Consider the following 107500-nt stretch of genomic DNA (forward strand, 5'->3'; position numbering starts at 1 on the left):
TCTGGCGCCCACCCCACACGGTGCCTCCTGGATAAGTAATATTATCTCTTAATGTAATAGTATTTCTAAAAGAGTTATTTTAATTTAAAATTTTTTTAAAAAAGAAGCCTTATCTATAAATTTTCAGCTGATGAAAATTTTCATATAAGTGTAAAAAGTGTAAAATCTATTACACTTAATAAACATAGGAATCCATTTCTGATCTGGAAAACGAGTTAATGGTTTGAAATTTAACAAGTTCTAGGTTTTGATCTAAATATGATCTTAAACCTTCGATAACGTTACAATTATAAACCCAAACTAAACCCAAATCCAAACTAAACCGTCCAAACACGCTTACGTGGGATAATGTGTAAGCGATCAAAACATGTAGATTACAATTACTTGGAAACAAAATGAGAAATGTAAAAAAAAACGCATAACATATTAAATTGTTAAAAATTTATTTTCCAAAATAAATTTACATTTAACTTTGTTTTGTTATTAAACTTGAGTACATTTAAATATACCTCTCCTAGATAGTCGGTTGTTTGCCTCCTCAAATAAACGACCTGGGATCGAGGTTTACCTATCAAATATACTTTTAACATAAGTGATGGAATCTTTTTCTTTAATTACTCCTAGCCATAAGAGCTTAAGTTGTCGTACCTAAAACTCAAAAAAAAAAAATAATAAGGAAGAAAGTTTTCTTATTATAAGTAGAATTATTTACTAGATAATTATAATAAATTGACAGATGAAACAAACAAAAAAGACAAAAATGTTTGAATTTAAAAAAGTATTTGAAACCTGAAATGTAATCAGGCAATCTAAAGTGAAATATAAGAAAAATAATATTAGAAAATTATTTTTAACTTTTTTATATTTATAATTTATATTTATTAATTATAACTTTTACTTAAGAGTGATGATACAACTAGAATTTAAACTAAAGTAACAATTAGAAAAAAAAATTATCATAAATAAATCTAATTTAGAAAACTCTAGATTAAACTCTCATATAAAACTGAGTAAACTCTAGTCTAGTTCCATCTTTACTACTTGTAACTCTAGTTCTAAATCTAACTTATAACTACTTGTAATTCTACTTGTTGTATCCCCACTACTTATAACTCTAATCTAAAACTGAATCAATCAATGACACTTAAAATTAGTTTTTGTTTAAAATAAGTTTTTGTTAAGAAAATATTTTTATGTATTTAACAAAAAGATTTCAAGTCATTATACTTACAAAACAAAAATTAATAAATTAAATATCTAAATTTTATTAAGGTTTTCAAAAAATTATTTTTACACAAAGTTTATAAAATTACTAATAAATAACTGAAAACTGCTATTATCACATGATTAGGTCAGCATATTGTAAATATACACTTAAATATTTTTATCATTTTATAATCTAAAGAGACACTACATCAATATTATTTTATTTTACAGTGACAGAAATCATCACATTGAAATGATAATGAGCATACTTTTTTACTATATGATAAAGAAATGTAAGGAAACATCTCCATTTTTTTTCTCTCAATACACTGCAGGAAATGAGACCTCATACAATTTTTATCCCAGATAATTAAACTTGGATCAAAACCATTGCATAAAGCAGTAGCATTTGCAATAGCATAAAGCCCACAATCATTTCCATTGTCTTGCTTTTGACATCTTATGACCTCCACATTCAAAGAAGAAATACATTCATTTATTAACAACGATCGTGCAACTTTGTGTACCAGTAATGAAACAGTGGCTTTATTAAACCCAGTAAACAATGAATCATAATACTGAACAGAATTAGAACCATTTTCAGATGTTAAATTACTTATTAGAACCCAATGTGAATTTCTAACATTAGGTATCTGAACAAATTTTTTCAGAAATAGTATAACCATTTTTAAATCATCTTTTTCAATTAACTGTTAAGTCATTTTAAGACAATAATCATGCTCTTTTAAAATCAATTGGGTGGACAATGCTTGTTTTTCTGATAAATAAGTCTTGATGTTAGATAAAGCAACAGATTTTTTCCAAAATTTACCATTAACAGTTAAAATAGCACCAGTTTTTTTTTTTTTCTGAAATGATTCCAGGTCCCAGCCAAATGATTTCTGAAATGATTTCTGAAATGATTCCAGGTCCCAGCCAATCATGCTCCATCCGACTTCCTTTGCGACCAATTTTCTGTAATTTCTTACTAAAACCTATTTTAAATGAAAATGATTTGCATCCTTTCAATTGTTTTGAAGCATAATATTTTTTCATTTTAGTCTGGGTCTGCATAATATTGTTATTTACTTCTGTAACAATTTTATTATAAGAATCCATTTTTTCTTGAACTTGCTCATTGGATGCCTTATATTCAAAATTTTTATTTTCATTAATATTTAAATCAGTATTATTTAGAGACAAAGTTGAAAATAAGTTTGCTTCTCTGACGAACATTAAAAAAAAAGGTGTGAATTTTGTTGAATTTTGCACACATGTACGTAGACCAAATAAAACAGCTTCTAACAATTCGTCCCAATTGTCTTGGGTTTCATTGGATAATTTAGAAAGGGATTTCTTAATTGTCTGATTTGTTCTTTTATCTTGCCCATTAGTTTGAGGGTGGTAAGCAGAGGTTATCAAGTGTTTGATTTGAAATGAAGAGAACAAAAGTTCATTCAAACTATTTACAAATTCTCTGCCTTGATCTGAAAGAATTTTCTTTGGAGGACCAAATCGATAAAATAAAGTAGTAAGGCACTTTGAAACATAAAAGGCTGACTTTTCAGGAATTGCAAAAGCTTAAATATATTTACTCCAAAGATCAGTTAGGCGCTAATTTACATCTCTACCCCCCTATTTTTATTTTTGATTATGATAGAGAATTTTATCCTGATTAAGAATCGTATAAAAACATAGACCTGAAAACCAAAGGAAAGTTCTCTAATTTAATGTTAAAGTGTCAAAAAAATATACCAAAAACGCTAATGTTCACCATCTTTTTTTATAACACTTTTAAATTTCACTATTTAATTACGCCACCTGGTTTCTGTAGTTTGAAAGTAATTAAAATACTCATGAAAATTCCAAAAGTATTCATAAAAATTCCGATGCAAAAAATTTGCAAAAAATAAAATGTAGTTATAAAAGATTCTATAAGAAATGTTTCTGTATTTCTGTTTTAAAATTAAAATGGCGAACGTTAGACGACCGACTATTATCGAGTTTAATAGGATTAATTTACCGGAAATCGGTCGCAGGTTTAAAAACAATGATACCGAGTGCATTCGGTGGTGCAGGGAGTTTGGTTTACTTGCTATAAATATGATCTGTCCTCGATGTAACATCCAGTGCAACGAACAAAATTGTCATAATGTCGATGGAAAGATTTGGAGATGCATGCAGAAGCAATGCAAAAAGAAAATAAGTATTCGTGTTGGAAGTTTTTTTGAAAGATCTCAACTGAAACTTTGGCAAATAATAGGTATTACTTATATTTGGACTCGTAGCGCCGGAAAAAGTCGTGGCCTTTCAGTAGAAGACATACAAAAGGATTTAGAAATTGGTAGCAATAAAACTGTAGTTGATTGGAATCAATTTTGTAGAGACATTGCTGTTACTTATTTCCTTAACAACCGTGTGCAATTAGGAGGGCCAGGTTCAATAGTGGAAATAGATGAATCACTTTTTTCAAGAAGGAAATACAACCGAGGTAGAATTAAAGAAGATCAATGGATTTTTGGTGCGTACGATATAGCAACTAAAGAAGGGTTACTCATTCCTGTAGCACACCGCGATGCAGCAACCATATTACCCATCATTATACAATGGATTCGTCCTGGAACTGAAATATGGAGCGATATGTGGGCAGCATAGCAAGGTTTAGCAGCGCAAGGTTTTCAACATGGTACAGTAAACCATACTTTACATTTTGTTGATCCTGCAACAAATGTTACAACAAACAGGGTTGAGGCAATGTGGCAAAGAAGCAAAGCCAAATTTAAAGCTATGTTCTGTCTCTAAACATTGCTCTCATAAATACGGACATAAATCTATAAAGTATCAAAGCATTAAAACTTGGAACAACCTTCCTTATGAACTAAAAGCTCTCAATTCATTCTCAACCTTTAAAACTAGATTATTCTACTTTTTATTAAAAAAATATAGTTAGTGTTTATAATTTCTATTATCAATTTTTGTTGTCTTTAGTATTTTTTTTTTTTTTTTTTTTAATTTCTATCATATATTTTGTTGTCATTACTATTGCTTATTGTTATTTCTATAAATATTTACATTACTATTATTAACTACTTTTAACTATTACTACTAATATTAATATTGTTATCATTGTTATTATTATTATTTTTGTTATTGTTATTATCATTATTATTATATTATTATTGTTATTATTATTAGTGGTATTATTAACACCGTTATTTTTATGTTATAAAGTTATTATTAACATCGTTATTTTTATGTTATAAAGTTTATTATTTTTATTATATATTATGAAAATTAGCATTATATTTATTTGAATTAGATATTATTAACATTAGCAGGTGTTTACTTTATATTAGTAAATTTACTATTTGTAAACTTCCTTGAGTGTAAAATCTTATTTCAGAAATAAATTATTGATTGATTATTGATGGTTTGGACCCACAAATAGAGAAATGATTCCCGATTATTTGTCAGAATTCATGTGGGCGCAACGTTTTAAAGAACATTCTTATTTTCACTTTTGGAACCAAGTTGTTGATGAATATCCCGTTTGATTATTATTTTTGTATATAGTAACATTTGTCTATCTAAAATAATAATATATTTAAAAAAATATGTATATAATCTGAAAATAAAAAATAAAACTTATTGAAGTTCGAAGTTTTTTAAAGAAAAAAATAAATAAAAAGAAAATTACACAACAAATTTATCCATAGAATGTTTTAGCGGAATAAAAACCGGGCTATCAAGTTTTTTTAATGATTAAGTTTCATAATGTTTACCGCCTTAATTATAACTTAGTCATGTTTCAAAAAAGATGACGAATATTAGCGTTTTTGGTATAATTTTTTGACACTTCAACATCAAATTAGAAAACTTTCCTTTGGTTTTCAGGTCTATGTTTTTATACGATTCTTAATCAGGATAAAATTCTTTGTCATAATCAAAAATAAGAATAGGGGGGAAGAGATGTAAATTAGCGCCAACCATAATAGGTTTTAATTCCGGAGCAACAGTTCTTATTTTCTCCATACCTTGGCACTTGTCACATTCTTTAACCCATTTGTTAATATCACTAACCATCCCTAACAATTAAATTTAACATAAAGCTAAACTCAAACATGAATAAAATACGTAATATTGTGATAATACTTAGCCAATAGAATGAACTTTTTAGCTTTGCTCTAGTGTTGTTGAGACCAACATGAGCTCCATGATTAGAATCATGGACATCTTTAAACGCTATCATTTTTTCACAGTCGTTTATAAGAACTTGTAATTTTTTAAAAGCAGTTACATAATACAATTTACCATCTGAAGTATAAAAAAAGTTAGACTTAATTCAATGGTAATAATTATTTATTCAACAAACTATAATGTTATGTTTACATACCACATAGTTTGAATTTTTTAGCATACTTTAAAAAGGATTTACGCACTGATTTGTAGTATTTCATCCTTTTATCAGAAAGATAATGTTTAACATCTTCAACAGAATAGTTACGAACAGGCATTTTTCAAATTAAATTTTTGACTTTTTAGATTTAAATTAGAAAAGTAACTTTGAAGATTTACCTAACGGAACAAGGCTACTTATTTAACGATAGATTTCACCTACCTAATATCATATCTGCGCATATCATATCTGCGCATGCTTATCGCATGCTTATCGCATGCTTATCGCATGCGCAGAGCTATCTGTCTACTTTTTTAACGGGCTACTTATTTAACGTAACACCGGCTTTTTAACGTTACACCGGCCTTTGACCTACTTCAGGCAGAGGCCTAATACTCTCAGCTGAGATGATTGAATTTTTAAAAACTAATAGAGTGATTGGGTCATAATCAGAGATTTTATTTGATACAAGTAGATCTATTTTACTTTTGTCTAGCTGATTAGCCGGTATCAGAATTGATTCATTAAACCTTTTATTTAGTGGTTAATTGAATACAACTGCCAGATTTCTTTATTTGAATCAGCATTTGAAGTATATAGATTTGAGCAATCAGTTACATAGTTAGGACAATAATCAGAATTAGTAAAAATATATGGATTTAATGGTTAACCATTACATCAAAACCACCCAAAATATTAATAATAGATACAGACTGTGATACAGCTTGTGATGTCGTACTTTTGAACGACATTATATAGCACTAACCAAGAATTTAAATAAGTGGTTTAAAAAATAACGCGCACAGTTGAGGTAAACGTAACAACATGCCCATTTATTTCGTGACAAGTAACCCTCTCTATGTTAGTAAAAAGACATCTGTAATTTTCCCAAAGGCATGAGAATTTCGTAAGAATTTTTTATAGATTAGGTTTCTTAAATGAACAAAAAAGTTTACAAATGTACATTCAAAACACAATAAAATAATTTCCATTTAGAAAAAGAAAAATTCTAAATATGTGAAATTCAGCTTTTACATATCAAAAACACATACAGTAGAATCCCGTTAACTCGGACCCTGGATAAGTCAGACTTTTACTAAGTCGGACAAGTTTTCAATTCCCCTTGAATTCTCTATACATACCGAAAGCTTCGCTTAACTCGGACATTCGCCAAGTCGGACAAAATATATATCCGTTCAGAGTCCGAGTTAACGGGATTCTACTGTATAAACAAATAACTTTTTTCTACACTCTAAAAATAGATGGAAATAACTGTGGAAAGGTCTTTTTTTAATAAGATTTCTGTTGCACGATTTAAAAATTCTAAACCATATCAAGATTTTTAGTAATAAACTGTGTGACAAATATAATAATAAACTTTTGTTTATATTTATTTTATTAGTAAACTAAAATTCAATGTAAAATTTTAGTTTACTCAGAACGTATATGAGTATATACATATTTTTTGATAACGGACTATTAATTATTAACAGTGATTCTCGATGACTAGACCTTTAGGTTAGGTTGGGAAAAAAATTCTGATTTTTGATTGGCTATATTGCGAAACATGCCTCTAGGGTTTCTATAAATTATGCACAAAAAAATTTTGCGAATATTTTAGATCTGGAGCAAGCCCATCTTCAAGCACGATATATATTAATAAACATTTCTCTTTCTTTTTAAATATTAATATTTCTCGTATTAAAGTTCGCATTGCAGTATTCCAGCGATGCACTGCAAAATTGGTTTTCCATCACAACAACTTAATATAATATATTTTTGTTATGATTGATTGATAACATTAACCAATTGATCATGACTGTTTTTTCCAAAATTTACTAGAAACGAATTTAAATGTCTCATTATTGTTCATCTAATATATAAAAAGTTCTTAAGTGTTGTTTTAGAGGAAATTATAAAGTAGCTTTGTCAAACATTTAGCCATTTAAGTTTTCTTATGTTTCAAATAGTGTTGTACAACAAATTGATAAAGATAAAATCTGTGCTTGATAAAGTTTCAATACCCTCAGTAACGCTTTGCAGAGTTGTCAAATTAATAAATGGATACCATTTATTAATTTGACAACTATTATTAATTTGAGAGTTATCTAAGTTTTATGAAATCCTTGTAACGTAATGAAGAAAACGAAAATTACAAAAATAGATTTAAACAACACTTCCACACTGAAAAATATGATGATTATAAACTCTGTCCGTTAATAGTTTATTATCGCAAAATTCCTACTTAAACTATTCAGATGAAACACTAAAGCAAAAGAATTCAGATAAAGAATTATAAAAAAGTTAAGCTAACTATGTCATTATAGAGGATGCGCAACCTTGTATGGTTGATATGGATTATCAGACAGAGTATTGGCAGTGCTTAAAAAATTTGAAAAGATTTTAGACATTGCTTAAAAAAATTTCTTTTTTTTTAGACATTGCTTAAAAAATTTGAAAAGATTTTAGTATCGTAATCAGTTATGATTCACAATCTTGTTGTTGACAAAAACAGTGGATAATTGCTCACAATTTCAAATGCAGAGTAAAGAAAAGTATAACCCATCAGGTCTGTATTTTAATGGGAAGGAAGGGTTAAACTCTACTTTTGGAAAAACTCAAATACAGACGGCTTTGTCGGATTATAAATTACTCAGTTTAATAATAATCAAGTTCTGTGTACGTTGGTCTGTTGAAAACATAGCCATATTCTTCATTAATATAGTTCATAAACTGAACGTAATCAGATGTGACGGCACTGTTAATAACACGAAAAATAGTAAAATATATGTAAAAAGTACTTTACAGTGAGGGTATTGCTGTTTACACCTCAACAAATTGACATTTCGGATTCCTGCCCAAATATTTGCTGAAATTAATAGACCGGTTAATTGAAAAAATTGCTTTTGCACTTCCAGAAAACTTGCTTTGAAAATGGTAGTAGACAAACCGGTTCATATCAGAATATTGTGTGTTTTGAAGAATTTAAAAAAAGAAGCTTAGCTTCTCAATGAGAAGCCAAGTTTTTACTAATAAGTCTTACTAATTTCCGTTGAGGAGGAAACTAATGTTTTATGCGGTGTGTTTTAAATTTATTGACATAAAAATTACGGCATATTAACGTACAAATAATAATTTTTATTATAATACAAATAATAATTTTTATTATTTGTATTACTTATCATAAGTAATACAAATGATATACTATAATAATATATAATAAGTCTTATGATATATTATTATAGTATATCATAAGTAATAAACTAGGACGATTCATTTCTTAGTTATTAAATGTTGCTTCTAATGATAATTATGTATGATATAATAACTTATTATATAACTCTATAATAACTTATTATAATATAATAAGTTATTATTATGTATGATAAATTATGTATGATATAATAACTTATTATATATAACTCTATAATAACTTATTATAATATAATAAGTTATTATAGAGATCACATTCATAATTATTATTATAATTTATATAACTTATTATTATATACTCTATAACTTATTATATTATAATAAGGTAATATAGAGATCAGTGAGTACTACCGGAAAATTTAGTTTTTTGTTTAGTCCTTATAAAATTAAATTAATATTTAATTTATTTTAGCTGAGGATTAATTCTTAATCTAAAACGATTTGCAATGGTAAAATTTTAATCTCTAACAATTATTGCTCAGTTAATTATATTTTTTTTGACGGGCTCTAAAATTGACTAGGCTCATAATAGTAAAAGTATTTACTCAGGCAAATAATAAGTTGCACAATAATTTATTGTTAACAAAAAACTAAAGGGGTGAGTTAAATTGGTAATAAATGACCGCATGAATGTCATTCTTCACATATAGGTTACTAACAAAACTCCAAGATAGTACAACTAGTATGAGTTAAAATGTTTTTAAAAGAGATAATACTAACAGCTATAAATAATGCATTAAAAATTATTGGTTATGATTATATTAATAAAATAAATGATAATTATTGTTTGGTTTACTAAATTTTGTAATAATTACAATAAGAATTATTGATTGCAATGCTAGTCATGTTATGTTTTAAATTAATAGCCTAACTTTGAAAATCCTATTGTATTATAAATAAGCCTCAGGTATATTTAATTTTGCATCCTTGCTACTACAAGTGTTGGGAATGCAGATACATCAGAGCAATTCAGTTTAAAGTTTAAGCTGAATAAAGTTTAAATAATAAAGTTGTTTTATTGTTTAAACAATGACGTTTATTTTAGAAATAATGACAGTCTTATTTTATTTAAATAAAACTTCATATTATTATGAATTTTCAAAAAAAAATTTCTTAAATTTTTTAATGAAAATTTATAATGAACATTAAAATTTTAAACAATTTTAAAACTAGTTAAATTTTATTTAAAGCTGTCAATAAAATCAATATAAATTGTTGTCATTATATTCAAGAATTATAAATTCATAAAAATGTTATTTTTAGAATGTAAGTCGCACAAATATTTTCAACTTATAATATGCCAGCAGGTTTACTTGCATTTCTTCACATATTTTCTTCACGAAAGCTGTTGCAGCCACACGGTACTTATTATTAAAACAGAGTGTTAATAATATTTTAGTCATCTTTATTCTTACTTTTGTTATTACATTATTGGGGTTTATACACACATTTATTAAGAGTTTTGTAGCAATGTGTGCAGTGTACAAGAATTATAACCATTAAAGCTTTTAAACCACCACAAAACTTCCAAAATATGAGAGTTGTAACTTTCATACAAATAACTTCTAAGGAAATCAAATTTTTTTAATGGATTTTTTATTGATCTATTGTTCTATTAAATCTATGTATTGAGTAGTAATAATAAATTGAGTAGTAAGCAGTAATTTAATAACAATTGAAAAATGCTAGACTCTTAAAAATATATAGTGACTGTTTCTTTAGATAAAAATCAGTGGTTTGTAGACCATTTTAATAATAAAAGTCTATACTTCTTGAAGAAATTAGAAACACTGGTTCTTAGTTAAGATTTCTTACTTTGTGACACAATATTTTTTTAGGAATATATCTTTTATTATTTTAGGACACTTATATGTAGCTTTTTCCCTAAAAATAATATAACTAGAGCAAACAGACTGTTTAAGCACAGGTTTATTGTTACTTAAATATAAATAACTATGAACATGTACTAACATTTTAGCTTACATTTACAACTAATACAAATATTTGTAGTTGTTTATACTAAATATGAGTTTATACTACAAATATATGTGGTTTTATTTATTTAAACCTAATTTTATATTCCAATAAATGTTATTTGTTTTAAATTTATAAAAATTAAAAAGTAATTAAAAAGGTTTCATTTTACAATAATTGAATCAGTGAATGTTAAAAGGGCGGAAGTCCAACTATATACCCTTTCTGGAAACTAAAAAAAACTGCGTTTTCCCCCATAGTAAATTTTTGATAATGGTTTGATAATTTTTTTTTAAAGAGAATGTTTTTCACTTTCAAAAAAAATTATTGAGTCATTAACAAAAATTTACTACATGGGAAAATCTAGTTTTTATAGTTTCCCGAAAGTTTACATTATTGGAATTCCTCCCTATTAACATTCACCCATTTAATTAGATTTCTAACCCTATGTTTTTTTTTTAAATACTTAAATAACCATCTGTTGGAGCTTCATACATCATTATACATAAAAACAATTTTTTTAAATGTCTACTCCAAACTCCTAAATGTGCTTGACATGAAATAATAACAATGAATTTGAAAATTTTTTCAATTAAAAATCTTTTTATAGGCTCCTCAAGACCTTTGAATGTTTAACAAGTCACTAATATTATCAATATAAAGTTCTTTAAATTATTTTGTTCAAAAAATTTATAAATTTAGTCTTTTTGTTATATTAAACAGATTTAAAATCTGGAGCATACATTTTCAAAAAAAATTCCTTTTATAAACCACCCTAATACCCTAATACATCAAAACTTCATACATCAAATTAGAGTTAAAGCAGGAAGTATGTAAGAAGAAGAGTATATAAGAAAGTATGTAAATTTGTAAGAAGTACAGTATGTTTATATGTATATGTGTGAACATAAACATATACACATGTTTAGCCCTTTGGGGCTCATCAGCGTGATGATGTGATACCAAAGGTGTGTAAACACACCAGCTCACCTTCTTGGAAATATATACCAAATTTCTGTACTAGTAATTACTAGTTGTATGTGAGTGCTTGTACTGTGGTTGATACTTTTTCATACATTAAGGTTTTTTCACAATTCTGTGTAGGATTGTTGCACCACAAGTAACATTTATCTGCCAAGAACGTGGGCTGGTGTCTTGACACACCTTTGTGTTAAGACACCAGCATGATGATGTGATACCGGCTGTATCACATCATCATGTTGTGATGCAGCCGTGATTGTGATACGCACTGACATGGTTAGACATTGATACTCCATATTTATATATATATATATATACATATACATATACATATATATATATATATGTATATATATATATATATATATATATATATATATATATATATATATATATATATATATATATAAATAAATGTATATATATACATAAATGTATATATATACATAAATCAGGGTTGGCTTTAAAAAATAAAAGCCGCCTTAAAAGGCCCAATTAAAACTTGGTAATCTGGGTTTTATTGGCTTTTTATGATATTTATAATTTTATGAACTATTTATAACCAACAATAACATTTCTTTCTTTTATCTTAAATGTTATATTTTGGTTATATACCATTTTGGTCTAGACCAAACAAGTTGGGTCTAAGCAAAAAAAAAAACATAAGCATGTATATCCATAGACAAGCTCTTTATATTGTCAAAACTTTCCAGTTTGTTTTATTGTTGTTTTATAGTTTTTTGCAATAACAATTCATTACTCTTTAAAAATAACATGTGTTTTATCATCAGCACGAATGCATTAGTTTTCTAATAGTTTACTACAACTAATATGTTTTAAATAATAGTTTTCTACAACTAATTAAAGTGGTTTAAATATTGTAATATTTTCATTTTTATTTTTACTTTTATTAAGTATTATGTTAAGTAAAAACAATTACTGAAAGTAATATTGTAATAGTATTAATTACTTTTCTTGCTCATAACTTAAACTTTAAATTATAACTTAAGCTGTAAATTGTAATAGTATCATAGACCATTTTAAACTCCGCCAAACAAGAAAATTATAAAATAATATGAGAAGTATTATGTTAAATAAATAACAATTACGAATTAATGAAGAAAAGATGCAATTTTATACTAATGCGAGGCGCCAGGAATGAGGGGGTTAGATTTTTTTTGCGTTAATTCAAGCCCTATATATATAAGCCCTCAATAACTTGAACTTTTATTAACACAAAAATAACAGGTTATTTCAGTCGTAACAGGTAACACCTTTTACGGCTGATTTAACCATGCTATGGATTGAAATAACTCTCCCTACAATTTTATTCAGGCATGAACTTCATAAAATTAATAATGCAGGTGAATTTGGATTGTTTTTTTGTATGCAACCTAATAAGTTACTTAAAAATTTATTTGAGGTTTGTATAGCATTATAAAGGCTTGAATAGATAGCACAGTAAAGTTCATCTTACTGGAATGACACAGCAAATGCAGCGAGTGATAAAATTCCTATATTTGTAATAAGTAAATTAATATTATCTTGCTTCTTCAAAATAGCTAAGCACTATCTTTGCAGATACAGAAATAAAAATAAAAGTTAAATGGATAGCTTAATGTTCTAAGAGTGTATTTGAGAAATGGATACAAAAAAAAGTAGAAAGTAGCATAAGGTACCTGTTCAGCGCATCTAACAATTGATAATCAATCTATTAAGTTCATGTGTAACTGACCATGCTTATATATTTTTTTTCTTCTCAATTTGACTACGGCTGTTTTGATATTTTAAGAATTTAAATGCAATAAAAAAATTGTTACGTCATGAATAGTTTTAATCTTTGATCTTTTCTAAAGTTTTTATTTTACACAAAAACTCTAAATAAAAAATTAATTACAATGATCGTTTAAAATAAACACATTTTGTGTAAATTAAATCTTATATTTCAATTTTTTTAGTAGGCATGTATTTTTTATGATAAATTTAAACATTTGAAACTATTTTTTAATATCTTTCTAAAAATCTTTTAAAAATTTTTTTAAGTTATTTTAAATTAAGAATAAGTTAAATTAAATCTTCCTGTTGTGATTTTAATGTGCATCAATAATTTGTCAATAATTAGCTTTGCTAATTATTGGCAAAAGTCACACATTGCATATTTTTATTATTATATCATTTTGTATAATGATCATTAATTGTTGACAAGAGTCACAAGTTGTATTTTAAATGCTATATATAGCAAACAATTTTTTTGTAAAAACGTGGGGGTTGTTGATAAGTAATAAAAACATTAAAAACAAAATGGCTTTTAAATGCGTTAAATGACACTTCTCATTGCAATAGAATGGTTTAATTGCTGTATTTTTTTGTTTGTTTATATTTTTACAAAGAATTGTAAAAATAGAAACAAAAAAAATAAAAATAAAAATTTTTAACTAGATTTACTAATCAGAGTATGAAATGATTAAAAATTACTATTTTAAAAAGACTACCTTATTTTTTTAAACAATATTTTTTTTGTGCAACTTTTTGAAAAAAATGTTTATACAATTTAAAAATAATATATTTTTTTCTTTCAATAATTTAATTTTAATTTTCAGTAATTAAAATAAAATTTGTTCATTAATTAAGCAATCATTAAATATAATTTGTAAAACCATTTTGTATAACTTTAACAAATTGTTTTATAAGATAAGTTTTAAAGTAATTTATTTCAAATGCAGTTAAAAATGTAACAAAAATTAATTTTTGCTTTGAGTTTGAGTTTTATTTTAAAGTTTATATATTTTCTTTTTTGTAAGCAATTGTTTTCTTTTTTCTTTATTTTTTTAATTTTTCTCCTAATTAAAGTTTAGCTTAGCGGGTTTTTTTTAGCGCATTTTTGAAATGTTTAAATCATCAAAGCATCTAAACAGTCGTGGTCAAGTTGTCAACAACAAAAAATCATTTGCCTGTTCAGCAATAGCGTTCAATGGCTTGTTTTTCCTGTCCATGCCTGATATATATATATATATATATATATATATATATATATATATATATATATATATATATATATATATATATATATATATATAGTTTGTTGCATTTGGGAAGCACGGAAGGAAAAAAGTGATTCTTACGCCAACACATACGTCACTTTTAATTACTTTTGACTTTCATCCAACATTTGCGTGTTGGACGAAAGTCAAAACCATTAATTTAATTACAATTTTATGCCTATTTATTTAAATACCATTTATTTTTATACCATTTATTTAGATACCATTTATTTTTATGCGTATTTATTTAAAAATTATAAAAAAATTTATTATAATTATAAAAAACTATTAAAAAACAATTATTAGAAACCGCATTGCGTTTTCTAATATTTTTATGTGTATTTTTATGCGTATTTATAGATTTTTATGTGTGCTTAGTCCTTTACGATCAAAGTTTTTTTTCTGATGCAGAAATCAGTGATTTTGTAGTTTTTAAATTTAAATTATTGGCTTTTAATACTTTTTCCTCAAAGAAAAGTATCGCTTAAAAAAAGCACGAGTTCATTTTCAATTTACCATTATTACACTAAATTTACCACTATTACACTGTTTTTGTTGTAGAATCATCAGATGGGCTGCCTTATTTTAAAAATCAAACTGAAATTCAATGCACTGAAATTCCTGCGGCCGTATTCTCATCTCTCCATTAAGCTTAACGTTAGTCAAAAATTTCTTTTAAATTACATTAATAAAAAATTTATTTAAAATTATAATTTTTTAAACATAAATGTTTTATTTTGGTATAAGTTTTATTTTAATGAATTTATATAAATTTTAGTCATTTCTTTACTTAGAAATATTGTAATGAAATTTCAGACAAAAGCTCCATTAAGCTTAAGGGAGAGATGAGAATACGGCCGCTGACCATTTTTTTAATCACAAACATATTAAAAACAGACTAATAGCAATTGATCCAAATAAGTCTACTGGATTCGATTGCATCCACCCATGAGTTCTCTTACATTTTTGTTCAAGTATGGCTTTACCTTTAAGTATAATCTATAATCATTCATTTAGTACTGGTGTTGTGCCTGATAGATGGAAAAGCAAATGTTACTCCATTAATATAACAAAATGTAAGGTCATGCATATTGGTCAAGGATCAATTAAATCAAATAAAAAATACTATATGTATGATGACAATGGCACACAAGTCATATTAGCTGATATCTATATTGAAAGAAATTTAGTTGTACTCATCTCTGATAACCTTATAGTTAAGAAGCAAGTTGATTCTGTTGCTATGAAGGCCAATCAAATACTTGGAATTTTAAAAAAGCATTTCAGCACAGAGGTTTAAATCTGTGGAAATTGCTTTATATAACCTATATTAGACCACACTTAGAATTTGCAGTTCAATCATGGTCACCATATCAAGTTAGAGACATCAATATTTTAGAAAACATTCAAAGAAACACTACAAAAGTAATTTTTTCGATTTTAAAACTGCCTTACAATGAAAGGCTCAAAAAACTAGGACTTACCACCCTGACTGAGAGAAAGATCAGAAGTGATATGAAGCAGCATTTTAAGATTGATGTCATTAACTGGCATCACCCACCGATGTCTCTTTCCTCCTTACTTTGCGATGGACCGGCTGGTGGTACTCGTGGTCATGCTATGTGATTAAAGTGTCAACTGGCGAAGCATTGCGAACAGAGGCGATATTTTTTCACAAATCGTATAGTGAAACACTGGAACTCTTTGCCAGAGCAAATTATTGATGCTCCAAGATTGAGAAATTTTAAGGAGCTATATGATAGTCATGTTATAAGAAGAAACATTATAGCCTGATTTATGACGTAGTGTAACTTTGGTAGTGCAACAACTTTGGGTTCTGCACAGGAATGCTAATACCATTCTTTCACAAGTCTTTTTATTTTTGTAAAATAACATGTTCAGAAAATATCTAATAATAAATTGCATAAAACTATTGTTTTGTTTTTATTGGGTATTGGCTTGTTGAGTAAAGAAAATAAAAATTGTTTGTATAAATAAGGAAATATTTTTAAAAGAATATTAAAAAATATATATATTTTTGTCTTTTATTATACATAATATTGATTTTACATATTCTATGCCCATAGTAATATTATCTTTGAAAGATGGCTTTAACCTTTGCGGTTACATATTATAATTATATATTATTACTGCAATTACAAATTATTATAATTTGTTTTAGTTAATGATGTAAATTTAAAAAAAATTTTCTGGCGAAAGAATGGAGTTTAAATCCAGAATCAATGAGAGTTGACTAATATTTTTATAAATCAAACCCATTTGATTTACCATATATATTATCAAGATTGGCAGTTTAGGTCAAGGTATGGTTGCAAGCTTTTTTAGTTAATGAATTGTTCAAACAAGGTAAAACTTCTTGGGTATACCCAAAAAATTTTTGGTATTTGAAATATCCAAACATATTGTACTTTTAATGTTTAAAAAATCAGGCAAGATATAAGCTCAAAACAACATCAAGAATTGACAAATTGTCAAGGTGGTGCATAAAAACCATTTTTTAACAGCATCAAAAATATTAAACCTTATTTGGAATTCGCTATAGTAATTTTTAGTAAAATATCAAGCCTTATTTGCAATTTTGAATAGTAATTTGCTCAGTTGAATTTGGAATTCAAGTGAGCAAATTACTATTCAAAATTGATTTAAAGAAAGTGGATTTAAAGCAAGAGTTCTACACAACAAAACTTTTTTTTTTTTAAACTCACTCTATTTAAAAAGACCCAAGGCTTGTATTGTCTAAAAATTATATAAAACATGCTGTTAACATTCTGAAAGTTTTGTGGGTTGAAGAGTCAAAAAATGATCTTTTGAAACTCGATTGAGCTCAAAAAATATGGAGAAAAGGTTAAACATTTACACTAATTTGTATTCAAGGAGCAGTAAAGTTTGGTGGAGGCACTGTTATAGTGTGAGGATTGGCTTAAAATAAAACAGCTGGAGTTTATTGGTAGAATTATGAACTCTGAGATGTATGTCAACATTCTCAATAAAAATCTAACCTTAACTGGAAAACTATATGAAAACATTTTATTTTCTAACAAGACAACCACCCTAAGCATACGTCAAAAAAAAAAAAAAAGAGTTTTTCATCCAGAAAAATATTGAGTTAATTTGAATAGCCAGCTCATAATTTATATCTCATTCCAATTGAACACCTTAATACTATTCTGGAACAAAACAATGGCAGTGTCTCAAAAAAAAAGAGCTAAAGATCATGCTTCAAGTAGCTTGGGTTTAAATTGATTTACATACAACAAAGATGTTAGGTGAATCAATGCAAAACCAACTTGCATAAGAGCATCAACCTTATGTGTCAACCTTATGCGCACATGGTTGATGCATCAGCCTTATGTGCACAAGGTTGATGTCCATTTGTTCATTTTACAAATGTTTCATCACAAAAGTGAAAAAGTTAATTTTGAAAGATATCTTTCAAAATTAATTTTTAAAAGTAATTCTTTTGCACTAATTCCTAATACCTACCAACTTTATCTGGGGCGCTCTTTCGTTACATGTACTGTCATACCTGAAATCTAACTGATGCTTAAATGCTATCAAGTAGGAAGATTTTATTTTTATTAAATATGAAATTTTTAAGTTTTACTTGTGTGTCACCTAATTAACTAGCATCACATTTGTTGTCCTCTTGCAATCCAAGTGTTTAACCCCCTTGCACTAACTAGTGACGCAGTTGCTAGTGTCATAAAATGACTAACTGTATTAATGTGTAAGTAGTGTTATGATGTCACGATGTGTGATTGGTATCAGATAATTTTGCTTTATGTGTTTAGTTATTTGGTTAAACATTTTTAAATTTAGATGAGTTATCAAAGTGTTATATTATTTAATTATTTTCAATTATATAAAAAAAGTTTTTGTTAAAATTATCTGTAAAATTATTAGACTATTGTATGTCAGGCTAATTTAATTGTATTAAAATAAATCAAATATTAACATGGTTAACTCAATTGTTAATAATAAGATGCGGTAGTGGTGTAGTGGTAGAGCGCTCGCTTCATAAGCGAGAGGTTCCGAGTTTGATTTCCGTCACGTCCCTAGTAGTACCGCGCTCAACTTGTTTCTCCGCGCAGCGGCCTTGTTCGTCAAGGTTCGTGTTTCGGAGTTAAAGAGTTGAGAGAGGGTTATAACCACAAGTAGCCTCCTCATCTGTAGTGGTCTTCTCGGCCTTGGGGAGGTGAATTTAAAAAAAAAAAAAAAAAAAATGCTTGAAACAGCTTTCTACTTATACTCATTTAGAAATTTTTTTTTTTTTTTCACAAAAATAACATTCTAGGTAAATAATCTGCGCAGCCTGTCCGGTCAATATTTCACAGATAAATAGCTGATCTTACATTCATTTATTCTGGCTGAAACCAAAATAAATAAATATATATAAAATATATAAATAAATAGTTTTTTTTACAAAATCACATTAACTATCAAAATATTTCAGATGTTTACATAACCTGTCAACATATCAAGATAAACAATTATAATAATTATAATAATCTAAAGATAAATAATTTTTTTTTTCTTTTAATTATATTTACATGCCAAATATAGTTTTCTAATTTGGTTTTTTAAAATGTGCAGAATATAATCGGTGACTAACTTTCTAGAAGTAAAAACTTATTTGATTTTTTAAATGTAAAGGTAACGAAAGGGTAGTTTTTTCTGGAAAATCTATTTTTTTATCATTTTACTTTCTAAGCGCACTATGGTTTTAACACTGCAAACTGTTTTATAAAAGTATTAACTTTTGTTTTTCATGTTTTTATTTTTTTGAATATTTTTTGCTATAGTTATCAAATCTGTTGGAGTTCACATATACGAAGATAAAAAAAATAGTAAGTTGAATTAATAAATATAAAAGATTTAATATTTAAAATGAAATAAAATTTACAAAATAAAAATTAAAAAATATTAATATAAAAATTAAAGGTATTTTTATATATTAATATTTTTTCTAGTTGTATTTTTACTTAATAATGTTTTTTTAATTTGTGTTTGATTCAAAGCAAGTAATGATTTATACATTGACTTAAAGCGAAAGTATATTGAAGGTAAGCTTTTCTTCTTAATGTTTTTTTATGTATTTATTGATTTTATGTCATCATTGTGAATAATAATAATGTTAATAATAGCAATAATAACAAAAATAACAATAATAGCAATAATAATAACAATAACAAAAATAACAATAATAGCAATAATAATAACAATAATAACAATAATAACAATAACAATAATAATAATAATAAGCAATAACAATGAAGATTAATAATAATATTATTAATAATGATCAAAAAATTGATATTTTTGGCAGATAATTTGCTTAATACAAAGTAAAGCAAATTGGTTATATAATAAGAATTGAGTTTATTTGAAACATTTTCAAGAGCTTCATGCTTTATGTTATCCTGTTAAAAATTTTGAAATGTTAAATTTTAAAGTGTTAAAATTGCAGATGAAAAATTTGTTTTAGTGGTGGCATTTTGATATCACCTAATTTTTTTATTTAATAATTTTAAAAATGACATTTAAAGCAGTTTTCAGTTAAACAAAGGTTTCACATTCTTATTTGATTTTTTCTGTTGAGCAATCAAACAGTTTCATTAAACTCAAAGATGTTATTGTTAAACTGTATACATGTTGAGTATGATTATTATGTATTGAGTATATTTTTTTCAAATTATATATTTTGTTAACGTGTTTGTTGCAGATAAAATTATATATGAGTTTCTTGAGGATGAAAACAGAAGGAACATATTTATTAAATATTAGTCATGGAATTAATTATTAAAAATGTAAATAAATACTAATTAAAACCAAGTTAATGTTCTTTTATACTCCTGATATTCATTTAACTTTATCTGTTAAACAAAAATTAGATAACTTAAACTCACCCACACCACAATGGTATTAATAACACACCTTAAATGCACTATAATGATAGAATTAGATTAAAAACTACTTTAAACAATTGTATTCTTCTTTATAATATCAAGTTTTCTCTGGACATCTGTCCATCATTTTACTCTGGACATCTGTCCTACTTTGTATAACACTAATCAAATATATCCTTTTTGATTGGTACTTATATCCACATTAAATTTTTTTTTTTATCTCTTTCATCACGCTTGTTTGGTTCGGACAAGGTATTATCATGCTGTTTTCTTATTTGATTATGACATTCTGGAAGATTAGTTTTTTGCAATTCAATACTTTTCCTGTTGTTAACCTGTTTGAAAACTAAAACTGAATATTTTTTATTTTAATATTTCCATTTGAAAGATTACCAATTAAGGTTTACAAGCTTTTCCTATACTTATCCGAAAATAAATGGGGGGTTTTATATTAGAGTTTTTCTTTTTCTAAATAGATTGTCTTTACCACAACTAAAGAACCTCACTTGCCCTGACTGGTTCAACCTTCTAACTCCAAAAGGCACACCTTGACTAACAAACTTGGAGAAACAAGTTTATTGTGATGTGGTGGTCTTAAATTTGGTACACCTTACACTTGAAGTGAGCATTACACCATTATGCCATACTGCATTAATTTAAAGGAAAACTTTACAAAGTCTACAAAACAATATCAACAAGATATTGTGTAATCAATGGGTTGCTACTTTTGATCACCCAAAAAACAGTTTAAATCAGTTACCTTATCTACTGTGAAATAGTTTATGTCTTTTAACTCAAAGTTTCTTTTTAATGTCATTAAACAATATTTAGTTAAAAAACGTTACATGTGTCCTTGCAATTTTCCAATTAAAATTTTTTTTATTTATGCAGGGCTCAATTTAATGGCTGGACATTAAATTTAGCCCTGCATAAATAAAAAATATTTTAATTGGACTGTTTTTGATATCTAAGTTTTGGGGGCAACTAACCATTGTTCATTTTTATTGAAAAAATCAACAATGGTTTGTTGCCCTCCTCTAGCAGATCTTAAGAATGGTCTGAGGGGCGGCGATGTCTAACTATTAAATTGAGCCCTGATTATGATTTTTTTTCAGTTAAAATAAATTTTTGATTTTTTATATTTCAAAAAAATTTTATATGAAGAAATTGAAATGTTAAATATTTTTGAAAGCTTGATCAATTTTTAGCAATCCATTAAAAAATTTGATGTATTACGACATTCACAAAATGAATTTTTTAATTTTGCAGTATCATTTTTTTTAAATTGTAATCATTAATTGTGGTCCTAATTTATCACAGTATTAGAAGGCAGTGGAAGCAATGGGGAAAATGGGGAAACAATATAAGGTATAGCTACAATAAAATAGTATAAGGTATAAAAACAGTATTAGCAGAGACAGGGAGCAAGAAAGAAATATTAAAAGACTGGAAACTAGGCAGAAAATTTTAAAAGCTTAATTTAATTTTAACTTTTTTTTTACGCTTTTGTTTACATTTTTTTTAACTTAGTAATAACTTTTTAAACTTAGCAATAACTTATATAGCAAATTTTGTTCAATATTTAAACATTTTAGGTAGAATTTAGTAAATAATAGTTATAAGTTTACTTGTTTCAATAATAAATATTGCTATCTTTTCTATTGTTATCTTTTCACTGTATTTCTATGTTAAAGAAATAAATAAAACAAATGTAGTAAAGTGGTTTTTAGTGAAAAGTATTTAAAAAAAAAATTAAAAACATTTAGAGAAATGTAGCCAAAATAAGAAATTCTAAAATAATTTAAATGTATTTATTCGTTTTATTATTTGCATAAATTATATAAATTGTATTAATGCGTGTTTTATTATTTATTATTTTGCTACAATACCCCTTTTTTTTATTGATGCAATTTTTCATTCCTTATTTTTGTCTGTTTTTACCAACACACTGAATTCATTTATACCCAGTGTCTATTTTATTACACTTGAATTGATACAAAATTTAAAACAATATGTGCGTAAATATTCTAAAAATAAACCAAGTTGTGTTCTCATGTCAAAGCAAATGTTTATTGGGTTTTTGGGTGTTGGATTTCTTAGGTACTAATTTTTTCTCATAATATTCCAACTAATAAAATTTCTAATCTTCAAATTTCTTTCAGCTAATTTTTTTACTTTTCTCATTGTACTTAAACTATTACAATTGCAGAAAAATGTGTAAAATTAAATTTTGACTTTTGATATTTTTAATATTAATTTGAACTTTATTGTAAAGTATATTTATTGTATAGTATATTTAGAGTATCATTCATTTTGTCAACAATGATTTAAAAGTAACTTTAGTTAACAACTTTATTTAAGTAGATACAAAAATTTTATAACTCACAGTTCTATATTTAACAAAAATTTTGTATTTAATTTAAAGCCATTTTTGCTTTTAATTACTGTAGTAATAGACTATAGGTTGAACCTTTGGCAGCCAATCAAGAGTTTTAAGGTTAAAATCCACCTTACACTTCTGAAAATACCCCCACTTAACCTGTAAAAGTTAATTGTATGTAATTTATTGTTGTTTTTCATATAAAGTATAAAAATCTTTTATAAGAGTACAATATTTCCTTCATAAGTTCATTTTGTACAAAATATTTTTGTTTTCTTAAGTATAATAGTTATATAACAGTTTATCATTTAAAAATATTTTCATTAAATATATCTACAAATGGAAAAAAAATGTAAAACATCTTTAACTTCAAACAAATTTGTTAATCATACGTGTATATATATATATATATATATATATATATATATATATATATATATATATATATATATATATATATATATATATATATACAGACTTTATCAGGAAGGCGTGCAATCCAAAACTATTATGTGACAACGCAAATAATAGTTTGTTTTGATAATTTGACCACAGCTAGTAATATGTTTTGAAAATTTGAACATTATAAAAATGCTCTAAAAAAAACTTAGCAAAGAACAAAAAAAATTTAAATATTAATTTAAAATAAGAATAGAAATCTTAACAAAAGAGCAAATAAGAAGAACTAAAATTAACACACAAAAACTAACAATATAACTCAACTAAAATAAAAAGCTAAAATGCTAAAATTATTGAAATCAAGTTTTTAATTACGTTTCAAATAATTTCAAATAGTTTCTAATAACTTCAGATTCTTATAAAAATATTGTTTTTTATATTGTTTAAAAAAATTGATAGAAATTTTAAAAGATTAACATTTATCCTAACAAATACATAATTATATATATTATAAAAACTATACATGACATGTCATGTTATTTATTATTACTTTATATATATATATATAAAATGACTTAATTTAAAAGCATATCAACATTATAAAAACATTAGTAACGATCAAAGTTTAAATTTAAGTTTTAATCTAATAGCTTTTAAAAACATTTTCTATTTATTTTTAATGAAATTTTTTCATCATTTTTAGTGTATTTACTTTAATGATTCTTAGTTCATTAAAGAGACAAAATGTTGTCTAAAAAAGTTGTCTGAATTGTTTTGTAATTCAAAATAATTTTTTTTTTAATATTTTCTATTATAAAAAAATGCATACTTATATAATTTATATAAATAAAAGAATAATATGCAAATATACTTTTATTAATTCTTAAAATAAAATCATTATTAGTGATTTTTTACTTTATTTAAAAATGTTTTTCTTAAATAAAAATGCTAGCAAACATAAAATTTTATTTAAATCTAATTTGTAATTCAAATTCTTTTTTATTCAGCTTGTTTTTGAAAAGTTAAAAACCATGATCAAATAATCAAAACAAAGTATTATTTGCGTGGTCATATAAATTTTTATGATCATAATTCTTGATGAATTATGACTCCATAAAGATTAGCCAAAATTAGGACATTTTTCATCAATTGCTAGTTTCAAACAATCAAGTTGAGCACAGTATCTCTCTGAATTAATTGTTTTATTTTACAGAAGCTAATAAAAAGTAATACTTTTAAATTCCATCATATGCATAGCATAAATTTCTGGGCATGATATTTTGCTTTGATGTGGTTTGTAGGGGCTCATCTTGTTTTCCATATGATTTTTTCTATATGATTTTTTTTGCTTTACATAATCAAAAACCATCCACTTTTCATCATCCGTACTCATACAGTTTAAAATTGCCATGACATTATTGCATTCGAGCAGTGAATTGTAAATAAAAATTCAATCTATTATATTTTTTTCACTCAATTCGTGTGGCACCCATATATTGTAATGACAGAAGTATCCTAATCTACACAAATTATTAATTACTGTTATTTGAGATATACTGACCATCTCTGCCATCTCTCAAGTTGTAAGATGACGGTTAATTTCAATCTGTGTCTTTCAGCTGATCTTTATCAACTATCAATGGTCTGCCTGAGTGCTACTGACCTTTACATGATGTATTGTCAAATGGGTTTTTCCAGAACTCAGTTTTTCCATCTTATAACTGGCAGGCTTAGGTGTTTGAGATAATTTAAGAGCTATTTTATGTAACTAATCTACGGGTAAACATTTATCAACAAGACATATTACCACGAATTTTTTATTTAAATACCGAATGTGTTTTTTAAGTGACTTCAGTACAGCTTCTGCTGGTTTAAGACAGAACTCAGAATATTGTATCATTTTATTAATTGTTTTAAGATCTAAAGAGGGTGCTGTGGTAGCGATAGGATCTTTAATAAACCGCACAACATAAAACAGTGCTTTAAATGAAGCTCATACCTGAATCAGCTTTCCCCTTGCAATGATATTATATTGGGACATAGTCAATTCAATTGTGGCTGAAGAAGGACATATGTTAAATAATAAACTCTCTCTGCCGTAAATCTGGCATGATGTGCAGCCATGGGAAATCTAAAGCGAAAATCTTTTACTTTGCCACCTAACCAAAGAATTGAATAAAATACATGACAAGTGAATAAAATACTTGTAGTCGTTTTTTGGACACATCGTTATTGAGACAATTTTGAAGGAATCTTAATGATTCAGAAGCTTAAATTTTTATTTAAAAACTTTATTATTAAAACTTATAATCAAACACATCTAATTTGAAATCAATCAAACCAACTTGCTTTTCCAAAAAATTTCCTTTTTTTTTTCCTGAGTCAAATCTCTCAGGTTAATATAATTTATCTTCTTTTCAAGAAACAATTTCCATTTACCCTTCAGTCTTTCAAAAAACTCAGTCTTTGAACAACTTGTATTACCACCAGTAAGAACACTTGAAAAGTGTTGAAAGATATTTATTTTAAATCACATTTAAATTTTAATAATAAGGTGAATCATTTAACTCATTGAGAAATATTCATAATTAAGTATAAAAATAAATATTAAAGTATTTTATGATATTTAGCTTTTTTCAATAGACCTTTTTAATAGACATGATGGCAACAAGCCATCCAAATCAAAGCTTTTCCTCTCCACTGCTCAACTAGAGTAAAGACTCTAATTGAGCAGTGGATAGGAAAGCCAGTATTTGCGGCTGTGGTGTCTAATTAAGTTTTTTTGATTGCTTTTCCAAGAGACTCAGCAGCACCATCTTACAATACCCAAAAGTTGGGACTCTGAAAGATCTGGTGAACTGATTAGCACATCTACTCTTTTAACTTTCTCTTTACCAAGCTCATTTATTTCTACCATAAATTTTGAGTCGTAATGCGCGGTAAGACTTTTTATCTTAGCCAATATAATAAATTAGTCTTATATGTTACATGCAGTTTTATTTATACTTGACTCTTTTTGCTTCAAAATACTTTGTGTAGAAATAGAATAATCATCTGTCTTTCCAGAACTGTTATTTATAAGTGAAGCAAGAGTTGCACTCAGTGCAGTTAAACTTTTTCCATATCATGATGCTGTTAGAGCTAAATCTTTTCCAATATTTTTTGGAACAAAAAGAGGAGCAGGATTTGGTTTTTCAATTTTTTTAAAAAGCTGGTGATACTGTTCATCTTTGTTATTATCTTTTTATCTAAACATTTTGTTATGTCATCAAATTTCTCAGTAATCAACTCTTTCTGTTATCTCATGTATTCTTTCATTCTTTAAAAAAAGACTTTTTTTGTTTTGACTGTCAATTTTTTGTTTCAAATTTTATCTTTACCTAACATTTTTTGAACAAGTGTTACTTTTTTGGTTGTTAAGGAAATCTACATCTTCTTGTCTAGTTTTTGACTTACTTTAAATACCATTCTTGAAAAAGTGTCTCTTTTTAAAACTAAATTTAAATGGTTCCTGTGTTTGTTTAAATACTTTCTTTTCCAACAAGGAAAACTTCTTGATGAGATATTTTTTTGCAACTATTTTTTGTTGACAAAAAAAATTTAAAAATTACAATTTTTTTATATTTAAATAAGATTTTTTTGTATTTAAATGAATAGGACTGACCATTTCCATCATCTTTTGCAAAAAACCAAAGCATAATCTAAAATAAGATATATCAGGCTACAAAAATAACCCTTATAGTATTTTAGAAATATTTTTAAGTGATTCTGCCCTCTCTATAAGTACAAAAACTAAAAATTTTTGTAATTTCGGATTGCTGAGGCCAACCTTAGGAGTACCCATAGAAAAAAGTTATATATATTTTTGATACATATCAAAAGGAACCACAAAAATTTTGATGGTATTTTTTTTTATTGACTTTGGTGTTTTATGTCCCTAATTATATATTTGTATTACTTTCTTTTTTCTTTTTTTTTTACACATTTTTATCTAAAAAAGATTTTAGTGAGTTATTATTGGTTTATTATTACAAGTTTAAATGACCAATCAACAAAATAATGTAATGCAGGGCTGGATTAATTATTTTTAGTGAAGATTTAGTATAAAATGTTTGGTACATCGCTATTATAAATATAATTATATGAAGTTAAAATAATTTGAAATGATTTTGTACAATGAATTAAGTATCTGTTTGTGTAAAATATTTATGATAATCATTATATAAAAAATGTTTTAGTGAGTTTAAAAGATTTTAAATTTAAAGATGATCTAATTTTCTTAGCTAGAGGGTTGTCTTGGTATTCAAGTAAAAGAAAATCTGATCGTTTTAAAGAAACATTGAATGAGTTTGAGGTATAACATTGAGTTAGAAGTTATTATGTGTATGATAAAATGTTTTTCATAAACACAAAAATAGAAAAACTAAATGTACTAAACAATAGATCTTTGTCTTCTTGGGTTATCGTTCTCTACTGACATTTCATGAAAACCATATTTACAGTCGATAGCTAAATTAGCATCTGCTAAAGCTGCTTCTCTTTATCGTGCTTGCAATTTTCTTACTCTTGCTTTCATTATCTACATCTATAATTCTCTTATTCATCCTTGTATGGAATACTGTTGACATATTTGGGCTGATTTTTCTAATGATTCTCTTTATCTTCTAGACAAGGTCCAAAAATGTATTGTAAACATAGTTGGATCCACTCTATCTGCCTAGCTAGAGCCTCTCTCCCATTGTTGTAAAGTTGCATCTTTTTCACTTTCCTGCAAATACTATTATGGTCACTACTCAAAAGAGCTATTATCTCATTCTCACTTGATTCGTCATTCACCAAAGTCTCATTTGTTTTACTGTATCTGTCCCTGTATGCTCTAAAAACTTTTATTCGTCTAGTTATTTTCCCCACCCTTCAACTCTTTGGAACTCTCATCTTTATGTTTTCTTGGCTCAAACAACCTACAACTTTTCAAGTCTTCTGTCAAATGTTTCCTTGTTCTATAATTATTCTTTTTTTTTCTAGTAACTCTGAGCTTAATAGTTGCTGTAAGTTAGGATTTACTTTAAGTAACTCTGAGCTTAATAGTGGTTGTAAGTTAGGATTTACTTCTAGTAACTCTGAGCTTAAGAGTGGTTGTAAATTAGGATTTACTTTTAGTAGTTAGGAGTTACTTTTAGTAATTAGGATTTACTTATTTAAATTAACATCCTATTGTAGAGTTAAAAAAAAGGTTACAACACCTAAAGCTGTTTAAGTTAGGAGTTACTTTTAGTAAGTTAAAATTTACTTTTAGTAAGTTAAAATTTACTTTTAGTAAGTTAGGAGATACTTTGAGTAATTAGGATTTACTTATAGTAACTTCCAACTTAAGTAGTGGTTGTTTGCGGTCATGGTGGAGGTAGATTTAAAAAAAAAAAAAGGAATAGAATCAGTGTTATCAGTCGTTTTAAGTCAATTGTTTGATTATTCTTTTTGTTGTTGTTTTTTTTTTAATTATTTTATGTACTGATTACAAACCTGCATGCTTTTGTTTTGTTGTTTTTTTATTCTCTTGAAAAGCATTTTACACTTTTTTTTACATAAAAGTTTTGCCGTATCATGTTTATTGTTTTAATTAAAAATGGCTTTTAACTTGAAGATAACAACTTAAAGATTCATTTTATTTTTTTTAATTTTTGTGCTTGTGTGTGTGTAATTTTCATAGATATGTTTTTTTTAATTAATCAGGCGCTTTTACTTGTTCAACATGTTGTTTCAATATCTTGGAAAAGTATCAAAACATGCCAGGTTTTGTTTTGTATTTATTTTTAATGTTTTTTTGTTATAAATATCCAATGTTTATTGAGAAAAAACATTTTTACAAAATTATCAAATTAAAAAATTTGTATTTAATAAAATAATTTTTATTTAGAGAAAAATAAAAAAAAAATTGCTTATGGTAAATTAGCTATTAGGGGAGATCAAGTTTAGTTAAAGCATTTTTTTTAATTGTGAACTTGTGGCAAAAATGCAAATATTTTTTGAAATTATTTTTTTAATCTAAATACTACTTACTACAGTACCCATTATTCACTGATTAAATTTTTTTAGTTTTAGATATATCTTAGATAATTGTATCTTTGATTAGAGAGCTGTAAAAAAATATTCCAACAGATCCCATAATTGGGGCTAGAAAGTATAAAATACAACATTTTTAATAATAACAAATGCACTTTTACATAACACAAATATTATATATATATATATATATATATATATATATATATATATATATATATATATATATATATATATATATTATATATATATCAGGGGCTATTCTAGACTGTTTTTGATAGTGTTGACTGTATTTGGGTGCTGCCCAAATTGAAATTTGAGGAACTTTTTTTTTTTTAACGTTTTTATGGCAAATATTTTTTTTTTCACGAAATAAACAGCTCGCTTCAGAAGCGAAAGGTTCCGAGTTCGATCCCCACCACGTCCCTGGTAGTACCGCGCTCAACTTGTTTCTCCGCGCAGCGGCCTTGTTCGTCGAGGTTCGTGTTTCGGAGTTATAGAGTTGAGAGAGGGTTATAACCACTATTGAGTAGCCTCCTCATCTGTAGTGGCCTTCATGGCCTTGAGGAGGTTAATAAAAAAAAAAAAAAAAAAAAAAAACACCGATTTTCCACTAAAGTTTGCCGAAACGAGGGGGTACCGTCACCCAAATTTTTTTCCTAGAATAGGCCCTGTATGTATATATATATATATATACATATATATATATATATATATATATATATATATATATATATATATATATATATATATATATATTATTACATATTATTTTGTATATATTGAAATATAGATGCACAAAAGAAGTCATGCATATTTAGAAATTATTTTGTACTAAGAGAAAGAATAACACAGTTACACAGTTTTGTAAAAATTTCTAAAAAAACTATTTTGTTAAAAAAAAAATAGTTTTAGTTTAAAATATAAATGAACTTACGTAATAGAAAAAAATGTTTTTTATTTGATAAATGCCTTATTTTTTGTAACTATTTTTAAAGAAAATGCTATATCAATAGGTGTTGATCTAACTTTAAAAATTGACAGTTTTTTTTTTTTTTTTCAATTTACTTTAATTCACCTCCGTAAGGCCATAAAGGCCACTACAATTAAGGAAGTTGCTTTTTTTTTTATAAAAGGTTGTGATTACAACCCTCTCTCAACTCTATAACTCCAAAAATGTACCTTGACAATCAAGACCAATGAGCGGAAAAACAAGTTGAGAGTCGTACTACCAGGGACACGATGTTAATCAAAATTAGAACTTCTCGCTTGTGAAGCGAATGCTTTATCACCACACCACTACTGCACTGGAACTTTCTACTACACCGCTATTTAAACTTTTCACACCAGTTAAACTGTTTTTTTCACGCCACTTAAACTTTTAGTTTAAGTTTATATATATATATATATATATATATATATATATATATATATATATATATATATATATATTCCAGGGAGGGCAACAAACCATTAATGGTATTCAATAAAAATGAACAATGGTTGGTTACCCCAATAAATCAGATCTCAAAAAAAGTCAAGGTGGCGGCAATCTCTGACCTTTAAATTGAGCTCTGATATATGTATATATGTATATATATATATATATATATATATATATATATATATATATATATATATATATATACACATACATATATATATATATATATATATATATACATATATATATACAGCAGAAATAAAACTGTTGCAGTTTAAAAATTGTACTTGGTAATACTTTAGGATTTTATTTCTATCTTAAAGAATCCCAGTTGGTGGTAAACTTTTATATGCTTAAATTTTCACAGGCTTACTTTTATTTTGATAAATGTATTTTTACCAATTTAACAATAATTCCTTATATTTGGTTAAAATTGTTTGCCTAAATACTACCATATAAAATAAATTTTCATTTAGAAAACTAAATAAATATACATACATTTTACCGACAAATTTACAATTACCAGAGGTGCTATTTAAAGGAAATCCGAAAATGTTACTGCAATAATAATATCTATTTGTGATATTTTCCTTAATGAAATATTCACTATAATAAACTTGTTATTAACAATATTCTACTAATGAATCTTTTATACATGTTTCAATATCAGCTTGATATTTATTTATTAATTATTCATAAATATTTTCAGCTTAAACAGTTGTAAGTTTTTAGTTAAAATATAACTAGATAAAGTCAAACTTAAACGGTCAACTTAATGTTGATTATCTTCTGCTTATTATTCTGACACAATGAGTCAGTCAGTCAAGGTTTTTTTAGTTACCTAAAAAAACTGTTTTTCTGTTGATCACAACACTAATAAACTTTATATTATTGATACGTTGTTTTTACTCATGTCTAAAAGATTATTCATTCTTTTATAATTTAATAAAACACTTATAAATATGACATGCAGGTTGTTTTATCTAATGGAGTTATTATACATCTAACTGTTTCAGAAGAAGTGCTTGACCTTGAGAGAATTGAAATTGATAAATTTTTTTCCACAAAAATAAGCAGCTATATATGCAACGGTATGTTTTAAAAAAAATTTTTTTTTTTGTTTTTTTTTTTTGTTTTTTTTAAAGGCTTTTTCAATTTTGTTATACTTTTTTTTTTTAATCTTATTTCATATCTTTTTGTAGTTATTTACCACCATAGTTTTATGGTATTTGCATTGCTGGATAAGTCAGAACTTTTGCTTATAAACCTTAGCAAAAAGACATCAGAGAAGTTTGATGAAGTTTCATTTGCAAATGAGGTATGATTATAAAGTGGTGATTGTCAAAATTAATTATTGAGATTAGGATGGCTTGAAAACATAGTTATAGCTATCTTTAAATTTTATATCTATGATTTAATATTTTACTTAATTTTCCCTTTTTTTAGGTTTCCACTGTAAGTTTACCATTTGGTTCATCAGGAGTGCGCTTGAAGCGTAACATGGCTGTGAATACCAACTATGATATGGTACTACTTCAATTTATTAAACAACTGCTGTTAGCATTAGTAACAAAGAATAATTATTTTTACAGTAATTTGCTCAGAGAAAAACTTTAATTTGTATCAAGGTTATAAAAACGTTTTTGCAAGGGTTATTTAAACATTCACAACAAAAAGTTCAAAAATCTTTAAAGCTAATATTACAGAAGTTTTTAAGTGTTTTGATACAAGGTTTATTTAATGAGTAGTAAATAAAAATAAAGAGTATAAAGTGCATTCTGGTAAAAGTTTGGTATTTCTGGAGAAAGTTAGCAAATATGTACGTCTGCTATTGCAATTTCTTTTCTATATCGTTTTTCTTTACTTTTTTTGTATTTTGATAGATAATTCATAAACATTTGTTTGCAGATTTTATTTGTAGCTTGTTTATTTTGTACTCGTGTTTATAGTAGCTAGGTTTATTTGCAATTTGTTTTTGATTTTTTTTTTTTTTTTAAATTTTTTTTTTCCCTTTGTATTAGCTGTGTGTTTGGTGGACTTACTCAAAAGAAGGAGTGTCTTCACTTCAAAGTTATCCAAACATTGTTGTTTTATCATTGACCAGGATATCAAAGTAATTTTCAGAATTTATTAAGCTAAAAATTTATTAAGCTAAACTTTTTCAACAGGGAGTTGCAATTTTTTTTTATTACAGAGAATGGCAATATTAAAACTTGTTTTTAGTGTTTACTCAATGGAAATTTCAAGTTGCTTCCAATCATCCAATGATCTTGTTGATTTACAATTCAGGTGCATCTTTGTTTACTTGTCATTTATAAATAAAAGAAGGTAATGATAAATTAAAAAACAAAACATGGCTCCCATATATCAGTGAATTATTTTTCTTCAAAAGTATATCAACCTGGGTCTCAAAAGAAACAGAATTTCATAGAGATTGTAGAAATAATAATGGTTTCAAATAAAAATGAATTGCCTAAATTTTATATAAAAAAAACAACAATTTTAAACTAAAAATTGAAAAGATCGTTTTTTATGACATTTTGTTTGCAATATTTTTTTTTACAAGTTTCAGTAGAAAAGATTATGAATTTTGAAATCACTATAAAATTCTGGTTTTTTTGAGACCCAGGTTGATATACTTTTGAAAAAAATAATTCACTGATATTTGGGAGCCAGTGTGTAATCAAGGGTCATGGTGGGTGACCTTTTTTAAAAATTAAATAAAACCAATGACTTTCAGTTACTTTCAAACCAAAGTTCATCTGTTTTTTATTGGAGATACCAAAAATAAACCTAAAAGTCGCATCTCTAATATATATATATATATATATATATATATATATATATATATATATATATATATATATATATATATATATATATATATATATATATATATATATATATATATATATATATATATATATATATAGATATATATATATATATATATATACATATATATATATGATATATGTATATGATATATGTATATATATATATACAAGGCTCAATTTAATGGTTGGACATTGCTGCCCCTTAGACCCTAATTATTATTAATAATTATTACCTATAATTATTAGAATACATACATTTTTTACTTTTGGTTACAGCAGAAATAAAACTGTTGCAGTTTAAAAATTGTACTTGGTAATACTTTAGGATTTTATTTCTATCTTAAAGAATCCCTTAGAAATTTAAGATACATGTTAAATAGGATACAAACCGCAAAATCAACTACTTTAAAGATTTAAACAAATAGTATTGATGCATCTGGTGGATAGTTTTTACACCTAAATTGGGATTCTTTAAAGCATTGCTAGATTTTAAATTGGCATAAAAGTTACAAGTTCTAAAAGAGTTGAAAGTGAGTAATAACTTATCCAGCAAAAATTGAATTGATTTAAATATCCAAGAAACACTTAACTACTTTCTGGTGTTTAAGAAAGAGTGTGGTCATTACATTCAAGAGGTAAGTTAAATGGTAAGCCCTTCCTTTGGAGATGTAATAAGATCAGACCCATATATGAGAAATGGAATGTTAGACTTTTTTTTGTTAGTACACACTTAATGTCAATTAAGCATGTTTTTACACTTAATGTCAATTAAGCATTGTCAATTTTTACACTTAATGTCAATTAAGCAATTAAGCATGTTTTTACACTTAATGTCAATTAAGCATTGTTAGTACACACTTAATGTCAATTAAGCATGTTTCACAAAAATCGGCTGATTACAAGATAAGAACCTTCTATAAATGTAGGGGAAATGGATGAGATGAAAAATTAATTAAAAATTATAAACTTCATTGAAAAGTTTTGTTATATTTATAAATTATGACTTTGTAGGAGAGGGGAGTAAATTTGACAAGTTATGTCAAATATACTTCCCTACCCCTCATTTTACTCTAAACTTTATACTATTTATTAACTTAAATATCTTATAATTTTTATAATTATAATTATTAGCTTAAATATCTTATAATTTTTCAAATGTATTTAATTTTAGATTTGAACTTAAAGCTTATTCAAGTTACTATTTAAACTCTAACTTGATTTACTTTTTTTACAAAAAACTTATTTCCCCCACATATGGGTGGGTGGCACTTAATTTTAAGGTTTTTATTTTCCAAACTAAGATTATCATAGTTTTGAGCAAAACATGGTTTACATTAGTTTAAATAACCAAAAGTTAAGTGATTACTATCTACCTAATGTAGATTACTTTCTACTTAATATAGATTACTATCTACCTAATATAGATTACTATCTATATAATATTGATTATTTTCTACCTAATTTAGATTACTTTCAACCTAAATATTGCTTTACTCAAACTTCCAAAAAATTCTGAAATTAACCTTAGTAGTTAATCAACCCTTGTAGTCAATCAACCCTGGTAGTCAATCAACCCTGGTAGTCAATCAACACTGATATTTGTATCATAATAGTAGCACTTTATTTATACACAACTAGGTAAACATTAACAAAAGTTATTATTTTAATTTTTAGCTGTAAATTGAAGAATCAGATTCTAACAGTAGAACAGAGTCAATCAACACCATTTAAATATACCGCATATTTAAATGTATATGATGTAACAAGTGCCAGAGTAATATTTAATTTTTATTATATTGTTTGTTTATACTATCTTATAATAAACTTTCTATATGCTGTTTTTCTTATTGTTAATCTAATAATATTAATTAACAATTTAGTTAATATTTATAACTTAACAATATTGAATTAAAAGTTTACTTAATATATTTAATCTAACAATGTTAATTAACAATTTAGTTAATATGTATATTAACAAATTTTCTACTAGGTGATAAAAGCTGTGTCTTTTTCTTTAAAAGGTATATTTTTTGTTGGTGTGTTTATATATATTTTATATACATATATATGTGCGTGTATGTGTGTGTGCATATATACATACATACATTTATATATAGCTCTAGTTATCTAATTATTCTATTTTAAGGGCATGTTAGTTGTGTTTCTCGAAATTCTTCTCAATCTAAAGTTGTCATTATGTCTTCATGTGGGAGGTTGGTAAGTTTTTTTTTTATAGCATTGTTAGTATGTGTTATATCTTTTACTTTAACAATTTTTTACTTGTATTCACATGTACTTAAATTGTCAAACTTAGCTAAGTTCTCTTTTTTTTTCTGGATCAATTCTAAGAAGACACACATTTTAAAACCTAATATACATCAACTATTATTTGAAGTCCTCAACCTAACATTAGAATTAATTTTAAGAACATTTAGTTTGACAATAACATAATAAAAAAAAAACCATTGCGGTGTCTAAAAAATAAAAGATTGTAAATAAAAACTTGTTTTGAGCATGTGTATTAAATATACAAATTTAAAAAAATGAATTACTATAAAAACATTGTTTAGGGCAATAGTAAAAAAAATAATTTTTTGTTTATAAGTCAAAGATATATCCATTATAAATTTAGTTTTTAAAATTTAAATAAAAAGTTTACTATCATATTATTATAAATGTTTTATAAAAATAATTAAATGATATGTAATATTTTAAAAAATATACAATAAAAGTATGTTTCAACTTTAAGTCGACAACTACTACTTGTAAAACCTACATCAAGTCAGCAGTGATTAACTTAAATATTAAATATTAACTTAAAATAAAAACTTAAATATCTCTCATACACCACATCTACACGTATATATATATATATATATATATATTATATATATATATATATATATATATATATATATATATATATATATATATATATATATATATATATATATATATATGGGCAATTCCGAGGCGGAAACTGAAAAAAGTAGTCAAATTTTAAACTCTTTTTTGTCAGTTTTTAACAAATGAATATTGATGTAGACACATGAAAGTTTATTTAAAATATACCTTTAGTTCTAAAATAATATAAATATTTTAAAGTGATAATGGAGCTAAGATGTTCAATTTCTTGTTGGTCAGATATTTTTTTTTTAAATAAATATATTTCAAAAAAATAATAAAACAACTTTTGCAATTTTCATGTAGCGTAAGTTAACAAAAACAAGTTTTGTTTTTTCTAAAATTTAATTTGAAAACTTAAATTTTGTAATATTATATGTGAAAGAATATTAAATCTTATATTTATACATTAGGATTTTTGAATTACGATGCTTAGTTAAGGCACATTTTAATTTTGAATTTGTGTAACGTAAGTTAAAACTACATTTATTTACAAAAGTTTTAGCGCTTTTTTCGTAAAGTTTTTTAACATAAAAAAAACGTTTTTCATCGCAACTCCCAAGGGGTTTGAAAAAAACAAAAAAAATTTAAAGTTACGGTTGTTTATAAAGACGAAAACTATTTTACATCGCAATTCCCTAAAGGTTTTTTTTTTATTCTTTATACGTCAATAAGTTTTGATTAATTAAAAGTTATTCAAGCAAAACTTAGAAAAATTTGCTTTGCATTTTAAAATGGCTAAAAGTTCTAAACAGAGAGTTAAAACTTATCAAGCTGCTTATCGCCAGCGTGATTCCGAACGGAAAAAATATGAATGCTGATCACCAAAAAGCTCATCGTCAACAAATAAAACAAGATCCGGAAAAAAAAAGAGAGAAAGAGAAAAAATAAAGGAAAGAGTCCAAAAGTATCGAATCAAAAAGAAAGATTCTGCAAAAACAGTTAATTTTTCTACCATTATGAGTGTTCAAACAAAAGGGAAATTGCTCAAAAAAGTCCAAAAATTATTGCCCAAAGATTCCGCACAATGTTACGAAGTCCGAGCCACATTGCTGAATGGATCATTCAATTGGATTAAGCAGGTTTTGTGAACTACGACCAGTAAACGTTCGATCTATCGCAAATTTGCTTCATAATGTATGCGTTTGTACTTACCACGAAAATATGCGATTTGCTTTGGATTCCTTGGTGAAAGTTGATCGTTTACTGTTGTCTAACATTAAAATTGGGAAAGACATGTCTCAAAATTTTGTTTGTAACGACTCATTAAATGATTGTTTCTACAACAAATGCAACAAATGCAAAGATCTAAAGTTTTTCCAGCAAATCCTGGCCACCATTGAACCTCTTAACTTTGAAACAAGTTGGTACCAATGGCAGAAACCAAATGAAAAGCGTTACGCTGTAATCAAAAAAGTTAAAAAGTTTGGAAGTGGTAAAGAATTGATTGCTCACATTATGAGTATGAGAGAAAAATTCACAACTCATGCCAATATCAAGGGTAACCAATCTAAATGTTTTAACTAAGCATTACTAAATCCATGAATCCATCATTGAATGTTGCTACTATTCAGGTTGACTGTGCAGAAAATTTTAAGTGTTTTAGTCAGAATGAGCCTCAAGCAGCACACTATGGCCAAAATCAAATTTCTCTTTTAACTGCTGGCAAAAAAATCTTAAAACTTTTACCATTGCATCTGATTCTCTGTATCACACAAATACCTCCTTAATTGCAAATTTGGATAAGTTATTGGAGTTTATTTCATTTAATACCCAAGGAATTCACATTTTTAGCAATAATGCTACATGCTACATCGCAGTTTAAAAATTAAGTTATCATGAGCGCAATAATGCACTTTGAAAAGAAGTTTAACAGAATAATATTTCAGCATTTTTTTGTAGCAAAGGACGGCAAAGAAGTTGTTGATGGCGTTGGGGCTACTGTAAAACGTTTGGCAACCAGCAGAGTAAAGTCTGGAAAAATTGAAATCCAATCAGCTAATGATTTTATGAATGCTATTCAAGACATAAATGTCAAAGTTCTATATTTGTCAGAGGAAGAAAAGTCAGCGCGCAATTGTGCACTCAAACTATCTCAAATTATCCAGCAAGCCAAAAAAGTGAAAGATATCTCTAAATCCCACTACTTTGTCGGTAAGAGCCAGATCATAGCGGAAAAAACTTCACCGTGACGTATTTAGTATTTAAAACAAATAAAAGGATGTAGCCATTTTTATTTTAAATTATATTCTTATTCACTTTATATTTTTGTTTTCCTAAAACAAATGGTTTGTAAATGGAATTAAGGGGGTGTCCATAAAGTATGTCACCCAATATTTGTCAATTTTAACCCCTGCCTCCTGTCACAAATGATCAGATATACATGCACCCCTCTCTCATTAAAAGTATGTCAGATATTTCAGCACCCCCCCCCCCCCCACACACAAAAAAAAACAACACAAAACAACCAACAGCAAACAAACCTTTTTTCACGTTCTTGAAACTAAATGAAATTAAATATTTTGATTCTATCCACTTTGGTGTTTTCAAAATTGTTTGAGCAATTTTAGCGTCAAAATCTTTTTAAAAGATTTGAATGTACTCTCGCCAGTCGAATAAACAAGAGGGGACGTTTATTAATTTTTAAATTTTTTTCCGAATCCTCGGAGCTTATTAAGACCCCCCCCCCCGGCCGTTTAATAATTTTGAAGCAATATAAAAGATTTTTTTTAAAAGATTTTTTTACTTTGAAAAAAAATTTCTCTCAATATTAGATGAAAATATGAACAACCAACCAATAAAAATATTTTAAGCTTTTTAAAACTTTGACCCTCCTGTTTTATTAAACGTTATTATTAAAGTTTATTAGATTATAGAAAAATTTCCGACCCTCCTGTTTATTAAGACCCCCACACCTTCCCGTTTATTCAGCAGGGGAGAGTAAATAGTTAGCAGCATTTTAAAAAATTAAGCCGGCACATAAAAATTATAAGGGTAAGTAAAATTTTCGAATAACTGTAGCATTTTCTTATTTGAATAATTTAATAAAAATTAATAAAGTTGTCATACCAAATGTAATTTTTGAAGTTGCTCTTGTGCTTCGGAAAATAAGTGTTAACAATTTAAAAACTTCATTAAAAAGTTTTTAGTGAAAATGCCAGTGATGCTCCCTCACTCAAAATTTTCCAACAGTGTGGGGATGCAGAGAAATAGGTGAAAATGTTTTGAATAGTTCTGAAATATTCTGTTATTTCCACTACACCGCACACTGCCTCTACTCCAACCAAATTTAAAGAATGCGCAGCACAAGGAGCAAAATACGCTAATGCATTCATTCTTTTTATTTGTGCTCTTTTTGATATGTAGAACGGTTGTAAATTGTTCAAATATCTTTCCCTTATAACAGTATCTTAATATTAATGCCAGCTGATCTGTATGAGCGATGTCTGGCGTGGAATCTACAATAAGGGTATAATATTTTGTATCAACATCGTTTATCTGCTCAATGATTTGTTTTAAAACATTTTTTTCCATGAGTTGTACTATCTCTTCATATACAGTTTTAGATAAGTAAGTATAGATTTCATGGCCCCAGTTTGACACTTTTTTAGATGTTCTTTTAAAAAAGCATCAAGTTCTAAAATCAGTTCCATGAGGCCCATAAAATTTCCATTGTATGGAGAGCCCCACTTTTCCTTATGATCTCATAGTGGCAGATAAAAAAAAGCCTTGTATAAAAATTTTATTGCTGCTACTACCCATTCTAAAATATTAAACTTTTTTGCAGTTTCAGTAGTCTGTTTTTTTCACTCTATATCTCTTATTCGATTTTCGTGTGAGGTAGACTTGGAAAAATTCTGGTACCTGGAGAAAAAACTTGAAAGTATACCAAAAGAGTGTTTCATAAGACAAATTGTTACCGACAATCAATGACCCACTTGATGGCTTATCTTGAATGCCAAAAGAAATGACAGTTATTGGAAGGTATCAATTTCTTTCAAAAGATGAAAGATCAAATGCTAGAATGAAAGTGATAGCTGTTGAATTGAAGAAATTTTAGGAAAAGTTAATATTTCAACTCAACAGAAAAATCAATAGTAAGGAAGATTGATGCCTTAATTAAAAAATATGATAACTTTTTGAAATACCAAAGAATGTGCTCAAGTTAAGTTTGCAAATGTGTTTGATATTACAAAAATAGATTGGCATAGAATAAAAATAGATAAGCATCTGGTTGGCAACTGAAGATAAAAGTTTTTATGAAATGCAGGTTAAATCACAAAAAGAAGTTGCTATGCAACAACTATTAAAGTGCATCAAAGGTTGACAGAGGAAATATCTCAAGCAGTAGTGCATGTAATCTTTCTTCTTCAACTAAAAATGTAGTGTCTGAAATTGTTACTTAGATATCATACTATCCAGAAACTCCTGATGATGATACTATTAACTGTGAATATACTTTTGAACACCCCCTCCCCCCTTCCTGCTAAAAAAAGAAAGACCAAGCAATATTTTACTACAGAAACTGCAGTTCATTAAGTAAACAGACTAATTTAAATTCCTCTAAATCAATTTGTGAACAACTTTCTGACCAAAGTATCATCTGTTAGAGAATCACAAATGCAGCAGAATTTTAAAGAAACTCTTAAAAATAAACAATTAAGCTCTGAACTTTGATGGTAAGAAAATTAACAAGCAAGAAATCAAAGTTATGCCTATTGTATTAATTATTGTATTAAAAAACCAGCACCATGAAGTTCGCCTAGCAGCACGATCTCTTAGTGATGGAAAAGCATCATCATTATTTTATGGAATAACTGAGGTTTTAGACCAATAACATTTGTGGGAAAGCATTAAATTTATAATCTGTGACACCACAAGTGTAAATACTGGAGTGAGAAGTTGGAGTTGTTGAACTGATCCAATGGTAATTTAAAGGAAAAGGTTTTCCTATACCTCAGTATATACAGGGCTATTCTAGGAAAATTATTTGGGCAGCAGTACCCCCTCCCCTTCCTTCCCCGTGCCGATGCCAGCCGTAAGGAAGTTTGCTGTATGTAAGCATTTTTTCGTTAAAAAAAACAATATTTGCAGGAAAGAAAGAAAAAAAAAGGTCCTCAATTTGGGTGACACCCAAATATAGTCAATGCTGTCGAAAATGGTCTAGAATAACCCCTGATATTGGATGTTAACATCATGTATTGGATTTAGCCCTTAAGCATTTAATTGACCAAATTCTTGGTGGAAAAATAATATCTCAATATATCATATGATTTTGTGTCAGAAGTCAGTGACAACTATGATAATCTAATAAATGACTTTTTCAACAAAGTGATGTCAAAATAAAATTTAAAAACATTAAATGGCGTGACAATATGCAGTTTTTATATGAATTGGGAAAAATATATATTTATACATATATATATATATACATATATATATTATATATATATATATATATATATATATATATATATATATATATATATATATATATATATATGTATGTATATATATATGTATACATATATATATATATATATATATATATATATATATATATATATATATATATATATATATATATATATATATATATAATCATAAAAATAGTTGATTAATAAATTCTCTAAAATAAAATAGCAAAACAGTATAAAAATGATAAATATATTGAAATAATATAAAATGTATAAATACTATGGGATATTATTATATTATATAAATACTATGAGATAATATTAAATTTATAAATATTATGAAATAATATAAAATGTATAAATACTGTGAAAATTTAAGTAATTGGAAAGCAAAGTTAAATTTATTTTTTCTCATTAATATTTTTTAGGTTCTTTGGGATGAGGATAAAAGACAGAAAAAAATGGTCAAGCCTTCATTTGTATGTATATATGCATGTGTTTTAGTAAAAAATTTTAAACAAAAAATATCATTTTCTCCACCAAATTGTGTCAATCTACCATTTACCTAGAGTTTTACAATATTTTTTGTTGAAATTTTTCAATTGAATATTATCTTCCTTAAAGTGTTCTGCAGCGTGCAGTCTGGACAACTTTCCTGTGACAGTCTTGATGTCTTGTTCTTTAGAACTTTTCCTTTTTCTAAACTATTTAACAATTGATTAACTGAATCTTTTTGTCCTGAAAAATCCTAGAAAAATGTTGTTTCTATTTTTAACAAGAAATTGCTTTGACTAATCTAACTATTTTCTGAACTGTCTTTTTGCTATAATTAGTATCTTTTAGTTTTTAATCAACATCTTTTAGTTTTTAATCAACAGACTTCTAATATCTCATATTGAGTCTAATAAGTTACTTTCTGAAAATCAATATGGGTTTTTAATAAAGTCTGGCATATTGGTCTTTTTCAAAATCATTGAATCTTTTTATTCCTTAATTGCAGTATAAACGCTGTTCTTAATAGAGAACACTCTTCTTTATTTCTAGTAAACTCTAGACCATAACCCACAACATTTTTTTCTCATCTACATTAATGATCTTCCTGACAACTATACCTCTAAAGTGAGTTATTTGCTGATGAAGCAAAAATATTTTGTCTTGAAAAAAATTCACCTGATTTCAGTTGATAGAAGTTGATTGTTAGTCTTTGTGTCAGCTTTGGGCTTACACTAGTGGTTGGTGAAAAACCCCAAAAAAATTGTAAAACCTTGTTTTCTGCTAATCATTATCAAAACTATGCTGACAATCTTATATTGGTTAATGAAAACACTTTTAATTAATTCCCTACTTTACAGATTGTGTTTCACTACCATATATGATATTCATAAGACGTTTTCATAATATGGTACCTCTTATGAATACCGTATATTCAATAAATTACAAAAAAATTGTTTCTACTAATGTTACTTCTTTCAAATGTGCTTTTTAATATTATTACATCTCGTCTATTATATTCTTCATTTTTTTACTTCCAAATCCATTTTCTAAATTAAATCTCTTTTTCTCTTTAAATGTTTCATCCATCTGTTACATGGGTAGTTATATGAATACTGAACATCATTAGAATACTCATCTTTTGGATTATTATTCTAATGATACCTTTTATTTTTTTGTCAGCATACCAAGTGCACTATGTAACTAAGACTCAAATCCAAGTGTACTTGGACTTGAGTCTTAGTTACATAGTGATAAAGGTGTGTTGAAAGTTTTAGGTTAAAATATTTTAACTTTTATTTTACAAAGATAAGTCGATATGGGTTCTAGTGCCAAGTCTTAAAAGGTGTTCTTAAATAATTATATATATTATATATTTAATAATTATAATATAATATTATTATAGTTTTAAAATTTATTTTAAGTAGATTAAAGTAAAATACAGATAAATATTTATTTAGGAAAAATAGACATAAATTCTTATTTCATATTATTCAAAAAGAATTATTAATAAAAATATTTTTTATATTTTTTTGAGGTATGCACCATTATTAACTGGCATCCTAATGACTGCTTATTTGTAATTGCTAATTCAAAAGGAGACTTTCAGGTGAATACAATAATTTTTTATATTAAATGATTTATGTAATAGTTTTTTATATTATTTTTATGTAACTTGATTATTAGTTAAATTTTGTAAAATTTGAAAAAGTTTGAACTTTTTAAAGTTTATAATTTAGGAAGTTTATAATAATAATCATAAGTTTGTAATGCAAAAGATCTGGAACATAATTAAAGAAGTAACTGGAAAAAAAAAATCTTGATCGGAATAGCCTTCCAATCAATCTTAAATCAAATAATTAATTTATTTCAGATAAATCCTTAACTGCAGAACAATTTAATAAGTATTTTATTAATGTAAGTTCTAATTTAGCATCAAAAATAGAAACCTCAGAAGTAAAATTTGAATCTTTTTTAAATTCTCATTATAACAATGTAATGGACAATAGTGAACTTATGATAAGAGAACTGTTGGATGCAATGTTTTTGTTAAAACTAAAAAAAGTTTAGGATATGATGATATTAGTAGTCGCATCATTATAAAATCAATAAAATATATAACTATTCCGCTATTGCACATTTTAAATCTATCTTTAAAACAAGGCATTTGTCATGAAAAACTTAAAGTTGCAAAAGTTGTACCAATTTTCAAATCTGGTGATGTTTCAAACGTCAACTATAGTCCAATTTCAATTCTTCTTTGTTTCTCAAAAATACTAGAAAGAATTATGTACAATAGACTTTATTCCTTTCTAAATAGTAATAACATTCTTTACAACAAACAATTCAGATCAAGACATTCCACTGACCATGCCATTATTCACCTTATTCATGACATACTTAAAGCGTTTGATGTAAAAAAATATACAGTAGGAGTTTTTATAGATCTCAGCAAAGCGTTTGACACAGTTGATCATAACATTCTTCTAGCTAAACTAAAACATTATGGCATAAAAAACTCAAACATTGATTGGTTTAAAAGTTACTTAACAAATAGAAAACAATATATATCGTATAACGAAGGAAAATCAAAATATACAACAGTCACATGAGGTGTTCCTCAAGGATCAATACTTGGACTACTACTCTTTCTTATTTATATAAACGAATTACATAAGTTTTTTAATATTTTACCTACAATTTTATTCGCTGATGACACAAACTTGTTTTACTCTAATAGTAACATTGATTTCTTATTTGAAACAGTCAATAAGGAACTCACAAATTTAATTGAATGGTTCAAGTCAAATAAATTATCCTTAAATATAATTAAAACCAAATACACTCTTTTTTATATACTCCACGAAAAAATATTCCATTAAAACTTCCCTATCTATGTATTGATAATTCTAATATAAAAAGAGAGCACTCATGCGTGTTCTTAGGAGTATTTCTTGACAAAAATCTTTCATGGCGGGAACACATAAGTATAATAGAAAACAAAATATCAAAAAATATTGGCTTATTATATAAAGCTAAAAGGTTTTTAAACAAAAACTGTTTAAAAAACATATACTTTTTTTCTATTCACAGCTACCTTAGTTATGGGAATATTGCTTGGTGCAGCACCAACGCAACCAAAATAAAAAAACTACTCAATAGACAAAAACATGCTGCACAAATTATTTCAAACAGAAATAGTTTAATGCCCTCAAAAGGTTTATTTAATAAACTAAATATACTCAATGTTTATCAACTAAACATTTATCAGATACTTACTTTTATGTCCAAATTGATAATAAAATGACACCTGTAATATTTAATACCCTTTTTAACAAAAAAAAATCATTTTTACTCTACTAGATTTTCAAATCAGAACTACATTCAACCCAAAACCTAATATATGGCCACCAAATTCTCTATTGCAAATAGAGGACCCAAATTATGGAATTCTAAACTTAATAACGACATCAAAAAAGAGTTATTTTTACATTATTATTATTGATTTATAATTATAATTATTGATTATAATTATAATTATAATTATTGATTTATAATTATAACTATAATTATAATTATTGATTATAATTATTGATTTTATAATTATAATTATATTATAATGATTATAATTATATTATAATGATAATTATAATTATTGATTTATAATTATAATTATATTATTGATTTATAATTATAATTATTGATTAATTACTTTAACAAATGGTTCTTTTTAAAACTTTTTATTTCAAATCAACTCTTATACTCAGTTTTGTTTTTAGTACATCTTGAGGTTTTTATTGCCTTTTATTAAGTTGTGTTCTTTTTTTTTTTTTTTTTGGCTTTTAATTAAATTAAAAAAAAATATTTCAATTAATTTTTAATGGTATTATAAAAAATTTATCTTATAAAATAACTACTTGTAATGTAAAAATATGGTGTAAACTATGGGGCTTAGTGATAAGACTACTGTTGTCTTCTTTTTGCCCCAGCCATGTAAATATTTATTTACACATTTTGGTATTGTAACAATATTTAAACGGCAAAATATATATAAAAAAAAAAAAGTTTAAAATTGTTACATTATCAGGTCAGTAGTTTTAAAAATGGTTTGTGAGGTAATGACACTATTTGCTGATGATGCAACAATATATTCCAGTATTCATAAAAATTCATCTGCTTTTGATTAGAAAATTAGGTACTTAGTCATTGTGACAACTTGGTCTTACAGTTGTTGTTGAAGTATAATAAACAAAAAGTATATATTTAGAAGTTTAATATTGGAAGTGAATTTAAAAGATAAAAAATTAAACATGTTAGTTGTTTTAAATTTAGGGTTTTTAAATAAGGTAGAATGACACCTCCCACACCCCACTCCCCCAACAAGGCTATTTTCAACTTATAGTCAGTTTTTTAAGAAATATAGTCATTTGATACATTTCAGTTGGCAGATTTTTAGTTTTGAGGACTTTTTTTTTTTTCAGAAAGGTTTTATCCCTTCCCTCCCCTCCCCCCTCTCACCTCCCCTTCCTTCCTCCTTCCTGTTCCTAATTTTATTTTCAAAATCACTCCTGTTCAAGATCCACATCCACATGACTTGACTTTAGTATGCCTATACAAGATTAGTTCCTACTTTATTATAATTAAAAATTATCAGGAAAATTGACATTAAATTTTTTTATTAGATATTTGATCAGTCATTAAACAGACTTTCATTGCAGTTGGTTGGTGAAGAAATATGTGAAGATATTTTGATGCTTTCAAAGTTTTTTTTGTAAGTCAAACGTTTGTAGTTTTTTGTTATTTTTATAATTATCTGCATTATTTATTTTATTTTTTTGATTTCAAGTACTGCACCTAAACTTTTATATCTTTCTTGGGCTACTAATGATTATAATTTGAATGCAATTGACTCGCTTTCTTTCTACAATGATATGTTACTTCTTTTTGAAAGGTATTGCATTATTATACTTAAAGAAGTAGTTTCATTAGTTGTTGTTTTTTTTATTTGTTTAACCTAATTAAAAAAAATTTTCTGTGCAGTGGTCCTTTATGTATTCTTCGGTTGGAACATGGTGTTTGTGCATCAGGAATGTTAACATCAATTGAATTAACTTGTGAATATATAAAGCATCAACAATTCTCAGAGGTAATTATTTTTAATATATTTATTATTGCTATATTTTAATATATTTATTATATTATATATAGTACTTAATATTATACATTATATTATACAATATATATATATATATATATATATATATATATATATATATATATATATATATATATATATATATATATATATATATATATATATATATATATATATATATTTAAATGTTATTAACCTCCCCAAGGCTGAGAGGGCCACTACAGTTGAGGAGACTTCTTTATTGTGGTTACAACCCTCTCTCAACTTTTTAAGTCAGAAACACAAACCTTGAAGAACAAGGCCGCTGCGTGGAGAAACAAGTTAAGCACGGTACTACTAGGAACATGCTAGGGATCGAACTCAGAATATTGCATTAGTGGTGTAGTGGTAGAAGGCTCGTTTTATAAGTGAGAAGTTCTGAGTTTGATTTTTGATCCCTGCCTCATCCCTGGTAGTACTGTACTCTACTTGTTTCTCTGCTTAGCGACCTTATTCACCAAGGTTCGTGTTTGGAAGAGTTGAGAGAGGGTTGTAACCACAAAAAGCCTCCTCGACTGTAGTGGCTCACTCTAATAAAAAAAAAACAACTTAAGAAACAGCTATTATATATTAAGTATATAATATATTAAGTGAATTAATTGGTTAAAAAAGTTTAACATGATTTTTTAATACTAAATTTTTTTTTACCTAAAGGCTGTAAATTTGTTATCTTCTATGAATTGGGATGTCTCTGGTGAGGAATGCTTTCAATGTTTGTGTTTGATAGCTGAACATTCTTTTACAGATACGTTTAAAGAGTGGGTTAGAGGGGGAGAAGGTACAATTTTTAAAAAATTTTATTATCAGATTGATTAGATTAACTTCGTTAAAACTTTTTTATTCTTTCAATCTTTTTCTTTTATTTATTTACTCATTAAAGTAAGAAATACTAACTACAATAATTAGGTGTTATTATATAATGTTATTGTTTTTTCAATAGCTAAGTAGCAATAAATTTGAATATTAAAATTTATTATTTACATTTATTATCATATATATTATAATATTTATTTATAAGAAGTAGCTACACTAATGTTACTAATTTAAATTTTAAACAATTTTAGATAAACGAATTATGACTGTTTAAAAAAAACATTGATATTAGTTAATTTTAAATAAAATAGTTTTGAAAGAAGTGACATACATTGAAGAAGTTAAATATACAAATCCATCATTAAAATTTAGGACTCCCTGTTGGTTTTTAGATTAGTTGATAATAAAATTAAATACAATTATAATAAAGCTAGTTTATGAGTGTTGCAGTAAATATAAAAGTAAAAAAAAAAAATTATTTGCTGCTGAAAACATTTTTTTTTACCAATATAGTTACCAGTTTACTTATTTTGATTTTGCTTTTTATTGTTACAAATATTTGAATTAAAATTTGTTATACTAAAATTGAACTTTTTAAAAGTGTTGTTTAAAGTTTTCTTCAACGTGTTTATTTTTAAAGGTGTTATTGAAGAGGCACTTGGAAGTTTTTATGCACCAAAACAACCTCTCAATGCTAAAACAATAATCAAATTCAAAGATGATGTCAACCGAATTGCTAGAAAATTTTTTAACATTTTGCTTAGGTATACATTTTTTATTATTAACAATTTTGCAAGTTATTCTTACCACTTATAACAGCGTTTAAGTTTTGATAATTTTTTCTTTATGAAAATGTTCATTGCAATTTATTATGAGCATAATAACTATTTTAAGTATAGTTCTTTTGTTCTCATTATTCATTTTTAGCTATTCAAGGACCAGGGTTCAGGCTAAAAATGAATAACAGATCAATAATAGCGCAGTAATTTTCTTTACTGCTTTTAAAGCAATAGACGTCTTCACATTTCCACTAATTTCATGTGTGCATATTTAATAGTACATATGGCACAGAATCGCATGAAAACATGTAAATACACATATTTTTTTTTTTTTTTTTTTTATGTTAATTCACCTCCCCAAGGCCGAGAAGGCCACTACATACGAGGAGGCTACTTAATTGTGGTTATAACCCTCTCTCAACTCTATAACTCCGAAACACGAACCTTGACGAACAAGGCCGCTGCGCGGAAATATAAATTATAAATTATATATTTATAATTTATATTTCATATAAATATAAAAACATATAAATTAAGATAAAACCTTGGAAGAAACAATTGCTTACTTAAGATTTTTTTTTGTTTTTTCATAAAAAAGACATTGGTTTAGCTCTCAGGGGCATGGTGACACTAAAAAGCCCATGCGGAATTTTTATTAAAAGACCTATATATGCGGGATTTTACCATATATGCTTGCGTATACGAAAAAATATATATATATATACATATATATATAATAACTGACCTTATTCTAATAAATCATTAATACAAACCAACAAGTTGAGATAATACTATTTGTAATTAATAATATTGTTTGTAATACTTCAAAATAAAAAATGGTAACAACACAATGCAGCGTTTTTGTTTTGATTTTCTTAAAACACAACTTTAACGCAAGCATATGCGATTAGTATTTTATTGTTTGAAGAATATCGCCACAAAATTAAAAATCAAAGATTTTAATTTTTTTATTACTATATAATGATATATATTTTATTGAATAATAATATAAATTTTTTAAAATTTTATATAATTTTTTTTCTAAAATAAATATGGAAAATCTTGAAAAATAAGAAATTCTTTTTATTTTATGAGAGAATTCTTTTTAGTTTATACTTTTGTTTAATTCGGTGTTTTAACTTTTTTTAACATTTTCGCATAAACTCACAACAGCTAAAATGCCGTTTTAAAAATGGTGCCGTTATTGACATAGTTTAAACATAAATGTTTTTATAATGTAGTTTCATTTAGCATTTCATCATCCTTTTTTTAATCTGTCTGAGACAAGATATAACGGAGTGATTTCTTTATTTACATACAATAATATAAACTGTATAAAAATAAAAAACTTTATTTAAAAGAAAACTTTATAGAAGTTTATATCTGTTTCGAAACGTTACAAAAATGCAAAACATGAGTTTGATCCTTATTTATATAAAACTTAATTTAAAATTTAACACCAAAGCATTTTTCTTAAATAAATTAAAACGCAATACAATTACTATATAGTAATTGTATTGCATTTTAATTTATTTAAAGAAAATATTTTGTGGTTAAATTAAGTCCAACAATAATAATAGCTATTATTATTGTTGGGTCTGCGGACTTTCTTAAGTTTATTTTGTCAACATTACGATCGTTAAAAACCGTTAATGGGTTCATTATTTTTCTCTTGAAAAAAATATCATAATACGCCTCAATACATCTACTTTGTCTTTAAAGCAATATTATTATTATGCAAAATACTAATATAATTGCAAAATACTAATATAAAGTTGAAGACTTTAAATCAAGTGGTTAATAAAAATTTAATTTGTGCTAACACAAATATTTTAAATGATTGTGGAATTTCTTTAAGATGTAGAAAAAATTAAAATTTGCCAAAAGGCCCATATTTAGATGAAAAAGTGAAAAGCCCATGCGGGAATCCCGCTTAGCCTCTGGGGCCACCACACCTCTGTTAACTCTATATAAGTTTATTTTAACCATTTTAACTCTAAAATATATACTGTTTATATGTTTTTGTTATATAATACTTGTAATCAGGGAGAGAAAAAAAACAAAAAATTTGTACGTTGAGGGTAAAAGCTGTATGTATATATATTGTGTGTGTATATATATATATATATATACATACATACATACATACATACATACATACATACATACATACATATAATTATCATTGTGTATTTTCTCACTCTTTAAAAGCTTTTATTTCTTTCATATATATTCTATAATGCAAACATATGAAGAGTATAAATTTTAGACTTAAAATAGTTAAAATGAACTTATATAAAGTAAAATCGATGTCTTTATTATGAAAAAAAAAAAGAAATCTCATGTAAAAACTGTTTCTTTCAAGAATGCTTTCATAATATATCTGTGTATTTACTTTCTTTTGTGCAATTCTGCGCATAAGGAACCATGACATACTATTAAATATGCGCGCACGAAATTATCGGAACTTTGAAGAGGTTTATTTGCTTAAAATATTTAAGAAAAACACCCTCCTCCTCTCCCATTCCTTTTCCTTCTTCTCTCTTTTAAAGTAAAATCTTTTTTCAAAGTTCTTTAAACTTTAAATAATTTAATTAGCTCATCAATTGTTAATGAAATTGTTTTTGTTGTTGTTTTTGAAATTGTTTTTTAAGTTGAAAAATTACTTTTAAATATTTATTTTTGATTTTTTTTCTTTAACTTTATTTTATTTCTCTGCATGACAAATAGTTATAAAAAAAACTTGCCAACTCTATTTTAATAATTTAGTATTGATTTTCATATTTAAACTCACTTTTATTTTAACCTATTTATTATTTATTTTAACCTCATTAATCTTGGAGATAATTTTTGTTAATTTTCATTTTCATTATTGAGGAAATTTATTTCTTTTTTATATTATTTCTTAGATTTAAACGTTATGAAAAAGCATTTCTATTGGCAGTTGATATTGGCGCAAAAGATTTGTTTATGGTAATTAAATGACTGAATCATTTTTGAATTTTTATTTTAATGTCTTTTTAAGTCAAATACTTTTCTACTCATTTGATGAATCGAGTTTTATAAATTTAATTATCATTTCTACTTCCATGTTTAAAACTTAAATTTTTAGTTTAAAATTTTTTATAAAGGACATTCATTACTGCGCTTTGGATGAAGGAAAGATTGATTTGGCAAATACTTCTAAAAATCGAGCCTTTCTTATACATAATCAAAAGGATAATCAAGGTAAAAAAAACTTGAATGCGTTAGTTATCAGTTCTAAACCATGAATAAAATTAAAAATTAAAAATAGAGTTTATGAGTATATTAGTTGTGTTTATTTTATTACCCACTCTTGTAGTTTAATGAATATCTGATAATAAATGAATGTCTGATGATGAATATTGGATGATATTTTATATTTAGGTCTTACAATAGCCAGCAATTTGATGCCTTATGAAATATATGACAATAATGATAAATTAACAAGAAAACTGGAGGCAGTATATATTACTCCTGCTTTTTCTAAGTATCCTCGAAGAGTTTCAGTGCCACTAAATGAGAATGAAAGTGAAAGTGAGTTTTTTATAATATTTATATTTGTATTCAAAAATAATTACAGAATTAATATATTAATAAAGAAATGCTTTGCTTAGCCAATATGTTGAGGTCATAATCCATACACTTTAACTTGAAACACTTGTTAGTATTACTTGTTAGTAACACATTTACAATTAGTACAAGCAACCACTATTAGAGTCGGAAGTTACTGAAGGAGAAAAGATGAAGTTTATAAAGCAAGATAACATTTATCAGGCGACTTAGAAGATTGCAAAATATATGAATCAGGAAAACAAGATGTTTGATGGAACAAGGATGAGACTTAAATGAATGACGAGTAACACAAGAATGAATTTTAGTAGATGGCATAAGAGGTGCTAGCTCTTTAGAGCAGCGCCTATTATAGTATTTATAAAAAAGAGAAAGAGAAGCAATGTGTTTTTGCACCTTTTCTAAAAGACAAAGGGCATAATTGGAAGATTGCCCCAGGTATGGCAACAGTATTCCATACAAGGATGGATTTGAGATTTATAGAGATAAAGAATAGAATCTGGAGTAAGAAAGTGGCAAGCACGATAAAGAGATGCAACCTTAGCAGATGCTAATTTTACAATTGATTTGGTATATGGTTTCCAAGAAAGATCAGAAGAGAGAGTTGAAGAAGTAAAAGATGAACGGTAGATTACTCTTTTAGTTCATTACCGTTCATAAATATAGGAAGATCTAGATTGTTGCAATAACGATTAGCTGAAAAAAAGTTCTATTTGAGTTCACTAACCACTGAGAACCCTATGCTGTAGCAGAAGTGAAATCCTTTTCAAGCACAAATGCCCCCTCCAACCAATTAGAGTGTTGGCTACTTATCAAGACAAGAATAAATAGTAGTATCATTAGCAAACCATGACACCTTAGATTATTAATGCAAATTAAAAAAAGTATATGGCCAAGGATAGAACCTTGAGGAACCCTTGAAGTTACAAGAAATGAAAAAGAGTGGTGTCTATTGAGGACAACTTTTATACAACAATTGGAAAGGAAAGATTCGTTAATCTTAAAGAAATTACCTGATATACTTTTAGAAAAGAGCTTATGGAGAGAACCAGCATGCCAAACTTTATCAAAGGCTTAAGAAATGTCAAGAGCATTAGCCTTAACCTCTCCACATCTATCTAATGCATGATGAAACCTATTATTACCATTGACAAATTAGCAGTAGAACAAGAAGATCAAAATCCTTATTAATGATCAGAAATTAAGTTATAAGACTCGAGATGAGAAATTAAGCTTTTGGTACAGTAGTTAGACGAGTCAGATCGCTCTTCAGAGTATTTGAAAATAGGAATAATAGATGTTACTTACCAGCGGCTGGAAAACAAGACTCTGATAAGTATAATTTAAAAGGTATTTATACACTTGAGCTGTTGACTAAATATAGTCAACAGCTCCAGAGGACATTTGTGCAAAACTATAGCAGGTATGTTATTCGGACCATAAGTTGTAGAAGAATCTAAGCAGGAAATCACTTTAGATACAGAAGCTGGAGTAATACAAATGTCAAGCAATGGATCAACCTATTTGTTGGCTATATCAGGTAGAATGTGATAAGTGGAATCGAGAGATGAGATTGATGAAAATTTTTTAGCAAACAATTCAGCTTTGTCTTTAGGTGGGCTAACATAATCTGAACTATGTTAGAGAAGTAGAATAACAGATTTGTCTATATTATGGACACTGTTAAAGGTTTTCCAGAAGTCTCAGTAACATAATTTTCGGGATGAAGTACAAGATTTTTTGATCTGAGAATATGCCTTGGCGTTAGACAAATTCTTTTACAATGGTTTCTAGCAATAGTAAACAGACATCTGCTTTCTGAAGAATTGTTTTAGCAATAGATATGGAAGTAATGGTTGCAATTAGAAATTGCAGCAGCACAATGTGAGGAAAACCATGGAGAAGAGTGAGGCTTGGCTTGAAATTGTTGAGAGGGAATAAAAGATTCTATGCCAGCCTGAATTCAAGAAGTTACATAAGAAGCTTATTTGTCAGTAGGATGACAAAATATTTCAACCCAAAGGTCATCACAAAGAAAATCACGGAAAGAGTCACAGTCAACTTCAAGGTAGTTGTAAGAAGTACGATGGGATTCTGATGATGAAGAAGAATGAGATTAGTTTTTTTAAATAGTTTTAGAGAGATTAAACTGTGATCAGAAGCACCTAAAAGTGAATGGAGAAAATGAGCACTGACTAGGATCAGAAACAAAACATAACTCAAGTAGAGAGGGTAAATGATTTGAGAAGGTAAAGAGATTGATATAGGCAAAAGTTGTGTGCCTTAACACCTGCAGAGTCACTGACACTAGAACCAAGCCATTCAGTGTGGTGAGCATTGAAGTTACCAATAACAATGATACTGGCTGAAGTGATATTGGCTGAAGAGAAAGGACTTGGTCAATTTGATCAGAAATAACATCAAAAAGAGTGCAGTCTTGAGATGAAGGAGAGCAATATATAATAAAGAGAAAAGCAATAGAGAGAAGTGGTGCTAAACAAAAGCACATGAAAGAGTAGTCTGTGGATTTAAACCTAGTTTCCCGAAAAATGGGTGAGATTTTACAAATGTAAATGCACAGGATAAGTATATGACTATTGGAGTCTTTACAAATTAAAGATAGAAAAAAAATTACTTCGAAGACCACAAGTATTAGTGAATGATAGATTTAGAGAACTTGGTGACGGTTTTTTGTGTTTTATAGTTTTTGATACTTTAGTCATTTTTTAAATTGGTTAAAGAACTTGACTTAAACCACAGATAGTACTCAGTACACTATCTAATGGTCCAAGCATTTACCTCATTACTATTCATAAATATTCACAAAAAAAAGACAGGAAGATAAGTACTTCGCTACTATACTTTATCTTATTTCAACAGTTGAAATGATATATTAGCAAAACAAAAACAAAAAGTTAACTGAATTTATCTTATATTTAGGTATTTTATAAATTTAAAAAAAAACAAATAAGTTTGTTAAAAAATTTATCAGAGTTTCTTAATATCAACATTAACATTTTTTACTGCATATTTTTGCATTGTTATAACACAAATCAACGAGTTTGTTTCCTACTGTTTTTTTCCTGCCGTTTTTTTCATTTGTTTCTTTTATATATTTTTTTATCATAGGAAAGTATTCTAGTTTTAAAAAACTAAGCACATCTAGTACTTCTTCGAGCACTTCTTCTGGTATTAGCAGTGAGAAATATTTAAGATCTGAAAATGTAAGATATTTTTTAATCTTATTTCAAAAAAATTTTTTAAAAGAAAACAATTTTACAGTTAAATATTTTTTTTTAGGTTTTACTGAAACAAAAGTTATATTTTAATTAAAGAAAAAAAAATCAACATTATTTATGTGGATTGTGTTTTAACAGTGTTATGTTATACCAGAATAATTTGTTAAAAGTTTAAACTTTAAATTCTAAGTTAAATTAGTTACTGGTTAAAAGATCTGTAATGACAGTTCATAATAATTTATGCAATGATAATTCTGTTGTAATAAAGAGCTGGAAGAATGTGTTGTCAAAATTTTTTTGTCACAAATTCATCAAAATTTTAGTTTTAAGTATTTTCAAATTATTTAAATTTTATGCATTTAAAAATATTTTGTAGTTTACATACTCAGCTGGCACACTTAAATCAGTGAAATATTAGAATGTTTGATTTTAAAATGTTATATTGTTGCAAGTTGCATTGCAGGCCTCGGCGGGAGTAAATGAGCGCAAGAGCGGAGAAAAGCTCTCTTAAAACCAACATGGCAAGCCATGCGAGCTGCTCTTCTAAACTGCTTTTTACAAGAGCTTTTTGTTTTTGCACAAGCTATCTGTTTATTTATATAAAAATTGCTTATTAAGTACAAAATTTAGTTTTATGCTAGTTACTAGCATATGTTTGTAACGTTAATGTTACAATAATATACACATAACAAGAGTCATTTATTGCACCGTGAAAAAATTCTTTTGAGGTAAAATTTTTTTAACTTTGCAAAAACCGTGCCTGTTTATTATCCAATGAATTAAATTTTTTTGACTTAGCGTTTTTCATTTTAGTTACAATAATAATTAAAGTTTTGAGAGAAAAAAAAAATACTTTTGCGAGAGCTGTAAGTTGCTCCCATAAACTGTTTTAAGGGAGTGTGGGCAAGAGCATAAGCTAAAGTTCTTGCTTCCCTCCGAGGCCTGCATTGTTTACATTCTACATTGTCCTGCTAGAAAGTATACATTGGTAAAATGTTAGAATGTTGCATTATCGCAGCATTTGTTGCCAACAATTTCATTATTATATATTATAGAGCAGCCGTAGTGCGCTTAGTTGTAAATGCCAACGTTGTTGCCAACGACAATAAACCAACATTTTTAAGTTAGGGCAGCGTTTTGTTTTTGCGTGTTTTGTGTAATGTTGTACTTAATATTTGCTTAATTTTTTATTTTATGTTGATCCAACATTGTACTTTATGTTGATTCAATGTTCTTTAAAATGGTGTGAATCTCTTTTTGGCACTTTGTATTTTAAATATATTTTTAATTCTGAAATAGATAACTTAAGATGAAAGGTTTGTCAAACATAAAGGCGTTTGAACAGCTTCGACTTCTAACAAGAATACATTCGTATTAAGAAAACAGAATTTAACATTGTATACATTATGTTATTTGAAAGAAACAAAAAAATTATAAATTAAATACTACTCTTATAACATTCAATGCTTTCTTGTTCATTGTACATTCTTTTTTAAAAATATTTCTGTTTCTTCTCCTTTACTATTGTTTGATAACATCTTTAATCTCAGTTATATTTGATTTTATGGCAATGTTAAAGTGTGCGGTAGCTTAATATAATAACACAATAACAACACTCAAATTAAGTTGTAAAAAAGATCAATTATAATTCATTAACTTTAAACCATCAACTTTAAATCATCAACTTCAACTCAGAAGTAATTTTATTAGCAATCAACATTGTAAATCGGAAGTAATTTAATTAGAAATCAACATTACAAATCAGAAGTAATTTAAATAGCAGTCAACTATGTAAATCAGTAATTGTAGTTTTAACAAAATAGCTGTTTTGCAAATGATGTAATTTAAAATATTTTTTAAATAAATAAGTGCTTATCAAATAAAGTTTTTTGTTTATGTGTTTGTACCACATTGTATAAAGGTATAGCTTCAGAAGTTTGTTCCACAGCATCAGAAATTCAACACTAAAATAATCTTTTTTATAAAAAGTCTTTTTAGGCCTGTTACCAGGATACTTTTACCAGGTTACTGTAACCAAGTTTTGTTTAAAACTTTTAAAGTGTAAAAAAATAGGATGTATTGAAACATGAATAAAATGTTTTTGTGTTATTGCCTACTTTTTATTGATGAGTAAAAGTAACAGTTTGAATAGTTATTAAGTATTATTAAAGATGAAGGTTTTCTATTTATCTATTAAATTTTTTTTTTTTTATGTTAGTTAAAAATATTTTTATGTATACAAAAATTTCTAAACTCAAATTAAACTCAATTGTTTAGTTATAGAAACAAGACTAACTTATAAAGACTTTTAGTTCAAAACGATGTTTTCTTGTGTTTTTATATCTTTGTTATGTTTGTTTTTGCTGATATTGCTAATATATAAACTTATAGGATTTTTTATAATAAACTCTTTATATATATAAGAAATTTTTTTTATATAAGTTTTTGTTTAGGTTTTATTTTCGGATAATTTCGAGAAAACTCATAGTGATGTCTAACAAAATTTTCATATGTAAAGTTAACCTAATTTACTTAATATTCTGCTGGTAAATATGAAATTATTTGTAAATAATTCAATGCTATTATTTATGAAAATATTATGTATTGTGTATATTTCTGTAATCAATAATAAATAATTTTTTACAATTTATCTATGATTTTTATTCGATAAAACTTCTGTAAATTCTGTTGATACTTTGTTGAATTTAATTATTAGTTACAGGCTATGATTTTTTGACTATCATTTGGATCGGTTATAAATTTTTCTACTGAATTTTTAAATTTTGACTTTGGATTAGTCAAATAATAATTTGCTTCTGGTTAGTCAAGTCAACAACAACTGGTTAGTCAAGTCAACAACTTCTTGTCAAGTTTTAGCTTCTGATTAGTAACAACTTCTGATTAGTAACAACTGACTTGATTATTCTTTTGTTGTTGTGTACTAGTCAGATATTGATCACAGTGATTTGAAATAATCTGTTTTTGACATCCTTGTATAGTTTTGACTTTTTATTTCTAAAATAATATCACTTATCTAAGTAGTAAAATTTATATTTGCAGAAAATTTGATTGAACAATTTTGCAAATGTTTGACCAAATATTTGATGTTACAAGTAATTTTGGTTTATTCAGTAATGTGCTACATATTTAACATGACCAATGTGTAAAGAAAAAATTTTACATGCATTAGGTTTTGTTACAAGTTTAAAGATATTGCAAAGTAACTTGAAAAAAATTTCTTTGCTAAGTTTGAATGGCATTCATTAATTTGAGTTAACGTTCATTGGTGTGAGTTGATAGAATCTTTGACTGAATTTTTAAATTCAAATAGTTTAATATAGAATAGAAAATGTCAGCCTTTTTGTCTGACTTTTTTAGAACTACCTTTAACTACTGCAATATGTTATGCAATATGGAGTAGAGAATTGACCAGCCCCAATAACAATGTGTCTTAAATTGATCCAAATCTCCACTACACTTCATTAGTAAATTGAGTAAAATACTAATAACTTACAAAATTTATAGTTATGGAAAATGTTTCAATGACCTTGGAAAAATTTGTCATTTCATATAACTGATTGTTTTCATTTAACTTAACTGGTTATTAATTATTATAAATGCGAATGGAGTGAGTTTAAATTTTTATGTTGTTTTTTTTCTCCTTACAAACTTTTTACTGTTGTTAAACTTAAATTATCTTATATAAATTTATATTATCTTATATAAACTTATATTATCTTGAAAATTTTGTGCTAAATTAATATGATAATGACGACAATGATGATGATGATGATGATGATGATGATGATGATGATGATGATGATGATGATGATGATGATGATGATGATGATGATGATGATGATGATGATGATGATGATGATGATGATGATGATGATGATGATGATGATGATGATGATGATGATGATGATGATTATGATGATGATTATGATGATGCTGACCAGGATGATGATGATAAAATTTGAAAATATTTTTTTTTAATAAATGTTGTTTTATTATTTTATATTTTAGTCACAAATAAAAGTATAGCAACATTAATATGTGGTTATATCGCAATTCTTTATCACGAATTGTGCAACAGATTTCAAGGAATATCACTTTTAATAGGTTAAATAAACAATTTGCAACAAACTCAATTTCGTTGTGCGAAAAAACTGAAATTCAAGATGCATCAAAATATCTCACTTCGATACTCTCTGAGTATAAAACAGGATGTTTTTTTGCTGGCATAAGTCAATACTGTGAAGAGGAAGATCATGATAATGTCGTAATGCTGCATTTTTCCTCAGATATTTTTATTAATCCAGAGGTTACTATGAGTAAGCCTAATTCATTAATGAATTGTTTGATGTTATATAATGATGTTGATGCTTTTATGAAAAATATGAAGATTTTATCAATGCTGCCAGTTTATGTTGGAGAAGTTGATGCAATTGAACAGTCTCAATGGAGTTTTGGATTCACACTTTTTCCCTTTAGCATTTTTTCTAACAATATGTTTTGTTGTCTTTTGCATGAAAGTGGACTTGTTGTAAATGTTGATGGTAAAAGTTGTACATATGATATTGAAGACATTGATTATATTGGTTTAAGTGTATCAAAATCACCCTTTAATCATAGGGAAATTTTTGTTGCTTTGAAAAATGACAAAAAAGTCCCATTAATAAGTGTTCAAAAAAGTCATGTTGCTTGTGATTTAGAACAGTTAACATTAGAAACAGAGTGGATGATCAAAGCTAGTGCTCTGCTTTGTTTAAACTTAACTAAGAAGGGTAATAGTCGGGTACATCTAAGACTCTCTCCATTTCTCCAACCTGAAAATAATGAGTTTGTTGCCAAACGTCAAAAACTTTGGAATGCATTGATTCAGCGACGCACATGGGAGAAAGAATTCTGATATGAGAAGTGCTACATCTTAGTAGGGATGTTTTTAATTATCAAGTATGCTGTATATTTCCATAAAATATGGTGTGTATCTCCATAAATATAGTTTTTTTTAATAGTCTTATTTTTTAAGTATCTTACATCTCCATACAATTTTATTTTCATAAGATATAAAAGATATGTACAAAAACTATAAATTAAAATATATATAGTAATTTCTTTTTTGAAATTGTTTTAAATTTTTTTTATATTTTATATAAGTTTAAGTTTACGCATTTTTTTTTTTTTTTTTGTTATGATATGTAATGATATAATTATGATTTTTTTATTCCAAATTGTTTAATGAACTTATTAAGCATTTTTTAATTATTTAAACATTTTTGTAGTTAAAATAATATTTATATTTATGATTATTCAGCAGTTTGCTGAAATTTGATGTATTTGTTTACACAAAATTGAATACAGCTGTTTACAAATAATATGCATCTATGTTTAAATGCAGTTTACAAATACTATGTATGTATGTATAAATGCAATTGTTTACAAATATTATGCAGTAGGAAATACAAATACTTGGTCTTCAAAAAATAAAAAAAAGTTTTAGTAATACATAATAAAATATTACCTAACTTAAAACTTTTTGTTATACTTTATGTTGATGTTTTTGTATATATAAATATATATATATAAATATATCTATATCTATATATATCTATATCTATATATCTATATCTATATATATATATCTATATATATATATATATATATATATATATATATATATATATATATATATATATATATATATATATATATATATATATATATATATATATCTATATTCCTATTTTGAAAATCTTAAACTTGTTTGTGGTAAAAAATGACTCTTATTTACTCAATTAAATTTAATGCTCAAAACCATTATATATATATATATATATATATATATATATATATATATATATATATATATATATATATATATATATATATATATATATATATATATATTAGGTGTTACAGGTACAGATCCAGCATTTTTTGGTGTTTGGGATAGCTAACTACCAGACATGGAGCAAACTCCAAACATTTGTATGTTTATACTTATGTCAAATAATGATACTTTGCAAAAAATTGCAATGATTGGAGTCTGGGAACAAAAAAACTTTTTCATTTCATTTCTCCCCAACCCACCCACACTCCCCCCCCCCCCCCCTACTCTCCAAGAACGACCATATAAAGTTCTCCCCCCCCCCCCTTCCATTTGAGGGGGTTACAAAAGGTCATAATTTTTGAATGCTGAGTGATAATACTATGAAACTTTAAATTTATCAATAAATATAAGTCTAGTTAAAAATAGTACAAAAAATTTTTTTATCAACTTGTTGCCTCTCGTGTTTGTTTGTTTGTTTTTTTAATTATTTTTTTTTGGGGGGGGGGGGGCAGAAATGAAAGGAGTTTTTTTGTTCCCAGCCTCCAATCATTGCAACTTTTTGCAAACCATCATTATTTGACATAAGTATAAACATACAAATGGAAGGTTAGCTATCTCACCAAAAAATGCTGGATCTGTCACTGGTGCCTTAAACCTCCCTTTAGATACAAAATCACAACTCAGTGTTTTTCATACACTGCGATTATCTTTTGTGATTAATTATATTAAGCTCAATTGTCCAATATTTAGTACATGGTTAATTCCATTTTTTGTTTAAAAGCTCCCTAATATTATTTATATGTGTGTGTATGTAACAATATGTAGTATATATTATAATATACCATTTTGTAAAAATTTATATTTGTATGTATTATATGCCCATTTGCAAAACGCACTAGGTCCAAGTAAACTGATTTTGAAAAATCAAAAAAAAACTAATCTACTCTAAGTTGCACATCAACACAAAATAATATTTTCTTTGTTCATTTTTAGGACCAAAAATTTTTTAATTGGTCTAATATTTAAATAGATGATAGATTTCAGAATGCAAAAATAGGCTTAACTCAAAATTTTTATTTTTGTGACTTTTGCAGCATTTTGCAGATGAGCTCCTCATATATGGTAATTTAATATAATTCATAATTAATTTAATATATAAAATTTTAGTACTGACTTATTTTTATTAATTCAAAATGAATTTTTAAATTCAAAATGTTTTAATTGACAATCTATACGATTTGTACCAAAAAACATGATTTTGGTTAATTATCAATGAATAAATGATGTTTGTTACCTTTAATCTTAAACATTTAAAAAGCACAAATGCTGCAATGGTATTTTTCGAGTTGTTTCCTTTATATTAAAATTTCATTTATATATTTGTATGAGAACTTCTTATTCTCTACATTTTTATATTCTACGTTGTTATAAATGCTAATTTCACAAAATTGTAGGCGGTTTCTAGAGAATGTAGTTTTTGAAAATTTTATCAATATATCTTTTTTTTATTTTTTATTAAATTTTTGAGAAACTCTATTCTTATTGTGCATCCATTTTAATAAAATTATCACAAATATTTCCTTAAACCTTCTTACTCAACACCAGCACATTTTAAACAGTGACAAATCCAGGGGGGGAGGAAGAAGGGAGGGAGGAAGCGAAGGGGATGCATTTCCCCTTCCCCCTCCTTTCCCAACCAGAATCTGTAAGCCCTAAAAATATTTTAGAAATTGAGGACCTTTTTTTTTGTTTTTTTTTTTAGGAGATGAAAATATGGTACCAAATATTTCAACATCCTCATCTGACCAAAAATTCCTGGATCTGTCACTGCTTTTAAACTTTTGATAAAAATAATTCTGGAATAATTTATTAAGCTCTGATAAAGTAAAAATAAAATTATATATGAAATGTTTATTTGATTTGTTTGATTTTCTTGTCATTTTTAACTTATTTTTAGATTCAGTGTAAATGGAAACATTAAATAAATGTTTGCTGTCTTTAAAAAAAGCATCTTGTGACAGTGAAAAGTTAGCTATACTTCATGTAATAGCTAAGGTTGCTCCAAATCTCCAATTAGACCTTTCATATGTAAATAACTTATTCGATGCAATTTCTGCAGAATTTATCTTGCGACTTCTAAAAAGCAACGAAAGTGAAGACTCTCAAAGGTATATTTGCATTGCAGTACGCATTTGCTCAATACTTTTTCAAAACAATTGTCATTTAGTTAATTCAAATGCTTCCATTTTATTTGCCATTTTTAACATTGTACATCAGTTGAAAAATGAAGTGCTCTCTGAAACTTTAGAACTGCTACTTTCTATATCAAATATTCCAGAATGTTCCAAGTTGCTTGTCGATGCTGAATGTTTCACTTATTTAGGAAAGTTTGTTAAAGAGGATAAGGAGAGTAGTTTAGTTATGTCATTGTTTGGTAAAGTTCTTAAAGCCACTAGTAATTTTCCTGATGATGCTGATATGTTTATGTGTGAGCTTACTGCATTGTTCGCTTTTAGTCAAGACTTGAAAAAGTTCTATTATATGCATGTTCTTGATGAATTTGTTCAATATCTAGATCATTTTGAGCTTGACTACAAAAAAAGACCATTTATAGTTTTTGAAGACTTTATAAAGGGTTGCAGAGAAATACTTCAATCTCGTGTCAAAGAAGAGTTTAAAAAAAATACTCTCAGCTTGTTATTAAATTTTACAAATGCATTTGGGGCAGAGTTTTTGTTTGATTCTCGTAATAATTGTGATGAAAAGTTCGTTGCTTTAGTACTGACAGTGACAGCCTTAGAATTAAATTTTACTAACAATCAGTCTTTTAATGTTGTAAATAAAAACATTACAATAGCTTGCCAACTTACCCACAATTTGCTCTTAGCTATATTTAGTGATTGCTTTGAAAACAGTCAATTTGCTTCTAATGTTGGATTCATAAAAAATTTATTATGTTCGTTGAATAATGTAATATCTGCAGTTTTCTTTTATCTCAAACAAATCAAACTTGAAGATATAGATAGTGCCCAGTGTTCTACAATGCAGGCAGCATCTTCACTTATTTGTATTTGGGCAACAGAAGACACTAATAATTTACGCAGTGATTTGGTAGAGACTCAACCAATCATTTTTGAAGTAGTAAAAATCTGTTTTAAAGGTGAGTTATTGAATTACTTTGATAATTAATAACATTAAATAAATAATATAAAATAGTAAAATATAATATAGATATAAATATAAATATAATAAAAAAAAATAGTTATTCAATTTAAATAGTAATTAAAATAATTTATTTTTTTATGGTAACAAAAAGTTAATAAAGCTAATACTCCTGCAGGGTTTTTAAAAATTTCTCTTTTTAATTATATATAGCCTAGACACTAGTAATATATTATCTAGAGTAATAATCGCTAGGTGGAAATAGTTTTCTTGTGACATGTGCAATGATGTGCTTTGCACATTGCACTGTGGTCTTTATTTTGTGAAAAAGTTTTGTAAGTTTCTTTTTTTTTTTAATTTTTGTTAAAAAAATAAATAATATATATAAATAAATAAATAATAAACAATATAATGTAATATAAAAATATTTCCAACAATTTTTAAATATTATTTTGATGTTGAAAAAAGGTTGGTGGGTACACCATTTAAACATTTTTACCATTTTACATTTTAATTTTTTTCATTAGGGTAAAATGGTTGCCATAATTTTTTTAAAGGATTAAAAATTTTGTGTATATATATATATATATATATATATATATATATATATATATATATATATATATATATATATATATATACACAGTATTAGACAAAACATTTGCAACCAATATCGAACAATGCTAAAAAGTGTTCCTAATTTTACATATCTTAAAAACGAAACGAACTATACTACAACAGCAAACAGTTCAGGAGTCTGGAGTCATAGCATGCCATGACATGAGCAATCAGCTGACAGGTGACAGCACACAGGCAGAATTTTGTTGACAAGTGCCATATTGCAGCGGACAAAGCAAGTGCAACTTTTTTGGTTTGTTTCATTTTCTTAAGTCTGGTCCGTGTCAACGTCACGGAAGTTTTTTAATAGTTAAAGGAAGTATCCAGAAGTTTCCAAAAGTTTCCAGAAGCATGCAGAAGCTTCGAGAAGTTTCCAGAAGAAGCATCTGGAAGCATTTAGGAGCATCCAGAAATATCCAGAAACATTCAGAAGCATCCAGGCGCATCCAGAAGCTTCCAGAAGCATCTAGAATCTTCTAGAACAGGTTCACACAGGTTCATTTTACTATATAAGAGACATGTAAATCGACATGTAATTCAGTCAGTATATGGAAGTCAATCAGTCAGTATTATCAAGACAGTTTATCGAAGTGAGTTTTATCAAAGTGTTTTACCAAAGAACATCAATGCAAGAAGTGAAATACAACAAGTGTTTCATTACATCAATACAGTCCACATCCAACCAAGACGTTGTGTTCCACTGAGCGTTATTGTATCATCACAAGGTAAATGTAACACGGTAAGCCTTGAGAAGCGTGATTATTTATTTTTATTATTTTTATGACTTCAAGTCAAAAATGGCTCCCGACAGTCTTGGATTGGAACTAAGAAAGAAAATTATTGACAATTACGTAAGTGGAATGTCACAAAAAAGTATTTGTGATAAATATCGCGTGAAAAAATGGACCGTATCAAGACTATGTTCCAAATATCGTTCTACGGGGAAGTTGGCAGCAGATAACAAAGGTGGAAGACCGCGTTCCACCACTTCTAGAGAGGGTGCTATGATCGTCAGATCCGTCAAGAAGGATCCCTGGATATCATCAGTCGAGATACAAAAGCAATTAGAGCTGCCTGTATCGGGCCGAACTATCAGACGACGTGCTGTTGAAGCCGGATTGTTTTCTCGACGCCCTGCAAAGAAACCACTGATTTCACTAAAAAACCAGAAGAAAAGACTCCTGTTTGCTACATCTCATATTGACTGGAATGTGCAGAAATGGCGAACTGTCCTGTTCAGTGATGAATCAAAGTTCAACATCAGTGGGAGCAATTGCATTTGCCGTGTACGTCGACCGGCCGGAAAACGCCTCGATTTACGTTACTGCCATAAGACCGTGAAGCATGGTGGAGGCAATGTAATGGTCTGGGGGTGTTTTTCTGCTAACGGTCTAGGTCCAATGCATCGAAACGATGGAATAATGGTCCGTTTCATGTATAAAAATATCCTGAAAGATGTTATGTTACCTCATGCTGAATGGAATATGCCAATAAAATGGGTTTTTCAGCAAGACAACGATCCGAAACACACTGCAAAAGTAGTCAAGCAGTGGTTTCAAGACAACCACCTATCGGTGACGGATTGGCCGCCTCAGTCTCCGGATCTCAATCCTATCGAGAACCTGTGGAAGATCGTCAACCGCAGAATTAATCGTGAAGGTGTTTGTAATAAGGATTAACTGTTTGAACAAAACCAAACGGCCAGGGCAGCAATTCTACAAAGTTTCATTGATCACCTGATTGAATCTATGCCTCGAAGATTCAAGGCTGTGATCGACAACAATGGATTTGCCACGAATTATTAATAGCGAAATACAGATCGGTCAACATTTTGTAGAGTTGCACTTGTTTCGTCCAGAAGGAAGTCAATTTTTTTTTAATACTTTTGATTAACTTATTAATTTTCTTGTACAAATAATGAACTTTGTGATGAATAAAACTTGAAGAACTTTGTCTCTAAACAGTTACATAGTTGTTTCTCTAAATTGAAAAAAAAAAATATATATATATATATATATATATATATATATATATATATATATATATATATACATACATATATATATATATATATATATATATATATATATATATATATATATATATATATATATATATATATATATATATATATATATATATATATACATATATATATATACATATATATATACATATATATATATATATTCATATATATATATATATATATATATACACACACGCACATACACACTATTTTATAAAATAATGCTTTATAAGAAATTATGCCCCTCCTCCCCACATCCTCAATGTGTTCAGCGTGGGCACGCGTCGTCTGGAGAACGTCCGCAGACATCCAACGGTCGTCCCCCGGTCGACGCAAGCCTACTGGGTTCTGTATAAAAAAATAATATTAGATTTTAATAATTAGCTTGTTGAAAGTATTATCAGGGGTTGCTCAGATTCTTAAAAATTTGATCAATAATTAATAATATTTATCAAAACTAGGTCAACCTGAGTCTCAAAAGACATGAAATTATGTAAAACTTAAAAAATAATAATTTTTTATTAAAAACGTTTTTAACAAATAATAATTTAAAACCCTTTCAAAAACTTATTTTTATTATATAATTATATTTTTTACGTCAAAAAAATAATTATTTTATAAAATATCTAATAATAAATAAATAAAAGATAATTTTATATTAAACTATAAAATGTATAAAAAGCAACAGCTTATCAATTAGGCTCTTTCAGGTCTAATTAATAAGCTGTTTAAGCATTGTTGCATCAAGGTTGATGGGGTTGACTTTTGGAGTTATTTTAGCTCTCACATCTTTATTATCAGTTCAATGTATTTTGCCACTAGGGCCTACCTGTATATCAACATACTTGTATGGTTTCTGTGAGAAAAAGCATGCCATGCTGAATGTTAAACTTCTGGCATAACAATTTTTACTAGTTCGATTCTTGAAGTTACAGACAACAAAGCTGTCGTCTGAAACATCAAGAACTGTTTTTTTGTGGGAATATAAATTCAAAAAAGTGTTTTAATTTATATTCCCACAAAAAAACTGAAGGTTTTTTAAGTTCTCACCTTTCACCTCATGTTTTGAGATCCAAACCTTTTCAAAGTCTTTTGGGTATATTTCCATTTCTAGGAGAAGAGAACATTCTAATCAGTTTTATTTTAACTTCTTTAAAATTAAACTGATTAGGATGAATTTTTAATTTTACATCTTTTAGAGTAATAAGAGGACCTCTGAAATCAACTTCTTTAAAGGATTAATTTTCAGAGCAGTTTTGTTTTTTTATAGTTTTCTTACATTACCTCTTTATTTGTTGTATCTCGGAATCTCTCCATCAAGAGTTGTTATAAAGTGTCACATAGGAAGCTCATTTGTATTGAGTGAACAAACCAATCAGCTCAGGTTTCTTTGTAATTTTAGCCAATTGATTGCTCTATTAACCATCCTGCGTTAATGTTAATAGAATGACCATCACCACCACCACCAAATCAAGTTACTATTATAATGTGGGGGGCAACTAAGTTACTATTATAATGTGTGACAAAATTAATACCAAAAATAATTATGAGAAATAAAACCCTAAACTTAAAGAATTTATAATAATCTCATAAATATATGTTCATCACAAGTATTTCAGAACAGAATTTAAATTGTTTTCTATGACACTAAGCAACTAAAAATCTGTAACATTTCAATGTCAATCATTTCAGTTTCCCTCTGACTCTGTCTCGAATGCAGTTTGCAGCCACTAGAACAAGTTTCGAATAACTGGCATCTCTCTGTCCTGCTTATTAGCAGATGGCATCGTGTCGTCATCATCATCACCCCGCCTCCCAAACTCTTCATCCCCCTCCCAAACTCCTCACCCCCCTCCCATCCTCCATACGCATCTGTACGCTAGTTACTTAACTTGGGACACCCTCCTCCCTCCCTCCCCCTCGGTGCATACGTAATATATAGATGGTCCTCTTCCTAGTAGCTAAACTATTTTTAGTTTTTTTTTTTTTTAATTTTAAGTTTGAAGCAAAGTAGTGGTAAATTAGTAGATAGTAAAGTAGTCTTTATTAATCAAATCAAGGTGCACAAGTCACCTGTCTTGATTAAGATTATAGATTTAATTTTTAATAGCTTTGTGTAGCTGTTTTATGTAAGACAGGAGAATTATATGCTAAATGCAAATAAAAGTCTGTTTAATATATGTAGATTTTTCTTGCTTGCACTTACGGTAGTTAGCTTTTTTTTTTTAATGTTGTTTTTTTGTTTACTTTATTGGTGTATTTTGTAGGTTTAACAGTGGAAAATATGGAAGGAGCAAAGTTAGTCGATTTGTTTGTGTTATATATATTGCAAAATATTCAAAACACGAAACTAAAACTTTTCCAAAGAAAATACTTTATCTTTGTTGTTGATTATTTGCAGCACATGCTTTCTGGGGATATTTTTAATCTGCAATCTATTGAATTTTCTCTCCATCTATTGAACGTATACACTTTAGTTTTTCCAAAACTATTAGCAAAATATAAAGATTTTAATTGTTTCTATCAATTGTTGTTATTACTCTTAAACAAAGAGCAGTTTCTCCTGTTCAGTGAACTATCGTATTGTTCAAAAGTTGAAGCAGTTTCGATTGCAATTTTTGTGTTGGGTTTACTTGACGACAAAAATGAGTTTTTAGAGAAGATTTATAAGCTAGCGTTCGATATTTTGTGCTTAAAAAATAAAAAAATCGTAGATAACTGGATTATATTACTTCAGCGTTTAATAGAGTTCTCTCCAAAATGCTCGATGCTGAAGGTGCTTATGTGTTCTCACCGAGATCTATTGTCAGAAAAGTTAAATGGCGTTGCAAATGCTGAAGATGTTTTGGCTTCTCTTGAAGATTTCTGCTCATAAAAAGTACTGCGATGCTTCTTAGGATGTGAATGAAAAGTTTGGTATTCAAAGCAGGTAGACCATAGTTGCATTGTATGAAATCAAATCAAAAAGTCTCGTATAAAAAATTAGTGATATATATTATCGTCGTTATAGTGGCAATATATTTGTTATCGCAACAATAAAGCTTTTATCGCAACAATATAGTTGTTATCGCAACAATATAATTGTTATAGTGACAATAAAGTCCTGCAGCCTTTTTTCAAAATGTTTAAGTTTGAATTTTTTTTCAACTTAAGACGTTTTGAGAAAAAGCTGTAGAGTTGTTAGAATAATAATAGATATTTTTTAAAATCTAAAATTGCGATACAGTTATTAAAAAATATTTTTATTTCTATAGATAATCGAAAAGCTCAATAACGCACCCAATTAATCCAAATAATGCAAACCCCGCCCCCATGTTGGTTTTCATATAATCAAAAGTAGCTGTAACAAAACAATCTATTCCAATCATTTATAGTCGTTTTAAATTGACTTAGGGAATTTGTTTTCGTTTTAAATCGTTTTTAACGCAGTAAAAAAAAATGATTCTTATGAATGCAGGAATGAACTGGGCGCAAAGTATACCTTTCAATTTTGTTGAAAATTGAAACGTATACTTTGCTCTTTTTAATCATTTTTTAATAGAAAAATTCATGGATACCGAGTCTTGTGTGCTATTTCTCTGTATTTTATAATTTTGCTTTTCTATTTTTTCAAATATTGTATTAAATACTTAACGTGAATGTTTTCCGCTTTGGTGAAGTTTTTACATGGAGACAATTTTCCGCCTCCTTTATTAACAATCTTGCTTTCTTGGCCAGCGCTCTACTGCATCGTGGCTGCTTCTGCGCCACAGATATTTTTGTGATATAGATATTTTCTGAAACAGGTGGTATTACCCCTTGTTCAGAAAATATCTTTTATAACAAACAAAGTTTTTCATTTAAATGAATTTTTTTATTATAACTTATTTTTTTAAATTAACAAAAAAAGAATTGTTATATAAAAACGCACATTAAACTAGTGACGTGCGGTTATGATGATATGGTTCTCTAGAACTTTTACGTTTTTTTTTTGAATTATTGTGCCGTGATCCATCGTAAGAATATTCACACTCAAAAGCGAGTTCGGTAAGGTTTGTTTTTGTTGACGAACTTTTTGAAGTGCTTCTGATTATAAACCCCACCTTAAATTGAATTATTGTCAAAATTACTTGACTATAATCTTGTTTTAAATAAATACATAATACAGGGTTTACTAGACTATTTAAAATGAGTGAATAAATACTTAAAATCTCCACAATTGATGGTATGGAATCAACCTTATCTATTATAACGTAGTAGTTCATATATAGTATAGGTATGTAGGCTGCTACAAAGAAAAATAGCAGCAAACCAAACAAATGAATGACTCGAAGTTCTTTACGTTCCAGTTCAACTTTCTTCTTAAATGATTTTTTTTCGATCGAAAGTCGTTTTTTTCTTATAGTTTTTCTTGCTCTTATTACGATAAACAAATATAAAATTGTCATTAATAACACTAAAATCAGCATAAAAGCCCACGAAATGGTTAAATAGGTTTTAGTATATTTACTTTTAGTCTCAGAAAATTTAAATTCCCAACATAACGGTATCAAAGTCAGAAACAAAGGCACTATCCATACAATAATCAAGAGTCTTACGGTTCTTCTTTTATCGACAACCCGATAATGAAAAAAAGGCATTGATAATGCCAGGTAGCGATCTGCAGATAAAGCGAGAAGATTAAATAAAGAAATAAATAGTATGTAGTAAATTAAATAGTTGAGAATGATTTCAGTTTTGTAGTGTTTCTCTATTATATGAAACGGTATAAATAGAGTGCCGATTACAAAGTCTATCATTGCTTGACTAAATATTAAAACGTTTGCAGGGCGTCTCCGTAGTTTTTTTTCATAAACAAATGCTCCAACAACAAGAAGATTTAATAATACAATCACTATAGCGCATATTGGCAATATAATAAGATCTCTTGTTTCAAGAGGGGATGACTGTGTCGACAACTGAATTGTTTTCTGCGTAGAATAAATAAAGTCCTTAGGCAATGTAGATAAAAAGATACCTTCTTGTGTGATATGAAGAGTATCTGAGGACACCATTGTGTTTCTAAAAAAAAGGTTATGATTTTTATAAACATTTATATTCAATATTATAAATATATTATGATTTTTTTAAATGACCGTAAAGGTGTTGTAAAAATAAAACTACAATGATAATTAATAATTTTATACAAGATTAAAGTAAAGAACTATTTTCGTTTCTATTGTGTTAACATAGTAAAACGTTTCTGATTAACTTTCATTATTATAAATTCTTTCAACGCGGGGGTATTAAGCTACAAGGTTATTCAACAAGAAAATATTTTTTTCATTTCATAAGTCAAGTAGACAAAGATGTTAACTAGCAAATAGCTCTAAACGAGCAATAAGCGTAGGTTAAAAGTTTAAAGCAAGCTTTGGGTATATTTTGTGCTATCGGTACCATCAGGTCTTTTTGGGGCACCTAAAACAAAAATCAGAAAAAAACTTACCTGAAACTATATAACGAATATATTCAAGAATCTGTTTATCAGTTTAACTATATGTGCATTGAAAAAAAGTCTGATTTTTTAATTTTGTCACATCTTTGTCCGCTTAGCCCTTCAATTAGTATATTAAATTATATATAAAACAAATTAATGTAAAAAAACAAATTTTGCTTTGAAACGATTCACAATAAATGCGTAACTTTTAAAAAAAGACACAAGTTTAAAAAATTTATATAATTATCTTTTGAAGCGTTAAATATTTATTCAAATTTTTCTTTATTTCAAGACACCGACGCCAAAATAATGTAAAAATAGATTTTTTTTAGATTACTTTAAATATAAAGTGATATTTAAGTTATTTTAGGTTTGGTTTCATTATTTACAAATGTCTAATTGTATTGAATATTTTTATTCAGTGTGAGTTGAAACGACTGCTCCGACCACTTATCTGCCAATGATTATTTATTTATTATAAATTGTTGTGATAATTCCTTAAAAATTGCATTATTTTCAGGATATTACATCCCATATATATATATATATATATAAATATATATATATATATATATACATATATATATATATATATATATATATATATATATATATATATATATATATATATATATATATATATATATATATATATATATATATATATATATAATAAATGATGTTAATTAGATTAAACTTTATTATTAATAATTGTTTAAATTGTCTAGGTTTGTCTAGGTATCAATTGTCTAGGTTTCAAGGTATTTTGTCTAGATATTAAGTTTGACATTATTTATAAGTATATTTTTCTTTTTTTTTATGTTTGTAAAATAATCGCTGATATTTAAAATACAAACTATCCAGCATTTTATGTTTTTACTATATCGTAAACAGAGAACCAAGAGGCCGTATGTCCATTTTTGTGTTTCCTTGAAAATTAAGTTTTAAAATTTAATTTGTAAAGACTTTCTGCGAGATTGTCCGACTAATTTTTTAAATATTTTTAAAAAACGTATTATTCTTGAAATTATCTTTATTGGACTTTATTACATATCCAATTGATTATTAAATATATTTTGATAATAAATTAAAAAAATACAAAATGTGAACATACGGCAACTTGGTTCTCAGCTGACGATATACGCAACACACTTAATAACTATATTTAACTTAGCAAAGTATATTTGTTTCATCTAAAAGTTGAACAACTATTATACACCCAAAACTCACCTGATAATATACACCCAAAACTGAACTGATAATCTAACATGTTTTTAGATCAATTTTTAAGTAAACATTATACTGCTTCAAAATAAGAATGTCGAGATTCAAAATTCTTTAAAGTTCCGCCAGTATGAATTAATAATGCTATGTATATGTTGCGGAATCATTTTCTTATGATTTCTTCCATCATTAGGTAAATAGTTACAGTTTAAATTAACTTCTTCTAAAATTTGATACAAACTACATTTTTAAAAAAGACAAAAGTTGTTTGTAAATACAATGACGTATATTATATATTTTGAATATTTTGAGGACATAGTAGTTGATTAAGTCTTTTTTTTTTTTTAACTATTTTATGCTGATTTTAAGTTATTTACCCACTCATTAAAGGTTACAGAACCTTATCCTATTTATTTCAATATTTCGTACTTTAATAATAATTTTAGTCGATTTTCATCTTTTCAAAATATATGAAAATTAATATGAAGGGATATGAGTTTTTCTTATAAACCGTAATTGTTTTAACTTAAAGTTTTATCCGATAAATAAGGTCCTTCAAAAAGTTGAGGCAATTTTATTTGTTTGCTTACTAATTTAACTTTTTAATTTAATTTAATATTTTTTCCATAACGCAAAATTTATATTTTATCATAATTATTACTAATTTATGATCTTTGTTTTAATATTTTATACGTGTATGTGTTATATACATTATATGTATAAATTTGAATTAAGTCTCTTTTTGATGTTTAGCTTATTGAAGCATGCAGTGATGGATTCAGGGGGGATGGGGTTTATGCATCAACCCCCACCCCACCCGAATCCTAAAATAGTCCTAAAATATCTTAGAAATGGAGGACCTTTTTTTATTAAATTTATCTTATTAAAAAATTTTTTATTTTTGCTTTTTACTGTCTAAAAAATTTATGATGATTTAAAATTAATTAATCTATTTAAACATGTTTAAATAAATGTTAAATATAATTTAGCCTCTTATAATGTTGATCTGAGTTCTTGAGGTAAGGCAAAGGAAATTACATATGGAACTTGAGTTAGAGCCAGACCTCTCTTGCTAAAAAATATAAAAAGATGCTTTTATATTTTTTTAGGACTAGATTAAAATAAAGTGTTTATAGAACTAGATTAAAACATAATAATATATAAATGAAATAAATAAAAAATTAAATAGCAAAATATATTTTATAACGTAAAACTTAAGTTTTAAAACTTAAGAAAAAAAAATGTAAAAAGATAGTTTGTAAATATGTTCAAGTAATGTTTAATTATAATAAATACAGTTGGCTTTTTTTTACAACATTTTTTCAAAATTTATTCATTGTTTGTTCTTCTTCTAACTTTTTCAATTGCACTTTTTTAACATAAATCGGCAAGTAACTTTTTGATATATATACATATATATATATATATATATATATATATATATATATATATATATATATATATATATATATATTATATATATATATATAATCAGAGGCGATTCTACGAATAAAATGAGGGGGGGGGGGGGTTGAACCTCTAAAAAGTACCGACTGGCTTCTTTAAAAAAAATAATGAGGTCCTCAAAACTAAAATTTACCCGACTGAACTGTGTCAAATACCCGACTAGCCGAGTAAGTTCGTTAAAAAACCGACTATAACTTGAAACACCACCACTCCCCCCCCCCGCCCCCCACACACACAACCGTAAAATCGTATATATATATATATATATATATATATATATATATATATATATATATATATATATATATATATATATATATATATATATATATGCATGTAAATAGTCGCTGATTATATATATAAAACACTATCATTTCCATGACCAATAAAGAAAAATATCAATTGAATATCAACTTTGCAATCACCAATTAAATATAAATTTAGCTAATCACTACATAAATATCAAGTTTGCAAATGGCAGTCAACTTTGTTGACTGTCATTTCAAAGTAAATATACAAACAAACCACTGTCTGTATATTTACTATGAAATTTCTTCAAATTTGTGTTGATAATGGATTATGTAGTTTATCAAAAAAAGATTAAAAAACCACGTTTATCAAAAACTAAATTTAATCTAAATAATCGTTGAAAATTAAATAGTAAAGTTTGCTGCGTCGGTTGTGTTAATACTTTTCAAAATTGCTTTTGCTAGTATTTTTAAAAGTTGAAAACGGTCAAAGAAAAAAAAAAACTCCATTAAATTTATTTGTTATTGTTATTTTTGATTCTAAAAAATTTCATTAAGTTAACTATTGTAGTTTTGTATTTTTTCCCGCTAAAAATCAAAACATTGTTCAGCTTGTTTTGCATTTTTGGTTTCTGCATAATACAAGTTGAAAACGTTATAACGATTGTTTACTGTCACATTTGTTTTGTCAAATGTATAAGACTCAAATAAAAATCTTAAGTAAATAGACTTTTGGGCTGATAAAAAAAAACTTAAAAATGTATTAAACCAATTATTTCAAAATTTTCACTACTTGATATTAAAATCCAGATAAGTTTTAAGAAGCGATGTCAACCTAGAGACATAAAGACATAACATAAAATATAATGTTTAAATCAATAACATTCTCACCTTATATAAATGCCAACGTTTTATGAAATATGTTTGATTACCGTAAATATGTTGCAATTGCTTCACTTTTTATAAAAATGAAGCAATACCATAAATTTTAATTCGAGTGAAGTTAAGCTTGATGATGATTAGGAAACACCATCTGTTGTATGCATATAAGCAGAACTTTTTTTTTAATTAAAAGAAAAAATATAAACATTAAAGACACCGCTTTCGTACAGTAAAATAAACAAGTACTGACGTAACATAATTTTTATGAACCTTTTTGTTTTTTTTAATTTTTGGTTACTATTTTTATTTTTGCGAAACACTAATAACAAATTAAAATTTTTTTTAAAAAGTAAGATTTTCATTACAATATTAAGGTTTATGCTATAAAAAGAACCCTTGAAGCATGCATATCTAGAGGTACGCATGATTAAATATATAAGTAAGTTGCTTAAAATTGTCGAAAAATAATCACACTTTTTTTGGAGGTCTGTTATACATTTTCTTTGTTTGTTTGTTGTTGTTTTTTTACATATTTGCTTTAACCTCTCGTAGTTTTTTTTACCTCATACAAAATAAAGTTACACTTTTACTTTAAGGAAAACACATTAAAGTAACAAGTCAAAAGTAAAAACAGTGCACCATTTTTGATTCATTAGCGTTTTTATCTGTAAATAGTATTTTGACTAAACATATCTTCGTTATATTTGTGACTTTAAGAACCGTTTCCTTTTTTTTCTTTTTGCTATTTCACTCAGTAGAGCTGCTCATTGTCATCGCATCAATTATTTGTCATTGAATCGATATTTTATCTATAGCATATTCAAACACAAAACTTTTATTTGATTACTCTATTTACGATAACATAAAGTTTTGAAAATTTTTTGAAACAGTTGTCAAGTTATTTTACTTTAGGCCATTAGGCTACTTATTAGATCGGACTACTTGCCCGAAATAGAAATTCGTATAGAACCAATATAACTTTTAACTCTTGTTCTTTTTCCGAAAAAGTATTAAAACAAAGGTCTCAACTCTAAGTGCAAATATTGCCTGTGTAAAATTTAATGAAATAATTACTTTTGTAATTATTTCATTAATTTTTTACACAGAAATTGATTTGAAAATATGAATAGTTAAAATAAATGGAGCACCTAATTTTTAGATTATTTCAGACAAACCATCTTATAAAACAAATTATTGTCTATAACCAGTAAATGTTTCTAAAATATTAACCATTAAAACATAACTAGTAAATGTTTCTAAAACATTAAACTTTATTTACTTATTATAATTCCTTACATTCTACAAAAATAACTATATACTCTATGTACGAAAATTAAAACAAAGAAAGCTTCGTCTTACATTATTTGCATTATAGGTTTTTTCAAAAACATTCTGCATCGTGACTCAAAGCACAAAGAATTTGTTATATATGTAATGTTTACTATATCTGAAATGTTGAACGCTCCGTTTATCGCTTTATTAAAAGTTTTTTACTTAAGCGTAATGCAATGCCGCCGCATACGTAATGACAAACCCTATTTTTTAAATATTGAATTAATAAACACACGTTATGATTCAATCTTAAAATGAAGGATGATGTATTTATTAAATACACATTATCCCTGTTATTACTGAATATTGAGCATTGAAATTTTTATCTACGGAACAAGCACTAGCATGGTATGCATATTTATACTCAGTATTCGCGTAGAGGCCAGCTAGCCCTATGCTAATAGTGAACCATTTAGATACAGTAAATTGAGTTTGACCTAGTTTTTGTTTTTAATAAGAATAAAGACTAGATTACACCATGGTCTACTTAAATTACATTACTTATATAATTTTGCGAGTAAGTTTTAATTTCAAATACAATTGTTATTACGGTATTTGGTACTTTAGTAACAAAACGGATTTTTTAAAAAAATACTTCCAGTATATATCTTAAAGTAAACCTTCAATAACATTTATTATTTAAGTATTGGGTAATTTTGGTTTTTTAGATAATATTACCGTTTAACTTTCGGTATAATAAGATAAAAAGATATGCAGTGAAATTATTCTTAAATTTAACTTTTATTATCGCTTATTAAATGAGATAAAGTTTTTTCAAAACTTCCATATGTACCTATAAGATATATAATATAACTTCCTTTGTATTGCGAAATCATAATATAAAAAAAATAATACTGGTTAGGGACACTTCTAGACGAACCGTAATCTAAAGTGATATTTACATTACCTTGAATAAGATAAATCTATATGAACCCTTATTTAAAAGTTTTGTTTAAATATTTATATTTCTGCTTTTTATTGTTTTCTTAATTACAAAAATATGATGTAATAAAAAAAAATAATAATAAAAAACAACAACAAAATTTATAGAAAACTCTTTAACAAAGAAAAACATGGTCTCAAAATCATATTCAATGTCGTTTTACACTAAGTATTATTAAATTAAAAGTTGTTGTCTGTTGTTATAGTTATTATAGTCTACCAAATTTTAAAAGTTAAAAGATATTATAGTCTACCAAAATATATTTTCAACTTTTACGTTAATAATTAATAAAGTATGTCACTTTTTAATCCGTTTTTAATTATTTTTTTTTAAAAGAACGAATTTTTTTAAAATTCCTTCTTTTTAAAAAATTTAGAATGGATACAAAATTAGAAAGTAAAATAAACAGTAATATTCAGTTTAAAACTTTATTTTGGTTATTGTTTTTATGTATAAATTTATGTTTACCTAAGCATTTATTACTGATTTTTCACAGTATATTTTATGTTTTATGGTAAATGCTTTTCTTTCTAGTATTACGTATTTTTTGTTACTCTTTATTTTAAATTTATACTTTAAAAATTGTATTTTCTTAAGTAGTTATTAACCAGTTGAAAAGGTAAAAGTTTTTTTTTAATCATTTTTTATTGTATATAGTGTACGAATTTTTACGGAATTTTGTCTATGCGAAAATCTAGACCAGTAAATCTGAGCCTTTTTTCCTCATATTTTTTCACAGGGTGCAGGAGAATTGTCAAGTTGATAGAATTGTTAGAAAATTGCAGGGTGTGAGAGAATTTTAATAAAAGCACAATAATATTTGTTTTGCATACAATATAGAATATGCAACGCAACAACATTAATGCGTGACTGAACAGTATTCTCATTGCTGACACCCTCATTTTAAATAATTTTAATCTGCTTTATAATTTTTGAAAAAAAAAATTTAATTGTCGTTTAGTGCTTAAAACCGACAAGATAACGATTAAAAATATACGCAATCATCGAAATATAAAATCGAAAAGTACTAAAATAATCATCGAAAATAATCATCACTCAAAAAAATTATCGATAATAAGAATACAAAAAGATAAACGAGAAAAATAAAAATAAAGAAAATTGTTTAAATAGATTTAAAAAAAGTTAATAAAGTGAAAACAATGCAAGTATTAAAGATTATAAATTAAAAAAACTTGAAGAAAAATATTGCAAAACAAATCAACTAAAAACAACATTAAAAGAAATAAATAGTTGCTAATAAATTCTTTATTTTTTGTTTTATTTTATTTTTTCTATTATCACCTTTCTGATCATACCTCATTAAACTTTATGCTATCTCATTCGTTATCTCGTCATCTCATCCGCTCTTTCCATTTTTTCTTGCTTTTTTAAATATTATTGTTCTTCTTTTTATTGATTTTTTTTACTTTTTTTATTTTACTTTTTGTTGTTTTGTTATCGTTTTTTTTTTGCATTATTATTTTTGATTTTATTTGCTTATTTTATTAAGGCTTCTCCCCAATCACTAGTTTGGAGCTATACGAGGGACTCTAATTTTGTAAAGTTATAAATAAATTTGTAATTTTTCAACTTTATGGTTAAATAAACGGATTAAAAAAAGAAAAAACTTTTACCTTATTTGTTTTATAAAATGTATATTGCCTTTACAATGTGCTTTTCGAAAATAAAAAAACTCAAAAAACTACCACTTTCTTTCAATACGCCCACTAAAAACATATGAAATATAAAAACAACTGCTTTCTTGCAAACATCCACTATAGATTTAATTGTAATAAATAAGGAGAGCATAATAAAAAGTTGTAACGTTTGTCGATAGCAGGAAGGAAAATATTGATATATATGTATATTATATATAAATACATATTAAATTAATATATATTTAAAATATATGAATATTATATATAAATATATATTAAATTAATATATATATACATATATATATATATATATATATATATATATATATATATATATATAAATTAAATAAAAATGTTACATTATATAAAATATATATGCATATCATATATAATGTAACATCTTTGTTTTAAGTTGGTGATATTGATATTAAAATATTGATAATGATATGTTGGGTAGTAAAATGATTTTGAAGCCCAAAAATTTAACATACCTATTTCCCAGAAAGGATACATTTTTTTAAAAATAGTATGAAAGTATCAACTCAAAAAGAGAACTTCTGAACAAACAATGAACTTTTCCTAATGTCAAGATCAAAAGAAAGCTGGTCAAGAAAGTTGAAAAAATTTGGTTAAATTTCTTGTAAAACGTAACGTTGATGAATCAGTTGCTCTACAAAAAAATATTATCCTATTAACTAGTTAAATACCATTAAATACTCTCCCATTAACTCCCATGATAACTTAAGTCAATTGACTCAAAATGCTAAGGACTTTGTTTCAGTAACTACAAATGAAATAAAGATTAAAGTCCAGGTTTTTCATCTTCTTTTAACTCTTAACGAAACGAAGCAGTTTTTTAAACATGATTGTCTAGAAATCAAGATTAGGTAAGGCTGGTTTTGTGCACTGCGACCGTTTACACATGATGTATCCCAGAGTTGCCTCGCAACTTATGTATTTGTACTCACCACAAAAATATTCAATGGAATTCGTAGAAAAAGTTGATCGTGTTTTGTTTGATAACGTTAGATTTGGAAACTAAATGCTTAAATATTTTGTTGGCAAGGACTCATCAAATAATTATTTTTACATCAATGCAACAGCTAGAAAGATCTGAAGTTTTTCCAGCAATTCAAATCTTAATATTGAAACTCTTTTAAATTGCTTATCCCAATATGCTACAACCAAAAAAGTTAAAAAGTTTGGGAGTGGCAACGAACTGATTATAAGTATGAGAGAAAAATTTACATTACATGCTTGTATTAAGTGTAACCAATCAAAATGCTTTAAACAAAACGTAATTGAATCCATGAAACAGTTGTCGCATGTTGCTACTAATTACGTTAAAAAGTTCAAAGTAAAATGCATATAGATGAGAAAATAGGATAAAGACTATTTGTGTATATTTGGTTGAGAAAGTTTTTATTTTTCACTTCTAAAGTGTTTTTAGAAGTGAAAAATAAAAACTCCTCAAAATTATTATGATGCAAAAAATAGCAATTACATCATGCGCTAATTTATTCCAACGGTATGCAAAACGTATTTGCAATACAGTTTGTAAAAAGTTGAAAAGTTGAAGTTCTGGATAACCTTTAATTAGTCGAGTTTTAAAGAGGCCTTTCTTTTTAATATACCCGACTAGCAAACAATATTGGCGCGGTATTGGCGCAATATTGGGCTAATATTATTGGCTAACAATATTGGCTAACAATATTGGCTAACAAAATTGGCTAACAATATTGGGGCAATATTATTGGCTAACAATATTTGCTAACAATATTGGCTAACAATATTGGGGCAATATTGGTTTACAATACTCCGTCAATATTATTGGCTAATAATATTGGCTAACAATATTGGGGCAATATTGGTTTACAATATTCCGCCAATATTATTGGCTAACAATATTGGCTAACAATATTGGTTAACAATATTGGCTAACAATATTGGCTAACAATATTGGCTAACAATATTGGCTAACAATATTGGCTAACAATATTGGCTAACAATATTGGCTAACAATATTGGCTAACAATATTGGCTAACAATATTGGCTAACAATATTGGCGCAATATTGTTTCACAGTATTGTGCCAATATTGTTGAAGATACCCAATATTGCGCCAATATTAGCATTCCAATAAGGGCCAATATTGCATGTCAATATTGGCCAATAATGTCACTTTTATATGCTTGTAAGCATGCGTAACTTTATCAGACATTTTGTAAGGCCATTTTTTGTATTTTTTAGTTCTAAAATTTGACAAATCGTGCTACAAAGAATTTCTTAATAGTTACTTAAATATTATTTACTCGCATTATTGTTTCTTTAGTAGTAAGTAAAATCATCAACTTTTTACAATGACCTTACGTTAGTATAATAATGATGTCTATAGACATCATTAGGTTTTTTTTCTTATAAAAGCCCTGCTTTTAAATTAAAAATTAAGTTATGCAAAGAAGTGAAAGAATAGAATTCTTAGCTACCCAATTTAAACAGGTTGTATCACGAAAATAAATGGGCTTAACCTTACTGAAACACGCAAAAAAGTGGTAGAAATATTGGTATTTTAAAGTATTATAGATTTAAAAGTTTTTTTATACAAATTTTCTTAAAAGTTATTGTTAATGTAAAAAAAAGTTTTTCATTAATAGTTATTTATTAATAAAGTAATTATCCCCTATAATCTATCTGTTACCCATTTGATGGGGTAGTAGTAACAGTATCGAAAACAGCCAAACTGATTAATCTCGAAAAGGGACTTTCCGGAATAACATCGAAATAGAGAATAACATCGAAATTGTGAAAAAATAAATACTATCGAAAATCTGAAAAACAGAATAATCTCAAAGTCGTGAAAAAAGGAATAATATCGAAAAGGGACTTTTCGGAATAATATCGGAATTGTGAAAAAAGGAATAAAATCAAAAAGGGACTTTCTGGAATAATATCGAAAATGTGAAACAAGGAAAAGGTTCGAAAATTCCAAAAGCAGAATAAATAGAAGGCCAGTATTTTGCGGTTTTGAATTAAAGTGTAATAATTATACTGTATAATTGTATAATTTATACAATATAAACTAAAAGCTCTATTAGTAGAACAAAAAATTTAATTGTTGTGTTGTTGGCTATTTATAAAACGATTTAAAACAAGATGTTTTGATTTTATTTACATTTAATGTCAACAAACCATAAAAAGTTACAAATTTTTTAGTCAAAATCAATAGACTTAAAAAAGTTTAAAGGATAAAGTTATTTGTAAATATGCAAAATTATATGCCAACTAAGTCATCTGTTATATGTGCAAAAAAATTTCAAGAAGAAAATACTTTAAAACAAAGGAGAGCAGGATAAAAGATCCTGCCTAATAAAACGATTTAAAAAAGCTAATTAGAAAAATCCTGATTAAAAAAACAAGAAGAGCATGCTAAAAGATCCTTTTTAATAACAGATTATAAATAATACCCACTATTTACCTCCAAAAACCATGGAAAAATTACTATTACATGTAGTCATTTGGTCATTCTGTTCCAGAATGTTTAGCATTGTAAATACTAAAAAAATATTGAGCACACAATTTTAAATACATGGTATGTAGCTACCAAATGTTAAAAAATAATTATCATATTGTATTTTACAAGATGTTATTTAATAAAATTTCCATACCAGAAGTTATTGAGTTTATTATACAAGTTGCTGAGAGCTTAAATGAAAATATTTTACAAGTTGTCTATTATCTTTACATAACGTTTTTTTATAAAAATGCCCTACATATTTATATTGGAACACTTTCCTACTTACTTACAAAATCATGCAGAATCTGTTTGGTTTGGTTTTTGAAGAAATTAAAAAATAAATAAAGAAGAAATTAGAAAATACTGATAGATATGCATTATTTTAGTGTTATACTTCCATGCAATTACTCAGAGCATACATTATATCACCATTAAAAATTATTTGGAAAGATTTTCCATTGCTTTTTTTTATTGAAAACACATTCTGGTAATATTGACACAATAGAATATGCAAAATTATTACTCAATATTGGCCCAAAATATTGCAAGATAACTGTTTAATATTTGATGAAATGTATTTACAGAAATATACAGAATACTCTGAACTTTGAACTAAAAAAAACTTAAATCTAAACTTTTCAAAAATGGTATACAATAGAAAATTGTTAAGAACATTTATTAAATAATAAGAACATTCCGTACATAATAAAAACTGCTTCAGTTATAAAAATTGATAGTAATTGATTGAGAAATGAAACCATTGAAACTGTGACTATTTTTTAAACAGTGCTTTTGGTGTGCAAACTTATATATTATATATCATATTGATAAGTTCTCTAACGACGTTTGGGAATATTGAGTTTCTTAAAAGTTTCTTAAATTTCAAGTTTTAAATCGAATTGAATTTCATTGCACGTGCAAATTTAACTGTTTATTGTGCGAGCAAATTAAACTGTTCATTTAAACTGCTGTTCTCCATTGTAGATAACGCTAACTTCGTGTAAAGTTTATGCGATATTTAGGTGAAAAGTTAGGAAATATTAATCGAACTCTTAAATAAGTTTCTTATTGAAAAGTGACTTAGTATTAAAAATTTCTTAATATTTTCTCCTAGTACTAGTTTTTTATAAAAAAAAAAAGTGTGATCAGAAAATCATATTTTCGATGTTAAATCATTAAAATGAGTTTTCGATCTTATTCCGTTTTTATTGTTTCCGACATTATTCAGAAAATCACATTTTCGATGTTAATCATTAAAGCGAGTTTTCGATATTATTCCTTTTTTATTGTTTTCGATATTGTCCCACATTTGTGAATTTTGAGATAAAAACTTTTCGATATTAATCTGAAAATCACATTTTCGATATTAATCATTAAAATGAGTTTCGGTCAGTTATTTTTCGATATTATTCATTTTTTCGATCAGTTAATTTTCTATACTTTCCCATTTGATGATCATTTACTCAATTTTTTAAACGTTCCTCTACAAATAGAAGATAAAAATAAATCTAGACACTATATACATAAATATAAAAAAAAGTTTTAACTTTTAAAACTGTAATTAAGCTATTGTGTATGCAGTTTAATAATTAAATATAATATAAGTAACTGAGTACAATTACTTAATGCATGTCCGGAAGATGTTCGTCAATTTCTTATAAATGTTACAAATAAACACCTATATATATAGATTTAGATATATAAAGTTGTTGATATATATACATTTATTTATTACACATGCAACAAAGTTTATGTATATCTAAAATTTTATTTTATTCCGTTAATTATTACATATACAATTGATAAATTGCATATACCATACCTTAACTGTAACATTTCATATAATTAGTTAAATATATAATTAATTGGTAAATCTGCAGTTAAGCGGCGTAAAGTAGTTTTATTTTTTCGCTTGTTGTGAGACTTGCTCAAAGTGGTGACTTTTTAATATAAACAAGTGATATTTATTGGCTTCAGTACATACATTGACTATCTCATAGCCTGCTGCAACAAGGGAGTGCTGCTACATCGACTATCTTATAGCCTGCTGCACAAGGAAGTGCCGCTACATCGACTGAGGATTTGGTTGGGGCAGGCAGTCTATCAAATAATAAAAAAAAATTAAAAAAAAAAAAAAATTAAAAGGATATTAAAATATTCCGTATGTTATATTAAGGTGGTAGACCTTTGAAAAATAGAGATTTTTGATCAAAAATTAAAAAAATAGGTAATTTATTATTTTTATATAAAAATTTATCCTCTATCTGCTGATATATGACTTGTTTAGGTTTGATCAAACTAAAAGGGTTTAAATTAGCATATTTTATTAGCTACTTTATTTATTTGTCTTAGCAACGCCATAGCAACGCCTTTTTTTTTACCCAAATTAGATGGCCAAAATGACTAGGGTTGCCAGATGTCCCGGTTTTACGAAGGAGAACTAAGTAAAAAAAATATTTTTACATATTTGGCGCAGAATTCTCCTTCGTAAAACCCTAAAAATGACAAACCTTGTAAAGCTTCTTTTTCCAATATAATATTGATCTGCGGTGCTTTTGGTCATGCTTTTAAGTCACAATTTCTTATAATAATTGTCATATTAAACTGTTTAATATTGGTTGTGGTATAAAATCATTATTTATGAATTTTTCAACTCTTGATTTAAATCAAACAAGTTGTACTTGTGTATAATTGGAATGTCTTCTGGAAAAAGCAACAAGCAAAATTTTTCAAGAAAAAGAAAGAAGAAGCCTCCTGTAAACAAATATTTAAGAATAAATCTTTCAAATATTTCACCAGAAAAAGTTACTTCACCAGAAAAAGTCTAGCATAAGTAAAAAGAGGCTAATTATAGATCAAGCTGATCTCAATACCAATAGTGAAGTAATAAGACAGGAAGATGATTACTTTTTAATTATTAATTTCTCTATACTTAAGAGTTTATTTCAACCTTTGTTAGTATGTCCTGAATGTGGCCATAAAAAAATAACTGTCAGTGATAACAGAAAGAAAAGAAAGGGATTTGCCCATAATTTAGAACTTTTATGCGAGTCATGCGAATGGTATAAATCTGTTTATACATCAAAAGAATGTATTAAACAAAACCATGGTCAAGGTTCTAAAATCTACGAAGCAAATGCAAGAGCAGTAATTGGTTTTCGTGAAATCGGTAAAGGTTTTACTGCAATGGAAACATTTTGCCAATGCATGAATATGTTTTCTTTATCTAGAACACTATTCTATAACCTTAATGACAATGAAATTTATACAGCATATGAGAAGGCTGCTTTTAATAGTATGAAAAAAGCAGCTGAAGAAGCTCAAGACAAAACATTAAATATTCCAACAAAACAAAGAGTAACAATTGATGGCTCTTGGCAAAAGCGGGGTTTCACATCACTAAATGGTGTTGTAACAGCTGTTGTCAATAACAAAATTATAGATACTAAAGCTTTTTCTAAGCATTGTAAAGGTTGTTCAATGTGGAAAAAATATAGAGGATCACCAGCCTACAACAGATGGAAAGCAGATCACACATGTCACATTAACCATACAAAGTCATCTGGTGCAATGGAAGCAGCTGGTGCATTGGAAATCTTTTCTCGATCAGTTGAAAAATACAATTTGATTTATCATGAATACCTAGGGGATGGTGATACTTCCTCTTTTAAAGAAGTTGAAGAATCTAATCCATATAAAAATTATAGTATTCAACCAATAAAATTAGAATGCATTGGGCATGTGCAGAAGCGACTTGGTACACGCTTGCGAAAAATCATACAGAAGTATAAAGGAACAGAGAAACCCCTACATGGAAAAAGGAATTTGCTTAATAGTGCAATTAACTCAATGCAGAATTATTATAGTATTGCAATTAGAAATAACACTAACAACATTTATGCAATGAAGAAAGCAGTAGGAGCAGTTTTGTGGCACAGCACAAATTTCAGTGATAATAGCATTTGTCATTCTATGTGTCCTAGGGATGAATATTCCTGGTGCAAGTGGCAACTAGACAAGCTAAAAGGTACAAATACTCACACTAACAAAATTAAATTACCTATCTTTATTCATAATATAATAAAACCTATTTTTAAAGATTTATCTGATGATGATTTGCTTATAAAATGTTTACATGGTCAAACCCAAAATTCAAATGAAGCATTTCATTCAATTTTATGGACTCGTTGTCCTAAAAACATTTTTGTAAGTAGAAGAAGATTTGAACTTTGTATAAACTCTGCAATAGTTCATTATAATGATGGTGGAGATGGGGTAAAATCTGTTTTAAGTTACTTCGGATTGTTAGGATCAGTGACTATTCCAAAACTGGTTTTAAAGGACCAAAAGAGAATTGTAAACAAGAGTTGTAAATCAACTTCAATATGCAAAAAGCAAAGAAAAAAACTTAGATCTTTTCATAAGGGATACTTAGATACTGAAAAAACAGATTCATGTAGCTCTGGTAGCTTTTAAGGAGTGTTTATAGACATAAGTTTTGATTTTTAATTTTTGAATTGATTTTTCTCATTTTCAAATTTTTAGTTTTTTTTTTAATTTTAAAACATGATATCTCCAGTTTAAATTCAGCAATTAAGCTGAAATTTTCAGGATATGTTCTTCATACATGAAGAATTCATTTGTCATAAGATTTTTTAAATTTCTTATTTTGGGGCGCTACAATGTGGTTTTATCTGCCAGAGTTTTTTCATAAAAATATATATTCAAGTTTAAAAGTCAATATAATCTGAACTAGGGAGGCAAATTTAAAAACCCTATGACAAATGAATTTTATACATATGTAGAACTACCATACCAAATTTGGAGTTTTGATTTATTGTCATTTTTGAGAAATTGTGTTTTGAAGTTTTCGTTTTTTTCACACTTTTTAATAAAATTTTGAGGCAAGCGAGGCACTTTTTTATATATTTTTTTGATTTTATGTTTAGTTTCATAATTATTGTTAACAACTGCTTAGTTTTGTTGTAAATATAACTTTGATGCTTGAAAAAAGTTTTTCATAGGCCTACCACCTTAAAAAGTCACCACTTTGAGCAAGTCTCGCAACAAGCGAAAAAATAAAACTATTTTGTGCCGCTTAAATGCAGATTTACCCTTTTTCTAAATATAGATAAAATTGGGTAGGGCCAATTTTTTTCATTTGTTCTTTGTTTTAAAATAAAGAAATATTGCAAAGTTCCTTACTTTTTTTTTATAAATTGCATAAAACTTTTTTTTGGTAGTTAAAATTTTAAAAGTTATAAAAAATCAAAATTATAATAATTTCTTCATTAAGTTTTCTGATATTTTGTAAAAATATATTCATTTAAATTAACTAAAAATATGCTATTGTTAAATGCAATGTTATAGAGAATGAAGAGATCAATAGTTTCAGCTCGTTCTGCTAAGTCGCATGTTAAAAGAGTAGTTAATCGCTATTTAAGCGAAATTCACACAAATAGCAATACTGGAATTTACTATGGCTTTCAAACAGCAATTGATGATACTGATAGCAGTTTTCCTATTACCAATGAAACTGAAGTATTATGCACTTCTAACAGTACATGTTTACAAATACGAATTACTTGTTTATATTAAAAAGTCACCACTTTGAGCAAGTCAGATTTACCCGGGTAAATCTGCAGTTAAGCGGCGTAAAATAGTTTCTTTTTTCGCTTGTTGCGAGACTTGCTCAAAGTGGTGACTTTTTAATATAAACAAGTAATTTGTATTTTTTGGGTACCCAACTAACAATTCTGATGATGACTATGATGTAACTAATGATGAGCATGGTTACTATCCCTCTTGTTCCAGTGATAATGAAGAAAATAGTGATGAAGAAGCTACTTTAAAATAACTGGTAAAATAACTTTAAATAAACTTAAAATAACTTTAAAACTTTAATAAACTTAAAATAACTTTAAAATAAGCTGGTCAGTCAAACACAATGTTACACATAGTGCTTTATAAGACTTGCTGAAGATCCTATCAAAACAAAATTCAGATTTACCAATCTGAATTTTGTTTTGATGGTTAAACCTTATTAAAAACTAAAAGTCACTCTGAAGTTATTATCATGAAAGACATGTTTGGGCAAAATGCAGAGTTTGTTATATTTTGGTTTGCAACATCGGCTAACAAGTTTACTGGTCTTTAATTGTGTTGGTGCTGCAAAGTCATTTTATTATTTAGCATAGATGGTTTGCCTTTGTATAAGAGCTCAGGGTAGCCATTCCAGACGATTTTCATATAATTCAAATAAGCATATACAATTTACATCATTGTATAGAGCTTGACTTGACTTAAAAAATGAGGGGTCATTCAACCTTTGAAGTTAAGCGGATTCAAAGTTATTGATTTTTTTGTAGTGCAAAAATTGATGATTTTTTGATGAAAGGTATAGGGTTTAAGTATGGAAAATTTGCAGTGTTATGGCACCGAAAAAGAGAGCATTTTTGGATCATATTGACTTTTGAATAACTTTTGAACTGTTATTACATTTGACTTGAAATTTTCCATATTGATTCAACAACTATAAGTTAATAATATACAAAAAAATTTTTTTTTAATTCTGTCGGGATTGTCCAGAATTATCTATTTTACAGACTGAGGGTTTTTACTTATTTACTTAGTTTTGGTGTCATATTGACTCTTGAATAATTCTTGAACCGTTATTACATTTGACTTGAAATTTTCCATATTCACTCACCAAATATAAGAAAATAATATACCAAAATATTTTTATTTAATTCTGAATGGATTGTCCAGAATGGTCTATTTTACAGACTGTGGGTTTTAACTTATTTACTTAGTTTTGGCGCCATATTGACTTTAGAATAACTTTTGAAACATTATTACATCTGACTTTAAATTTTCCATAGTGAAACAACAAATATAAAAAATAAAATACCCCAAAATTTTTTTGTTAATCGGACGAGATTTACCAGAATCATCTATTTTACGGACTGAGTTTTCACTTATTTACTTAGTTTTTGAAAATAAAACTTGGGGTTATAATATAATTACACCATACAAATATGCATAAAGGAATCATGGAATCCAAATAGTACATCATTTTGAAATTATTGTATAATTTACAGAACGGTCAGTAAATTACTACAAATTAATCTAATTTTTTTTTTAATCTGACGAGATTATCCAGAATTATCTATTTTACAGACTGATTGTTTTCACTTATTTACTTAGTTTTGGAAAATAAAATTTGGGGTTATATTTAAATAACACCATACAAATATGCATAAACAAATCATGGAATCCAAATACTACATCGAATCCAAATACTATTTTGAAATTAAATATTTTACAGACTGGTCAGTAAATTACTGTGTAAAGGTATTGAAACCTGCTGGAATTTTACGGAATGACCTATTTACAAGAAAGAAGATTTTTCAATAAAGTTAAATTTAATTTTCAATGATAATAACATACAGCTAATGAACTTTCTGAAATTTGGAGTACTTACAACAGCAATAGGCAGGTATAACAGCAGATACTCTACCTAAAAATGTAAAAAAATTATTATTAGAAACAAAGGTACATCATATGTTTAAAATATTTTTTTAATTAGTTTACAAAAATTTTATAAAGAATTAAATTTTAAAAAGGTATATATATATATCTTATATATGCAGGTTGTTAGTATAATAAGTATAAAATAAGAAACTTACTCTTTGAGATTGTTTATGTGAACTATTGACAACGCTTAAGATAAAAAATTAAAATAACATAAAAAAATTATTTTATTCTAAAACTTATTTCTTGGCTTTTAGTAAATGATTAGAAGTAGCAAATTTCAGTTACAAAACAATCTAATAATCATTTTAACAATAGACACCAGCGAGAAGGTAAGCCAAGTTGTCTATCTACACAAAACATCACAACAATAACATCACAATCACAAAACACACTGTCCAACAGAACACAAACATACACATAATAATGACTGACATGTACAAAAACACAATGAAACATATAGCGACTTACAGGTGCGTCAACACCGCTCCAGAGGTCCAACAGAACACAAACATACACATAATAATGACTGGCATGTACATGAACACAATGAAACATATAGCGACTTACGGGTGCGTCAACACCGCTCCAGAGGTCCAACAGAACACAAACAAACACGTAATGACTAATGGGTATATAAACACAATGAAACATACGGCGTCTTGTGTTGCGTAAAAACAAACATACAAATAATTACTTACCGGTAGATCAACACCACTGCAGAGGTTCAACAGCAAACAAGTATAAATATAGTGACTTGCAAGTGCACCTACAAAAACATACATATAATAACTTAAAAATACGTAAACACAAGGATATACATATTGACATGTCAGCACAAAATTAGAAAGCATGACTTACCAGTATGTAACCATGGCAGCAGATGTCCAATAAAACACCGCTCCAGATGACCAAAAAGAATACAAATAAAAATACATTAAATTGAATAATAATAACAAACATAAACATAATAAATTAAATTTGCACTGTGTCAAAGACAACCTTAACTACATTTTTGCTTTTTTTGAACAACGTCCTCCAGATAACCATCAGCCTTTCCCTCTACTACAACACATTTCATCCTCCACTCTTTGACCAACTCAATATTTTTTTTTTTTTTTTTTGTTATTTCACCTCCCCAAGGCCCAGAAGGCCACTACAGATGAGGAGGCTACTTAATTGTGGTTATAACCCTCTCTCAACTCTATAACTCCGAAACACAAACCTTGACGAACAATCATATTTATCTTCATATCCATCGTATAGTATCTGAAACTCGCAGTCTTCATCAAATTCATTGTGATCTAGAACACTTACAACGAGCCCCAAATACCATAAATCCTTGCCATCATCATCTACCATTTTATGTTTAATTCTTTTTTCTAAAAACTTTGGAACCCCTCTCTATGATGCGCCTGTTCTTATTTTTTTTCTAGTTTCCATTAATAACCTAGCGTCACCCTCTAATCTGACTTTTTTTTTTAATGTTATCAACATTTCTTGTCTTTCATCAATCTGTCTGATAACTGAACATTTTATTGTAGTTGCGCGTTGTTCTGGAGCTTCTTTTAAAAATGTAAAAATAGATAGCAGGTTAGTTTTTAATGTCTCAATACTAAACTTTTTGTAATTTTCCCCTTTTCCCTTTTCTCCTAATTGCAACCAATTTTCTGGAAATTTTTGCTGCAGTACTTTTTTTCTAAATTTTATTTGTCTTTGCAACTTCTTTACTATTTCATTTTTAGTGCCTAAAATTTTTTCTAAATCCTCCTTACACAAAATTAAACCTCCATCTATTCTGATTTCTGTTGTCAAAAACTCTTTCTCTTCGCTTGCCTTTTGTTCCTTTATTTCTTTTTCTAAGCTGCGCTTGTCTATCTCATCAATTTTGTACTGCAATATATTTACTTTTTTCTCTCTGTACTTTCTGATATACCCTTTTCTATTTCGCCTTGCTAGTAAAACTAGCCTTTCAATGTCTTCCTGTGATTTTTCATCTAACCAAACAGCTGTTTTGTTGTTGTTAAACATGATGACACCAGCTGCAGCTACTGTTGTCATGTTAGGTTTCATTTTTAACCTGCGATCATAGGAAGCAAAATCAAGTTCAGACACAACATTAGTACACAGACTGTTTTGAGTGTCCTCGTGCACATCATCACCAGGATTGTGATATTTTCCTCTAGGCAACTGGTCTCTTAACTGACTCTGAATTATAACAGAACATGTGCAACATATAACTTTAAGACATTCTTGTGTTAAGGCATCCAAAAGTGGGTCATTACAGTTGGAAAATAAATGATCAAACACTTCATCCTTGGTGAGATATTTGACATCAAAAAATATAGAACCACTTCACATTTTAGATGCATCAGAAGAACAACAAACAAAATAATTGAACATTTGTGACCAAACGGTATTCAAAGAAAATATATGACCCTCCTCTTCAATAATACGAAAAAGAGGTCCTGATATTAGTTTATTAAAAATTCGCAGAGCTCTAGTTGAAGCGTGAAAAATAATGTTGTCAATATCGTGCCTAATTGACTCATGAAGGAAATTTGAACCATCAAGATTGAAAACAAATTCTTTAAGGTGATGTTTATGAAAATACGCTGCTCCACCAAGTACAAATATAATGTTAAAGCAATGATGCAGAAATGAAACCATAAAAGTTTTAGAAAACCTTTTACGCAAAAATGCCTTCCATTCATCAGCTTTTCCATTCCGCTGATCACCATGTCTATAGGTTGTAAGTTTTGAAAGCTCATACAGGATATCAAAAGTGCGAGAGTTTTTCGTATTTTTAAAACCACCATGAATACTACCTTCCTGCTCAACCACTCTTTCCCATTCTATGATTGCTTTTTCTGCGTATGTTCCAAGATTGTGAATAACGTGTAAGCCACAAAAAACATGATGCATTTGAGAAATTTTTCATTTTTCATTTAAAGGAAGCTTATCATAGTTTTCAACAACAAAAGGCAAAATTGCTTTTCTCCAATGTTGAAATTGGCTAAAAAAACTTGAATTAACTATAGTGCGATCTGTCATCAAAGATTTAAATGAAAAAATAAGTTTCCTAAGATCATCCTTGTAGTTTTCCTTTTCTGGAGAAAATATCTGAGACATATCAGTGAGTAAATTTTTTAGCTCTCCAAAATAAGATTGTGCCTCTCCCGAGAACATATCTTCTATCCCAGATGATGTTGTGACTTGAAAACTACCAACCTCCCTAAAATTATACTTTGTGCCATCTGTATGAAGAACATTGTTTGTACTATTCAACATAGCCTCTCTCACTTGAGCTTTTCATAAAAGGTTCATTTCACTAAAAAATTCAGCAGCCAAAGATTTTTTTGGAAGTGCGCCACATGAAATTCTAACCATTTTTTGTAGTACAGTTCTGATAACAGATTCAACATTATAAACAGAAACATTTTTACTTAAAAGGTTGTAATAATGGCTATTTGTTAAGACAAAATTTGGATATTTGAGGGAAACAATGCCATCTTCAATATTTAAAAAATCCATAATATTGTTGTAGCTATTAAATGGGCCTTCAGACAATACTCTGGAAGCTACAATTAAAAGTAAAACTAATTAAAAGTAGGTAAAAATAAAGAAAAAAAAGAGTAACATTTAAATAAGAGTAAAATAAGATCAATCAAACTTGGTTTCAATAAATAAAATTTTTAAAATGCAAAATGTGTGCGCTACATTATTTAAAAAACTAACTAGTATAAAAGTAGGACTCACTATTGTGGCTTATAGATGGAACCACTATTTTGATTTGACTATTGTTAACTTGTAAACCTAAAACAAAAGAATACTCAAACATAGATTATCAGAAATCATATTACTTTCAGCAATTAAGTTAAACATTCAAAAATAAATTTTACAAAAAAAATGGCCTACCCACTTATGTTATTTGGTTTTGGAAATTGGGGTATGGTGTACTGTTGTGAACTGTTGGCACTGTCTGGTAACTTGTCTAAAATAAAATTGTAGTATGTCACGAACTAATTCATACATACATTGTATCAAAAAATGGAGAAGTTTTACTTAATAAGAAAATTTCTTATTAAGTAAAAATTGTATGAATACTTATTAAAAATTCTTACATATTTCCATACTTGCAAACTTTCTTTGAAAATTTTTTAATTCTTTGTTTTGAAAAAAACAGTTTAAGAAAAGCCAGTCTGTAATTACAATAGCTAGATTGTAGTCTTTGACCAAACTTTCTTTGATGAAAAATCCAGCAAGAATTCCTTTGAAATAATTAAATTTTTAATTTCTATTTTATCCAAATTTTAAAAATTTCACTTTCTATTTCATTTTCAGAATAAGAATGTAAATCATTTACTAAATGTGAGTAACTGTTATTCACATGTTATTCAAAAATTTTTAAAACAATACTTTTACAAAAATTTTGATAAATACCTTTTTTGATAAAAACCTTGTTATAAGAATTTTTATTTATTTTGACAATACTTTTGTCAAAATATTGTTTGAAAAAATTTTGAAATCAGACAAAAAGATTAAACAAAAGCCAGATTTATATTATTTAAAGCAGTTATGTATTATGTTAATAAAATTAATTTTCCTATTTGGCTAGCTAATTTAGTATAAAGAAGACATCATCAAACTTTAAAACATATAATTTGTTAAAACTAACGAAAAATACTTTCGTTTGTTTGGATTTTTGCGAAAAATCAAAACAAAAAACGTCATTAAGTAAGCGTAAAATAAACCTTATAATATATACATAATTTGTAAATAAAAATCCTAAGTATCATATTCTTAGGAAAACATAAATAAATACTTGGTTCAAAAAGTGAAAAGGCTATACTTGCCTTTTAGAGAGGGAACATTTTTTAAAAAGGCTTTTTTCCCCAATAAATCGACTCTAAAGTATTCAAATGCTGAGAACTAAGAATTTATGTATAAATTTAAAAAATGTTCCCCTTTCCATTCGATTCATCATCCTTTTTTTACTATATATAGAAAGTTTCAATCAAATTGGATGTGTCTGTATACTTAGGAAATCTTACCTTCTAAATCTTATTTTGAAAAAACGTTCCCGCGGCAAGTTTTTTTTAAAAAAGTGGCTTCAAGATATGAATAATATATAAGTGAAGCCATATAAAGTTTAGTACTTTCTATATATGGTTGGAAAGAGGTTGAGTAACACTAACTGATGCTAAAAACCTCAAGGCGCTTGCTTACCATACAAAAAGATAAAAGAGAGCAAAGTTTATGAAATTTACGTGTTTTTTGTCAAACGTCAAATGTTTTTTGTTAAGCCGTGGAATCGCTACTCAGGGATACAGTTTTGGCCAATGCTTTGCAGTGTTAAACTTGGTGAAAATAATTATAAGCCATTTGCATTTTTTGTGGCAATAGCAAACCTAAAAGTTCATCTATCTATCTAGCTAATTTTCTCACTAAATTCAAGTTGTATAAGGAGCAAGGTTTATTTGTAGGTGAAAATAACTTTACCATTCATGTTTAAGGTTTTGTGTGTGATGCACTTGCACGTGCGTTTGTCAAGTGTATAAAAGGACACAATGGGTATTATGGTTATGAGCGATGCATTCAAAAGGGAACTAGGGTCAATAATAGAACCCTGTTTCCTAATTTAAATGCAAAAAAGAAAACAGATCTCTCATTTGCTTCATTCAAACAAGTTCAGCACCACAAACCAGATACATTGTCACCACTTTTAGAGCTCAGTGTTGGCCATGTCTCTTAATTTTCATTGGAATACATGCATCTGGTTTGTCTTGGTGCAACACTAAGGTTACTGAGTGTTGCACCAGCTGCATTGGCTTTGTGAAAAGCACACAGTAAAAATAAGCATGCAAATGGCAGATACAATTTCAAATGACTTGAAAAATTTGGCTACTAACATTACTGTCAAATTTAGGCGTAAACCAAGGTCACTAAAAGATATTGATTACCTAGGTAACATAAAAATAGCCGAAATTCAGTGACTTTCCACCTATCAATATCTTTTAGTGACCTTGGTTTACGTCTAAATTTGACAGTAATGTTAGTAGCCAAATTTTTCAAGTAGGTACCTAGATCTGTGGTGTTGCGAAGCAATCTTGCGAATAGTGTTTACAATCATTTTATGCTTTTGCCCACAGCAATTGGCATTCTAGCTAATCCAGATATGTGTTGGATGCATATTGATTATGCAGAAAAGTTGTAACATATTTGTTGAACAAATGCCAGAAATATATGGCAACAGTTCATTAAACTATACTATGCACAGTCTTTGTCATATTTGTGATGATGTTAGACAGTATGGTTCACTTGATGAGTATAGTGCATTTCCATTTGAAAATGCTTTAGGTATTATGAAGCGATTGTTGAGAAGTGGGAACATGCCTCTACAGCATCCATGTAGATGCTTGTCCGAAAAAGATGACAATAACACCTATGCTATCAGTCACTATATGCAGCTAATTCCGAATCTAAAAAGAATGCATACCAATGGCCCTTCATTAAAATATGGTTTATAAAGAAATAAATAATAATTGTATTCATTTAAGTACTTCCTGTGTAGTTTGAGTTGTACATAAATTTGGAATTATTGCTACAATTTTTCATCAGAATGTTTATTTATTTTGAGTTGATTGGTTGGGTTGTTTTTAAATTTTTTATATCAGTCTCCATAAAGTGTAAGTAATTTTTAAATGTTTATGAAAAGGCTAAGCATGTTATGGTAATTTAAAGGTGTGACTAGGTTATAACCTTCAACTGTTTCCTTGCTCTATAGTCAACCGTTTCCTTGCTCTATAGTTCTATTTTTTTCCAGTAACTCACAATAACTAATTAAAACAGTAACTAAATAATAGTGGCTGCTTACAGTCTTGTTGGGAGTGAATTAGAATAAAATAAAACTTAGTATGTTAAGTATATAATCATTATATATTTCATATACTAAGTTTTTTTTACATATATATATTTTTTACGGCAGCAGGCTATTTCAGTGTGATGTCAGTGTGCTTATCTTAACTAGCAATTTAAGTTAAAATAATATATATATATATATATATATATATATATATATATATATATATATATATATATTTATATATATATATATATATTATATTATATTAGTAGAAATCACTTAACAAAATTTTTTTTCATTTTACACTGTGTTTTATCAACAAAGATTCATCAGAAATGATTGATCAAAATAATAAAATTTCAATTTATACAAAAATTAAATTACAGGAAGTCGCAAATGTCTTAATAGTCCGGTAGAACTTAGTCTTAACCTAGAAAAAATTAGTATAAAGACATGTTATATATCGTTGGAAAGCTTATTTTTTCCTCTTTTAAATGAGTAATTGGTAATTTTTTTTATTTTGGGGAAAACAAGTTGTGACGTCATAAAGATTAGCAGAAAAGTACCAAAATTGACGTTTTTTTACTAAAAGAATTTATAATTTAAGCAAGTAAATGTAATATATTTTTATATTTATTACTCCTAAGTATTAGTAGTTGGTTTAATGAACTGAAAGCGAAATAATAATAACTAAAAGTACGGTATAAAGGCAGAGGGGGACGCTACTTTAGCCAATTTTTTGAAAATTTGACTTAAAGATGTGTTTACAAAACAAATATATTCAAAATATATAAAATACTGTTAAACGTAATTATTCTGTAATGTTACCAAGAGCATGTTAAAAAATATTTACAAAGAGGTTTATCTTTATGCATTAAGTTTATCTTACTTATTCTGATTAAATTAAAATTTATGTAAAAACATCTGAGAAGTGACGGTCATGGGCTGGTTCATTTTCTTCGTCAACTTTTTCAATATTTGTACAGTTAATCCCGTGACAGGTAGCACACGATGAAGTGCAGTGAAGTCCCATCTTTCTGCAGGAACATCGACTCGAACAGGAGTTTTTACACCCACATCGAACAACCTTTAGGATATCCTCTGGACCTGCGTTTTCATCTGTCGCTATTGGTGAGTACATAAAGCCATTTAATTTCCATCCCCAATCAAGTGGGTCAAGATCAATTTCACTTAGACATCTCCAAATACGCACTTGATGATATACTCTCAATCCATGGTAGTAAGCAGTTCTAGGAGATGGTGGAAGAACAGAAGGGTCTATGTGAGCTCGATCTGAGTTTATCATTTCCTCGTACTTTTGCTTTCGTATTTGTTGTAGATTTAATGTTGAGGAATGTAGCAGCTGAAAGAAACGAATTGATGCATTTCCAATCTCATCAGGCGATTTATCATCATGGTAAAAAATATTTGCTGCATTGCACAAGTCTTTGGCTTCAAACTTTCTAAAAATTGAAGTCTTTCCAAAATTGTGAATTGCTGATGTTGTATCACAACCTGTAAATGCGTGCGCAAAAAGAATATTGTTAATGACATGTTCTGCTGTACTGCCAATAATCTGATCAATGTCATAACATTCACGCTGGCAATCAACTCTTTTTGTCATACTTGTTAAATATATTTTGTGTAAAGATTCAACTGATTTACAGTGGTGTAATAAGAGGCAAAGAATATCGCTGTCATCAGCAAATATTGTGACGGGCTCTGTTTTAGAAAAGTTAAGTGCAATTTTAACGATTGTAGTATCTGCGTTAGAATGACACACATACACAGTAAAACCTCTTTCTCTTAATCTAACTTCTAGAATTCGGATAAATGATTTTTTGTTGGCGTAGTTAGAGAAAAATTTACTTCTATCAGACGGACAAGGATTGCTTTTATGTATTTCAACTGCAAATTGTGATAAAGATCTACGATTTATACGCGTAGCGTCTTTTGTAGAATTTTCATATCCATCGAATACTACTACACTAACTTTAAGGTAATTAAGAAATTGGATGTATTTTTCAAAAATATTGTCAAATATTTCACCCTTGTTCCAATCGCAGCAGTATAAAAGAGCGCCACCATCGGCAACTTTTAAAGAATAAGGAGCAAATGGCATAGATATAACTGGCTTTGTTAGGTAATTTTTCAGCTTGTGTTTTTGAGCACTGCGCATAAGACCATCTTTAAAAAGTGACATAGGGAACGAAGTTAGTTCATAGTAAAAGTAGTCTTCAATTTCTTTTTCTGGTTTTTTCTCAACGATAACTGATAAACGCAAAAACAATGTCAAGGGATCAACTGATATATTTTCATTGTTGACTTTAATATTTGAGTACAGTCCTTGAAGATTTTTGAGTTGATTACTCCTTTTGAAGGATACTTCTGTGTATGTCATATCATTCATTTGTGCCAGTATTGATGCACCAATGCTTTCCGAACAATCACAAGTCACCTGATTAAACTCATCTACAAGCCCTGAGTCCAGAGCCTCAAGTTGTTCTCTTACATCAAATGGGCTATGAGAATCAAACCATGATTTAATTTTTTGAAAATCTTCAGAGTCACGTCTAATCCTTCCCGCACAAAGTTCTTTGTGTTCTTTACTTGAGTTTCTTGGCGAGGTTAATGAATTTACTGCTTCTGTCATTTCAGCGCACCTTGATAAAAAATATTATTTCTATATTTGTAAATATTTGCCCCATTTAGTTTTTGCTGGAAATATCTATTTTATTAGCAAATTCCAAGTAAACGAAACAATAAATATTTAATTTTATTTTTACCTATGCATTGTACTTGTCCAAACATGTAAAACATTTTCAGTAATTCCTCTGCCAACAACTCCTCCTTTGCCCTTTAACGATTTCATTAATATCTGTTCTATTGATAAATCAGTCCATATTCCAGACCAACTCTTTGAAGTGCGCCTTACTGTATGTTCTCCATTGAGGAACTGTTTATATACTTCTAAGTGAGTGCATGCTAATTCATCCCCTGATTGTAAATATAAACGTAATGATTTTGTATAATTATTGTGCCCTGTTGAGGCAAGTAGTTTTAGCATACATTTTGTTGTAGCAATATGTAGATTCCAGTTACTAGTTCTTTCCGCTCGAATAAACTCTTGTACAATAAATATATAGTGAACATAGTTTAGCCATAATTTTGCAGTTCGTGATTTTGCCATGTACTCTTCTTGCTTTTTTTCAAATAATAGAATTAACTTCTTTTCAAGGTCAGTGTCGCCATTTTTGTTATGCATATTTGAGCTGTACATTAATTTAATTTCAGTTTTTTCTTCATCGCTTAGTTCAACCCAAACTTCCTCCAGCAATATAGATAAGATAGAAGATGCAGCAAACATATGGCCTCGAAGACTTCGAGAAATTGCTTTTCCAGAAAACATGTGGTTGACTGAAGCGGAAGCGTAAACAGTTTGAAGAGCAGTTTTTAATCCACTTCCTTCCATCAATGTTCCAATAGCTCCAAGAAAACTCATTAGCTGATGAAATCCACCAATTCTAATAAAAACTTTCATTTTCTTTAAAGCCGCAATTTCATAGGCTTTCACATAAAGCTGTTGATCAAATGTAACACATGGCATTCCAAGTTTTAGCTTTTCTGATTGTATTACAACGAAACTTAACAAAGAATATAAAGCATTAAAATCAGTTGCCGGTAAGTTGATTACTGGAAGCATGGATACTTGGGCATTGTAATTCAAAGATATGCGACATGTTCCAAAGTATATCGACAAGGTTTGGCTTTAAAGTAACCTTAAATAAAAGAAAGTTAAAAGTTAATGATTGTCTCATATCATCAAAAATCTCAAAATAAATTGTATCTAAGTTTTTATTATATTTTAAAGCTGTACATGAAATTTAAACACTAATTTTTTGAAACGCTATCCCTCTTAACCCCAGTCAAGTAAATACCTTTGTAAATTCTTGAAATTTTATTTGAGATAAAACCGGAACGTCAGAGCTGTAAAACTGAGAAATTGTAATCTGGTTGTCAAAGTTTATGTTGGACCAATAATCTTTTTTATCCCTAGGCAATCTTTTCTTATTTGAGTTCTCTATAAAATTTCCATTTGCAATTGATATGGAACCTAATCCGTGATGTGTATTTTTACCATCAATTGTTGCTAAATCATGATCTGTGTTATCCCCAACAAACTGAATAGATGTTGTACCTTCAGGGCAAAGTATATCGTTAATTTTATCGTGTTTCACTATGTTCTGCTTGTAACGAATGACCTGTTAAATAAATTTAGTTTTTCTTGTATTCTATATTTTTATGTGTAAAAATTTTTTTAAAAAACAAATACAAATAAAATTATCACTTAATAAACAAACCTCGTCGTAACTTGATGCAAAACCCAGTTTAGCAAGTAGAACATTTAGCCACTTGGAAGAAAGTACGTTATCAACGGTAACGGCTACTCCTAACTGCATTGGCATTATTGATTGTGGTCTCACTGCAGAAAACAATGCTTGTGAAATTGACGTTTGTTTTAATGGCACAGGAATTAGTTCTCTGATAAACACCTTCAGCAATAAGGGTATGCAGGTGTTTTCATTGTTAGTTACATCTTCTATTAAAGGATACGTTTTTACATCATGGTCAAAATTCTTTATACAATCACTCAATAATTTTGCTGCTGCAGTTATAACTCTGATTTTTTCGTCCTCTGCATTGTGTTTTTTTCTGGTGTACCAGTTTTCGCATAATATATGTCTAAATCTGTCCAGTATAATTACATTACTTTTACCTTGTCGCGAGACTAATTGCATAGAATCTCCGTATTTTTCTTTTAATTTATTTTGCGTCATTTTAAGGGAATATATTTCTTCTCCTAATGTTTGCATCATCTCGTAAAACTCAGAGACTGTGTATAGATCAATATCTTCCTCAAGTTATATGCATGCTGCATTAAAGACAGTAAGCTTTTCTGTTGATGTTGGTCTTCCACAGCTTGATGTAGTAATAGGTTTTTCAAATTTTGCACGACAATAGATGTGATATCGTGCTTCAACAGCTACAAGATCATTTATATTCAAAAGTCTAGCTTCAACTGTTTTAGATAAAAAATCGTTACGTTCGTTGCATAATTCTAGAGTTGCATGATAAATTTTTGATGATTTTGTTCTTACTTCTATGAAATTATTTCTCTCAGGATGGCGACTGTCAAGTGTACACATATTTCCACAATAAAAACATTGCTCTTTAAAATTAAAAAAAATCTGTTCTGATCGAGTTGAACGTTTTCTTTCAATAGGAGTTTCCATCGATGCTTGTGATCGTTTAATTGATTTTGATTGGTTTCTTAATTTAGTTCGACACGATGAGTGAATAAAAACCTTTTCTACTGTTTCTTGTTTTTTATTCAGTTCATCTACCAATACATTTAAATCCAATTTTAAAGCACATTCAATTAATTTTCCAAGAGCTCCTTGGTTATCAACATTCCTTCCAAATCTTGCCCCCACTTGGCTCAACGAATCTCCTTCTAATTTCATTTTACCACACAATGCACATACAGAGGATTCATTTTTTAAGTCCATAATTTTTCAGTTTTAGAACTAGTTTTATTATCACTTACAAGATCAGATAATTTATATTAAAATCTGAAAATAGCAAATCATTACATAATTATAAACACTAAGATAAATAATTTATTAAAAAGTTTTTGATAAATATTGCCAAAAAAATTCGATTACATTTCGAATACAAAAAGAATATTACATTCTAATAACTTTAAAATTCGAAATGTAGAACAAGGAATTTTTATTCCCTCTACCCATTTTTACTTACAGAAACAAAGTTTAACAAAAATATTTGACAAAAACAAACAAAAAATCAAAAAAATTCCTCTTGCAAAATTCAAAAAAGGTCCTTTGGGGGGCCCCCGCGGCTCCGAAAGCCATGTTTCTAGTAACAAAAAATATATATATATACTCAATACTTTTATATTATTTAACTATAAGTGTTAATATAGTTACAACGCAACTTATTGTACAGCATACTTAAAATTTATCAGCAACGTTTAAAATTTCGTATTTTACTCCTAATCTTTGTGACGTCATAACTTTTTTTCCCTAAAATAAAAAAAAATACCAATTACCCATTTTAAAGAGGAAATAATAAGCTTTCCAACGATATATAACATGTCTTTATAATAATTTTTTCTAGGTTGACCCCTTTTTTGGTGAAATTCTACCGGACTATAACTACTGTAAATTTTCACACATTTGTGGAATTTGCTGACACTATTATAAAAAGAATTCTTTAGAAATGATTACTTATGCTTTTTTGAAAATGTTTTTTTAAAAGGGTATTTAATGTAAATAATATTTGAAATCATTTATTTTTATAGTTTTTTAGGAGAAACATATTTTCGTGCCTACATTTAGAAATTAATTCCGATTTTTTGTTTAATAAGCATCCTTGATTTGCATGTGTAATTATTTCAAATTTTTCTTGTAGACATAGTATGCATTTTTTGGAAATATTATTATATGCAGGCGCTGTTTTAAGGACGGACCAACTCAGTTTAAAAGCATCAATATTTTTTTCTTTTAATTCCCATATATATTTTGACAGCATGGTATCTTTTGAATACTTTTTATTTTTGAAAGATTACTTATGATTAGCAAAACGTTTTTTCCATTCACCCTCTGTTATGCCAATATATAGTTTATCAGGTATATTCTTAGAGGAAACAATACATTTATATACCACATTTTTGATAAACAACTTCCACTCATTGGACAACTGTTTTTTTTGTTTACAATTACAATTTTCTGTAGTTTTTTCCTTTAGGATTTTTTTTTTGTTTAACAAAACATTATTGTGACCTTTCATAATTCTTTCCATATTTTTTGTGCAACTGTAGCTAACTTTAATTGTATTTCGATTAAAAATTTTATGTAACTTATTAGAGGGCGGGAAATGCTTATTGACCTTTTTTTGATAAACCATGAGTCATATCATAATAGTATTATGATGTTATTCTTTTTATAATTTTTGTATCTATATGTATGTGTGTGAGTTACATTTTCAGTTGTGAGTGTCATAAAGTTTTATATCAAATTTAAAATTAAGTAATCATTTTCATTGTACTACTAGTGAGATAATTGTTTGATTTTACAAGTTGTAGTTAGTTTATGATAAATAAGCTAAAAATTTAGGTTAAATAGTAGTATTAGCTTGAAGAGTAGTATTAGTTTAAAATGAAGCATTAGCTTAAAAAGTAGTACTAGCTTAAAGAGTAGCACTAGTTTAAAGCATTATTGTTCTTCTTCTTCTTTATATTTGTACTTATTTTGTCTATAATTTTATTTATGCTGGAGCTTTATTTGTTTATTTGGATTTATTATTATTTTTTATTTATGAGTTTGAAGAAATTTTTTGTTATAAGGACTTGAAGTTCAAAGTTCAAAGACTTGAAGTTTTTGATTTTTATTATTAAATAATTATATTTAAAAAAATGATTCTTTTTTATTCCTTTATTTCATTAATTTTAACTTTGCCATTATTTTATTTTAGTTTGCCTACTGTTGAAATATGGTTTTAATTTAGTAAACTTCCATGAATTTAAGTTTACTTTATTAATCATTCACCAACAGTTAATGAAAAATTGAATTCAACTCAATAAAGGTAGGATTAGTTTTATTTTCAGGTAACATTGCAAAATATGATTTAACTGTAGTTAGATAATATCTTATTGCTGTTTCGTACCATTATTTATTTGCATTTATTTTACATTTATTTACTCTAATATAATATGTCTGTTGTACTATTTCTTAAACCCCAAAAAGTATACCTTATCTAATCAAACAAACATATCGTTGTTTATGCAGTTGTGCTTCATTAATGGAACGGTTTATTTAATAGAATAGTGACAAACTAAAGCAGTTTCCAACTGCTTTAGCTTATTATTGTTGTTTAAAAATGAGTACTGATTTTTTTTAAATCATAAAATTATCTTATCATTCTTGTAATTGTTTCAGTTGGTTATTTTATTTTTATCATTGTTATTTGTATCATTAATATTATTAGCTGGTATTTACTTAAACTTTTCGTAAATGACCTAGGTTTTTTTTGTCAAAATATATAATTTGGTTGACAAAGTCAACCAGTTTGGTAGATGCAATTTTTAAAAAAACTTAATTTAGTTTCTTAAATAAAATGGATTAAGTGAATGATGAAAAAGAAGAACAAGACTTTCTTGATGTTAATATTTACTTAACTAAAGGGGTCTATCCCATTAGTTGTACTCCCAATGAAAAGATAATATATGTTTTCCAGGTTTAAAATGGAAGGTAATCAATTAAAAATATGACAAAGAAGGGTTAATGGATTGAGATTATTTTTGTAAAGAGCAGAGAAAGTAAATTATTTGTTTTTGTCATAGTAAACATCTTACTTATCACCTT

The 107500-nt window shown here is 27.1% G+C and overlaps 5 protein-coding genes and 1 long non-coding RNA gene across 12 annotated transcripts; 3 read left to right on the forward strand and 3 right to left on the reverse strand.

Annotated features, from left to right (window-relative positions):
• The first annotated feature begins 3177 nt into the window (after nt 1-3177).
• LOC136080179 (uncharacterized) lies at nt 3178-3861 on the forward strand. Its single transcript, XM_065796791.1, has one exon. The coding sequence runs from the start codon at nt 3178-3180 to the stop codon at nt 3859-3861; it is 684 nt and encodes a 227-aa protein (XP_065652863.1).
• Nucleotides 3862-8510: 4649 nt separating this feature from the next.
• LOC136071853 (WD repeat-containing and planar cell polarity effector protein fritz homolog) lies at nt 8511-58938 on the forward strand. 3 transcript variants are annotated; one of them, XM_065797353.1, is made up of 26 exons: nt 8511-8681; nt 10079-10176; nt 19635-19679; nt 19851-19895; nt 27801-27871; nt 29248-29307; nt 31995-32112; nt 32224-32339; nt 32468-32548; nt 33043-33134; nt 33245-33310; nt 35533-35632; nt 35849-35879; nt 36005-36075; nt 42608-42658; nt 44209-44280; nt 47354-47442; nt 47518-47622; nt 47712-47817; nt 48520-48643; nt 49319-49442; nt 52367-52430; nt 52589-52685; nt 52866-53015; nt 56181-56275; nt 58744-58938. In XM_065797353.1, the coding sequence occupies exons 2-26, from the start codon at nt 10113-10115 to the stop codon at nt 58786-58788; spliced, it is 2082 nt and encodes a 693-aa protein (XP_065653425.1). In that variant the 5' UTR covers nt 8511-8681; nt 10079-10112; the 3' UTR covers nt 58789-58938. The 3 variants fall into 3 exon arrangements, with proteins under 3 accessions (XP_065653425.1, XP_065653427.1, XP_065653426.1); XM_065797355.1 differs by lacking the exon at nt 58744-58938 and adding an exon at nt 56352-58174; XM_065797354.1 differs by lacking the exon at nt 8511-8681 and adding an exon at nt 9315-9413.
• A 1378-nt stretch (nt 58939-60316) lies between these two features.
• On the forward strand, nt 60317-71121 carry LOC136071854 (neurochondrin-like). Its single transcript, XM_065797356.1, has 3 exons — nt 60317-61276; nt 64084-65286; nt 70203-71121. The coding sequence occupies exons 2-3, from the start codon at nt 64095-64097 to the stop codon at nt 70808-70810; spliced, it is 1800 nt and encodes a 599-aa protein (XP_065653428.1). The 5' UTR covers nt 60317-61276; nt 64084-64094; the 3' UTR covers nt 70811-71121.
• A 695-nt stretch (nt 71122-71816) lies between these two features.
• On the reverse strand, nt 71817-81218 carry LOC136071855 (adenosine receptor A3-like). 5 transcript variants are annotated; one of them, XM_065797359.1, is made up of 2 exons: nt 81121-81218; nt 71817-72975 (listed from the first exon to the last, which is right to left on the reverse strand). In XM_065797359.1, the coding sequence occupies exon 2, from the start codon at nt 72966-72968 to the stop codon at nt 71847-71849; it is 1122 nt and encodes a 373-aa protein (XP_065653431.1). In that variant the 5' UTR covers nt 72969-72975; nt 81121-81218; the 3' UTR covers nt 71817-71846. The 5 variants fall into 5 exon arrangements, with proteins under 5 accessions (XP_065653431.1, XP_065653429.1, XP_065653432.1 ...); XM_065797357.1 differs by lacking the exon at nt 81121-81218 and adding an exon at nt 78571-78757; XM_065797360.1 differs by lacking the exon at nt 81121-81218 and adding an exon at nt 74621-74818.
• A 10845-nt stretch (nt 81219-92063) lies between these two features.
• Nucleotides 92064-93000, reverse strand: LOC136080549 (uncharacterized). Its single transcript, XR_010638524.1, has 3 exons — nt 92893-93000; nt 92347-92380; nt 92064-92177 (listed from the first exon to the last, which is right to left on the reverse strand). It is a non-coding gene; the product is annotated as an uncharacterized LOC136080549 (long non-coding RNA).
• A 462-nt stretch (nt 93001-93462) lies between these two features.
• LOC136080548 (uncharacterized) lies at nt 93463-96628 on the reverse strand. The gene is made up of 4 exons (XM_065797362.1): nt 96316-96628; nt 96110-96185; nt 95951-96007; nt 93463-95772 (listed from the first exon to the last, which is right to left on the reverse strand). The coding sequence occupies exon 4, from the start codon at nt 94262-94264 to the stop codon at nt 93596-93598; it is 669 nt and encodes a 222-aa protein (XP_065653434.1). The 5' UTR covers nt 94265-95772; nt 95951-96007; nt 96110-96185; nt 96316-96628; the 3' UTR covers nt 93463-93595.
• Between the last annotated feature and the right edge of the window lie 10872 nt (nt 96629-107500).

This window comes from Hydra vulgaris, chromosome 05 (assembly GCF_038396675.1).
Source record: "Hydra vulgaris chromosome 05, alternate assembly HydraT2T_AEP".
NCBI lineage: Eukaryota > Metazoa > Cnidaria > Hydrozoa > Anthoathecata > Hydridae > Hydra > Hydra vulgaris.

Excerpts from the sequence above, each read along its gene's own strand:
- LOC136071855 (XM_065797357.1), bottom strand. The coding sequence starts at position 78,602 with ATGTTTTTGAAAAAACCTATAATGCAAATAAT. Across the intron at positions 72,976-78,570 it reads AAACCTATAATGCAAATAAT|AAACACAATGGTGTCCTCAG; the intron begins GTAAGACGAAGC and ends CCTTTTTTTTAG.
- LOC136080548 (XM_065797362.1), bottom strand. The coding sequence starts at position 94,264 with ATGAAACCTAACATGACAACAGTAGCTGCAGCTGGTGTCATCATGTTT.
- LOC136080179 (XM_065796791.1), top strand. The coding sequence starts at position 3,178 with ATGGCGAACGTTAGACGACCGACTATTATCGAGTTTAATAGGATTAAT.
- LOC136071853 (XM_065797353.1), top strand. The coding sequence starts at position 10,113 with ATGCCAGCAGGTTTACTTGCATTTCTTCACATATTTTCTTCACGAAAG. Across the intron at positions 32,549-33,042 it reads TGAATACCAACTATGATATG|CTGTGTGTTTGGTGGACTTA; the intron begins GTACTACTTCAA and ends CCTTTGTATTAG. Across the intron at positions 47,623-47,711 it reads ATGTTACTTCTTTTTGAAAG|TGGTCCTTTATGTATTCTTC; the intron begins GTATTGCATTAT and ends TTTTCTGTGCAG.
- LOC136071854 (XM_065797356.1), top strand. The coding sequence starts at position 64,095 with ATGGAAACATTAAATAAATGTTTGCTGTCTTTAAAAAAAGCATCTTGT. Across the intron at positions 65,287-70,202 it reads AGTAAAAATCTGTTTTAAAG|GTTTAACAGTGGAAAATATG; the intron begins GTGAGTTATTGA and ends TGTATTTTGTAG.